We start from the raw sequence: 144,179 nt of genomic DNA on the forward strand, positions 1-144,179 counted from the left end.
CATTTCTAAGATATTCTTCAATAAGCCTCAGGGTGGAGGAGACGGACGGTATTAGGAGCTGAGAGAGAGGGAGAGTACGACACCCGGAACACAACTCCAGCAGCAGCAGCAGCAGCAGGGGGAGAGAAAAGTGGGGGAGACACTCTGAAGGTGAAGGAAGAGAGGTGTACGTCACCTTGGGTGACGAGGGGGCTAAAGATAGGGATGGGGAGATGATGTTGTATGACGTTTTGAAAAAGTCCAAAGATGGGTGGGGGGGGGCAGAATCTGTACCATACTTTGGGGGCAAAACTATAGGTCGATTTGAAAATGCGATGGAAACACATTGAAATGTAGATTTCTATTTGGTAGATGAAAACGTATTCCCATCATTACTTTCAGACATGAAGGTCAGTCCTACCTAACCCCCTTGATTTAAACTACCCACATTTTTTTGCCACTAAATTGAAATTATATGTCAATGAAGCTCATGCATTTGTAAATTGGCATGTTATATTTACCCAGAACTGAGATGGTGTAGCTGTTACTCTTCTGTCCATTGCTCTCACAGAGTCTCTACTCTGGGGATACATTTAAGCTGAGCTGTGACAACAGCACAGGTACGATAAAATGGTTCAAGAGCAAGACAGCCAGACATGCAGCAAGACTTGCTCTTGAATCTCATTTTTGTTAAATAAATATTTTATAGTACCTGCGCTGTTGTCACCACTCAGCTTAATTGTATCCCCAGAGTAGACTTGCTTGACTGAGGGGGACATGGAAACTGAAAAGAGATTGAAAAAAAGGAGAGAGAACAACTAGAGAGGCTTTTGTCTCAGTGTAAATAGGAATTCTCACAATATTTGGCTGAAGTGGCCAACTGCAGTCTCAGAGGTTAGGTTTATGCTGCCATCTAGCGGTAGATTACAAACAGCGGCATTTGAGACGTCACACTTGAGAAGTGATATGAAAATTACTATGGTGGTTAAATTGTTATCTGTGGGATTTCACTTAGTGACGGGGAATCAACTAAGGTACAATTATCTCGTGGACAGATTACGTAAAGCATTTTACCAAATTACATAAGATTTTAGTTCTGGGCTCACCAAGATTACCCAAGAAGTAGCCTAATTAAAAGGCTATTTTAAAGATGCATTAAGGCAAGAGAGGAACAGGGAGATATGAGTCATTCCGTAATTGGTTCAAGTCATGTATTGTCCCTCTGCACAAAGAACTCTGTCCAACATTCTAGCGTTGATGTATTGTAAGGTTAAGAGTAGCTATGATTCCATTCACTTTTGTAGCGATTTTTTGTTGTTGTTATTGACATTTAGAAAGTTCGCATAGAAAAGAGTTGCGACATTTGCCTGCTAAGGTGCGTTTCCATGTAGATCTCTTGTGTAGATAAAAACACCTGGACGTAATGACGTCAAAATAAATAAACTGATAAGCGCCACTACACTATAGGGAGATAAGGAGGAGCAAGCAATGTCTGTTTGCTCCTGGCTCTTATTTGCTAGAAATATTCGTTGTTAATCTGATTTTAAAGGGATAGGTCGAGATTTCTGTCAATTAAGCTCTTTTTCTTCTTACCTTTCTACTCATTCGCTTCTGTTAAATTAATACAGGGGCAACACTGCAGACAACCAGAAATGCAAGGCGAAGCAATTCAGACATTCTTGATAGTCAGGACAATCCTTGTCCTGCAGTACAGTAAGCAACTAGGCGTTTATGGTGCAGACATTATGACCTATTGTTAGCTTCAGTCATGTCATGTGACCTGGCCAACATCCAAATGTGTTTGATAGATCACTGGAAAAGAGCAGGAATAGGAATTTTGTAGGCTAGCTATATCTTCCACTGTAGTCGGCATCCAAAGATGATCCAACTTGAATAAACACTTGGAGGTAAGGATGACAGCAGTGGTGTAGCCTATGGGCGAGGCAATACAGATATCACTTATTATTGATATCTATACTGAACAAAAATATAAACCCAACATGCAACTATTTCAAAGATGAGTTTCAGTTCATATAAGGAAATCAGTCAATTTAAATTCATTAGGCCCTAATCTATGGAATTCACATTAAAAAAAGGTAGGTGTGGATCAGAAAACCAGTCAGTATCTGGTGTGACCACCATTTGCCTCATGTAAGCGCAACACATCTCCTTTGCACAGAGTTGATCAGGCTGTGGATTGTGGCCTGTAGAATGTTGTCCCACTCCTCTTCAATTGCTGTGAGAAGTTGCTGGATATTGGCGGGAACTGGAACATGCTGTCTTACATGTCGACCCAGAGCATCCCAAATATGTTCAGTGGGTGACAGGTCTGGTGAGTATGCAGGCAATGGAAGAACTGGGACATTTTCAGCTTCCGGGAATTGTTTACAGATCCTTGCGACATGAGGCTGTGCATTATCAAATTAAATTGTATTTGTCACATGCAACGAATACAACCTTACCGTAAAATGCTTACTTACAAGCCCTTAACCAACACTGAAGTTCAAGAAATAGAGTTTAAAAAATATTTACTAAATAAACGAATGTAAAATTTTTTATAAAAAGTAACACAATAAAATAACAATAACAAGGCTATATACAGGGGGTACCGGTACCGAGTCAATGTGCGGGGGTACAGGTTAGTCTAGCTAATTTGTACATGTAGGTAAGGGTAAAGTGACTATGCATAGATAATAAACAAAATCCTGCTGAAACATGAGGTGATGGCGGCGGATGAAAGGCATGACAATGGGCTTCAGGATCTCTTCACGGTATCTCTGTGCATTCCAATGCAATTGTGTTGGTTGTCCGTAGCTTATGCCTGCCCATACCATCACCCCACTGCCACCATGGGGCACTCTGTTTACAACGTTGACACCAGCAAACCGCTCGCCCACACGACGCCATCTTCGGTTGTGAGGCCTGTTGGACGTACTGCCAAATTCTCTAAAACGAAGTTAGAGGTGGCTTATAGTAAAGAAATTAACATTAAATTATCTAGCAACAGCTCTGGTGACCATTCTTGCAGTCAGCATGCCAATTGCATGCTCCCTCAACTTGAGACTTCTGTGGCATTGTATTATTTGACAAAACTGCACATCTTAGAGTGGCCTTTTATTGTCCCCAGCACATTGTCCCCAGCACATTGTCCCTAGCTCGTCTCTTACAAAAGCTTTCCAGAACTTGCAAACTGCTTTTTATACTGTTCAACATACCTTGTGTCAATTGAAGCTTATCTTCAATACTGACAAAACTAAACTGATGGTGTTTTCTAAAGCAAGAAATAAACCTCTTAGCTTTTCACCTATTATTACCTGTCAGGGCAATGAGATTGAGACTGTAACCTCATATAAATATCTTGGAATTTTAATTCATGACGGCCTCTCTTTTAAATTGCATATTCAACAACTTACAAAAAAATTTAAGCTGAAATTGGGATTTTATTTTAGGAATAAGGCCTGTTTTTCTTTTGAAGCCAGAAGGAGGCTAGTATCAGCTACATTTATGCCTTTACTAGACTATGGGGATATTTGATATATGAATGCTCCCCCTCAGTGTTTGAGATCAATTGACACCCTTTACCATGACACTTTGAGATTTATTTTAAACTGCAAAACCCTTACGCACCACTGCACTTTGTATACCAGGGTTGGCTGGCCTTCTTTAGTCACTCGCAGGCTCAGTCACTGGTATACTTTTATTTACAAAGCCATTTTAGGTTTACTACCTTTTTATTTGGGCATTTTTATTGTTCAGAAATGTGGTGGGTACTCTCTTCGTTCGCTGGACGTTCGCTGGGTACTCTCTTCGTTCGCTTTATCCTGCTAACTGTTCCAAATGTCCGAACTGCATTTGGTAGAAGGGCTTTTATGTACTCTGCGCCATCGTCTAGGAACACCTTACAAAATACTTTTAAACTGGAAAAACTTGTCCCGATTGGTATTTTTATATCACTGATGAATGATCTTGAGACTGATTCCCTGACCTGTTGATGTTTTTGATTTGCTATTTTTGATGTTGTTATACTCTTGTGAATTATATGGTTTTTACTAGATTACTTGTAGTTTTTCATGTTGTTTGTCTGTCATTTTTTGTAATGACTTAATGCTGCCTATCTTGGCCAGGACGCTCTTGAAAAATAGATTTTAAATCTCAATGAGCCCTTCCTGGTTAAATAAAGGTTAAACAAATAAAAGTGTACCTGCGTAATTATCATTTCTTGGATATTTTATTTCAGTTCATGAAACATGGGACCAACACTTTATATCTTGCTTTCATATTTTTGCTCAGTGTACATAACACATTGATGTGAATCACACTGCTGCTCTCTCATTTAAATATTTGCACCTTACAGGATTGTGGTTGTTGTGGATGGCTTTTCACAAATGTATATGTATTTGAACCCAATAATGGTTGAATTCAAGAAGTTTAAGCTGCCTATCAATCATTGCTTTTGCAACCATTGGACAGACAGTGAAAAATGTGCACTTGCAACAGCTGCATATTGCGGACCCCAGCCTATTGAATACAAGTTTGAGGAACTTCCTCCATTCTAAACTTCTCTATGGTATTGTGCTCCATACTGTCAAAAACGAGTTTAATTTAAGAAGACCACGAGTGGGGTTTTTTATTGCTCAATCGGGCTGATAAAATAAAACTTCTGAATGCTTCATGGACGCATGCTCAAATTTGCACATTGTTGATAGACTTAAACAGCTGCAAATGATCAAAATATCAAAATGTCACCAACAAGATGGTAAACAATAGGCCAAAAGCAAATGCAGCATGTGGCATTCATTTTTCACATGCAAATAGCACATTTTGGTAGTGATCAAAGCATGCCATTCCATGAGCGCAGCATTTCTTTTTCAACTTGAAGCAATGAGCCCAATCAAACCTCCATGACAACAAAATATACAACAGAGTAGCTAGGCAAATAAGTCCTTAGCTGACTAAACTCCACTCCATGGTAGTCAGCTACTAAGTCCCTAGTTTTTAGGTTATGCTCAGGCAACGGATTACATTTAGAAAGTAACTTACCCAACCTGCCGGTGATTTACCGAAGTTACCGGAATCTTTAGTAATTTAGGTAATTAACAGACAATCTATCGTAAAGTTGGTAATTTATACCTGAATATATATTTTTCTTCTTATTTAGTATTCATTTCTTATCTCCGTTTCCATATTTTCCATGAGTTTTTAGTAGATAGACCATATGGTCGGAAAGAATGAAAACAGCATCTCATGACATTATTATTTTCTGTTAACTCTGCAAACTCTTCCAACTATTTACGTTTTTCACAACTGCTACCAGTTTGACGCCAAAACGTTGAAAACATATTGACAAACATATTGACATATTGACATAGTAAAATAAATACATGTTTGTAAAAAAAAAAAATACATATAAAGGATTTTTCATGCTGAAACTCTCATAGTAAACATTGGTATTCAAGTTAATGGTTCATATTTAGGATAATAATTTAGGATAATGCTTTACACGCTTGTCATTAATTATATATATTTTTTTAAATCATCTTATTGAATTATTTTATATATTTTGCATGTGAAAAGCTTTAGCTTATCATCTGATGACCTACTGTAATCATTGATGGAAGTGATAGAAGCTGATAGCTTTTCACAGCCATTCAGTGTCATTTATTTTAGGGCACTGGACATTGGGTTATACTGGTTAGTAGTAGTATTATATTGGTTAGTATAACCCAATGTCTTGTGGAGAAATAGAAATGCAGTCAATGAAAGATGTTGTCATGCCCTTAGTCACCTAGATGACAGGAATTGAGAGTAACTTAAGTGCCTGTAAGCAAGTTGTATGCTTCTCAGTTATTCAGTTATGATTAATTATTACCCCCAGTCCATTGGCGCACACGCAGCTAATCTTCATTCAATTACTCATAACTGTCACTAGAGTTCACTACCGTGTTATTTTTCACTAAATAAGTTGTGTAGTTTCTTCCATAAACCAGATGGCACTGTGATCTGAGGTCAAGGTTGAGTGTAGAAATGACCAACCTGGACCTGGATATATATTTTCTGCTCTAATTTGTCACTGAAGAAATGTAATTAAACCGTATGGTGGCAATTGCTTCCATGACGTGTTTGTAATGAATTGATAGATAGTCAAAAGCACTTTTATATTATAACGTACTATGTATTGTGCCCACATAATGAATGCTATTCTTTCCATTTCGTTCCATGAGCTATACAGTGCCTTCAGAAAGTATTCAGACCCCTTGACTTTTTCAACATTTTGTTAAGTTACAACTTTATTCTAAAATTGATAAAATCGTTTTTTTTTACTCATCAATCCTCACACAATACCCCATAATGACAAAGCAAAAACTTAAATATCACATTTACATAAGAATTCAGATCCTTTACTCAGTACTTTGTTGAAGCACCTTTGACAGCGATTACAGCCTCAAGTCTTCTTCGGTATGACGCTACAAGCTTGGCACACTTGTATTTGAGGAGTTTCTCCCATTCTTCTCTGCCGATCCTCTCAATCTCTGTCAGGTTGGATGGGGATCGTTGTTGCACAGCTATTTTCAGTTCTCTCCAGAGATGTTCGATCGGGTTCATGTCTGGGCTCTGGCTGGGCCTCTCAATGACATTCAGAGACTTGTCCCGGAGCCACTCCTGCATTGTCTTGGCTTCGCCCCATTCTGAGGTCCTGATTGCTCTGGAGCAGGTTTTCATCAAGGAATCTCTCTGTACTTTGCTCTGTTCATCTTTCCCTCGATCCCGACTAGTCTCCCAGTCCCTACCGCTGACAAACATCCCCACAGCATGATGCTGCCACCATCATGCTTCACCGTAGTGATGGTGCCAGGTTTCCTCCAGACATGATGCTGCCACCATCATGCTTCACCGTAGGGATGGTACCAGGTTTCCTCCAGACATGATGCTGCCACCATCATGCTTCACCGTAGGGATGGTGCCAGGTTTCCTCCAGACATGATGCTGCCACCATCATGCTTCACCGTAGGGATGGTACCAGGTTTCCTCCAGACATGATGCTGCCACCATCATGCTTCACCGTAGGGATGGTACCAGGTTTCCTCCAGACATGATGCTGCCACCATCATGCTTCACCATAGGGATGGTACCAGGTTTCCTCCAGACATGATGCTGCCACCATCATGCTTCACCGTAGGGATGGTACCAGGTTTTCTCCGGATGTGATGCTGCCACCATCATGCTTCACCGTAGGGATGGTACCAGGTTTCTCCAGACATGATGCTGCCACCATCATGCTTCACCGTAGGGATGGTACCATGGTATCCAGGTTTTTCTCCGGATGTGATGCTGCCACCATCATGCTTCACCGTAGGGATGGTACCAGGTTTCCTCCAGACATGATGCTGCCACCATCATGCTTCACCATAGGGATGGTACCAGGTTTCCTCCAGACATGATGCTGCCACCATCATGCTTCACCGTAGGGATGGTACCAGGTTTTCTCCGGATGTGATGCTGCCACCATCATGCTTCACCGTAGGGATGGTACCAGGTTTCCTCCAGACATGATGCTGCCACCATCATGCTTCACCGTAGGGATGGTACCAGGTTTCCTCCAGACATGATGCTGCCACCATCATGCTTCACCATAGGGATGGTACCAGGTTTCCTCCAGACATGATGCTGCCACCATCATGCTTCACCGTAGGGATGGTACCAGGTTTTCTCCGGATGTGATGCTGCCACCATCATGCTTCACCGTAGGGATGGTGCCAGGTTTCCTCCAGACATGATGCTGCCACCATCATGCTTCACCGTAGGGATGGTGCCAGGTTTCCTCCAGACATGATGCTGCCACCATCATGCTTCACCGTAGTGATGGTGCCAGGTTTCCTCCAGACGTGATGCTTGGCGTTCAGGTCAAAGAGTTCAATCTTGGTTTCATCAGACCAGAGAATCTTGTTTCTCATGGTCTGAGTGACTTTAGGTGCCATTTGGCAAACTCCCAGTGGGCCTTTTACAGAGGAGTGGCTTCCGTCTGGCTACTCTACCATAAAGGACTGATTGTTGGAGTGCTGCAGAGATGATTGTCGTTCTGGAAGGTTCTCCCATCTCCACAGAGGAACTTTAGAGCTCTGTCAGAGTGACCATCGGGTTCTTGGTCACCTCCCTTACCAAGGCCCTTCTCCCCCGATTGCTCAGGTTGGTCGGGCGGCCAGCTCTAGGAAGAGTCTTGGTGATTCCAAACTTCTTCCATTTTAGAATAATGGAGGCCACTGTGTTCTTGGGGACCTTCAATGCTGCAGAAACGTTTTGGTATCCTTCCCAAGATCTGTGCCTTGACACAATTTTGTCCCTGAGCTCTATGGACAATTCCTTCGACCTCATGGCTTGGTTTTTGCTCTGACATGCACTGTCAACTGTGCCTTATATAGACAGGTGTGTGCCTTTCCAAATCATCAATTGAATTTATCACAGGTGGACTCCAATCAAGTTGTAGAAACATCTCAAAGATGATCAATGGAAACAGGATGCATCTGAGCTCAATTTCAAGTCTCATAGCAAAGAGTCTGAATACTTAAGTAAATAAGGTACATCTGTTTTTTATTTTAATACATTTGCAAAAGATTCAGAAAACCTGTTCACGCATTGTCATTATTGGATATTGAGTGTAGATTGCTGAGGACTTAAATATATATTTAATCCCTTTTAGAATAAGGCTGGAACGTAATAAAATGTGAAAAAAGTCAAGGGGTCTGAATACTTTCCAAAGGCACTGTATATACAGCACTATATAAGCTCACTCTTCCTTTCATCCCATTCATTAAATCATTTTCTCCTCTCCCTTTACACACACACACACACACACACACACACACACACACACACACACACACACACACACACACACACACACACACACACACACACACACACACACACACACAACAACAAAAATCCCTACTCTCTCCTCCATCTGCCCATGACCCACTTTTTCTCCTTCCCATTGGGATGTGAATGGTTAACTCGGAAGGCAAGAGGAAAGCTTGTCTTTCAGAATCAGGACATGGGACAGCAAAACCAGAAGGCACACCAATATAGGCCTGGAGTATAGTGTATTAAAGAGAAGAAGTGTGCCATCGCGGTACGTGGGTAAAAAAGCTAAATATGATGTGGCTGTCCATGGTTCTGATTTCTGTGTTCGTGTGTGCGCGTTCGTGCAAGTCGAAAAACATCTTGTTAATTGAAATGCATTCCAGGTGACTACCTCATGAAGCTGGTTGAGAGAATGCCAAGATATTAAATATATTTTAATTTGTTTAACACTTTTGCTTACTAAATTATTCCATATGTGTGATTTCATAGTTTTGATTTCTTCACTATTATTCTACAATGTAGAAAATAGTAAAGAATCTATAAAAACCCCGGAATGAGTAGGTGTGTCCAAACTTTTGACTGTACATATTAAACTTCCATCCTCTCAGGTGATAGGCACAACAATGTATAAATTAATTAATTGTTGGATTAGAATCGCGGTTATAATCGTTGGCCAGCACAGAGAATTAAGTAAAACCACAACCACAAGTATCAAATCACTGTGCGATGTTCTATCGATTCCCAGGATCATTTCATGTTTATCTGAGCTAGTCCATAGGTCGCTGGTTTTTGTAGGAGGGGGTCCCTGGGCAAGAAAAGATTGAAGACCCCTCTTATATTGTATTTGTGCATCTCTGAGTGATGTTCTGTCGATTCTCCCGGGTCATTTCATGTTTTCATGTGTATCTGAGCTGTTCACTGTTCAAGCATACAGAAATACAGTGTTTAGTATTTCTTCCCGTTTTGTATTTCTACCTGTTTGATAGCTCAGATAAAGATGAAATGACCCTGCGAATCAATAGAACATCGCACAGTGATATGATATAATATTCAAAATGGGTGAATCTTTCCTTTCATGTTAATGGAAACACATCCAACGCAGATCCAGCCGACTCGTTAGTGTGCTGCTCTTGGTCTGTTGTCCAGCTTCCTGTGGACAGGCCCTCTTTCTCAAGATCAAAGGAAATAATTCAGTACATAAGTCCTGCTGGAGTTCCGTTTAAACAAAAAATACATTGACCTCTTATTAAGACTGTAAACATGGCATTAGTGGTTCTTACAGTCACAACCCGGCTTCCAAAGTAATTAAATATTCAGTACTACCACAATCAATCATATTGAGGGTAATCAATTATAAATTGTTTATCTGGTGTCGCTTGTGGCTTGAAGGCCAATCATGCAGATGATTTACATGTCATGTTTCTAGTAGGATGCATCAGTAAATTGGTACCTGCTTTTTCCACCTACCTTTCTTCCAGCTGCCAGCCTGTCTTACACTCTGGGTCAACCCAAATAGGAAGTGGGGATCAGCAGTATGTGACACATCCTTACATAGCTCCATAAACCCTGTCCCATTGGGAAGTGAACGTTAATTACGACAGTGTACCTCTCCCAACACCTTGCACTGCGGCGATCACTTGAAGCTTCCGATTCCCCACCAATGTGATGAGAGAGAATAACCTTTGAATTTGGTCAATGGAGAGAGGTCTTGCAGGCTGTGATTTTGATCCCCACTGAACATCAAAGAGACCAGGAGAGAGATGACCTGAATCTGGCTGCTGTCAGTGTTAGACAGTGTCAGTGGTAGATAGACCACAGGAGGGGAGAAGGGTGGCATAATATCATGAGAGAAGAATGTGTGTGAGAGAGGGGTGGAGGCAGGGAGGGAGAATGGCAAGCGACAAGGAGAAGGAGAGTGTGTTAAGGGGGCGGTTGAATATTGGGGGACGAGGGAATATGAGAGCGTATGTGAGTGAGAGGGAGTGGGATAGAAAGACAGAATGGAGAGTCACAGGAGTAGCTAGAGTAAGTAAGTGGAACATAAAGAGAAAGGGAGGAGAGTGATGGAGTAAGATCAACCTACCAGCTGTAGAGAGAGCGAGCAGGGTTGTTTGAATGAGCCACAGTGGCGAGGGAGAGTGTGTGTGTGTGTGTGTGTGTGTGCGAGGGAGAGATAGATAGAGCTATTGAGGGGGTAGGGTAGGTGAAAGGGTGTGTGTCTGAGAGAGAGAGAGGTTGTCAGACCCCCATCGAAGTAGAGGCTGCTGCTCAGTGCAGTTGCTCTGGGTCCCATTGATACCCATTTGTAGAGTGGGAAGAGCTGAAAATGTCATTTTGAAAGGAGAAAAAAAAACATGTTTTCTTTTTTTTCTCTTTCCTTATTTTTCCTTCTGGATCTTTACTCATCTCCAATCTGTTCCTCCTTGCTCTCTTTGTGGTTGTATGAAGGAGGTCACTGCGGATACAAAGTAACGGAGCACAGTCCAAACAACACTGTAGAAGGTATTTATTCTTTAGTTTTTGTGTTTGTTATATACTGATGTATTGTTTTAAAGAATGTTTAATAGAGTAACATTAGTAGTTAACTCAGAAGAGTAACTGAATGGAGAGCAGGTTTTGGTGTTTGGGGACCGACCAAGATAAGTGACAGAAAAGGTGTCTGAAAGTCAAAGGCACAGTAACCAATAGGAAAAGGGCGATTGTTTGGTGACAGAGACCCACTGTGCAAGAAGACAAAGATAAGATAACATCTAGAAGCAAGCTTGGATATATACGAGAGGTGTCGTCTCAGCAATCAAATCAAATCAGTCTCAGTAGTCTCATTGATGCATGTTTCATACAGAGAGGGGTGTGAGCTGGAAAGTCGCAGTGTTCTTCAGAGAAGAAAGTGAGAGAGAACAGCGCTGGTATCCGTGTTGTAGAGAGCAGAGGGGTGTGTATGATGGTGAAGAGGTCTAATTCACATGTTTTATGTAGATGGGGAGGGGGATAGGTGCAAAGTGGAACAGTACAGGGATTACATGATCACAGAGGCTTCTTCAAAGCCAACACTCGTGTAATTGGGCACATCACTTAAGAGTAGATTAGTATTACTCAAGAAATAGACAATAGAACAGATTTGTCATCGATAAATTGTGCCTTCTATACCCTGTTTCCATGTGATTATTGTACAGTATGTAGCCAAAAGCTTGTACAGTTGTTAGGTAATCTAGTTCAACTCCTGAAGTAGTCAATAGAAGAAGCTTACGGTGTCTACAACTTGAATTGAGTTGCGTTTCTGTAAATAATTGCTCGATGCGTATGAACGTTGGGCATGAACAAACGGAGAACGAGTCACCACAAGGTTGAGTCAGACGAGTGGGCAAAGATTGTCAGAAGTTTATTCTGAAAGGGGCTTTATCACCTGAGGACACTTTGAAAGCGTGATTACAACAATATTAGGCCTTTTTTTTTTCAATCGCATGCAGTACCATAGTCAGACCATGTTGCAGGCGCTACCTACTTCTTACAGAGCAATAGAGAGAGGATGGGAGGGGTGGGGAGGGGGGGGTAGCCTGACGACCTATCCACATTGCTCCATCCAAATTCCACGCCCACTAGCGTTTCTTCTCAATGTCTGGGTTTGCTTTCTTCCATGACGTCTTGTAGAATGTGAACATATTCTTACCGTTCGGATTGGTCCCAGATACTGACGTGTTGGGCCAGAGCCGGCGCCAGAGCCATCATTGGCTTTGCTTAATCCAATTGGCTAGAGACAATCTCATCGCAGTCAAATTTGTTTTGTATAACGCCCCTGATTTTGACGTCAGCACAAATGACTTCTAGGATGGCCGTTTCTGACTGAACGTATGGAGCGATCGATAGAGCAGTGGACTTACATTCATGTGAGTCGCCAAAGGCACAGAGTTCAGAGTGAGGAAATAGAAAGGTCAGGAGAATCATCGCAGAGCACAACACCGAATTTCACACACTTCCTGTTCTGATGCTTGTCAACAAAGTTGAGTTTTATTCCTAACTCGAGTTCTTACTATGCTATAAGCTGTCTCCAGACAGCACCACTGAATGAAGTCAAGTCATATGCGAGTGGAACAGGTTATTATATGATAGAAGATGTGCTATGCATCAATGGTGTAAGACAGGCTCATGAGCTGAGCAGAAGACTTTGATCTTATAGATACAGAAAGTAATTGGCTATGCCTCCCTCTAGACTTACAGTGAACATTATACCGGTACATGTTATATTGCACAACTAGCAGTCTTGCTATTGACGGGAATAGCATCTTTTTCTATGGAAAAACTGGACCCCAGGGAATTAATTTACAGAACAAAAAATGCAGTTTGGAGGAGAATGGTTACACTAAGATGAATGACTTCCTTACGAACACAGAACAATTTATCAACATTAATTTGAATGCAACAAAGACAGTGACATGACATTATCGAACCCGTAATGAGATCAAATGAACATAAATAATGTGTGCGTGTTCAAAGGAAATAGGATTCATGTAAAGCATGGTGATGAAAGAAAGCATTAATGTAAGCCACAATGCTCGGAGGTTCACTGGGTGCTTTTCTACTCAACAGAACTGGGAGATTTCCCTCTGTGCCCCTACTATCATCTCTTAATAAAGGAGAGGAATGGAGAGGTCACTGTGTAGCAGATTTAACTCTGGTGTTTGCTGCAGTATCTCTCCAGGGTTTAGTGTGGAGAGTGTGGAAGACAAGAGGGAGACATGTTGAGAATGGCTTTGTGGCAGCGATTCTCCTACAAGAAATAAAGAGGGCGAATTGCAAGCTACTGCACAGTAAGATGCAGCATTTACAATACAATATAGCTTAATTCGCTCCCATGTGGAAATCATAACTGGGCTGCAGCAGATGGGACACACACACACACACACTCACACACACACACACACACACACACACAGTAGTTGTGTACATAACTAGAGAAACACATTATTAGAGTGAAACACTTATGATGACTCAAGTTAAATATCCTATATGCTCTGTTGGTTAAGTGCCATCAATTAAAGGCCTTGAGAAATACTTTTTTATATAAAAAAGAAAGAAAAGCTATCCTTAGATAAAAAATGTTTAATGAGCTTTCGATTGTTGCTTACTGTAGCGAGCATAGCGGCCTCCCAGAACGACACTCATTAAGAAGGTGGAACACAACAAAATAGCTGTTCCACCTGACTCAGCAATGCTTTCATATCACGTAGGACAGCCCCCAGAGTAAAGGAGAGGACAAGCCAGCATAGCTGGAGCTGGTAAACGGCTACATAACCATCATAATAGAGCACTCTGAAAAATGTATTTTCTTCAAAAACCGACTCGTACAGTATCATTTGAAAATGCTGTTATATTCCAATAACAAAGCCATAATGTATTTTTAATGACACTAGAGTATTATACTATTGTCATTTTGTTCCCCTCCGGCTAAAACACCACCATTCCTAGCTAATGATTCCACTGTAATAACAGCCTTTAAAAACTAGTCCAAAACAGAGCCAGATGAAAAGCAATCATTGGTGGCCTATACTCCATGTATCGAACAAGTGCCTCATAGTCAATAAATACAGAACTGTCCATCTCCATCAGAACTGTCCATCCTAAACTAATCCAGTGTTTCCCCTATTCTTTTTTTCAATAGTGGTGGTAAAGTTAGTGTGAGGTGGTGGGCTTGGTCAGTCTATTTCATGGAAAGACCAGGGGTTCCTAATGTAAAAAAAAAAAAAGTTTTTGAAAACATTACAGAGGTCCAGACCTCTGCGTCCTCATATGTAGTAACGGCCACGAGCAGGCCCTGGGGCTGTACCGCAAGAGGGCGGAGTTAGCCATTTGAGAGAGTGTTGAATGTGATACTGGAAAGGCAAATCTGGGAGGCAAATCCGTAGGACGCAGGCGAACGTAACGAACAAACCACGGTTCATGATTCCACTCGTTCGCAAAGAGGCATGCTTGATTAGAACTGTCAGATAAAGAATATTAGGCGTTCTAAACTTTGATCAACGCAGGGAGTAATATTTAGATGTTGACCCGTTATTCATTTTCTTTATGTGTACAAAGTATATATTTGTATTATATATTTTTTTTTATAAAATGAGAAACAATTACTGAGGTCTGGACCTTGTTGTCCTCATACTGACTTTATATCTGGTTGAAATCGTTTAAGTTTAGGGAAAGGAAAGGGGGATACCTTGTCAGTTGTACTGAATGCATTCAACTGAAGTCTCCTGCATTTAACCCAACCCCTCTGAATCAGAGAGGTGGGGAGGGCTGCCGTAATCGACACTGAAAACATTTAATATAAAAAAAGGTGATGCTTTTTGGGGGAGTGGTCTGCTTTCCCCTAAATGAATATAAGGGAAACACTGTAATTGTGCTACATTTGTGAGTTAAAGAACTAACCTTAACAAGAGCCGACAGTCACGTCTCATACACTTCCTCTCTCTGGCATCATCATAGTCCCCCTGTTGAAGCTACTGTATATCTGACAACATTTATTATGATCTTGTATGCCTCAGTTCCTCAAAAATGCATACAGAACCCTTTGTACTAACAGGCAGAGGCTACATACAGTTGAAGTCGGAAGTTTACATACACCTTAGCCAAATAGATTTAAACTGAGTTTTTCAAAATTTCTAACATTTAATCCCAGTAAACATTCCCTGTCTTAGGTCAGTTAGGATCACCACTTTATTTTAAGAATGTGAAATGTCAGAATAATAGTAGAGATGATGATTTATTTCAGCTTTTATTTCTTTCATCACATTCCCAGTGGGTCAGAAGTCTACATACACTCAATTAGTATTTGGTAGCATTGCCTTTAAATTGTTTAACTTGGGTCAAACGTTTCAGGTAGCCTTCCACAAGCTTCCCACAATAAGTTGGGTGAATTTTGGCCCATTCATCCTGACAGAGCGGGTGCAACTGAGTCAGGTTGTAGGCCTCCTTGTTCGCACACGCTTTTTCAGTTCTGCCCACACATTTTATATAGGATTGAGGTCAGGGCTTTGTGATGGCCACTCCAATACCTTGACTTTGTTGTCCTTAATCCATTTTGCCACAATTTTCATGCTTGGGGCCATTATCCATTTGGAAGACCCATTTTAGACCAAGCTTTAACTTCCTGACTGATGTCTTGAGATGTTGCTTCAATATATCCACAGAATTTTCCTCCTTCATGATGCCATCTATTTTGTGAAGTGCACCAGTCCCTCCTGCAGCAAAGCACCCCCACAACATGATGCTGCCACCTCCGTGCTTCACAGTTGGGATGGTGTTCTTCAGCTTGCAAGCATCCCCCTTTTTCCTCCAAACATTAAGATTGGCATTATGGCCAAACAGTTCTATTTTTGTTTCATCAGACCAGAGTATATTTCTCCAAAAAGTACAATCTTTGTCCCCATGCGCAGTTGCAAACCGAAGTCTGGCTTTTTTTATGGCGGTTTTGGAGCAATGGCTTCTTCCTTGCTGAGTGACCTTTCAGGTTATGTCGATATAGGACTCGTTTTACTGTGGATGTAGATAATTTTGTATCCGTTTCCTCCAGCATCTTCACAAGGTCCTTTGCTGTTGTTCTGGGATTGATTTGTACTTTTCACACCAAAGTATGTTCATCTCTAGGGGACGCATCCTTCCTGAGCGGGATGATGGCTGCGTGGACCCATGGTGTTTATACCTGCGTACTATTGTTTGTACAGGTGAACGTGGTACCTTCAGGTGTTTGGAAATTGCTCCCAAGGATGAACCAGACTTGTGGAGGTCTACAATTGTTTTTCTGAGGTCTTGGCTTATTTCTTTTGATTTTCCCATGATGTCAAGCAAAGAGGCACTGAGTTTGAAGGTAGGCCTTGAAATATATTCACAGGTACACCTCCAATTGACTCAAATGATGTCAATTAGACTATCAGAACATAATTTTCTGGAATTTTTCAAGCTGTTTAAAGGCACAGTCAACTTAGTTTATGTAAACTTCTGACCCACTGGAATTGTGATACAGTGAATTACAAGTGAAATAATCTGTCTGTAAACAATTGTTGGAAAAATGACTTGTGTCATGCACAAAGTAGACGTCCTAACCGACTTGCCAAAACTATAGTTTGTTAACAAGAAATTTGTGGAGTGAAAAACGAGTTTTAATAATGACTCCAACCTAAGTGTATGTTAACTTCTGACTACAACTGTACACTATATACACAAAATGTGTATGTGGACACCCCTTCAAATTAGTGGTTTCTTCAATTTTAGCCACACCCATTGCTGACAAGTGTATAAAATCAAGCACACAGCCATGCAATCTCCATAGACGCACATTGATAGTACTGTAGAATTAATGGCCTTATTGAAGACCTCAGTGACATTCAACGTGGCACTGTCATAGAATGCCACCTTTCCAACAAGTCACTTCGTCAAATTTCAGGCCTAACCTAGCGAGTCAGGCCTAATCGCTCAACATCAGTGCCCGACCTCACTAATGCTCTTGTGGCTGAATGGAAACAAGTCCCACAATGTTCTAACAGTGTAAAGCCTTCCCAGAAGAGTGGAGGCTGTTATAGCAGCAAACAGGGGACCACCTCCATATTAATGCCCATGATTTTGGAATGAGATGTTCGACGAGCAGGTATCCACATGCTTTTTGTCACGTGGAATATTTGGCCATGATGATCCATAATCAAAACGAACCGGATAAGGGTTATTTACTTTCCTTTCTCTCAACCTCAGTTTTTTTTCATGCTGCTATTGTCCGTTGCCTGCTTTTCTAGGGCTTTCGGCCTCGGATCTTTAGTGAACAATATGATGTCTGAAGAGTAAAACGTGCCCTTGGAATATACACGTGTTAATGGGTACACTGGGATGAACTGTTGTGGAGAGACAGATATGTTGCCACTGCCCCCCTGTGTTTCTGTGTTTCAGCTGTGGATGTGAAACAGTAGGAATCCTGCAGCAGAGATCCCTTTGATGTTCAAATGCTCTTTCATGGCATTTTAATGCACACTGTCAAAGCGTGCCAGCCATGTGTATATACTGTATATACTACCACCCCACCCAACAAATGTTTTTCATTTTTCCAAATGGAAAGCCCCAGAGATTGATTTGTTCATCTAATTTCTTGAGGGAATATTGATGACGGCACTGGTTTGTTATAAGATCACATACAGCGTCTGCAGTCTGCACAATATTACTAGAAAAATGTGTGTTATGCATTTTATTTAAAAGTTGTAATTATAAATGTAACAAAGTAATCAGCTGGAAAAGTCAGCCCTCGATCAGCTGGAAAACTCAAGAACAACATTTTGGTAGAAAAGCAGCTTTCAACAATATCACTGGGGACATTACAGCTAAAATGTGCCCTGCACAGTAGGCTACCCACCCTCCCCACCAAGTATAGCCTAGCCCAGGCAGGCGAGGCACTCAACACACATTCCACCTGACCCATTTATACCCAGTCTGGTGGGGAAAGAGAGAGCGATGCTTTTGATCTGCACCAGACCACTGCCAGCCAGATTAAGTGGTCTGAAACCTTAGCTGCTTTCTAGCTACACTCAGGACAGAGGAGTCTGTCTTAAGAGTATGATTCTGAGCTATCTGTATTTGAAACTTTGTCAGCCTATCTCTAACCTTTGAGGATAGCTAGATGTTTCCAGAAAAGGATGGCCCTTGGTAAGGGGAGTTGGAGGATGGGGAGGCTTCAGAGTAGATCAAAGAGTTGGGAATTGTTTACCGAGGAGTGTAGGCTCGGGATAATTATTTTAATCAAGCACTTAATTAATGATAAGATGTCTGTTTGAGTAACGGTTTGATTATCATCTAACATTCTGTTTGATTAATGAAACGCAATTGTTTTGGAGAGGCGATCATTTAATTTTCCTGTGAAAAGACGGTAAGTGAATCATGGTAGAGGACGGTGAATTATACTATTATTATGTGTTCTTATCTCATTTGAAAATAAATGAAGGCAGCAGAAATGTATTTTTTTGTGACCAACATTTAATTGTATTTACCTGCAATACCTGAAAATGAATACATTTTAGATGGTTGACTGTCTCACATCTCGACAATAATCTCATTTTTTGCACCAAGTGCTTCCTTGGTTTATTAGGAACCAGAAGTCAGAAACATAGCTAGCACACAACATGGCCCTCACGGAGTTACAATTGACTTCCCTGAGTGTTTGCGATCTTCCTGTATTGAGTACCGCCCTTTAGAAATGATCTACTGAAGTTTAACTCCTCCTCCCCATCTTCTCTGACCACTCCCCACTTCGATGGCCAACGATCCACTCGTAGGTACCTCCCATATAACTTATCAAAGCCCCCTTTTCTCATTAGAAGTGTTCATTCTGTCTGTCTCTCTGATGTTGTAATAGACCTACGGCACATTCCTAAATGTCTCATGCTTAAGTAGAGGGGACTATCAGAGTGAAAGAGGTTGAAGGATGGCGACCTAGTGAAAGAGAGGGATATGGAGGACAGAACTTGGCCGCTCTACTTTCGTAGGACTCAAAAGTGGGACAATCTGTTCCTTGGATACTCTCCAATTCTAGTTTCTGGGGACCAATACACTGAAAATATATCTATACTCACGCTCTGTCCTACATAGAGAGAGAGTGAGGGAGAGGAGAGAGAGAGAGAGAGAGAGAGAGAGAGAGAGAGAGAGAGAGAGGAGAGGAGAGGAGAGGAGAGAGAGAGGGAGAGAGAGTGGAATGCGTCTTTAAGGCCTAAAAAATGCTCTGCGCTGCGACCGTATTTATGACCATTCCCTTGAGATGGACCCAAAAAAGGAGAAATCCCTAGATCTAGACTTAGACTTAACTCAAATGTGACATGCCAGTTGCTGATCGACCATCTGCCTATGAAGAGAGGAGTGTTGCTAACAGGTGTAAGATGTAATGTCTGACAGTACAGATGTGCATGATATAGCATGTAGTTCTGGTGCGTTCTGGTATTGACTTGTCAGGCCATGTTCAACTCTCTTTCAATATTTATTTTATTTATCATGTTTTGTACGATTTTTTTACACAGCTACTGAGGGGGGGGTCAGATGTCAATGCCAGCCCAAAGTCATGGTGACTTTGTTGCAAGTGATGAGATCTAGATCCTATCTTCCAAAGCAAAGAGGAAAAAGAAAGATGGAAGAAAAAGATATCATTAAACCTTTCTCGAAATCTATCTATCCATCCATCCATCTTTGCTTCCTGGGCACTGAAAGAGGGCAATTTATCTCTGTCCTCGTTATCATGATTAATCCTCCTCTGATCCTCCTCTTATTTTCAACTCTTTCTCTCTCCTCTTGGCTTCTACACACCTCAGTGAACCCATGTGTTCTGTTCCCCATATCACTGTCAAATACCCTGTTTGGGCCCCATGCCCTTTCTCCAGGTTTCCACCAGGGTTTCTGGTGCTGATCTGAGTTCAGACCTGTAGGCCATAATTTTCAGATCGTTCAGCCTTTCCTCTCCCCAACATAAGTGTCTGTCTTTCAAAAACGCAGTCTTCAGATGGTGCTACGCTCTCACTGTTTTCAATCCATTGGGGCCCTCCACGTACTATTAGTCATGCAGAGCAAGACAACAAGTGTGATGTTGTCAGTTTTTTAAATCAGAAGGGAGCTTTATCCTTTTATTGGGAGGTTCATGAGGCTTCGGTACCTATTGTGGTGTAAATGTGGCTCAAACTTGGGATGTAGCCCTATTTCCCATACCAACTCCTACACTCTTTGGTTGCCAACTAGTTCTTTCTCTCACCCCCTTCTCATCCAATCACTCTTATATCCTACTTTTCCTCCCAGGGCTCTTCAACTCTCTTTCGACACCTTTCCAATCCCCCCAATTGTTCTCTCTCTCTTTCTCCCTTTATCTGATTACTCTGCTTTATGCTAAATACATCTCACTCTTTCTCTTTCTCTCTCATGTATTCCCCCTGTGCTCTCTCTCCCCAATTAGTTTGTTCTTTGACGCTCTATTGGCCTGTCTACCCTCTGCCTGTCCTTCTTCTCTTATCTCTTCCAGTGCAGACTCCCAAGTTCTTAAATATTTAATGAGACAATGTACATAAATCAGCCTCTCTCCGTCCACCCTGGTTAATTGTATGATGGTGTTAACCTCCTAAAGCCTTGTAAGCGTTAGGCTAACATGCTGCGGTTTAGCAACGTGCGAATTATAGAAGCCATCACCGTTAATACGAGGCTTGGTTCGGGAATGGCGGATCTAATGCCGCCAACAACAACTAGAGTTTATGAGTTTATGATGAACGGTAGCTTGATATTGCATGAGAGTTAGTTTGGGTTGGCTTGTTTTGGTTCGTTTCATAGGTAGTTTCCTGCATTTCTAAGCTACTGGTACAGGTTATTTGCCTGGAGTGTACACTTTTATTAAATATTTTTGAATAGTTGATGAATTATACAAAAATATAAACGCAACCTAGAAATTTTCCTTAAAAAGCTTATTTCTCTAAAAATGTTGTGCACAAATTTGTTTACTGTCCATCCCTGTTAGTGAGGATTTGTCCCTTGCCAAGATAAATCATCCATATACCCTACATTATTTATCTCATATGTATACGTATATACTGTACTCTATATCATCTACTGCATCCTTATGTAATACATGTATCACTAGCCACTTTAACTATGCCACTTTGTTTACATACTCATCTCATATGTATATACTGCACTCAATACCATCTACTGTATCTTGCCTATGCCGCTCTGTACCATCACTCATTCATATATCTTTATGTACATATTCTTTATCCCCTTACACTTGTGTCTATAAGGTAGTAGTTTTGGAATTGTTAGCTAGATTACTTGTTGGTTATTACTGCATTGTCGGAACTAGGAGCACAAGCATTTCGCTTCTTGATTTGATTTCTTGATTTGATATCAAGAAGCTAATTAAAAAGCATGATCATTACACAGGTGCTCCTTGTGATGGGGACAATAAAAGGCCACTCTAAAATGTGCAGTTTTGTCACACAACACAATGCCACAGATGTGTCAAGTTTTGAGTTTTGAGGGAGCGGGCAATTGGCATTCTGACTGCAGGAATGTCCACCAGAGCTGTTGCCAGATAATTGAATGTTAATTTCTCTACCACAAGCCGCTACTTCGTTATAGAAAATATGGCAGTATGTCAAAACTGCCTGACATCCGCAGACCACATGTAACCACGCCAGCGAAGGACCTCCACATTTGGCTTCTTCATCTGCGGGATCGTTTAAGACCAGCCACCCGGACAACTGATGAAACTGAGGAGTATTTCTGTCTGTCATTAAGCCATTTTGTAGGGAAAACTCATTTTGATTGGCTGGGCCTGCCTCCCCACTGGGTGGGCCTATGCCCTCCAATGCCCACCCATGGCTGTGACCCTGCCCAGTCATGTGAAATCCATAGATTAGGGCCTAATTTATTTATTTCAAATGACCGATTTCCTTATATGAACTTTAACTCAGTAAAACCGTTGAAATTGTTGCATGTTGCGTTTATATTTTTGATCAGTATACTTACAGTGGGTATAGAAAGGCATCACCACCTTTCAAAATGTTCACATTTTGTTGCCTTACAGCCTGAAATAAAAACACATCAAATCATTTATTTTCCAGCTTTACTTACACATAGTAACCCACAATATCCAAGTAAAAAATGTAAAAAACTCTGAAAATGAATTACAATTAAAACAGTAAAATAACCTATTTGGATAAGTGAACACCCCCATGAGTTAATTATTTTGCTTGAATTACAGCCATGAATTACAGCTAGTCTCTTTGAAAACACAACTACTAACTTCGCACACCTAGACTGTGCAATATTTGCCCATTCTTCCTTGCAAAATTGTTCAAGCTGAGTCAAATTGCATGGTGACTGCTCATGGACTGCACTCTTCAAGTCATTCCACAGATTTAGTTTGGGATTTAGTTTGGGGCTCTGACTAGGCCACTGAAGGACATTCGCCTTCCTGTCCTTCAGCCTCTGTACGGTTGCTTTGGAGGTGTGCTTTGGACCATTGTCAAATTGAAACGCTTCCCATTTTCAACTTCCTGGCAGAGAGCTGCAGGTTCTCTTCAAGAATCTGTCAGTATTTTGCACTGTCCATTTTCCCTTCTATCCTGACAAGTGCTCCAGTCCCAGCTGAAGAGAAACACCCCCACAACAGGACGCTGCCACCGCCGGGCTTTACTGTAGGCATGGTGTTCTTTGGGTGGAAAGATGTATTGGATTGTCGCCAGACATGTGGTTATGTGTTGTGGTCACATGCACACATTGACCAGTCTTCGCCATAAAGGCCTGAAGCTCCTTCAATGTCACTTGGCTTCTTGGTAGCCTCTGATCAGTCTCCTCCTTGCCCGGTCATCCAGTTTGAAGGGGCGGCCTGATCTATGCAGGGTCTGGGTGGTGCCATGCGCCTTCCACTAATTAATAATGGTCTTAACTGTGCTCCGAGGGATAGACAAAGGCTTTGAAATCTTTTTATATCCATCCCCTGACTTTTGCCTTTCCACAACTTTATCTCGTACTGTAGATCTTTTAAAAGTACCTTTCTGCCCATAGTGGATCCTTTGCTTTGAATTCAGATCCCTTGACTTTTGCAATACCAAGCAAAAGACTCCTCTGTGAACAACTGCTTTTATTCTGAACTAATCAAAGTCACTACAATGGATCACAGATGGAAGCCAATTAGCTTGATTTGTGATCAGGAAGGTGGTTGGTTATACCTCAGCAAGTTTGCAATTGCAATTCTAAGGGGCTGTGTTCACTTATCCAAATAGGGTATTTTACAGTTTTAATTTGAATACATTTTCAGATACAAAAAATAATACAATTCATTTGGATATTGTGGGCTACTGTGTGTAAATAAAGCCAGAAAAGGTGAATATTTTGAAAGGGGGTGGTGACCCACTGTATTTGATAGATTCTTTATTTGATTTAGTGCACGTATTATGGCCCTTGCAATGTTTTTCATTGAACCCCCCCCTCTAATGTGCACTGAACAAAAATATAAACGCAACAATTTCAAAGATTTTACTGAGTTACATTTGATATAAGGAAATCAGTCAATTGAAATAAATTCATTAGCCCTTAATCTATGGATTTCACATGACTGGGAATACAGATAAGCATACGTAGGTCACAGATACCTGAAGAAAACCAGTCAGTATCTGGTGTGACCATTTTCCTCATGTAGCGCAACACATCTCTTTCGCATAGAGTTGATCAGGCTGTTGATTCTGGCCTGTGGAATGTTGTCCCACTCCTCTTCAATGGCTGTGTGAAATTGCGGGAACTGGAAAGCACGCTGTCGTACATGTCGATCCAGAGCATCCCAAACATGCTCAATGGGTGACATGTCTGGTAAGTATGCAGGCCATAGAAGAACTGGGACATTTTCATCTTGCAGGGATTATGTACAGATCTTTGCGACATGGGGCACTGCATTATTATGCTGAATCATGAGGTGATGGCAGCGGATGAATGGCACGATAATGGGCCTCAGGTTCTCATCACAAAATCTCTGTGCATTAAATTTGCCATCGATAAAATCCAATTGTTTTTGTTGTCCATAGCTTATGCCTGCCCACCGCCACCATGGGGAACTCTGTTCACAACGTTGACATCAGCAAACGACTCGCCCACACTACACCATACATGCTGTCTGCCATCTGCCAGTTGAAACCAGGAATAATCCATGAAGAGCACACTTCTCCAGCGTGCCAGTGGCCATCAAAATTTAGCATTTGCCCACTGAAGTCGGTTACGACGCAGGACTGCAGTCAGGGCAAGGCCCTGGTGAGGACGACGAGCACCCAGATGAGCTTCTCTGAGATGGTTTCTGACAGTTTGTGCAGAAATTATTTGGTTGTGCAAACCCACAGTTTCATCAGCTCTCTGGGTGCCTGGTCTCAGACGATCCCGCAGGTGAAGAAGCTGGATGTGGAGGTCCTGGGCGTGCGAGGTTACACGTGGCCTGTGGTTGTGACTGCCAAATTCTCCAAACAACATTGGAGGCGGCTTATGGTAGAGAAATCAACATTACATTTTCTGGCTACAGCTCTGGTGGACATTCCTGCAGTCAGCATGCCAAATATAAGCTCCCTCAAAACTTGACACATCTGTGGCATTGTGTTGTGTGAAAAAAATGAGAGTGGCCTTTTATTGTCCCTAAACAAGGCACACCTGTGAAAGGATCATGCTGTTTAATCAGCTTCTCGAAAAGCCACACTTGTCAGGTGGATGGATTATTTTGTCAAAGGAGAAATGCTTAATAACAGGGATGTAAACAAATTTGTGCACAAAGTTTGAGAGAAATAAGCTTTGTGTGATTATGGAACATTTCTGGGATCTTTTTTTTCAGCTCGTGAAACATGGGACCAACACCTTACATGTTGCGTTTATATTTTTGTTCAGTGTATTCGGAAAGTATTCAGATCCCTTGACTTTTTCCACAATTTGTTACGTTACAGCCCTATTCTAAAATGGATTGAATTATTTATTTTCCTCATCAATCTACACACAATACCCCATAATGTCAAAGCGAAAACAGGTTTTTAGAAATGTTTGCAAATATAAAAAATATAAAAAGATAAATACTTTCTTACATAAGTATTCAGACTCTTTGCTATGAGATTCGAAAAGTTTAACTCTGGGGCATCTTGTTTCCATTGATCATCCTTGAGATGTTTCTACAACTTGATTCCACCCGAGTCCACCTGTGGAAACGCACACACCTGTCTATATAAGGTCCCACAGTTGACAGTGCATGTCAGAGCAAAAACCAAGCTATGAGGTCGAAGGAAATGTCCGTAGAGATCAGAGACTGGTTTGTGTCGAGGCACACATCTGGGGAAGAGTCACAAAACATTTCTGCAGCACTGAAGGTCCCCAAGAACACAGTGGCCTCCATCATTCTTAAATGAAAGAAGTTTGGAACCACCCATACACTTCCTAGAGCTGGCCGCCATGCCAACTTGAGCAATCGGTGGGGAAGGACCTTGGTCAGGGAGGTAACCAAGAACCTGTTGGTCACTTTGACAGATCTCCAAAGTTCCTCTGTGGAGATGGGACAAACTTCCAGAAGGACAGCCATCTCTGCGGTACTCCACCAATCAGACCTTTATGGTAAAGTGGCCAGATGGAAGCCACTCCTCTGTAAAAAAGCACATTATAGCCTGCTTGGAGTTTGCCAAAGGGCACCTAAAGGACTCTCAGACCATGATGAAATTAAGTTTGAACTCTTTGTCCTGAATGCCAAGCATCATGTCTGGAGGAAAACTGACACCATCCCTATGGTGAAGCATGGGGGTGGCAGCATCATGCTTTGGGGATGTTTTTCAGTGGCAGGGACTGGGAGACTAGTCAGGATCGAGGGAAAGATGTAAGGAGCAAAGTACAGAGAGATCTTTGATGAAAACCTGCTCCAGAGCGCTCAGGACCTCAGACTAGGGCGAAGGTTCACCTTCTAACAGGACAAACGACCCTAAGCACCAAATAAAGACATTGCAGGAGTGGCTTCGGTACAAGTCTCCGAATGTCCTTGAGTGGCCCAGCCAGAGTCCGGACTTGAACACGATTCAACATCCTGAAAATAGCTGTGAGCAATGCTTCACATCCAACCTGACAGAGCTTGAGAGGATCTGTAGAGAAGAATGGGAGAAACTCCGAAATACAGGTGTGCCAACCTTGTAGCCGCATGCCCAAGAAACTGAAGGCTATAATCGCTGCCAAAGGTGCTTCAACAAAGTACTGAGTAAAGGGTCTGGACACTTAGGTAAATGTGATTTTTCAGTTTTTTTGCAAACATTTCTCATCCTGTTTTTGCTTTGTCAATATGGGGTATTGTGTGTAGATTCATGAGGGAAAAAAATAATAATAATTTAATCCATTTTAGAGTAAGGCTGTAACGTAACAAAATGGGGAAAAAGTATAGGGGTCTTACCACCTCTTGAATGCACTGTATGTGTGCTTACGGAAGTGGTTTGTGACAATTTCCTTCTTCCCCTCACCACCATTCTCCGGCCGGCCGCTCATCTCCCTGGCATGCCAGCCTCACTTCCTCTGACAGACCGTTGCTCACGGTAAAGTGGCCAACCCTGTCACCTACTGGCTCTTTGGGAATCACTTTCCCCACATGCTCAATCCTCTTTTTCACTCGCTTACTTTACACCACAACTGTTTAATGGGTGTGCTTCCTGTTTGGGCTCTGAGACATGAACAGACCTTATTGATTTGCATGCGTCAAACATACGACCTGCAACTGTCATTCAATGGTGCTGACACACATACCCTAGACCCTTTTTACCTTATTCATCCATTATGCTTGTCATTTTACCTATGTGAGCGATGTGTCTGCACGTTTGTCATGTCTGTAATTCTTTCAAAATCCTGTGTATTTCCAGAAGCAGGCCGTCTATCCTTGTTGTGCCTGCTACTAGAGTCTAAAATTAATACTAACCCTGTGGTCTCGAGTTTTATTGAGCTCCGTCTGTCGGTCTGAATCTACAAATTCACATCTATGTAGGTTTCACCACCTTCATTTTCATAATTTCTTATTTGATACATTTTTACCAACGTGAAGCTGCTCCAAAAACACAAACCAATTCCAACCATGAATCCCAACGTCATCCACCATCATTCAGACAGTTTGTGAACATGATCTAACTCTGCATGATGTCAGGCCCTGTAGCCAGACTATGCCACATAGAGAAACCAGAACCAAGCATATGGAGGAAACTAGAACAAAACTAGAACAAAGCATATGGAGGAAACTAGAACAAAACCAGAACAAAGCATATGGAGGAAACTAGAACAAAACCAGAACAAAGCATATGGAGGAAACTAGAACAAAACTAGAACAAAGCATATGGAGGAAACTAGAACAAAACCAGAACAAAGCATATGGAGGAAACTAGAACAAAACCAGAACAAAGCATATGGAGGAAACTAGAACAAAACTAGAACAAAGCATATGGAGGAAACTAGAACAAAACTAGAACAAAGCATATGGAGGAAACTAGAACAAAACCAGAACAAAGCATATGGAGGAAACTAGAACAAAACCAGAACAAAGCATATGGAGGAAACTAGAACAAAACCAGAACAAAGCATATGGAGGAAACTAGAACAAAACTAGAACAAAGCATATGGAGGAAACTAGAACAAAACCAGAACAAAGCATATGGAGGAAACTAGAACAAAACCAGAACAAAGCATATGGAGGAAACTAGAACAAAACCAGAACAAAGCATATGGAGGAAACTAGAACAAAACCAGAACAAAGCATATGGAGGAAACTAGAACAAAACCAGAACAAAGCATATGGAGGAAACTAGAACAAAACTAGAACAAAGCATATGGAGGAAACTAGAACAAAACCAGAACAAAGCATATGGAGGAAACTAGAACAAAACCAGAACAAAGCATATGGAGGAAACTAGAACAAAACCAGAACAAAGCATATGGAGGAAACTAGAACAAAACCAGAACAAAGCATATGGAGGAAACTAGAACAAAACCAGAACAAAGCATATGGAGGAAACTAGAACAAAACCAGAACAAAGCATATGGAGGAAACTAGAACAAAACCAGAACAAAGCATATGGAGGAAACTAGAACAAAACTAGAACAAAGCATATGGAGGAAACTAGAACAAAACCAGAACAAAGCATATGGAGGAAACTAGAACAAAACCAGAACAAAGCATTTCTCAGTCAAATGCTCATGAAAGGGAAGCCATATTAAATTGTGCAAGTCTTGCTGTTATCATTGTGTTTTTCCAGAGAAAACAGTGCTACTTTAACAATGGTGCTCAATGCTTTTGACCAGTTGGGATAGTAAACGGCATGTCCTCTCTCTCCTATAATGAACTTGCAAATATTGATATAGTTTATATATAGGCCGTCTTTCATCAGCCCTACTCCATATATTTCCGGCAGCAAATGGTGCTGATGAAAGACGGCCTATATATAAACTCTATCAATATTTGCAAGTTCATTATAGGAGAGAGAGGACATGCCGTTTACTATCCCAACTGGTCAAAAGCATTGAGCACCATTGTTAAAGTAGCACTGTGTACCAGCACTCATATGCTTTGTGAGAATGTCACCAATAAGTTATTACTTCTGTTGCATATGGCTACACTACTGTTCAGATGGCTATGCTACTGTAATTATGGCTATGCTACTGTTCATATGGCTACACTACTGTTCAGATGGCTATGCTACTGTAATTATGGCTATGCTACTGTTCATATGGCTACACTACTGTTCAGATGGCTATGCTACTGTAATTATGGCTATGCTACTGTAATTATGGCTACACTACTGTTCAGATGGCTATGCTACTGTAATTATGGCTATGCTACTGTTCATATGGCTACACTACTGTTCAGATGGCTATGCTACTGTAATTATGGCTATGCTACTGTTCATATGGCTACACTACTGTTCAGATGGCTATGCTACTGTAATTATGGCTATGCTACTGTTCATATGGCTACACTACTGTTCAGATGGCTATGCTACTGTTCAGATGGCTATGCTACTGTAATTATGGCTATGTTACTGTTCATTTGGCTACACTACTGTTCAGATGGCTATGCTACTGTAATTATGGCTATGCTACTGTTCATATGGCTACACTACTGTTCAGATGGCTATGCTACTGTAATTATGGCTATGCTACTGTTCATATGGCTACACTACTGTTCAGATGGCTATGCTACTGTTCATATGGCTACACTACTGTTCAGATGGCTATGCTACTGTAATTATGGCTATGCTACTGTTCATATGGCTACACTACTGTTCAGATGGCTATGCTACTGTTCATATGGCTACACTACTGTTCAGATGGCTATGCTACTGTAATTATGGCTATGCTACTGTTCATATGGCTACACTACTGTTCAGATGGCTATGCTACTGTTCAGATGGCTATGCTACTGTAATTATGGCTATGCTACTGTTCATATGGCTACACTACTGTTCAGATGGCTATTCTACTGTAATTATGGCTATGCTACTGTTCATATGGCTACACTACTGTTCAGATGGCTATGCTACTGTAATTATGGCTATGCTACTGTTCATATGGCTACACTACTGTTCAGATGGCTATGCTACTGTAATTATGGCTATGCTACTGTTCATATGGCTACACTACTGTTCAGATGGCTATGCTACTGTAATTATGGCTATGCTACTGTTCATATGGCTACACTACTGTTCAGATGGCTATGCTACTGTAATTATGGCTATGCTACTGTTCATATGGCTACACTACTGTTCAGATGGCTATGCTACTGTAATTATGGCTATGCTACTGTTCATGCCAAATGCTAAATATTTGTAATATTTTTGACTTATTTTCTCAGTTTGAGAAATGTGTCGATTTCAGTGTTATCAGTCAATGTGTTAATTAGCTATTTGGTTAACCCCTTTCTCTCCCTCTCTCCTCCACAGCATGTTTTTGGGGGTGAAAACGATGTCGCACGGGACAACCATGTCACGTTGCAACAATAGCAATGTCACCCGGCCCTCTCTGCAGTGACCCTGCACAGCAAAGGATGCTGGGAAATAACAAACACTATTATCCCGGGGAGGACGACAAGGATGGGGAGGATGAGGAAGAGGAAGAGGAGCAGGGACAAGATAACAACAAGGGGGATGGTAGAGAGAAGGAGAATGGAGGGATGGAGGGGCTCGAGGAGATTGAGATGAAGGGAGGCAGACAATCACGCGAAGGGAAAGGGGAGGGAGGTAAACCCTCAGCCATTGTAGTTGGAAGGCAGAGAGGGGACCGGACACTGAGGCCAGACAATCCAGGAAATAGAGGCATCCCTTACACGTCCAATCAGGCCCCTCATAAGCAGCAGCACCAGCAGCAGTATCACCCGGCCCCATCCACTCAGACCCAGAAAAGACGTGCTCACATGGAGCGCAGTATGACCACAGTGGCACCCATAGAGGACACTCGACTGACCATGATGGTGTTCCGCATTGGAATCCCTGACATCAAACAGACAGTAGGTGCATGTTTCACGGTACTGCTAAGTACAAGTATGTCAATCTGCTATTATATACTTCTTATGTTACTATCATAACATACATTCAGTGTAACAGCCAAGCCCAGGCCAGAGATAAACCCTGAGGGGAACCATACTCAATTCAGAACAACCATCTCTGTCACACACAGTGCCTTCAGAAGGTATTCATACCTCTTGACTTCCACATTTCACATTTTGTTGTGTTATAACCTGATTTACAAAATGGATTAAATAGGTTTTTTTCTCATCCATCTACACAAAAAAAAACATAATGCCAAAGTGAAAAATGTATTGATAATGAAATACAAAAATGTCTAATTTGAGTTAATACTTTGTAGAAGCACATTTGGCGGCAATTACAGCTGTGCACACCTGGATTGTACAATATTTTCTCAATATTCTTTAAAACATTCTTCAAGCTCTGTCAAGTTGACTGTTGATCATTGCTAGACAGATATTTTCAAGTCTTGCCATTGATTTTCAAGCCGATTTAAGTCAAAACTGCAACCAGGCCACTCAGGAACATTCAATGTCCTCTTGGTAAGCAACTCCAGTGTAGATTTGGCCTTGTGATTTAGGTTATTGTCTTGCTGAAAGGTAAATTCATCTCCCAAGCTGTGTTCAAATGCTCATACTAACCAAACTAACTGTACTGTTGTGATTTAAATTGAGTATGAAGTATATTTATTGGTCATAGTATGGATATAGTCAGTATGACAAAAGTTACTGGATGTCATACAACATTTTCCAAAATACGAAGTATACAAGCAGTGGACACTATTTCCGGGCTTTTTAGGGCCCATAATGCAACTATTCAGAAAATGGGCGTGGCTTCACAACATTATCAAATTTGAATAAAATGGTGGAAAATATGCAGCTGAAGTCTGACGAGAGCGGATACAAATTCATTGCTTTAACAAATTATGACAAATGTTAAGAAAATGTTGAGCAATGTAATGAACTAATGACTTTCAAATAAGTTTCATTACATGTTATGTTGGCTGACAATTTGTTAGCTATGCTGTCCTTACGAACCGCATAGCATATTATTACAGCAGTGTGTATCAATATGTTAGCTAGCTGCCTAACATTACTTGGCTACTGATACTTGCCAGTCAAACATGCCAGTATATTAACTATAGTCTATATAACTAACTACACAACGTTTATTGACTTATTAGTGATTATTTGTGCGTTCTCAATGGACATGGTTAATTCTGTCTAACTACTCTGATTTCAGAGCACTCTCATCTGAGTGTCAGAGCTCATAATAACTGATGAATTTACTCAACACCCGTTGAATATGTCTGAGTCAGTAAACGTCAGCAAAAAAGCGTTATTAAGTTGTTGCCAGCAGCACAGTTACAGTCACCAAAGCTCTGGATAACATGAAAACAGACTAACCAGCTCTGCTAGGGCGAATAAAAAATACGGACATTGCAATTTATTGCCCTGGCCACATCTGCAGTCCTCCTCATGCCTCCTTGCAGAATGCTTAAGGCACGTAGATGAGCAGGGACACTGGGCATCTTTCTTTTGGTGTTTTTCAGAGTCATTTGAAAGGCCTCTTAGTGTCTTAAGTTTTCATAACTGTGACCTTAATTGCCTAAGCTGTTAGTGTCTTAATGACCGTTCCACAGGTGCATGTTCATTAATTGTTTATGGTTCATTGAACAAGCACGGGAAACAGTGTTTAAACCCTTTACAATGAAGATCTGTGAAGTAATTTGGATTTTTATGAATTATCTTTGAAAGAAAGGGTCCTGAAAAACAGGGTCCTGTTTCTTTTTTTGCTGAGTTTAGCATATACACATTAAGTATGTAATATACAGTATGTTAGTATGGGTATTTGAACACAGCTCCAGTGTCTGTTGGGAACAAACTGAGCCAAGTTTTCCGCTAGGATTTGCCTGTGCTTTTAGCTGTATTCTGTTTCTTTTTATCCTCCAAAAAAAACTCCCTAGTCCTTGCCGATGACACGCATACCCATAACATGATGCAACCACTGCAATGCTTAAAACTATGAAAAGTGCTACTCACTGATGTGTCGTGTTGGATTTGCCCCAAACATGATGCTTTGTATTCTGGACAAAAAGTGAATTTCTTTTCCACATTTTTTTCAGTGTTACATAAGTGTCTTGTTGCAAACAGGCTTCTGTCTTTTCACTCTGTCATTTAGGTTAGTATTGTGGAATAACTACAATGTTATTGAGCCATCCTCAGTTTTCTCATATCACAACCATTGAACTCTGTAACTGTTTTAAAATCCCCATTGGCATCATGGTGAAATCCCTGAGCAGTTTCCTTCCCCTCCGGCAACTGAGTTAGGAAAGACGCCTGTTTCTTTGTAGTGACTGGGTGTATTGATACACCATCCAAAGTGTGATTATTAACTTCACCATGCTCAAAATAATATTCTATGTCTGATTTTAAAATGTTTACCCATCTACCAATAGTTGCCCTTCTTTGCGAGGCATTTGAATACCTCCCTGGTCTTTGTGGTTTAATCTGTGTTTGAAAATTCACTGCTCAACTGAGGGACCTTACAAATAATGTGGGGTACAGAGATGAGGTAGTCGTTCAAAAAGAATGTTAAACACTATTATTGAACAGAGTGAGTCCATGCAACTTATTATGTGACTTGTTAGGCACATTTTTAATCCTGAACTTATTTAGGCTTGCCATAAAAAAGGGTTTGAATACTTACTGAGTCAAAGCATTTCAGCTTTTCATTGTTTATTCATTTCTAAATGTTTCTACTAACAGAATTCCACTTTGACATCATGGGGCATTCCGTGTAGATCAGTGACATAAAATCTCAATCTAATCCATCTTAAATTCAAGCTGTAACAATAAAACGTGGAAAAGGTCAACGGGTGTGAATACTTTATGAAGGCACTGTGAGTTATCTATACATGAAGAACAAAAATCTATGGAGACTTGACTCTCTTAATAATCCAATGTAACTGACAGCTTAAAGACATTCATTATCATCAAAATTACAGTGTTCTCTCTTCTCACTAAAGTTAGCAATGACTTGCCCTTTCAGATGCTTTCTTGGTATTGCATAGGTAGGTGAGATTGTGGGTGAGAATTGGCGAACCAATCAGTCTGTATAGTGGCATTTCAGGTGAAAATGGGTGCCCTATGCTAACCCTTCGCCTGTTATGAATCTTCTCTGTACTCCAATTCCCAGAACATTCCCAACTGTTCTACATGTCAGCTAATCTGCCCTCAATATAACAGTAATTGTTCATTATCTAATAGGGTTTTAATGAGTTTGGAGAGGACTGGGAAGTGAGCAGCATTGTGAAAGGCGTAAACACCAAGAGGGCATTTGGTGTCTTGGTCTTAGAGCACTTTCACCAACGTGAACCTAGACCGCCCACTACCCACTCCAACAAACACTTACAGTACCTCGCACATGAAATATAATTGTTTGAAATGAAAGGATGGAGAGAATGAGGGAGTGTAGTGCATACTGTAGGCTAAAAGCACGAGAGAGAGAAGGAGAGAGGGAGAGAGAGAAGGAGAGAGGGAGAGAGAGAAGGAGAGAGGGAGCGAGAGAAGGAGACAGGGAGAGAGAGAAGGAGAGAGGGAGAGAAGTACAGGATATTAGAACGGGAGAGGCAATTACAGGGGGATCGAGATCAGGTCACACACAAAATACATCTGTCCATTGATCAGTAATTTATGTCTGAACAATGCTATGTTCAATGTAATAAGGACAGCTGCTGAGAGCATCCCAGAAAATCCTGTAGGAATCCACAGAATGATGGGGAGGAAGTGTCACACTCATATACAGTGCCTTTCAGAAAGTATTAATTCGCCTTGGCTTATTCCATATTTTGTTGTGTTACAGCCTGAATTCAAAATGGATGAAATAGATGTTTGTCTCATCCATCTACACACAATACCTAATAATGACAAAGTGAAAACATGTTTTTATATATTTTTTTGCAAATGAAATGCAAAAATATGAAAGTTGCGTAACTATTCACACCTCTGAGTCAATACTTTGTAGAAGCAACTTTGGCAGCGATTACAGCTGTGAGTCCTTTGGGGTAAGTCTCTAAGAGCTTTACACCTGGATTCTACAATATTTGTCAATTTAATCTTTAGAAAATGATTCAGGCTCTGTAAAGTTGGTTGTTGGTCATTGCTATACAGCCATTTACATGTCTTGCCATAGATTTTCATGCCGATTTAAGTCAAAACTGTAACTCGGCCACTCATGAACATTCAATGTTGTCTTGGTAAGCAACACCAGTGTAGATTTGTACTTTTTTTTAACGTTATTGTCCTGCTGAAAGGTGAATTCATCTCCCAGTGTCTGTAGGAAAGCAAACTGAACTAGGTTTTCCTCTAGGATTTTACCTGTGCTTATAGCTGCATTCCATTTCTTTTTATCCTAAAAAACTCCCAAGTCCTTGTCGATGACAAGCACACCCATAACATGATGCAGCCACCACCATGCTTGAAAATATGAAGTGGTACTCAGTGATGTTTTGGATTGACCCAAACGTGACGCTTTGTATTCTGGAAAATTAGTCAAACAAATTGCCACATTTTATGCAGTATTACTTTTTTGCAAATAGGATGCATGTTTTGGAATTATTTTATTTTGTACAGACTTTCTTCTTTTCACTCTGTCATTTGGGTTAGTATTGTGGGATAACTACAATATTGTTGATCCATCCTCAGTTTTCTCATATCACAACCGTTAAACTCTGTAACTGTTTTAAAATCTCCATCGGCCTCAAGGTGAAATCCCTGAGTGGTTTCCTTCCTCTCCGGTAACTGAGTTAGGAAGGACACCTGTATCTTTGTAGTGACTGGGTGTATTGGTATACCATCTAAAGTGTAATTAATAACTTCACCATGCACAAACGGATATTCAGAGTCTGCTTATTTTATTTTTACACATACCAATCGGTACCCTTCTTTGCGAGCCATTAAAAAACCTCCCTGGTCTTTGTGGTTGAATCTGTGTTTGAAATTCACTACTTGTTTGAGGGATCTTACAGATAATTGTACATATGGGGTATAGAGATGGAGTTGTCTTTCAAAAGTCATGTTAACCACTATTATTGAACATGGAATGAGTCCATGCAACATGTGACTTGTTAAGCACATTTTTACTCCTGAACTTATTTAGGCTTGCCATAACAAAGGGGTTGAATACTTATTGACTCAAGACATTTCAGCTTTTAATTGTTTCTTAATTTGAAAAAATGTTATACAAATAAAATTCCAGTTTGATATTATGGGGTATTGTGTGTGGATCAGTGGCACAACATGTCTATTGAATCCATTGTAAATTCAGGCTGTAACACAACAACATGTGGAAAAAGTCAAGGGGTGTGAATACTTTCTGAAGGCTCTGTATATTACATTAGCTTGACTCTCTCCATGGGATTGCACACGCACACGCACACACACACACACACACACACACACACACACACACACACACACACACACACACACACACACACACACACACACACACACACACACACACACACACACACACAGACACACACACATACACACATGCAACCCCCCTCATATGGTTTACCTCCCAGGGAATACCAAGGCATTGCTACGGCAACGGGTGCCTTGCTCCTCTAATGAACTGGTTGCCATGCCAATGCTGTTGGCTACAGTATCATATGTAGAGGCAGAGGGGGAGAGGAGGGAGACAAGGAACTATGCTGAACTGTACAATTTTATTTACAGATCATAAGCATGGGACAAAAGCTCTGTGTGTATCTCACAAACCCCCTTCTCCTATACACACATGAAGTTCCAAGACAAACGTTGCAAAGGAATTGTCGTTCCAAGAAAAAAAAACGACATTGGGAGTAAATAATATAGAAGCGCTACCAGACGCATATACAAACATCAAAGATATTGTCCATTGTGACCAGAAAGCCTCTAGTGTATCAAGCACAGACATGTGTGGGGGGGGAAAGCTCTTTATCCTTCAAAGAAGTTTAAAAAGAAAATCTCTATTTCTCATTGACTGCAATGCAGGTCTAGGCGTATGGCATAGGCAGATAATTGGTTTAGATGAGAGAGCGTTGAGTCTTTTGTGTCTTGAGTCTTGTTAACGACACTGAACAAAAATAGCAAATCAGTCAATTTAAATCAATTCATTAGGTCCTAATCTATGGATTTCACATGACTAGGAATACAGATATGCATCTGTTGGTCACAGATGGCACGACAATGGGCCTCAGGATCTCATCACAGTATCTCTGTGCAATCAAATGGTCAATCAATAAAATGCAAGTGTGTTCATTGTCTGTAGCTTATGCCTGCCCATACCATAACCCCACCTCCACCATGGGGAACGCTGTTCATAATATTGACATCAGCAAACAACTCGCCCACATGACTTCATACACGCTGTCTGCCATCACCGAGATCCATCTCTAAAGAGCACACTTCTTCAACATGCATCGAAGGTGAGCATATGCCCACTGAAGTCGGTTTCGACGCCGAACTGCAGTCAGATCAAGATCCAGGTGAGGACGACGAGCACGCAGAAGAGCTTTCCTGAGATACTTTCTGACAGTTTGTGCAGAAATTCTTCGGTTGTGCAATCCCACAGTTCCACCAGCTCTCTGGGTGGCTGGTCTCAGATGATCCCACAAAAGAAGAATCCGGATGTGGAGGTTCTGGGCTGGCGTGGTTACACGTGGTGTGCAGTTGTGAGACCGGTTGGACGTACTGCCAAATTCTCCAAAACAACGTTGGAGGCGGCTTATGGTAGACAAATTAACTATCAATTCTCTGGCAACAAGTCTGGTGGACATTCCTGCAGTCAGCATGCCAATTGCACGCTCCCTCAAAACTTTAGACGTCTGTGGCATTGTGTCGCCTGACAAAACTGCACATTTTAGAGTGGCCTTTTATTGTTCCAGCACAAGGTGCACCTGTGTAATGATCATGCTGTTTAATCAGCTTCTTGATATGCCACACCTGTCAGGTGGATGGATTATCTTGGCAAAAGAGAAATGTTCACTAACAGGAATGGGAAAAAATGTATGCACAACATTTGAGAGAAATAAGCTTTTTGTGTATTTGAAACATTTCTGGGTTCTCTTATTTCAGCTCAAGAAATGTTCAGTGTTCATAGTTAATTCAATGTTTTCAAATGAGTCGGAACGGTGATAGCGAATCAGCAGCTTTACAGTTAATGAGCACAGTTTGATGTTTAATAGGTAGTAGGCCTATGCTAGCTCAGTTAGATTATACATTTATTTCAAGAAGCATATGCATGATTATTGTCAGCTTTAAATGAGACCAGTAAAGTGCCATCGATAGAAAGGTGAAACCAGTTTTCATAAAGTACTACATCTACTTTTAATACAAAAACTTGTCAATCATGAGCCGTAAATACAGCCTCGATGTCACCACATTTTAGTTAATTAACTGTAATTATGCTTTAGATTTGGATCACAAATTGTTTGCCAAGCTAATTATACACCTTTCAGTCAAATCAAATGGCATTTAAAATGTAGAACACACCTTTGACCCACTCCTTACTTCCATCCTACACGCACGCACCCACACACACACACACACACACACACACACACACACACACACACACACACACACACACACACACACACACACACACACGCACGCACACACACACACACACACACACACACACACACACACACACACACACACACACACACACACACACACACACACACACACACACACACACAAACCACCTTCAAAACAATACATTCATGATCTCCCTCTTATCAACTGTTCACTGTGCTGTCCTGTCTCTCGTCTCCTCCCTCAGAGGTGTCTGCAGTTTGACCCTGACTTCACAGTTTGGAGCGCCAAGCAGGAGGTCATCTGTTCGCTGAGCGAGCCACTGTGGGACGTCTATAACTATGGCCTCTTTCAGCCCGCCGGAGACGGATGCGATGCCATGTTCCTGGAGGAGGAGCGCTGCCTCCGAAACTACCCACAGTCCTTTGAGAAAGGGGTGCCTTACCTGGAGGTATTTTGATGGAAGACATTGGGAAAACGTTGTTAGATAGTGATGCAGTAAAAATATATTTATCCCATTTAGGCTTTTCAGGAAGATCATTTAAAAACTGACTTTGACTAATGGGCTGCCCACAAATCTGATTTCCATTTTGTTTTAAATGCATGACCTCCACCATAACCACAACCACCTTGTAGGAGCAAACACATTTCTTATAGATATATTTAACATACGTTTTTAGTGGGTTTGCAGTGCATGGATGTGACTTAGATTTTTCACTGTGGATCTTCACATACTATTCAAGTCCTATACAGTACAGTGATACCTATACACTGATATTATGATGCCCTCTTGTGGTGCATCTTTTGCAAGTGTTCAGGGTGGGGTTCCAAATATGCAACAGATCCGGGTTAGGGTTGATTCCAGAGGCACTACAGTGTTAAGATTAGGCCAAGTTGGAGCCAGGAATATGAAAATAAATGTGGTTCTTATCCTTCAGATGGTTGTAAAGATTTAAATAAATGTTTTACCATAAATGTTTTCTGTTTTACAGTTTAGGTACAAGACCAGGGTATACAAACAGACAAACCTGGATGAAAAACTACTTACAAAATTGCACACCAAGGTACTTCCTATTTTGTTATAATATTCTTATGTCACTTTTGTAGGTGTAACATATTTGTACAACTATGCTAATTAATGTTCCTAGCTAACAACAAATGTTACCACAACATTAGAGAACGATCCCTTAAGAGTCTCATTAGGTCATTAACTTACGTTTTCATGGGAATCTTCCTGGGATGTGCAAGGAATGTTTCCAAGGGACCATTCCCTTAATGTCAACTAGAACCAGAACGTGGTTACCATGTTCTCAGAACTTAAGAAATTAATGTTCTAGAAATGTTTCATTGGAACGTTGCAAGAACATTCATGTGTCCAGTTTTCTGTGGGTTAGGAGAATATTCCATCAACGTTGCCCCAAACACACACAGAACATGGTTGCCATGTTCTCAGAACACAAGAGGTTAATGTTCTAGACACGTTTTATGGGAACGTTGCAAATTCCATCAACGTCCTACCAAACATACACAAAAAATAAGCACATGGCCTAGAGATATCCCTTATTGGGACAGTATTTAGGGAATTTGTCATTGATGCTGGTGTCCTGGGTTTGAGACCTGCTTAGGGGATTCACCCTACTCTCACATTCTTCGCAATGCATATGTTAATGTCATTATTGCTGTTTTGAATTGCATTTATCAGACATTCTCAGGGGTTCGATCTGGCAACCTTCCGGTTGAGCCCAACGCTCTAGGCTACTAGGCTAACCACTAGGCTACCAAAAGATATGCTTCTGAAAGTAATCTACGGGTTACTTGAAAACATAACTGTAATACTATTACAATATTTGAAACCAGTAACTAGTTATTTTACTCCGTTAATCATAAAAGTAAGTAAGTAATATATTACCCCAACACAGTTCCCAAGTGATTCTGTTGCAATTTGTCTATTTTTCCTGGAGATAGAACTTTGTGTTTTGTATTGTTTTGGTATAACTGACATCATCATTACTTAGCTGGCAAATGTGAGAAAGTACAGACATGCTACTGTAAATATGCACAGTTCTCATATTCTGAGAACAGGACAGCCATGTGTATGTTTCTATCAGTGGCAACACCACTTTTTCGGCTGGAGGGTTGATGCAAAAACATCCTTGGTTGACAACCTTTGATGGGTTTTTTTTTTTGGGGGGCTTAGGGGATAAGTGGTGGGAGGTGGGAAACTGATAAGAAACCTCGGTTGGGAGCCATGCTTTTTCGGGTGGGGGCAGATAGAAATGTGGGGGCAAGAGGATGGAGGGCGGGTGGGGGAACTGAAAACATGGTTTGGGGGGATACAACAGAAAAATATATTTGGAAATGAATATGTGATATTTTTTTACTTGAACCTTTATTTAACTAGGCAAGTCAGAACAAATTCTTATTTACAATGACAGCCTACCCCGGCCCAATTGTGCGCCGCCCTTTGGGACTCCCAATCACAGCCGGATGTGATGCAGCCTGTATTTAAACCAGGTAATGTCTTAGACCACTGCACCACTCGCGAGCCCAAATTAAATGAATGAATCTTGAAAATATATGAATTTGAAGATTGTACCTGTAAAACCCAGCAACAAAATAAATATAAATTTGGTCACAAAAAAATAAACACCACTACTGCCTGGGCCATGTTTCGGGAACAAATAAGGAATGTTCCAGATACACACGTTTGTTCTACATGGTATATGTGGTGAGATTTCAAAAATGTGATAGCTCAGCATCTCAAAGAGAATCTAGAATTTTCAATGAGAAACACATTTGAATTAGATCCTTATAGGTGTGTTGTAACTGTTGCCTAATAATGACATTAACATATTGCTAAGAATGTGAGAGTAGGGTGACTCCCCTAGCGGGTTTCAAACATAGGCCACCAGCACCAATGACAAACACCCTAACCACTGTCCCAATAAGGGATTTATTGGGCATGTGCTTATTGATCCAGTATAGTTAGGCCCTGTCCAGAGGAAACCCTAAACCCTCCTTCTTAGGCATTTGTGTAGATCTAAAAGAACGTGATAGGTGTGAGCATTGTGGTGAATGCACTTTGAAGTAAATCGCAGCTCTGTTAAAAGTACAAACAAGATACATTTGTATTGATCATAGTGATTCAGGAGTGTAACTAAAACAGGTTAATATGCCCCACCAACAATATAGAACTATACAGAAAGCCCTTAAATTGTTCAAATAAGTAAATGAAATCGAACTAGAGAGAATAGGCAAATTAACTGACAACTTACACAGACATGGTGGCATAGCAGTAAGAGCTGAATGCTGTGAACCAGGAGGTTGTGAGTTCAGATCCCTACATGTTATATAGTAAAGACTGTATAAATAAACATCCAAAATGTAATCATGTGTGTTAAATATGTAACTTAAAAGCAATGTGTGTGTATTTCTAACCTTGTCAATAGACTAAAAGAGCTGTGAATGCATCAGGGGTTTACCAATCAGGTCCTTGATGGGCTTGGCAACAGTAACAAAGCCATGTCTAATGAAACATATTTCTTTGGGACTATCAGGTGGTGTCCTGACAACTGCTACACCTTCCTATGAAACGTGTCTGGTACATTAATATGTTATGCAATTTCTAAACGGTTCTGCAGATACGGATGAAAATACCCTCAAATTAAATCTGACCGTCTACACTTTAATCCAGGGGTTAGAACTCGTTCAGGGAACAAAACTGAAAACTGTAAAATAACATGTTTCATGAACAGAAACGGAACCTGTAACAAAAGTGACCCATACTGTTCTGGAACAGCACCATTCTTTAAAAAGCATGGGAACCAGTTAATAATGTTAAGGAGTAAGATTTTTAATTAGCTAGAAAATAATATGCTTGTTATCATGTTTCACGTTGGATTTATTAACTACAAAAAGGTAAGACGTGTTTTTAATTCTGGTGCCGCTCTGCACACACAAGCTTGTTAGCTAGCTAGCTCAAAGGACATTCAAAATTCCTACATTAGAAGCCGCTCCTCCTAGGTATAATTCTGGTGCCGCTCAGCACACACAAGCTTGTTAGCTAACTAGCCTCAAAGGACATTCAATTTCTACATAGAAGCCACTCCTCCTAGGTATAATTCTGGTGCCGCTCTGCACACTCAAGCTTGTTAGCTAGCTAGCTCAAAGGACATTCAATTTCTACATAGAAGCCGCTCCTCCTAGGTATAATTCTGGTGCCGCTCTGCACACACAAGCTTGTTAGCTAGCTAGCTCAAAGGACATTCAATTTCTACATAGAAGCCACTCCTCCTAGGTATAATTCTGTGGACCTAATTCAGATAATGTATGTCATAACAAGATGCCCACCTGCAAAATTTCAATCACATCTTGCACCATAGGCTACACTTGTCTGTCCATCACGCATTAAAGCAACTAGCTTGCCTGCTCTATCCACACTGATTGGTTAAGTAATTTAGTGAGGAAAATGTAAAAAACTGTTGATTTGACAGGTTAAAAAGGAACAGAAAGGGACTAAATAAACCGGTACTGTCTTGAAGTTCAAACCGGTTCAGAACTTTATTTTGTTGGTCGGAAACAAAAAAATAGTGGTTCTGTTCAGAACTAAATTATTGGAAAATAATTTTGGTTCCAACCCCTGCTTTAACCTCATAGTCATTGTATCATTTCAAATCCAAAGTGTTGGAGTACAGAGCCAAAACAAAAACAATTGTCACTGTCCCAAAACTTAGATCTCACTGTACTGTAGATATAATGTTCCCCTAACTAATAGAAAACTTGACACTCAAACATTAGGGGATTAACATTACAAAAACGTTCTCTCTCCCTAGATTTGTTAGTTGGGTTTATGACAGACAAATGTTGATATTGGCCAGTAAACCTCTTACCGTGCAGGTGAGTCTGAAAAAGTTCATGGACTACATTGCAAGTGGATCAATAGATAAGATGTCAAAAGCCCTGGAAAAAGGTCTCGACCCAAACTACCATGACCCTGACAACGGAGGTGAGTTGAACACTAGCTTGATAGGGTTGCCACTGCATGACTTTAACACTGTTTTCAGTCAAATGTCAAATGATAATTTCAGATATTGGCAACCCTCTTAATCTCAAACACTTTCTCTGCTCCCCCCTCTCTCCCTGTTCCTCCATTTCCTGCCTCCTTCCTCTCTCTCTCCATCTTCTTCAGAATCCCCACTGTCTGTGGCGGTGCAGTCTGGCATGACAGTGGAGGGGATCAGGGTGCTCGTTCAGGGTGGGGCCCATGTGGACTTTAGAACCAGAGATGGACTGACAGCTGTACACAAGGCTGTCAGGGCACACAATCACGTTGCACTGCTGGTAACTAGGACCACACACACACACACACACACACACACACACACACACACACACACACACACACACACACACACACACACACACACACACACACACACACACACACACACACACACACACACACACACACACACACACACACACACACACACACACACACACACACACAAACAAACATGCACACACACACACACACACACACACACACACACACAATAAACATGCATTTAATAAACATGTCTTTTCCCCCTCCTTGCTAGGCTCTTCTGTCCCTGGGAGCATCTCCTAACTACAAGGACCGATGTAGCCTGACCCCACTGTACCACTCAGTGCTGACAGGTGGTGACACCTCCTGCTGCGAGACCCTACTCTACTACAGGGCCAGACTGGGAGTGAGGGATGAGAATGGCTGGGAGGAGTCTCACCAGGTATCCGTCTGGCTGTCTGTCCGGCTGCCTATCTCAAGGATGGGGGTTGATATTGTTTTGGACTGTGTTTTGTAAATATGTCAGTATTTGACTTTGACTTTAATCGAATCTGAAGTATCATATTTTTATGTGTAATATTTTTAGTGTGTTGATTTTTGTGTATGTTTGTCTTCTGTGTATTATCATACGTTGGTATAGTACATTAGGTTTTTAGCATACTTTCGATCTCCTGTCCTGTCCATGTCTTAAACTTTTCACCCCTCGTTTTGCACTCTCCTTTCTCCTCCATTGAGAGACACCTTTTCGCTGGTCTCTTTCCGTTGTTTCCCTTTCTCCCTCTCTTCCTTTCTCTCCATAGCTCAGGGATGAAGAGGAATTTGGAATGCAAGAGATACACAAGGTACTGATCATCTAATCCATGAATACTACCATTCAAGTTGTGAAGTTGGGGGAAGGGTGACTCTTAGGATCATGACCTTGCATGACCTTCCATGGTCTCAAAGGGGTAAAAAAGAAGAAGAAAGAAAGCAGAGTTGAGTTATTTCTTCCTGAAACAGAGATCCTTCACAATTCAGTACATTCATCGCATGTAACTGTTGAGATGCGGATAAACATTAGACACCATTAGACACCATCTCGTGCTGACATCTGCTATCTCTGCGTCATTCACTCACTATCTCAGTGCGCTGCTGTACTCCAGTGTGGTGTCATTCTATTTTACTTTAGTTTATGTTAACTTATGTAGTTCCTGTGTTTTGTTACTTCTCTAATTTTGTGTTGTGTTATTTTAAGTGCAAATAACGAAAGCAGAAACCGTTTAGGGGAAGGTCAAAAGCTTGTTTATATTGTTTTAATTTCTTAATTTGTCCTTTATTTTGCAATGGTTCAGACATTCATCAGTTCTATCTTTTATTCTGTTTGTCTTTTAATGTGTCACAATTTTATGAATAAGCACAGTAATTGCATATTTTCAAGTGATTGTGAAATGATGACCCTTTTGATACTTTCTGTGATGTAATCTTTTGATACTTTCTGTGATGTAATCTTTCGATACTTTCTGTGATGTAATCTTTCAATACTTTCTGTGATGTAATCTTTCAATACTTTCTGTGATGTAATCTTTCAATACTTTCTGTGATGTAATCTTTCAATACTTTCTGTGATGTAATCTTTCGATACTTTCTGTGATGTAATCTTTTGATACTTTCTGTGATGTAATCTTTCGATACTTTCTGTGATGTAATCTTTCAATACTTTCTGTGATGTAATCTTTCAATACTTTCTGTGATGTAATCTTTCAATACTTTCTGTGATGTAATCTTTCAATACTTTCTGTGATGTAATCTTTCAATACTTTCTGTGATGTAATCTTTTGATACTTTCTGTGATGTAATCTTTCGATACTTTCTTTACACCCCATCCTCCCAAGGCCTGCCAGAATGGTTTTGCCCAGCACTTGGAGCACCTTCTGTTCTATGGGGCAGATGCCACTTCTCAGAATGCCTCAGGGAACACCGCACTTCATATTTGTGCTCTGTATAATAAGGTAAGTATCATTTTTTTAAATACAGGGACAACACAATAATCAGTGTTCGTGTCCATTCAAAGTTGAACTCAAAGTAACTGTTTTATGAGTTTCAAATGTCTGTGTGACATTTTAGTCCTGAATTAAGTTAAACAGTGGCTGTCTTTCTGGCCTATCAGGAAAGCTGTGTTCGTGTTCTGCTCTACAGAGGGGCCAGTAAGGAAATTAAGAACAAGCATGGACAAACCCCCTTTCAGGTATCAATAACAAATTAATGTTTTCAGTTTTCTTTAGTTATTTATTCTGCCGACTAGCCCTAATGTAATCAGGTTTGCTATAAGTCAATAAACCATTGAGTTGAAAATCAGTTAGTTGTTTTAAATGTATTATTTGCGAAGTGTTTATTAAATTGGGCGTTTGCTGTTTTGGAGGGACTCTTCCTTTACCCGATGCATGTGTTACAGTGTTGCATGTAATTGTATGTGTGCGTACATGTGTCTGTGTTTTGAAGGTAGCAGTAATGTCGGGCCATTTTGAACTTGGGGAAATCCTCAAAAACCACAGAGATGCAGATGTAGGTAAGTCTTGGTCCTCCACGTAGGTCTTTTCAGATTAGGAAGTGATTGATAGTGAGTTTTGGTGCATGAGTGTCTGTTAGTGTTGAATGGCGGGAACCCGGTTACCGAGATTTACCACCCAAAACCACTCCCTTTTCCCGGGATAAATAACTGCGAGAAACTGGTCAACTGTAATAAATGATTTATATCAACAACATGATGTGAAATGGAACTGTTACATTATATGAAATGATTAAATCTTGCTTCTCTGCGGTCTTCTCTCTGCTCTCTGCTCTCTGCATGATCAGTCATCAACACTCATGTTGTGGACAAACAGCCCAACTCAGTATGGAGTGCAGTTAATATTGCATGTAGACCTATCATCTCATCATGGTAACTTTTTTTTCTTGTGACAGGTAGGCCTGCATTTACCGCAGCATTGCCTATGCTACGGTATAAGGACAAATGCATGTGGAATTTATCATCTCCATCACCTTGTTTTTTAATTTTAAAGATTTGTGATTTTTGTTATTGTAGCTGCTGTCACGCCCTGGTCAAAGTATTTTGTGTTTATCTTTATGTATTTGGTCAGGCCAGGGTGTGGCATGGGGTTTTTGTAATTGTGGTGTGTTTGTCTTGGGGTTTTGGTGGTGGTATTGGGATTGTAGCTTAGTGGGTTATCTAGCAAAGTCTATGGCTGTCTGGAATGGTTCTCAATCAGAGGCAGATGCTTAAATTGGGAACCATATTTAGGCAGCCATATTCTTTGAGTTTGTCGTGGGTGATTGTCCTTAGTGTCCTATGTGTACTCTCGGTTAGTTTGCACTAGATAGGCTGTTTCGGTTTCGATTACGTTTATTGTTTTGTGTAGTGTTCGTGTTTCTTCGTTTGATTAAACATGAATCTAAATCGACACGCTGCAGTTTGGTCCGACTCTCCTTCATCACCACTAGAAAACCGTAACAGCTGCAGAGTTTTAAAACGGCCAATCACTTGAATATTGTTGCGTTAAATTAGAGCAGGCGCGAGCAGTCTTCAAATCAAATTGCATCCAAAATAGATAATCCTGTTCAAGATTGATATATACAGTATATATACAGTACCAGTCAAATGTTTGGAGGGTCATTCAAGGGTTTTTCTTTATTTTTACTTTTATTCTACATTGTAATAATTCTACATTGTAGAATATTAGTGAAGACATCAAAGCTATGAAATAACACATACGGAATCATGTAGTAACCAAACAAGTGTTAAACAATTCAAAATATATTTTAGATATCTTAAAGTAGCCACCCTTTGCCTTGATGACATTGGCATTCTCTCAACCAGCTTCACCTGGAATGCTTTTCCAACAGCCATGAAGGAGTTCCCACATATGCTAAGCACTTGTCTGCTTTTCCTTCACTCTGCGGTCCAACTCATCCCAAACCATCTCAATTGGGTTAGGGTCGGTGATTGTGGAGGCCAGGTCATCTGATGCAGCACTCCATCACTCTCCTTCTTGGTCAAATAGCCCTTACACAGCCTGGAGGTGTATTGGGTCATTGTCCTGTTAAAAAACAAATGATAGTCCCACTAAGCGCAAACCAGATGGGATGGCACATCACTGCATAATGATGTGGTAGCCATGCTGGTTAAATGTGCCTTGAATTCTAAACAAATCAGTTTCACCAGGAAAGCACCATCACACCAACTCCTCCATGCTTCAAGGTGGGAACATGCGGAGATCATCCGTTCACCTACTCTGCGTCTCACAAAGACATGGTGGTTGGAACCAAAAATCTTAAAATTTGGACCCATTCAGACCAAAGTACAGATTTCCACATGTCTAATGTCCATTGCTCGTGTTTTTTGGCCCAAGGAATTCACTTCTTATTATTGATGTCCTTTATTAGTTGTTTGTTTGCATCAATTTGACCACGAAGGCCTGATTCACACAGGTTCCTCTAAACAGTCGATGTTGAGACGTGTCTGCTACTTGAACTCTGTGAAGCATTTATTTGGGCTGCAATTTCTGAGGCTGGTAACTCTAATGAACTTATTCTCTGTAGCAGAGGTAACCCTGGGTCTTCCTTTCCTGTGGCGGTCCTCATGAGAGCCAGTTTCATCATAGAGCTTGATGGTTTTTGAGACTGCACTTGAAGAAACTTTCAAAGTTCTTAATGTTCCGGATTGACTGACCTTCTCTTTGCTCATTTGATCAGTTCTTAGCATAATATGGACTTGGTCTTTTACCAAATAGGGCAATCTTCTGTATCAAATCAAATTTTATTGTTCACATACACATGATTAGCAAATGTTATTGGGAGTGGAGCAAAAATGCTTGTGCTTCTTGTTCCGACAGTGCAGCAATATCTAACATGTAATCTAACAATTCCACAACAACTACCTAATACACAGAAATCTAAGTAAAGGAATGGACAAATAATATATGCATATAAATATATGGATGAGTAATGACAGTGGCATAGGCAAGATGCAATATTTGGTATAAAATGCTGTATATATCGTTTTTTTGGATGACTGCCTTGCCTGGTTCACCAATTACTTTGCAGACAGATGTTCAGTGTGTCAAATCGGAGGGCATGCTGTCCGGTCCTCTGGCAGTCTCTATAGGGGTGCCACAGGGTTCAATCCTCGGGCCGACTCTTTTCTCTGTATATATCAATGATGTTGCTCTTGCTGCGGGCGATTCCCTGATCCACCTCTACGCAGACGACACCATTCTATATACTTCCGGCCCGTCCTTGGACACTGTGCTATCTAACCTCCAAACGAGCTTCAATGCCATTACAACACTCCTTCCGTGGCCTCCAACTGCTCTTAAACGCTAGTAAAACCAAATGCATGCTTTTCAACCGTTCGCTGCCTGCACCCGCACGCCTGACCAGCATCACCACCCTGGATGGTTCCGACCTTGAATATGTGGACATCTATAAGCACCTAGGTGTCTGGCTAGACTGCAAACTCTCCTTCCAGACTCATATCAAACATCTCCAATCGAAAATCAAATCAAGAGTCGGCTTTCTATTCCGCAACAAAGCCTCCTTCACTCACGCCGCCAAACTTACCCTAGTAAAACTGACTATCCTACCGATCCTCGACTTCGGCGATGTCATCAGTGTTGCTTCCAACACTCTACTCAGCAAACTGGAAGCAGTTTATCACAGTGCCATCCGTTTTGTCACTAAAGCACCTTATACCACCCACCACTGCGACTTGTATGCTCTAGTCGGCTGGCCCTCGCTACATATTCGTCGCCAGACCCACTGGCTCCAGGTCATCTACAAGTCCATGCTAGGTAAAGCTCCGCCTTATCTCAGTTCACCCATCTGGAGAACGCGCTCCAGCAGGTGTATCTCACTGATCACTCCTAAAGCCAACACCTCATTTGGCCGCCTTTCGTTCCAGTTCTCTGCTGCCTGTGACTGGAACGAATTGCAAAAATCGCTGAAGTTGGAGACTTTTATCTCCCTCACCAACTTCAAACATCTGCTATCTGAGCAGTTAACCGATTGCTGCAACTGTACATAGTCTATCGGTAAATAGCCCACCCATTTTTACCTACCTCATCCCCATACTGTTTTTATTTATTTACTTTTCTGCTCTTTTGCACACCAATATCTCTACCTGTACATGACCATCTGATCATGTATCACTCCAGTGTTATTAATCTGCAAAATTGTAATTATTCGCCTACCTCCTCATGCCTTTTGCACACAATGTATATAGACTCCCCTTTTTTCTACTGTGTTATTGACTTGTTAATTGTTTACTCCATGTGTAACTCTGTGTTGTCTGTTCACACTGCTATGCTTTATCTTGGCCAGGTCGCAGATGTAAATGAGAACTTGTCCTCAACTAGCCTACCTGGTTAAATAAAGGTGAAATAAAAAATATATATATTTTTTTTAAATACACGTGAGAGGAGTGATGCAAGATATGTAAACATTATTAAAGTGGCATTATTAAATTGACTAGTGATCCATTTATTAAAGTGGCCAATGATTTCAAGTCTGTATGTAGGCAGCAGCCTCTGTGTTAGTGATGGCTGTTTAACAGGATGGTAGTGGGTGAACAGGCAGTGGCTTAGGTGGTTGTTGTCCTTGATGATCTTCTTGGCCTTCCTTGTTGTAGGTGTCCTGGAGGGCAGATAGTTTGCCCCTGTATACCACCCCTACCTTGTCACAACACAACTGATTGGCTCAAACTCATTAAGAAGACAATGCACACCTGTTAATTTAAATTAATTCCAGATGACTCCCTCATGAAGCTGGTTGAGAGAATGCCAAGAGTGTGCAAAGTTGTCATCAAGGCAAACGGTGGCTAATTTGAAGAATCTCAAATACAAAATATATTTTGATTTGTTTAACATTCCATATGTGTTATTTCATAGTTTTGATATCTTCACGATTATTCTACAATGTAGAAAATAGTACAAATGAAGAAAAACCCTTGAATGAGTAGGTGTGTCCAAACTTTGGACTGGTACTGTATATCCTAGCCTACCGCTTTCAGGTAACATATTCAATTTACTATTAGCCAAAACATTTATCTAATGAATGTTGGGTTATGCATAATAAGCTTCTAACTTATAGCCTCGGTCTCTTGCACAATACGCACGCACCTGCGTTCCGCTGGCCTCACCTTAAAAAACGTTCCTTAGATCTTGGAGTCTCATGCGGAAAAAGCTAGACTAGAATAGCTTGCCGGACATTTTTTTGTTGTTGCTCTTCTTTTACCAACAGACTAATCAGAGGGATGCTTGCTCTTGTTTGCTTAAAAGTTAAATACAGCAGCCAATAGAACTCATGGGTAGTTTGAAAGAAGAGCGAGCGCGCGATGGCGTTTTTTTATTCAGACCCATAACCATTCAATCTTCGAGAAGAGAATGGAAAGCCGCCTGCATCTAATTCTAGTCCATAATTTTCAAGCATGTCATTGCAATGATGAAGACAACAGAGCTTATTTTGTTTAACTGAAGAAGCCACAATAGAGAGAGAAAGAGGTAGGCAGGCTAATAACATTAGGGAAAATATTATGAAGGTATATATGCGGCTGCTTATTACACAAATATAAGCCCTATTTCAAAATTAAAATACAATTTTTAGAGTAACTTTTACAACTTTTTTAAAGTAAGTTTTTGTGCTGCACCAGAATCACATGTTCTCTCAGCTTTATCATGGTTTTGAACAATGTGCGTAAATCCAGTCATATATGACAATACAGTACAGTAATACAATACAGTACAGTAATACAGTCCACACTCAAAAAGATCAGCATACTGGAGCTTGTTTCATTTCTTTACCCGAGAGAGCATATAGCTGGCCACATCTATAAGCTTTTCTGTTTTTCTGTCGAGCATAATGCGCAGTAGTCTATATATCACATATGTATTGGATAATGGAGCAATCATTTGGACTTTTTTGGGTTTGGGATTATAAAATGTATTTTTGATGTAGGCCTCGTAAAATGCATTTACTGTATGGCTCACCAGGCCCAGGTAGCATCAGCCTTGAATTTTAGATCAAAGCTCTAATCAACTCCAGACATAGGCCCATTTAAGTGACACTTCTGTTTTTTTTCAGGGAACATCGGGTTATCTGGGAGAAAAGTGATTTATTCTCCGGATGGAACATTTGTAAAATAAAGGGAAAATATTCTTCCTAAGTGTCTGTACTGTATGTCTGTCATGCTATCTCCTATAAATCACTTTGCAGTGCATTGTTTGGTATAAATGTTCTGCTTCATCAATCAACATGTGACTCAGAAGATCTGTTGTCTTTTGCCATCATATTAAGTTGTTTTATCCCACTGGTAGATGGTGTTTGATGCGGTGCACTGGATCAGCATACAGAGGCTAATCCCTAGACATTTTACAAACTATTTTGTTTCTAAAAACAGTATTGGTTCAGAGGTGGCCAATTGACCTCAACCCCAGTTTGAGGGTTGTGTGTGGTGTTCAAGTCCATCTGTGTTACTTGTCGATTGTCTTTGCATCCGAATCACTTGAGTCGGGTTGTTCATTGTTCACACTCTCACAGTATTCCCTCCCACTTTCTCTCAACTCTTGCACTAACCTCATTGTTTTTCCACCTACCTGTGACTCTTTTCTCAGTGCCCTTTCTGGAATCCCCAAAGTATGCTCCCAAAAGAGGAGAGAGTGCACGCACGCTCCCTCTCCTCATGGCTCACCCCTACCCCCTCCTGCGTGCTAACAGTGACAACAGCATGACCCTGCCTGACTCCATGGCCCTATCCAACAAGGCTGCTGGAGCCAATCCCATCCCTGGAAAGGTACATAGAGGCACAGTACGCAGATGTAGTAGGAGATTGCAACTGTACGGTTTATTGGGGAGCTGTGCTCTTAGTTGCTTTGGGATGTTAACCAATGAATTGTGAGTTTGGGTCTGTGTAAGTCTCAACACAATTCTATGTTTCATCCTGCGTGTGTGTGTATTCCCTCTCTGTCTAGGGTCGCAGGGCCTCTGAGGGTGTGAGGAGCTCCAGCAGTCCCAGGGCCCGTACCCGCTCCCCGTCGCGAGGAGGAGGGCAGAGCGACACGGAGGAGAGGCATCAAAGCAAACCACAGCGCGGCAGACAGGGGTGCGAACATACTGGAGGGAGAGACTGTAGATATTTCAATCAATTTATAAATAATGTGCATATCCAAAAAGTGATGTTTTAACATGCATTTTGGTTGTCTACAGCCAATGGGGCTGTTACCAGCTTTAGAGTTTCCAAAAATGTTATTCTCATAGTGTAAACCACTGTCATGAGCCATTTCTTGTCCCTCTATCTCCTTACTGGTATCCACAAGTGTTGTTCCATGATACACAAACTCTTCCTCTGTCTTTCCTCTTGCAGTGCGACCTCAGCGGGTAGTGGCGGGTGGTCAGCTGGGGGTCAGATGAGGCATATGTACAGTGCGGTCCCAGGGCGAGTGTACATGGCCACGAGGGCCTACACTGCCCACGGAGACAAAGAGCTCAGCATCAGCAAAGGAGACAAAGTCAAAGGTAAGAGAGATTCAGAGAGGAGCGGGTTTTTGGAGAGCCACTGTGTTGATTGTAAAGTTGGGATGACCCCTCATCTAATTTGTTCTCTCTCTCTCTCTCTCTCTCTCTCTCTCTCTCGCTCTCTCTCTCACACTCTCTCTTCTCCCTTCTCTCAGTGTTGAGTGTTGGAGAGGGGGGGTTCTGGGAGGGCACAGTGAAAGGTCGTACAGGCTGGTTCCCCTCAGATTGTGTGGAGGAGGTGGGTCCTCCCAGTAAGGACAATCGATCAGGTGAGACAAAACCAGCAACCTTATAGAAACCAAATACAATATGTGCTCAGACAAAGACACAATCCTCACTCGCATTGCATCAGCTCAGACAAACACCGACCAAAATCCCTTTACAGATGCTAACCCCGCATTTACTGAATGACTCATCTTATCTTCATTCAGTTGCCAACATTCTATTGACTGCAGGACATCCTCACAATGTTACATGCAGTAGGGCATGTCTCACACCCACCCAGTAACATTAATAGCACACCACCACAACAACCAACTTGATCATTGTGTGTTTCAGAGATGGTGCAGTGGAATACAAAAGTATACAAAGACACACTGAGTACACAAATAGCGGGGACACAAAGACGACAAAAAACACACATTAATATAAGTGTGACACATGATTTTTGGTTCCAGAGACGCGCAGTGAGAAAGCCAAGAGGAAGCTGTTTCGTAATGTCACCATGGGAGCATATGATGGCGTGGATGGCCCCAGGTAAGACTGGACTTGATCAAAACTTGTCATCTGCTGGCCCTCAGGGACTAGACGTGTTGATGAATGACCTCACGCAAAGTCATTTTTTTACCCCTGGGAAACATGGTCACCATGGTCACCAGGTTCTAAGGGTGGAGCAATAGTGAAGTAATGAAGGAACAGAAGACAAGAGGCTAGGGAAAATCACAAGCTAACTCTGCTAAGATTGAATACCCAGTACTAATCTTGCTCTGCAGCCCTTGTGATTCTCAGTAGAACGCATACAGTAAGCTTAGACATGATCTACTGTAATGTTTTAGCTGTGTTTTGTCACTTGTGTAGGTGGACAGCTAGAATCGGCTAATTCGTTGGTGTTTCTGATGGGCGTGTTTCTGGGTTGGAAATTGGAGGAAGGTGTGCGTGTGTGTAGGGTGAACCAGAAGTGATTGCGTGTTTATGCTATTGTTCAGCTGTGTTAAGACCATGCTGGCGCTAAAAGCACGGAAGTCAACATGTCAGTTCAATTCTATTTCTTGTACATCTAGCAGACAAAGTTGCTTGACTTCTGCTTGTTCATCTGGCCAAAATCAAATCAAATCAAATTGTATTTGTCACATGAGCCCCAATACAACATTTCACATTACAGTGAACAAGCCCTAACCAACAATGCAGTTTAAAAAATAAAATAAAAATACCTTTAAAAAAAAGAAGAATAAGAAATAAAAGTAACAAATATTTAAAGAGCAGCAGTAAAATAACTGGGGCGTACAGAGTCAATGTGCGGGGGCACCGCTTAGTAATATGAGGTAATATGTACATGTAGGTAGAGTTATTAAAGTGACTATGCAGAGATAATAACAGAGAGTAGCAGAAGTGTAAAGGGGGGCAATACAAATAGTCTGGGTAGCCTTTTGATTAGATGTTCAGGAGCCTTATGGCTTGTGGGTAGAAGCTGTTTAGAAGCCTCTTGGATCTAGACTTGGCGCTCCGGTACCGCTTGCACTGCGGTATGAGAGAGAACAGTCCATGAACAGGGTGGCTGGAGCCCAACTCACATGACCAATCACCCCTCCGAATTCACCCTTTCAGTCCTGCTTATTTTCCCTGATAAAAAATAGTGCCATAAATGTTGACGATGGATTCCTTCTCCCCCATTGCATCTGTCTAATCCTCTAGCGTCAAGCTGCAGTCCAGCCCCAGACAGCTGCAGTTGTGGTGTGCATCATAAGGACTAACAGTGCTGTGTGTGTGTGTGTGTGTGTGTGTGTGTGTGTGTGTGTGTGTGCGTGTGTGCGTGTGCGTGTGTGTGTGTGTGTGCGTGCGTGTGTGTGTGTGTGTGTGTGTGTGTGTGTGTGTGTGTGTGTCTACGCGTGTGTGAGCGTTCGGCACAACATCCTGATGATGAGTCTTGGGGATTTGGAGGTGATGAGCTTGCGTTCGGTCAATCGGCAGGTGTGAGGAGGGACTCCACGCCCCCAGGGTTTTGGGCTTTCAACGTGTAGCTGACATTAGCCGTGTGCTAAGAAGCTCTTATTATTAGCTTAATAAAGATTCACCGGTATTTGGCTATGTGAATAATGGCCAGTGACTCAGACGGTGAATGACGTCTGTGTGAAGAGAGAGTGCATGTAGAAATGTGTGTAGTACAGTGGTGGTTATGTGGCCGATTTGTAATACAGTAGCATTTTGAACCGGATCCAGCTCCAGATGTAGGGCTGCTGCTAACCACTGCATTTGTGTGTTTGGGAGAATGTCAATGAGAATTTTGAGTGGGTTTTGTTCGAATTTGAATGTTGCAAGTGCTGTTATGTGCATGTGTGTGTCTGTATTTGCAGATTAGGAAATCTCTCTGGAGTGGAAATCAGCTGTTTGTGAATCTGCCAGAAACCAGTCAGTGGATGTTCAAGTAAACACTGCATCCCTGCTGCCTGTTACCCCCCCTTCCCCCACCTGCAAAAGCATCTCTTTTCTCTACCTCTTTTATGCTAAACCACCACTCTCTCTTTCCCTCCCCCTTCCCTTTTTCACATCCAGCATTCTCTCCCTCCTCTCTCTTGCGCTCTCTCTCCTTGTCGCAGAGAACCATCTCTGTAGCTTTCCTTTTCTTTCTTTCACTCTCCCTCCCTCTCTACTCCTCTCTCTCTCTTTCGCACTGTCTTAAGCATGCAGGGTGTAGACGTGCTAGTCCAGCGCTCGCTCTCTCCTCTCTCTCTTCTCTCTCTTCTCCTCTCCTCCACTCTCGCGGCTCTCTCTGGCTGTGCTCTCGCTGGTAGAGCGAGAGGCGGAGGGAGAGGAGGGGGTGGAGGAGAGGAGGGGGGAAATGGCAATGGGGGGATGCGGAGAGAGAGATCTGTCTCTCTCTCTCTCCCTCTCTTCTTCGTGGCCGTCACTGGGCCCCAGAAACAGGAGCGTGTGGTTCATTTACAGGTAGCCGCTGTTTCCTCATTCATTGCCTGGCTATGGATGTGAGGAGAGGACAATGGAGAGAGGGGAGAGGTAGATGCAACAGAGAGGCCGTGGATTTGAAAGGCGGATTAATAAGCTATGTATTGTGTGTGTGTGTATTTGTATTGTGTGTATTTGTGCATTTGTGTGTGTGTGTGTGTGTGTGTGTGTGTGTGTGTGTGTGTGTGTGTGTGTGTGTGTGTGTGTGTGTGTGTGTGTGTGTGTGTGTGTGTGTGTGTGTGTGTGTGTGTGTGAAATCCTCTTTTTCCAGTGTGTTTGTGTATGTGTGTGTGACGGAAGTGGCTACTGAATGGAGGCTCTGACTGCAGCATGTTTATCTCTGTTTCTCCCCTCTCATGTATTTCTGAGTGTAATCTGAGAGCACGCTGCAATGTCAGCTATATATTGCCATATCTCATAAACTGTGTGTTCCATCTGTGTTTGTACCACTAACATATAGGATGATAATTGTTTTATAGAGAGGGCGAGAGTGGACACATTAAGTGGTTTGTTTGTGATTTCCTTCATGTGAGTGTGTAAGTGGGTGTGAGCGCACAGGCACAGTGCATGTCACTGTGGTTGAGTGTCGTTGTGGGAGTAGTTCATCTGTGTCGGTGTCCCTGAATTGTGTCTGCGTGTATGTCATTGTGTCTCGTGGTTTAATTGTATGTATGTAAATGTAGAAGATGAGTATGTAAGTATGTATGCCTACAACGCTGCTTCTTCTGTACAATCCTGGAAGCTACAGAGGATGATTCAGGAATCAGAAGGGAGCGTACATGTAGGCTACTGTAATACTGTAGGCTACTGTAATACTGTAGGCTCCTGTAATACTGGAGGCTCCTGTAATACTGGAGGCTCCTGTAATACTGTAGGCTACTGTAATAATGTAGGCTCCTGTAATACTGTATGCTCCTCTAATACTATAGGCTCCTGTAATACTGTAGGCTACTGTAATACTGTAGGCTCCTCTAATACTATAGGCTCCTGTAATACTGTAGGCTCCTGTAATACTGTATGCTCCTCTAATACTATAGGCTCCTGTAATACTGTAGGCTCCTGTAATACTGTAGGCTACTGTAATACTGTAGGCTCCTGTAATACTGTAGGCTCCTGTAATACTGTAGGTTACTGTAATACTGTAGGCTACTGTAATACTGTAGGCTCCTGTAATACTGTAGGCTCCTGTAATACTGTAGGTTACTGTAATACTGTAGGCTACTGTAATAATGTAGGCTCCTGTAATACTGTATGCTCCTGTAATACTATAGGCTCCTGTAATACTGTAGGCTACTGTAATACTGTAGGTTACTGTAATACTGTAGGCTCCTGTAATACTGTAGGCTACTGTAATACTGTAGGCTGCTGTAATACTGTAGGTTACTGTAATACTGTAGGCTACTGTGTAATACTGTAGGCTCCTGTAATACTGTAGGTTACTGTAATACTGTAGGCTCATGTAATACTGTAGGCTACTGTAATACTGTAGGCTTCTATAATATTGTAGGCTCCTGTAATACTGTAGGCTCCTGTAATACTGTAGGTTACTGTAATACTGTAGGTTACTGTAATACTGTAGGCTCCTGTAATACTGTAGGCTACTGTAATACTGTAGGCTACTGTAATACTGTAGGCTACTGTAATATGTGAGTGTATACTGTGACCACTGTGAGTGTCACACTGGCCAGTGGTGAATTCATGTAACGTAGAAGCAGTCAATATGCACATATACATGTAACAGGAACGACGGGGGTTAAATAGTACAGACTATTTCAAAGAACCACGGTATCATTCCTATACCTCTGTTGCCTTGGGGATAACATGATACAAACCAGCCATTTGAGCACACTGCTGCATGTAGATCCTTGTATCCTTTGAGAGGGAATGCACGAAGGAGACGGGATGAGAGAAAAGGAATGAAGTGTGAACAGCAGATGGATGGAAGGCGGCTTTTTGCGTTGGCGAAACCGTAACTTTGACAGTGTGGCGACACACAAGGGAAGGATGAAAGGGACAGTCCAAACTGTAGACCTCAGTATGAGAAGTTAACAGTGGTTTCTTCAGCTTTGTAATGGATCCCATGTACTGCCTGCTCACACCGACTTCAGCAACTCCCAGAAAAGCAAAGACTCTCATCCTCAGCCGTGTTGTACCTTGGTGGATTTGCACAGTCGATTGGAGGCGTCAGTTTGAGTTTATCCGGGCATCTAATGCAGAAAAACAAAGCTCCGGAATAAAATACTGGGATTTCAACCCAACGGATTCAACCACAAGTCATACAGTGACCGAAGAGCCAGACATCCTAATGGAGTTGCAAAACAGCATGAATTGAGACCGGCCAGCTGTGTAAAATTGAGACCTTTAAATGAACGGAGATGGAGACCCTGTTGTTGTATATGGCTGTTAAGTCTGAGGTTACAGTATGCACTGAGCTCGTAAAACAGTGTGAATTGAGACCCGGCAGGCTTTACAGAGTGAATTGGAGACACTGTTGTTGTAGGACAGTATATGGCTACTGTGGAGTGAGGCTCCTGTATTGGCTGAGCTCTACATGAGGGAAAGCCGCTGTAAGGCAGCCATAAATCTGGCAAGCAACAGAAGTCCCAGACATGGCAATGGGGCAATGACCAACTCGTAACCCTGTGCCGTAAAACTAATCCTACCATATCATAACAACTGTCAACCATCGATGAAAGACAGCAAATGTCATTATGAAGAGCGACGACTAACTGCTACTCAAACATAGATCCCTATCTGTGCATCATCAAGTGGAGAAGTGGAATGAGAGCTAACCAAGTTAGCTAGTGCAGTGAAAGCTTGAAGAAAGCGAATGTAGTATTACAGGTGTGTTTATAAGTTCCCATTAACAGTGAAGTGTCTGTGCAGCATTTTGTATGTACATTCCCACGTGCTTCCTGGTGCTAGTCAGCGTTATGCTGGATTATGGAGAGGTCTCTCCAGTATACTCCTCCTCGCCGATCATGACACCGACTCTACCCTGGTTTGACGAGTGTCTTTGTATGGTGGTGCTCTTTGTATGACATGCCTCAAGCCCCCCCATCTTTTGGTGCAGTGTGATTTCATAATGTGATGCAGTATAGCTGTCTCCCAGATTCAGAAATGCTTTATTTGCATGACAATGAGGCTTTCTGTTACTCAAGAAGTCATATAGCTTGCTCTCTCTTGCTCATTGCCCCCCCCTCTCCCTCCTCCCCTTCCTCCTTATTCTCTCTAAGTGACTACATCATTAAGGAGAAGACAGTGCTCCTGCAGAAGAAAGACAATGAGGGCTTTGGCTTTGTGCTTCGGGGAGCCAAAGGTGAGTGAGTGCCTCTCCTCCGAAATACCCCTGGATGTCTCCTATCTCCAGCTTCCACAGTCCTCTATCCTTCTATATATTTAACTTTCACCTCTCTCATTTCCTCTTACCCCTTTCTTCCATCCTATCTCCCTGCCTCCACTTTAACACCATTTTATTACTTCTCTCCCTTATCCTCTTGTTCTTGACTTGTCTCTCTGCAGCCCAGACTCCTATAGAGGAGTTCACGCCGACCCCAGCATTCCCCGCGCTGCAGTACCTGGAGTCTGTGGATGAGGGCGGTGTGGCCTGGAGGGCTGGCCTAAGGATGGGGGACTTCCTTATTGAGGTATGGATCCCTGGAAAGGCTTGTCATTCTGAGAGTTTATGCAGGACTGGAAATCAACATGGGATCAACTTTTGTACTGACTATCAAATTGTAGATTTTTTTATTTGTTTTGAGTTTGAACTCAAACAGTACAGTAAGACAATTTAGTCTTGTTGCCAGCCAGTGTTATCTCTCGCTCTCTCTCTGTGTGTGTGTGTGTGTGTGTGTGTGTGTGTGTGTGTGTGTGTGTGTGTGTGTGTGTGTGTGTGTGTGTGTGTGTGTGTGTGTGTGTGTGTGTGCGTGCGTGCGTGCGTGCGTGTGTGTGTGTGTGTGTGCGTGCATGCGTGTGTGCGTGTGCGTGTGTGTGTAGGTCAATGGTCACAATGTCGTGAAGGTGGGCCACAGGCAGGTGGTCAACATGATCAGACAAGGTGGCAACACTCTGATGGTCAAGGTTGTCATGGTGGCCCGCAACCCGGAGATGGAGGACACCAACCCCAGGAAGAAAGGTATACTTTTTAGATTGTTCTGTGTAATTTATGCAATTCATGTTTATAGCATAGTAGTAAACAGTAATGCTTGTTTGCAATGAGTGTATGTTTATAGCACACTAGTCAGAAAGTAAGTGCGTGTTTGGTCCTTCTCCTTTGGCAGTCCCCCAGCAGGCTAAGAGGCTGACTCCTCCTGCCATTGCCCTGCGCTCCAAATCAATGACATTAGAGCTGGAAGACATGGGTAAGACAATTGAAGAAGCAGGGTTGAGAAGCATGAAAACCATGGAGAAAAGGAAAAGAAAAGGATTGTTCACATTCTGACCCATAGAAAAAAAATGATTGAAAAAGTCCATGAAATATTAAGTGAGTTGATGCAGAGAGCCTTGGGGATTTAACTGGTATAGGTAAGGATCATTTTTCTATTTTCCAATGGCTTGATGAGGAGGACTATACTATGGAGATACATGTCCTCTTTCAAGTGAATGTATGGAAATGTGCTCTGTATGGGAAAGATGGAGAGTCGTGCACATTCTGGAAACCCTACAGTATGCAATGGCATAATATAACCTCTGCTCCATTTCTTCTTTTTCGGCTAAATCAAATGGATGACTAACAGTGGAGAAAGGTGGGAAAAGGTTGAGTTGTGTATCATCATTGTCATCATCAGTGTTAAAGTATGTACTGGGTTCATTCATGTTATTTTGTGATATTACAGCAGTCTCGGTATACTGTCATAGCATAATATGATTACCTTCTTTTCTCTAATATGCTGCAGCTGCCTCTCCATGGAAAAAGAAAGCAGGTGAATGTCTCGCTTATCATTACTTTCCTCAGCCCTTAAGCCCCCATTCAAAATCAGTCTGCGAGGGTCCTATGAATACACTGCCTCTGCTTTCCAGAGTACGAGTCCTCCCAGGTGCCTGATAAGAAGAGGACAGTCTATCAAATGGCACTAAGTAAGATCTGACCCCTGTCCCCTTTTGTGTTTCAAGAGGCCGTCTTTGCTTTTAATATTCTTATGCTTTTGATCTCTCTCTCTCTCTCTCTCTCTCTCTCTCTCTCTCTCTCTCTCTCCCCATTTCTCCCTCTCTCTCACACATACATACGCACAAACTCTCTCTGTCTGTCAGATAAACTGGATGAGATCCTGGCAGCAGCTCAGCACACGATTGCGTCAGACGGACAGGGGCAGCGGGGTCACGGGGGGAAGAGAGAACGAACCAAGAGCATCGCCCCCAATGAGGTACTGCATCATTCTCAGCATTGTTAGTGAAACTGTTGTTAGTGCTTTCTTAAAACGGCATTGTTGGTTAAGGGTTTGTAAGTAAGCATTTCACTGTAAGGTCTGCACCTGTTTAATTCGCTGCATGTGACAAATGCAATTTGATTTGATTTGATTTTAATAAATTACATTTTTGATGGGAGGCTGTTGCAGAGGAGTGTAAAATGCTTATTTTATGCTGGATCATGTGGATGAATTGTATTGTATTGTTGTATTGTGTTAATTCTGTAATGTATTGATTGTTGCTGCCTTCTTTGCCAGGTCTCATATGAAAAAGAGACTCTGGGTCTCAATGGGCTTTTCCTGGTTAAATAAAGGCTAAATTAAAAATAAAATAAAAATGCTCTACCATCAAATCAAATCAAATTTTATTGGTCACATAAACATGGTTAGCAGATGTTATTGCGAGTGTAGCGAAATGCTTGTGCTTCTAGTTCCGACAGTGCAGTAATATCTAACATGTAATCTAACAATTCCACAACTGCCTAATACACACAAATCTAAATGAGGAATGGAATACGAATATATACATATAAATATATGAATGAGCAATGACAGAGCGGCATAGGAAAGAAGCAATAGATTGTATAAAATACAGTATAACGTATGAGATGAGTAATGCAAGATATGTAAACATTATTAAAGTGGCCGATGATTTCAAGTCTGTATGTAAGCAGCAGTCTCTGTGTTAGTGGTGGCTGTTTAACAGTCTGATGACCTTGAGATAGAAGCTGTTCTTCAGTCTCTCGGTCCCTGCTTTGATGCACCTGTACTGACCTCGCCTTCTGGATGGTAGCGGGATGAACAGGCAGTGGCTCGGGTGGTTGTTGTCCTTGAGGATCTTTTTGGCCTTCCTGTGACATCAGGTGTTATAGGTGTCCTGGAGGGCAGGTAGTTTGCCCCCGGTGATGGGTTGTGCAGACCGCACCACCCTCTGGAGAGCCTTGCGGTTGTGGGCAGTGTAGTTGCCGTACCAGGAGGTGATACGGCCCGACAGGATGCTCTCAATTGTGCGTCTGTAAAAGTTTGCGAGGCTTTAAGGTGACAAGCCAAATTTCTTCAGCCTCCTGAGGTTGAAGAGGCACTGTTGCGCCTTCACCACACTGTCTGTGTGGGTGGACCATTTCAGTTTGTCCGTCGATGTTGATCAGGGGGTGCTCCTCTTCTGTTTTCTGAAGTCCACGATCATCTCCTTTGTTTTGTTGACGTTGAGTGAGAGGTTGTTTTGCTGACACCACACTCCGAGTGCCCTCACCTCCTCCCTGTAAGCTATCTCGTCGATGTTGGTAATCAAGCCTACTACTGTTGTGTCGTTTGCAGACTTGATGATTGAGTTGGAGGCGTGCATTGCCACGCAGTCATGGGTGAATAGGGAGTACAGGCGGGGGCGGAGCACGCACCCTTGTGGGGCCCCAGTGTTGAGGATCTGCGAAGTGGCGATGTTGTTACCTACCTTCACCACCTGGGGAGGCCAGTCAGGATGTCCAGGACCCAGTCGCACAGGGCGGGGTTGAGACCCAGGGCCTCAAGCCTAATGATGAGCTTGGAGGGTACTATGATGTTGAATTCTGAGCTATAGTCAATGAACAGCATTCTTACATTCTTACATCCTCTTGTCCAGATGGGATAGGGAAGTGTGCAGTGTTATGGCGATTTCATCGTCTGTGGACCTATTGGGGCGGTAAGCAAATTGAAGTGTGTCTAGGGTGTCAGGTAAGGTGGAGGTGATATGATCTTTGACTAGCCTCTCGAAGCACTTCATGATGACAGAAGTGAGTGCTACGGGGCGATAGTAATTTAGTTCAGTTACCTTTGCCTTCTTGGGTACAGGAACAGTGGCGGCTATCTTGAAGCACGTAGGGACAGCAGACTGGGATATGGAGAGATTGAAACTGTCCATAAACACACCAGCCAGCTGGTCTGTGCATGCTCTGAGGACACGGCTAGGGATGCCGTCTGGGCTGGCAGCCCGGCGAGGGTTAACACGTTTAAATATCTTACCCACTTCGGCCACAGAGAAGGCGAGCCCACAGTCCTCGGTAGCGGGCCACCTACCATGACTGTACTTGCAGAACCTACTGACCCTAGGGATCATACCCTCAATTCAGGGACTGTGTCTGCAATGCTGGATGTGAAATAGACCTCGCAGCCTAGGATATTAACTTATTGCTTTCTCCATATTGCGCTATATCACTTTTACTCTCAATGCAAGTGTAATGCGCCTTCACTTTTTCCCGTTCTCCGCATCTCTCCCTGTGTGTCTTTCTTCTTTGTGTGTCTTGCAATACATTAAGCCAAGTCATGACCAGTTGGTTGGTGTAATGCCGCCTGGCTTCAACCAGGGTCAGTATCCCCCCGGCCATCCGCATGGAGTAATGTTGCGACAGAAATCTATTGGTAAGTCCTACCGATACAATTACTATGAAGGTTACTGTCAAAAAGCCACATTCTGACTGTTGTAAATTAACTTTGTTTTCCAACCAGATAGTCTGTGTAACAGTGTGCCCGTTTCAGGTGTGACGGAGGAGGAGAGGCAGTCCCTCCACACCCCGGCAATGAAACTGGCCCGTAGCCTGTCAGAGGACATCCCCCCTCCCCCCAACACATCCGCCCCAGAACCCCCCTTGTCTGCTGGACCCCACACTGCTCGGAGGGGGGAGCAGTCTGCCCCCCAGCCACTGTCCTCCCAGGCCCAGGCCCACTACCAGGCCCTCTCCACCCAACAACAAGCAGCGCATGATGCCCAGACAGGTTGGGACAGTCAACAGCACGGCATGACCACCACCCTCCAGAGAGGAGGAGGACAACACACAGGGGATCCCACGGAGGGGACGAGGAGAGGAGGGGGAAAAATGGGGGCATTGAGGAGGGGCTACAGTAGTGCTACTCCACCTACAAGTGCAGCTCCCACAACTCAACAGCAACCCCAGCAGCAACAGCAGCCCCAGCAACAGCAAGTGGCGGCCCGGGAGAGGATCGGCGGGGCAAGCAGGGGCGGGGGAGTCAGGAAGGGTGGGAGGGGCCCTCTAGTGAAGCAGCCCACAGTGGAAGGTGGGCTCGGCAGGCACCACAGAGGGGGGCAAGGCCAGGGGGGTAAAAGCTCCGGTGCCAAAGAGAAGAGCTCCATCCCCATCCCCACCATCATCGTCAAGGCTCCATCCACCAGCAGTGGCAGTGGCCGCAGCAGCCAGGGCAGCAGCATGGATGCCGAGCAACCGCCTCCCGACATAGACGACCCTACCTCCCCCCCTGCCTCTCCCGACACCTCCACCACCCCCGGCCCGCCTTCCACCGTGGCCCCCTCACCACCCCAGCCCCCTGTCTCCTCCCCCATGACCCCTTCGACTGTCGCTCCCCAGCTGCCCCCTAACCTGGAGAACCTGGACTTCACCACCCAGTTCGGGGGGGCCTTCGTCGGGGCAGCGCGCCGGGACCGGGAACGTTTCCGTGACATGAGGAGGAAGAGTGCTTCCTTCTTCCTCTCCTCTGAAGAGGATGTCCAAGGGGAGGCGGGGGGAGGTGGAGGGGTATGGACCCAGCCCCTACAGGGGATGGGGATCGATGTCCCCACCCCCCGCCTCCGCCCTTCCAAGTCGATTGACGAGGGCATGTTCTCTAGGGACAATTACATCCACTACGCCAGCAGTATGCCCCCTGCCTTTGGGCTACCTGAGTACCACTCCCCTGTGATGGGCCAGGATGGCCAGCCCAAGTCCGCTCCCTCCAACTACGGCCCAGGCACTCCAGCCACCACCTTCATCCACCCTTTGACTGGGAAAGTCCTGGACCCCTCGTCCCCCCTGGGCCTGGCGCTGGCTGCACGAGAGAGGGCCCTCAAGGACGACCGGAGGACCCGACGGGAGGAGCGGCACTTTGGCCGGCAGATGTCCAGCGTGGGGGTGTTCCCTACATCTCTCCCGTCTCCCACGCCATCCCTGTTTTCCACATCCACCACCACCACCTCACACGCCTCACTGAACCGCCCACAGTCACCCAGGATATTGCGCTTGGGAGGGGGAGGAGAGAGAGTGGAGAGGGACCAGGCGGCTGGAGCCAGAGAGGGCCTCAGAGTTCGCTTTTCAGAGGACAGAACCAATCAGTACCAGACCCAATATTACCAACAGAGTCCAAGAGACAGGGAGCCACCTGGCCCACCCATGCAGCCGCCCGGCCCGCCGCCTCAGCCTGCACCCCGCAGACCCTCGTTCCTGCAGATGGAGAGCAGTGCAAACGCTAGCTACATCCCCCAGTACACCCTCACCGCAGCCCCAGCACACCCACATGAAGGTGGGGGAGAGGGAGGAGTTGGAGGGGGACTGGGGCTCATGGTTCTTACCCCGCCTGCACCCTCGATAGATTTGGACGATGAGTTTGTCTTTGTTGACCCCCTGCCCCCTCCCTTGCAGTTCGCCAACGGCCAAGGCCAGCGAGAAATGCAGAGGGGGTACCCTCAACAGCATCAACACTCAGCTCAACACGTCTCTTCCGCCATGCCACCCCCACCGCCCCCCCTCCCCTCTCCTAAAGTACCTCCACCAGGAGGCTTCCCCTCCAACGCCCCCCTCCCCTCCCCCCAGGCCGGGGACTCTGCCGCCTCCAGCCTAACATCCTACGACAGCGAGGTGGCCAACCTCACCCAGTCAGGTCTATCTCCCTCCCTTCCCTCACCCCAGATATTCCCCCCTTCCTCCACCACTACAGCTACCTCCATTTTACCCGCACCCGCACCCTCACTCCACAGACCCCAGCCCATGTCGCATACACACCCCTTCTTCAGTGACCCCACCGTACCAGTTAACCCCGCTAATATGGGTGCCCCTGCTCCCCAAATGACCTCAGCACAGTACCGCGGCCCGGCCACCCTCACTACAACTATGACCTACGCCACAACAACGACCATGACCGCTGCCGCCACTGCTACCACAGCCTCTGTGGTGTCGTCAGACTACAACGCGTCTCTGAAAGCCCCCAGAACCGCCATCAACACTGCAGGCAAGGCAGGAGACCACCACCCCTCCATGATGAAGACTGGAGACTGGCAGACAGAGACGGTGGTGGACTCTGGGATCGAGGAGCTGGACAGCCACAACAGCGGCGACCAGCACCTGGAAATACTGGGAGTGAGTGAACTGACAGGTGAGAGAGGAGGAGGAGGAGTAGAAGGTGACGGATGGGGTGGCGAGCACCCAGATCCTTATATGACCTACTCAGACGGGCAAGTGTTTGAAGCACACCCCACCAAACACACGACCAAGCCAACCGTGTATCCAAAGACGATGCAGTACAAAGAGGGCGGTATCAAGGACACAAGAGAAGCGTTGCGTCGACAGGTGAGCACCAACCCGCCCTACCAGAACACCCCACCACACCCCCAGAGACAGGCTAACCCAGAGGAGGAGGCCAGGAGAGGAGAGGGAGGAGCAGCGGACGAGAGGAAACAACGTAGACAGAGTCGACCCAAGATGGAGGACGGCTTCGGTTCCACCCTGGCTGCTTGTCTGGAGCGGCCCAACACCTTGGAGCCAAGGGGTTCAACCGAGGGGGTCGACCCGGGACAGGGCCTGGAGCGAGGTGAGGCCCAGAGGGACGGGATGTCTATTGAGGGGCGCAGGCTGCACTCGCCACTCTCGGGGATGAAGGCCAGCATCATCAACGAGCTGAGCTCCAAGCTTCAGCAGATGAGCAATAAGAGCACAGACGACTGGGGTCAGTCTGAGATGCGAGGTCAGAGTCCCATTAGTCTGAGGTCACCCACAATGCACAGGTGAGGCTGCTGAGGTTTAGTCAATTCTAACTGTTTTACTAAGTGGCTCCACGGCATTGTGTACTGAGCACAGTAACCCCTTTTACTTTCCTTATCTTTTAGATATTCTGGGGATTTCTCCGCCTCGTTTCAGAGCCCCCCCACAGCCCGCTCCACTTCCCCCTTACCCACCTCCTCCCCGCAGCATCGCCCGCCAATCCTCACCCCCAATCTCACCGCCACCCCCTCCGGCTCGCCCTCCCACCAGCCCACACTGCAGCCCAACTGGACCCGCTCCCCCTCCCCCAGATACCCACCTCCCCCTCTCACTTCTCTCACCCTCCTCTCTCCCCCACCTACTCACCCTATCCCACGTCACCCAAACACCGCACTAAGTATCGTGGAGCCAAGATTTTTGACTTCCAGTGTACCCCTGGTCCAGAGCTGAGGTCGTCTGTGTCACGCCGGCGCGCCCCCAGCCCCCTCATATACTCCACAGACCGCCCCAGCCCCGCCCCTCCCAGACCATCCTCCCTCCCCATCCTCCCCAGCACCCATGTCTACAACACCCCCTTTGATTTCCCCTCACCCCTCACCCCTTCATCCCCAAGCCACACCCTAGGAGACTCTTACAACCCCTCCACACCGCCTCTCTTCCCCACATCCCCACAACCTCCCAGTGCCCTCCTGGTCTCCCGCTCCCTTTCACCCACCCAGTTCCTCTCCGGCGCCTCCTCGCCCTCCATGCACATGCCCCCCTCTCCGTCCTGCCTCAGCTATCCCCACCACACCCCTCCTCCCCCAGCCAAACCCTTTACCATCAAGCCCCTGTCCTACTGGACTAGGTGGGACGTGGCCGACTGGCTGGCCTACCTAAACCTGGGGGAGCACCGGGAGCGCTTTCTGGACAACGAGATTGACGGCTCCCACCTGCCCTCCCTCACCAAGGACGACTTCCTGGACCTGGGGGTGACGCGCGTCGGCCACCGCATGAACATCGAAAGAGCGCTGAAGACACTGACTGACAGGTGAGGAAGGAGCGGCATGGACAGAGTCAACGCACAGACAGAGGCTACATGTCAGCCAAGTGGCGAGTGGAAATACAGAGAGAGAAAAAGAAGGAAAGGATGGAGAAGGAAAGACAAGTGCCTCTTTCCTTCCCTGCGAGCCAGATGATTCCATCCCCTTCCCTTTTAGCATAAAGCCTTTGTTAATTTGATACGTTATTCCATCTCTCTCTCTCTCTCTCTCTCTCTCTCTCTCTCTCTCTCTCTTTCTCTCTGTCTCTCTCTCTCTCTCTCTCTCTCTCTCTCTCTGTCTCTCTCTCTCTCTCTCTCTCTTTCTCTCTCTCTCTCTCTCTCTCTCTCTCTCTCTCTCTCTCTCTCTCTCTCTCTTTCTCTCCCATATTTAATTTACTACTTTCACTTCTTATTCATTTTCCATTCATTCTTATTTCTTGATTTACCCTCCTCCCTCTTTCCTCAGGCTCTTCTCTCCCATGCATGAGCCTAGCCCCTCCCCTGTGCCACAGACTGAGAGAGAGAAAGATGAGGTGACTCAGAGCTCAGAGAAAGACAGAGAAAAAAACTGACTGAGATGAAAGCTAAAGAAGACCATTGGACACAAACAGACTGAGTTGGACCTCAGACAGGAAGCGATCGTGATGGACAAGGCTTAAACACGCCAAGAGAGATTTGGTATGAGTGGAATACAATTGTTTGGAATCTTTCTTGAGATGAACATTGATTACACGTGTTGGTCAAAAGAGGGTAGAAACACTTACGACACACACTCATGTCTAAAACTATACAATTTACACACACTGTACAACTACTGATGAATAGGCTTTTAATTCACACATGGATACACACACATTTGACTGGTGATTCTCACACTCCATTTGCTGCCTGAGTTATAGTAAAAGGATAAATGCTAACAAGAATCTTGAGATTGGTGTGCTGCTACCCATACAGAGAGGGTAAGCCCATGGATATACTAAAGGTGGTGGTGAAGTTCCTCTAATAAACAGTGAGGGCCATATTCAAACTTGTCCTGAGGTTCATGCGCACACATTGACTTTACGCGTATTGCATCATGGGATTGGAAGCTATGGTTGGAATGTATAAACTTCAGAATATGGTCATAATATGGAAAGATACATTCATTGGTTTTGTACCAAGTGCTGATTGCAATCATTCATTTCAAATAGGTCAGGGTGTTATTCATATTTAATCATTCAAATGTGTGTTTAATGACAAATATTCTAAAATATACAAAACATATAGTCATAAAATGACATAATTATTATCATGGTTATTATCTTTACAAAGGCTGGCTGGAGTATGTCAGAGAGGGGCAAAGGGGAGTAAAATCTGGGTTTGTTTTTCCCTGAGACACAGCTATAAGGTGTCCACAGCCATGTTTCAGAGTTGGCTATGAACTCAAGTAATTTTACATTACACAGCTTACCGGTCATTCATTCATGATGTTGATGTTTACGAGCAGAGCACATGTCCAGGGGATGTGAGTGTCTTTTGTCCCGTACTCACACACACACAGGTGCAACAATCAAAAAGGGCTTATACCGTGCGTCTGTCAGTCTTTATGGTGTCTGGCTACCTTGGCCTTTTTCCTCTGAGTGTTTGTACCCGTACGAAGATCTGTTCGTCAGCCTGCCTTGTTACCCATGATCCTTTACCCACCCTCTGCCCCTCTCTCTTATGCCTTCTCCGCAACTCAACGGGCGGGTTTTCCAAACATTTGAAAACGTAGAGATGTATATTTTGCACCGGTTGACAATCCTAACTTTGCCCTATTTCATAAACTTCTCTTCGAAATCTGGAAACTTTCTCAGATCCACATATTTCAGAAAAAGACACACACACACACACACACACACACACACACACACACACACACACACACACACACACACACACACACACACACACACACACACACACACACACACAGGCTCTTTTAGATACCTATTTGCTATTGCCTTCGGTGAAATGCATTGTAAGGTGAGGAATACACACAAACTTTTTACACATAATTTATAGGTCTATATCAGTGATGGGCAACTTTGATGGGGGTGGGGGCCACAAAATCTGAACTCATCATGAGGGGCTGCAGTGGCTTACGGGTCTTTGTACCTACATCCATACCTACACATGCAGTCAGAGCCCTAGCCTTTTTGGGACCTAAGTGACAAGTTTGCTGCAATTCTACACATTCGGCCATGATGGGGTGGAGAGAAAATGTAGCAACACATTTCATGCAATTCTACTCATTTTGCCATAGTGTGGAAAGAAATGTTTGCAGTTTTTAATATAATATCTGTGTGAGAGTAACTAAGAAAATCAATAGAAAATCAGTAAATCAAACATTATTACCACAAGTTTAGATATCTGGCTGGACTAACTTACCAATCTAAAACAATTTAGCTGACAAAGGGCTAATTGAGTGACTGTCAGTGACTGACCTACCAAAAGCAAAACCCTAACTCAGTCCCCCCCAATTATTTTAATTTTAATTTTAATTTTAGATATATACAGTGCCAGTCAAAAGTTTGGACACACTTACTCATTCATGGGTTTTTCTTCTTTTTTGAAAAACTATTTTCTACATTGTAGAATAATAGTGAAGACATCAAAACGTAAACCAATAACACATATGGAATAATATAGTCACCCAAAAGTGTGAAACAAATCAAAATAGACTTAGATTTGAGATTATTCAAATAGCCACCCTTTGCCTTGATGACAGCTCTGCACACTCTGGGAATTCTCTCAACCAGCTTCACCTGGAATGCTTTTCCAACAGTCTTTAAGGAGTTCCCACATATGCTGAGCACTTGTTGCCTGCTTTTCCTTCACTGTGCTGACCAACTCATCCCAAACCATCTCAATTGGGTTGAGGTTTGGTGACTGTGGAGGCCAGGTTATCTGATGCAGCACTCCATCACTCTCCTTCTTAGTCAAATAGTTAATTGTCCTGTTGAAAAACAAATTATAGTCCCACTAAGCGCAAACCAGATGGAATGGTGTATCGCTGCAGAATGCTGTGGTAGCTATGCTTGTTAAGTGTGCCTTGAATTCTAAATATATAATTGACAGTGTCACCAGCAAAGCACCCCCACACCATCACACCTCCTCCTCCATGCTTCATGGTGGGAACCCCACATGTGGAGATCATCCGTTCACCTACCCTGCGTCTCACAAAGACAAGCCGGTTGGAAACAAAAATCTCAAATTTGGACTAAGCACAGATTTCCAAAAGTCTAATGTCCATTGCTCGTTTCTTGGCCCAGGCAAGTCTCTTCCTCTTATTGGTTTCCTTTAGTAGTGGTTTCTTTGCAGCAATTCAACCATGAAGGCCTGATTCACACAGTCTCCGCTGAACAGTTGATGTTGAGATGTGTCGGTTACTTGAACTATGTGAAGCATTTATTTGGGCTGCAATTTCTGAGGCTGGTAAATCTAATGAATTTACCTTCTGCAGCAGAGGTAACTCCTTTCCTGTGGCGGTCCACATGAGAGCCAGTTTCGTCATAGGGCTTGGTGGTTTTTGCGACTGCACTTGAAGAAACGTTCAAAGTTCTTGGATTGTTCCGGATTGACTGACCTTCATGTCCTAAAGTAATAATGTACTAGCGTTTCTCTTTGCTTATTTGGAGCTGTTCTTGCCATCATGTGGACTTGATCTTTTACCATATAGGCCTGTCTTCTGTATACCATCCCTACCTTATCACAACACAACTGATTGGCTCAAACACATTAAGAAGGAAAGAAATTCCACACATGAACTTTTAACAAGGCACACCTGTTAATTGAAATGCATTCCAGGTGACTTCCTCCTGAAGCTGGTTGAGAGAATTCTGAGAGTGTGCAAAGCTGTCATCAAGGCAAAGGGTGGCTACTTTGAAGAATCTCAAATGTAATTTGTATTGATTAACACTTTTTTGGATACTACATCCTTGAAAAACCCTTTACAATGAGAAAAACCCTAGGTGTGTCTAAACGTTTGACTGGTGTGTGTATGTATATATATATATATATATATATATATATATATATATATATATATATTATTTATATATATATTTTTTTGTATTGATCCGCGGCCCTGTAAAAGGGGGCGGCCCGCAGATTGCCCGTCCCTGGCCTATATAATATATTGATTATGATAATGACAATAATAACATAGTATAATTTAACAATAATGATTATATCAATGATTAGGTATATGTAAACATCTGAAACACTACAGAATCTCTGTCTTCCAGATAGTGTGAGAAACGTTTTCAAGCTACTTGTTTTCTTTCCTTCTCTTTATTTATTATTTCCGGCACTTTCTATACTGCTCTACTAGTCCGACCACTACCTACTCTATTATTCCTGTGAGACTAATGCACAACAACACACATTCTTTAGGGTTGTTGCCATTCAAGAACCTTCTGATGGAAATGATTGAGCGGTAGTGTAGAAAGCATTATGTTCTATGATTTAAAGAGTATTTTAGGACTAGTAATATAAACATATGATTATGATGAATATATACAGTATGAGCAAATGTATGCAGAAATAAGATGTATTTATGAAGTTTTGTTTAAAATGAAATACAGAAATATACTGATAAAATATGATAAGAGTTATAACTAAGGTGTTGAAATAAATGCTGAATAAACTATTGAACTGTTTGGATATTTTTTCCCTCTCTGAATCAAAGGTATCTACGGTGGCAAGAAAAAGTATGTGAACCCTTTGCAATTACCTGGATTTCTGCATAAATTGGTCATAACATTTGATCTGATCTTCATCTAAGTCACAACAATAGACAAACACCGTCTGCTTAAACTAATAACACACAAACAATTATACGTTTTCATGTCTTTATTGAACACACCGTGTAAACATTCACTGTGTAGGGTGGGAAAAGAACCCTTGGAATGAGTAACTGGTTGACCCTCCTTTGGCAACAATAATCTCAACCAAATGTTTTCTGTAGTTGCGGATCAGACCTGCACAAAGATCAGGAGGAATTTTACAAAACTGTTTCAGTTCAGCAATATTCTTGGGATGTCTGGTGTGAACCACTCTCGAGATCATGACACAACATTTTAAATTGGGTTGAGGTCAGGACTGGGCAACTCCAGAAGGCATATTTTCTTCTGTTGAAGCCACATGAAGCCATGTGTTATGGGTCTGTGTCCTGTTGCATCACCTTACTCCTGTTGAGCTTCAATTGGCGGACAGATACATTCTCCTGCAAAATGTATTGATAAACTTGGGAAGTCATTTTTCCGTCGATGATAGCAAGCTGTCCAGGCCCTGAGGCAGCAAAGCAGCCCCAAACCATGATGCTCCCTCCACCATACTTTACTGTTGGGATGAGGTTTTGATGTTGGTGTGCTGTGCCTTTTTTTCTCCACACATAGTGTTGTGTGTTCCTTCCAAACAACTCAAATTTGGTTTAATCTGTCCACAGAATTTTGCCAGAAGTGCTGTGGAACATCCAGGTGCTCTTTTACGAATTTCAGATGTGCAGCCATGTTTTTTTTGGACATCAGATCAAATTGGCTTCTTCTGTGGTGTCCTCCCATGAACACCATTCTTGTTAAGTGTTTTACATATCATAGACTCATCAACAGAGATGTTAGCATGTTCCAGAGATTTCTGTAAGTCTTTAGCTGACACTCTAGGATTCTTGATTGAACATTCTGCTCTGTGCTCTTGCAGTCATCTTTTCAGGACAGTAACTTTTAGGGAGAGTAGCAACAGTGCTGAACTTTCTGCATTTATAGACAATTTGTCTTATCGTGGACTAATGAACATCATGGCTTTTAGAGATACTTTTGTAACCCTTTCCAGCTTTATGCAAGTCAACCATTCTTAATCTTAGGTCTTCTGAGTTCTCTTTTGTTTGGGGCATTGTTTACATCAGGCAATGCTTCTTGTGAATAGCAAAATAAAAAAATTTGAGTGTTTTTTATAGGGCAGGGCAGGTCTAACCAACATCTCCAATCTCATCTCATTGACTGGACTCCAGGTTAGCTGACTCCTGACTCCAATTAGCTTTTGGAAAAGTCATTAGCCTAGGGGTTCACATACTTTCACCAACCTACACTGTGAATGTTTAAATGGTGTATTCAATATAGACAAGAAAAATACAATAATTTGTGTGTTATTAGTTTAAGCACGCTATGTTCGTCTATTGTTTTGACTAAGATGAAGATCAGATCAAACACTACGTGGTCTGGGAGTATGCTCTTTGGCAGTTTTGACAAATTCCGTCACATCAGAGAATGGAGTGTGCAAAGGAATGGGGGATACCTAGTCAGTTGTACAACTGCAGGCATTCAAAGGTGCCCAGGGAGAATGTGACAGTACACAGGGCCGCTCCCTACACACACACACTAATAAGCTCACATGATGCGGTGCCACATTGACACAACGCTGTGCAGAGGGTTGAATTCAACTTTGCATACACTCGTGTCAACACTAGTTCCTCAGCACCCTATTGAGAGGGAGGGAGGGAGGGAGGGAGGGAGGGAGGGAGGGAGGGAGGGAGGGAGGGAGGGGGAGGGAGGGAGGGAGGGAGGGAGGGAAGGAAAGGAGGAGGAAGTTTCTTCCAGTTGTTTTTGTAATGGACTATACAGTAGCAGTTGTAGAGAGCGAGAGAGAGAGGGACAGTGAGAGAGCAGGAAGAGGTAGACGAAACAAATCATCTGACACAGAGTTTCAAGGAAACTACGGGAAGAAAAAATGAAGGACAGGGAGAGAGTGAGTGAATAGAGGAAAACTTGAATAACAACTTCAGAAAACAGCGAGAAAGTTGACCGACAGTGGAATGAGTATTAGGGTAGAACAACACTTCTAACAGTGGAGGAGTGAAAGGTAAGAATGATCTTTATTTGCCTCTTGATTTTATGCAAATTCACTGTCTTTGTCTTACTTTTGTTGGCTCTGACTTGGTGACTCGTTCTTTCAGATCACACTGGTGTGTGTAACTTTACAGGGAAAATTGTGTCAGTGAGTGAGGAGAATGTTTTGTGGAAGAGACACGGAGAGAAAAAGAGACAGAGAGAAAGTCTGAATGGCCCAAGAACTGACAAGTGGTCACTTGAGTAATCACTAGTGATTCAGAGAGACATGTAACTGATGATTTCTCCCAGACATAGTTTTCATTTTTGTCATGTTTGAATGAAGACTTCATTATTTCAATGACTTTAACACAACTTAAATGTATTTTTATTGGAATTATAGTCTAACTGTTCAGTGTTATGAAACTGAGCAAAGACAAACTAGCCAATTGATACTCATAAAACCTGGTCCCCTACCCACCTAACTTCAGCATGCTGATATAATAAAACAAAGTGGATATAGTGGGACTATATTTTAACCAGAACAATTCTGTGACATTCATCAACAGTAGGCCTACTGTACTGTTATGTCATGACTTACAAAACCAGCTGAGAGAGGGACAGGCTAGATAAACACAGCAGCAAGGGGGAGGACTGTAGTGAGACAGAACCTCGGTTCTTCTCTTCTCTCGGCTTTAGTCCAGTGATGAAGTACGGTTATTCGGTTTCACACAAAGGAAATGATCACTCTGAAAATAAAGTGCCCAATGTCTTATGGAGACAATAATAGGCCTGTAAGAAAAATCAGTTAAGAACAAATTCTTATTTTCAATGACAGCCTAGGAACAGTGGGTTAACTGCCTTGTTCAGGGGCAGAACAACAGATTTGTACCATTGGGGATTTGATCTTGCAACCTTTCAGTTACTAGTCCAATGCTCTAACCACTAGGCTACGCTGCCACCCCAAAAATATTATTATTAATTAGTATTATCTTGTTCTGGTCAGAAAACGTATTATACTGACATAACCTTGTGTTAATTTGAAACAAAGCTTTGACTTAGAACTACAGTAAGCCTATTCATTGTTTTTCAAAGCCAAACTTTCTCCCCTCGCACTTTGTTGTCATGTTTTCCATGTTAAAGGGGCATACTGCAAGTGAGAGGAGAAGATGGTTCAGCTAATAGGGAGGCCTTTAGTCAGAGCCAGGGAAAGATGACCTTTCCCTCCTGTTTATTTTTGGACAGGAGCAGGAAGAATGTTGGAGCTGGGGTGTTCTATTCTTGCTGTTAGATTCCAGCCTATGAATTCCAGTCTCGGAATGGTACTCCCCCTTACTCATGATAGGTTCCGATTTAGCATAGACGTCAGCAATGTAATGTATAAATTATAGCTGCGAGCAGCAATGAATTGGGTTCACAGGATGACAGAAAAGACACCATATCAGTTGGATAACAGAGCAAGCACTCTATCATTTAGGAACTCTCTTCCTTTATGTTCAACCAGTGAAAGCATTACCATGTTTATCTCTCAATACCACAAGGATGATGCAAGTGATGTTTAGTCTAGTGCTGTAGGTTGGTTATCTTTAAATGCAGCAGGTAATCATTCTTAAAGTCATGACTTAATGTATTGAGTTTATACACAGTACCAGTCCAAAGTTTGGACACACCTACTCATTCAAGGGTTTTTCTTTATTTTTACTATTTTGTACATTGTAAAATAATAGTGAAGACATCAAAACTATTAAATAACACATAGGGAATCATGTAGTAACCAGAACAGTGTTAATCAAATCAAAATATATTTTATATTTGAGATTCTTCAAAGTAGCCACCCTTTGCCTTGATGACAGCTTTGCACACTCTTGGCATTCTCTCAAACAGCTTCATGAGGTAGGCATCTGGAATGCTTTTCCAACAGTCTTGAAGGAAAATAGTACAAATAAAGAAAAACCCTGGAAAGTGTAGGTGTTTGGCCGCCCAGCCAAACTGAGCAATTTGGGGAAAAGTGCTTTGGTCAGGGAGATGACCAAGAACCCGATGGTTCGGAGTTAGAGCTCCAGAGAGCTCCAGAGCTCTGTAGAGCTCCAGAGTTCCTCTGTGGAGATGGGAGTACCTTCCAGAAGGACAACCATCTCTGCAGCACTCCACCAATCAGGCCTTCATTGTAGTGGCCAGACGGAAGCCACTCCTCAGTAAAAGGCACATGACAGCCTGAATGGAGTTTGCCAAAAGGCACCTAAAGGACTCTCAGACCATGAGAAACAAGATTATCTTTGGTCTGAATGCCAAGTGTCACATCTGGAGGAAACCTGGCACCATCTCTATAGTGAAGCATGGTGGTGGCAGCATCATGCTGTGGGGATGTTTTTCAGTGGCAGCGACTGGGAAACTGGTCAGGATCGAGGGAAAGATGAACGGAGCAAAGTACAGAGAGATCCTTGATGAAAACCTGCTCCAGGGCGCTCAGAACCTCAGATTGGGTTGAAGGTTCACCTTCCAACAGGACAACGACCCTAAGGACACAGCCAAGACAAAGCAGGAGAACATCTTTGGAGAGACTTGAAAATAGCTGTGCAGCGACGCTCCCCCATCCAAACTGACAGAGCTTGATAGGACTTTCAGAGAAGAACAGGAGAAACTCCCCAAATATGTGCCAAGCTTGTGCCAAGCTTGTAGCATCATACCTAAGAAGACCCGAGGCTGTAATCGCTGCCATAGGTGCTTCAACAAAATACTGAGTAAGGGCTCTGAATACCTATATAAATGTGATATGAACTGGGTTTTTTTTGTACATTTGCAAAAAAAAAATGAAAAACCTGTTTTTACTTTGCTGTTATGGGGTATTGTATGTAGACTGATGAATAAAGGCTGTAACGAACCAAAATGTTGAAAAAGTGAAGGGGTCTGAATACTTTCCGATTGCACTTGTATATGTTATTGGTCCTTGAGGCAAATTTATTCAACATGAGAAAAAACACCTACATACAAAGTTTAAAGTCTCTATGTCAAACGGGGCACCGGATACGAGGGTTTAACTGAGACTGCTTACAACATCGCCCCCTTTAGGCCAATCTGTGCTATTATTTTAGACAAAGTTTCTGTGTGCCTAATTGGGAAAAAAAAGTTACCAATCTAGGCTTGAGTTATTTGACCATGTAAAGGAAAAAATAATTGGAATCCAGTGAATAACAGGTTTCACGGTTTCGCTGTGAACCCCTAATAACGTTTCATCAAGTCGCTGCTGGTTCCAGGACTGTAGGCTCACTGTAAGAGTTGGATGTTTTTTGTTACATTTCAATGAAATTCTGTATATTCCTAATCATATTTAATCATGTTGAATTTGAGAAAATTCTGTACAAATCTTCACTAATTATGTCATCAAGCCAAAAATGTTAAACATTTAAATAAGTATGGTCAATGGCATGCACATTTCAGATTTATGAGCTAAGACAGATTTCAATTGGGTAATAATATATTTGTTGATATACTTCATGTAATGATGCAATCTCTGTGAAAGCACTGTAAGGAGGTTGTTCATGATCTTTCCCTTTCTTCTTCTACGACGTCCCCAAAAATGTCGACGCTCCCCAGGGAACCCCCGAGGACAACAGGATGCAGAGTTTCTGGATGGTGAGGAGGAAGTTACAGATAAAAAAGATCAACATAACATTTTACAATAGTTTGAGGCTACCATTAACGGATTATCTACACTACATGACCAAAAGTATGTGGACACCTGCCCGTCAAACATCTCATTCCAAAATCATAGGCATTTATATGGAGTTGGTCTGCCATTTGCTGCTATAACAGCCTCCTGGGAAGGCTTTCCACAAGATGTTGGAACATCGATGCTCGGACTTGATTGGGCGATTAGGCCTGGCTCGCAGTCAGCATTCCAATTCATCCCAATTCATCCGAAAGGTGTTCGATGGGGTTGAGGTCTGGGCTCTGTGCAGGCCAGTCAAGTTCTTCCACACCAATTGACAAACCATTTCTGTATGGACCTCACTTTGTGCATGGGAGTATTGTCATGCTGAAACAAGAAAGGTCCTTCTGCAAACTGCTGCCACAAAGTTGGAAGCACAGACTCGTCTAAAATGTAATTGTATGCTGTAGCGTTATGATTTCCTCACTGGAACTAATGGGCCTAGCCAGAACCATGAAAATCAGCCCCAGACCACTATTCCTCCTCCACCAAACTTTACAGTTGGTACTATGCACTGGGGCAGGTAGCAATCTATTGGCATCCGCCAAACCCAGATTTGTCTGTCGGACTGCAAGGTGATGAAGCGTGATTCATCACTCCAGAGAACACATTTCCACTGCTCCAGAGTCCAATGGCAGCGAGCTTTACACCACTGCAGCCGACGCTTGGCATTGCGCATGGTGATCTTAGGCTTGTGTGCGGCTGCTCGGCCATGGAAACCCATTTCCTGAAGCTCCAGACGAACAGTTCTTGTGCTGATTTTGCTTCCAGAGGCAGTTTGGAACTCAGTAGTGAGTGCTGCAACCGAGGACAGATGATTCTTACGCGCTTCAGCAGTTGTTGTTGCTCCTAGACATTTACACTTCACAATAACAGCTCTTACAGTTAACCAGGGCAACTTTACCAGGGCAACAATTTGACGAACTGACTTGTTGGAAAGATGACATCATATGACGGTGCCACGTTAAAAGTCACTGAACTCTTCTACTGCCAATGTTTGTCTATGCTCGATTTTATACACCTGTCAGCAACGGGTGTGGCTGAAATAGCCAAATTCACTCATTTGAAGGGGTGTCCCCATACTTTTGTATAAATAGTGTATGTTTTGATTTCTAAGACTTTGTAAGTTTTATATCATTCACAACTAAATTTGCCAAATAACTCTAAATCTAGCATATAGGACCTGTTTCAAATGATCATGTTTATGCTCATATGTGCATTTGGTCCGGAATAGAAAAAAATATAATTTCTGTTTTATTAATCTGAGTTAAATTATATTCTTCTACAATAAAATCATTTCATATAAAATAATGTCGTTGGACTTATAAGCAGATCTTGTCAGCTAAAAAAACAAGCCTACAGCCTACGGAGCATAGCAAGATAGCATACAGTAGACCATCTCATATTCTGAAATACATTCTCTTCATATCGTAATATCTATTTAGACCGGCCTAAATGGATTTAATGTGATGGTGTATGTTCAATTGATTTATTCAATTGTTTTGATGGGTCTGACTTCTAAACTTGAAAATATGAAATATCCTTATTCATGTCACTGAGGGAGAGAAGGGAATGTAGACTGCTTACATTCTGTCAGAATATGTTATTGTTAGACATCAGAGATCCTATGGAAAGGAGAACGGTCACAGTCTGGTTCAAGTCAACAGGACAGCCGTGAGTTGGGGAGGAGTGAGGAATTTGGGCCAAGGTCAGGTCAGATGAAGTGAGGAAGAACAGATATCACTAAAGTTCGGTCTAGCAACAGAGGTGTATTGGCTGTTCAGATGTGTAAGGAGGAGACTTAAATAGGAGGAAGGGTTAAATACCCGTGCTTGTGTGAACATGTCTTTGTCTGTTCAGCTGTCTGACCTTTTGGGTGAATAAACTTGGTTTGAGCTCTTCACAGTTGTCCGTCAGTTGTTACCCAGTTATTTAGAACCTAAAACTAAAATGTAGCTGTTGCAAAGGTGCGCATCAGCGACTTGTATGCAGCTTGATTAAAGGGCATTCCTGTGACAATAACCGGCTGACAAAAGTTCATGACAACCACAGCCCTATCTGCAGCGCATTCATAAAGTATTCAGACCCCTTGACTTTTTCCACATTTTGGAAATGTTACAACCTTATTCTAAATTGTATTAAGTTGTTTTTTCCTCATAAATCTACACACAATACACCATAACGACAATGTTTTTAAAAAAAATCATATCACATTTATATAAGTATTTTGATAGTATTGATAGGCTTTTTACTACCAGCCATATATAGAGCTCTGATTACTACTGTATACATACTATGTGTTATGTGAAATGATACGGAGAGAGTTAATGAGGATAAAGCACTAACGCTAATCTGTATCGTCAGGAATGGGTCCCACCTGTAAAAAAGCCAAAGAATAAAAGTCCAGAAGGATAAACCGTAAGCAGTGTGTGTGTGTGTGTGTGTGTGTGTGTGTGTGTGTGTGTGTGTGTGTGTGTGTGTGTGTGTGTGTGTGTGTGTGTGTGTGTGTGTGTGTGTGTGTGTGTGTGTGTGTGTGTGCGCGTGTGAGCGTGTGAGCGAGTGTGGACTTGTTTTCCTATCTTGTCACAACCAGGATGTCGTGACAAGATGGGAAAACAAGAAAAAAATCTGAAAAGTTCAAATGCTATTTTCTTTTTAAAGCTGCAAAATGTTTGGTTAAGACTGCACCGGAGAGGATGGCTGACGTGTTACATGCTCCTAACCAACTGTGCTATTTTTTTTTTTTGTGTGTGTGTTGTTTGGAACTTATTTTTTTACTTATTTTGTACATAATGTTGCTGCTTCCGTCCCTTATGACTGAAAATAACTTCTGGACATTAGAACAGTGATTACTGACCTCGAACTGGAAGAAGCTTTTTCTTTTAACGAGTCCAATGATAAGGATATACTACTTTCCCAGGAACAGGCCCAAATCCCCGTCATTTGCGTGAAGAAAAGATGGAGAAAAAGGGGGCAGAGGTCGGGCTGCCTTCTGAGAATTCATTGGCGAGCGAGTAAACTCCCACTGCCATCTGTTCTATTGGCTAACGTGCAATCATTGCAAAATAAAACTGATTACCTATTTTTTATTTTAGTTAACATTGTAAATATTTTCTTAGCTCTTCTTGAACTGCACTGTTGGTTAAGGGCTTGTAAGTAAGCATTTCACGGTAAGGTCTACAAATGTTGTATTTGGCGCATGTGACAAATAAAGTTTGATTTGATTTGATATGTAACTTTTTGTGTTACCTAACCAAATTCATGTTGAAATATGTGTTATACAGTGCCTTCGGAAAGTATGCAGAACCCTAGACTTTTTCCACATTTTGTTAGGTTACAGCCTTATTCTAAAATTGATAAAATATTTTTTCCCCCCATCAATCTACACACAATACCCCATAATGACAAAGCAAAAACAGTTTTGGAAATTGTAGCTAATTTATTAAATATAAAAAACTGATCCTGACTAGTCTCCCAGTCCCTGACACTGAAAACATCCCCACAGCATGATGCTGCCACCACCATGCTTCACTGTAGGGATGGTGCCAGGTTTCCTCCAGACGTGACGCTTGGCATTCAGGCCAAAGAGAATCTGAGAGTCTTTAGGTGAGAGTTTTCAGGTGTCTTTTGACAAACTCCAAGCGTGCTGTCATGTGCCTTTTACTGAGGAGTGACTTCCGTCTGGCCACTCTACCATAAAGGCCTGATTGGTGAAGGTTCTCCCATCTCCACAGAGGAACTGTAGAGCTCTGTCAGAGTGACCATCGGGTTCTTGGTCACCTCCCTGACCAAGAATGAGCGAGGAGCTGTCCTTTAAAGCAGGTAACCTGACACCACAATCTCTTCAAAACACAGTTCAATTCAGCATTATGTCTAAAGCATTGAGAGATGACAGTTCCTTTAGCCAGTCCAATGTCTCAAGTGTATCATCCTGAATCATGTTTGTTTCCATACCTGTATTATTCCAGGTGAATTGTTCCTGAAGGTTGAGGAGGAGGATGACCAGGGCTGGTGCAGGGGGATGCTGGATGGAGGAAAGGACGGCTTCTACCCAGCTAATTACATTGAGGCTGTTGTGCAGTGATGATGTCATCCTGCCACGCCCACACTCAAGTGTTACCTCAGTGACATATTTTACAAAATGTGCATGTGTTCATTGACAAATCCACTTTGGTGCAAAAACAATTTAGAATGTTGAGTTGACTTTGACATCTTACCAAAATAACCATTAACATGAAATGTTAACGGCCACAATGTTATCATAATCATCATGCTGAAATATGCAATGTACATTTTTATCTAAAGATTGATACCCTCAATTATCTAATTTTATATCACCAAATTTTTACATTCTGGCACAAAGAACACATGTTCAACTTCATAAAAAAAAAACATGTTTTCCCATCTCAAGAGGTAAATACAAAAATACTATTAATGCCTAATAAATGCCAAAGTAAGTAACAGGGTTGATCGTAACTTAACCAATTAATCTTAAATCTGCCATAAATCGCCTTGTGACCTGGGGAATGAAAGCTTGCTGTGTGCAACAGGGAGGGTCAATTGAATTCAAGCTTCATCCCAAAAATGATACTGTTAAACCTTTATAGCCTATCTATCTATGGGTAAGAGGGTTGACGTGTTATGCCAGACATGCTCAGTTTTCTACCACAAAGCACCAACTGCCAACACACCTACTTTTACATCATGATTTGACTTACTGTATGTTCAATGTTTATACATTTTTTTTTAAATTAAGAGTTCAGTTCACTTAATAGGGTTGACCTTAAAATGAGGTACAGACATGAATTCATTTAAAAAATAATAAACATTAAATAAGTAATAATAATAATTTGTCAAAGAAACAAAATATCAAGGGCTTTGCAATGATGGTGAAAACTGAGAAACTTTGGGGTTAAGTGGGTTAAAATCTTCCGAGAAGTAAAAAATAAATAAATTACGTGTCATTTAATGACATGTCAAAATAATGTTTTTGTCAGTTTAGCAAATCTTTGCTCATAAAAAATCGGATTTATTGAATTTTCCATGTGGTCTATATTATTAAAGGGGCCTTTTATTTAATAAAACAGGCCTTTAAAATTCAATATTGATGCAACATTCTTACTTGCATTATCAAACGATGCAAAAGACACTTCATTCGCTGAACAACCCCTATATGTTTTGAATATTTGTGCAATATGAATTAACTTATAAATAAATGGCTATCACTCACTGTGTGTACTTTTTGCAAGAGCTCTCTGTAACGTCGGGAGAGTGATGGGTGTGGAGTCAGGCGCAGAGAGCAGAAGTTCCACGGGAAAAAAACGCTTTAATGTCATCAGTAAACAGGAACAGGTACAAAAATGGGTGAAGCCAAAACACAGGCGCAAACACAACCCAAAGACCACTAACATAAACCGGACAGCGAAAACCCAAAATCAACAATATACCACTGGCGCGTCGGTGAACAGCGCCTTTGTTAAAGGAATTAAATTGCTCTATGTTTTAATACCCAATTAAAATTAAACACTCTGTCAATTCATAAGGATTTGTAAGACCCTTATTCTATAATAATAGACAGAGCCCAGTCTTAAAGTCAAACAGCAGAGTTTATTCACAAGAGTACTGAATACGATACAGTTTACCACAGGTTATAAACTGAAAATGACGTCCTTAGTTTCAGCCCCAACCCGTGCCATCTCCGTTCCAGTACAAAGGCTGTATCTCAAGCCTTCCCACATCCGTCTCCCTACCAGTTTAATATAATTTACGAGTCAAGGTTTTCTCGTGTAGATAAGCATTCTAGCCAGTCTGATTCATTTGTACCAAGGAACAGACAGTCATTGTTCTAACTCTTGACCACATTCACACACATTATATTCAGTACTGGGATCAAGAAAGAAAATTCATACATATACAGTAATAGTATTCTGATTAGTACATATACAGTAACATAATAGTATTCTGATTAGTACATATACAGTAGCATAATAGTATTCTGATTAGTACATCCTGATTGAAATGTATACATAATTAGTCATTATAGATAAAAATTCCCTTAACAGCCTTCAAACGACGGAATGCTCCGTCCGCCTCTGCTGACCACTGCAAACGCAGTTTCCCCCCCCATTCAGCAGTGAGGTAATAGGATAAACCTCCGGTAGTAATTGGCAAACCCTAAGAACCGCTGCACCTCTTTTACCGTGGTCAGACTCGGCCAATTACGCACAGCTTTGACGCGGTCACCCTCCATTACCACCCTCAAGGTGGAAATGCGATAACCCAGGAAGGAAACGGCTCGTTTGGAAAACTCACATTTCTCCACCTTCACGTACAGGTCATGCTCCAGCAGTCGCCCAAGAACCTTGCGCACCAGAGACACATGCGCGGCGTGTGAAGCGGAGTAGATCAAGATATCGTAAATACACACCACCACACCCTGTCCGTGCAGGTCTTTGAGAATCTCATCTACGAAGGGTTGAAAGATGGCTGGAGCAGAGTGATGGGTGTGGAGTCAGGCGCAGAGAGCAGAAGTTTCACGGGAAAAAAACGTTTTAATGTCCTCAGTAAACAGGAACAGGTACAAAAATGGGTGAAGCCAAAACACAGGTGCAAACACAAGCCAAAGACCACTGTTACATAAACCGGACAGTGAAACCCCAAAATCAACAATATACCACCTACGTACAATAACAACAAGCCCTGTGGTAGCAGAATCAGAATCCTTTAGGTAACATTTATAAATAAGATGTTTTATTAATTTTCATAAGTATGCTTACAGTGCCTTTGCGAAAGTATTCGGCCCCCTTGAACTTTGCGACCTTTTGCCACATTTCAGGCTTCAAACATAAAGATATAAAACTGTATTTTTTTTGTGAAGAATCAACAACAAGTGGGACACAATCATGAAGTGGAACGACATTTATTGGATATTTCAAACTTTTTTAACAAATCAAAAACTGAAAAATTGGGTGTGCAAAATTAAAATTTTATATCTTTATGTTTGAAGCCTGAAATGTGGCAAAAGGTCGCAAAGTTCAAGGGGGCCGAATACTTTCGCAAGGCACTGTATGTGGGAAAAGTTACTTTTCCCATTGGGGAGAGGTTAGGCTTGTCTTCTTATGAAAATGTGTCTAACTATTACATGTCCCCTCTGAGGTTGCCCTTATCTTGATTTAGTATATGGCCTAGGAGGCTCACTGTCTCTGTGAGCTTAAGCTTGTCCAGGAGGGATTGTATTTGAGATGGGAGTATCTAAAATGACAATTGATATTTACCATTGGATGAGGTAATGTCTTGGTACTATGTTGTACCAAGAACGAGATAAGAGCTTCGTTTTAGGAGAGCAAACTGAATGATAATTTATAGCTAATGCTGTCTGGCTATGGGATACTCCTCTGACTAGTAAATCTTCCTCTGTGTAATGTTCCTAAGATCTGTGTTATTTGTTATGTGAGTTGAGAGGTGTGTCTTGGCTATAAATTGTACTAAGAACTGTTTTGTAAGCACTCTCAGAGAATTCATTTATAGACACTGAATTGATCTGAGAGCCACAGGGCTATGGTGAAGCTCATATAATTAAATATGGACTTTATGATAACTTGTGTGTGGTTTGCTCTCTCATGATTTGGGGATGGGATGTGAATCTTCACTCGGTGACCGTTCCTGATGATCTAGGTAAATAAATCGTGCACGAGGGATCCCTCGAACTTCGGATCTTAGGGAAATCACACTTCGGGAACGAAGCAGATGGACCAACCTTTGATCTGAGAGGAAGTGAGCCAAGTGGATACCACATCTCAAACTGAGTTTTTTTTAAACAAAGAGGTGAGCGAACCACACACATTTGAAGTTGAGTTTTTAAAATATGCCTCTGTTACGTATACTCTGAGTGTGAATTCCTTTGTAAGGAGGGCACCTTGGAGGCGTAAACAGGGCAGAGTCAGAGGAGAGTAATCTGAGAGTTTGTGGACTCAAAGATACTCTGCCACTGTCCGGTTGCGAGTGACCAAGAGCTGTCCTGACACTGAATTGATAACAGTGGGGATTGGTGCAGTCTGTGGGGATGACGGGCCAAGGGACTGTCTGTTCTGTGTGAAACATGGTACTTGGTGAAGCCCTATTGGAAGAAGGACCTCATTCTGTGTGTCTGTGTGATTGTCTAAGTGGTGAATTCCAATTATTTTTAAATGTGCTAGCCAGGTATGCCCTTGGTTACTCTGTGTGAGTATTTTGTTATGGGATCACTAGGTAGGTTGACTCTGTATGAGTAACCTTTCAAGTATGGTCTGATGTTCTGTGTGAACGTCTAACCAGTTCTGTGTGAACATCTGACCAATCCTGTGTGGGTTGATCCTTAAAGTTCTGCGTGAGTACATAAGATTTTCTTACGTTTTATATGGATTCTGTGAATATTTGAAATTATGATAAATTGTATGTGTGTATAATCAATTACTAGAGATTTGATAAAGTAATGCTGAGAATATAATTAGATACAATTTAAACCACCCATTCGTAGACATACGTCAGTTTTGAGTTGTTATCTTTAATGTATAATTTGATAAAGATGAGCGTTTAAGCACTATTAAACTAGTCTACAAAATCTGGGAAATTGAGCTCTAGAAACTGATTAGAGTGTGTCCACTTTTGGTTATCTTACCCTAACGATGTAACTATAAAACTTTCCACGACAGACCACACAACCACAAGCGGGCTAAAGAAACTTAAATAATACCCACCTCAAAACCCCAACAAGGAACAGGTGAAAACATTTAGACAAAAACAAACGAAAAGGAAAAAGGGATCGGTGGCAGCTAGTAGACCAGCGACGACGACCGCCGAGCGCCACCCGAACAGGAAGGGGAACCACCTTCGGTGGTATTCGTGACACTCTCCTGTTTGTGCGTGCGTGAGAGCAATAGAGAAAGACAGAAGAGATTAGTGTGTTTGGTTGCCTCTGTACACTACTTTAAAATTATTTAATGTTCAGTATTTACACTTGACCAGGAAAAAACACCGGTTTACAGTGAATTGTGTATGCTGATGTTACAATCTGAAAGCTGTATGTTTACACATATAGTAGATGGAAATAGAATTCTTAATGAATCCTACACCTGGCATTGGGTTGCATTTTCAAAATAGTAGTCCTAACTTTATTAAGCTTATGTTTTTGTCTTATTTTATATGAACGGCAGGGTAGCCTAGTGGTTAGCGCATTGGACTAGTAACTGGAAGGTTGCAAGTTCAAACCCCTGAGCTGACAAGGTACAAATCTGTCGTTCTGCCCCTGAACAGGCAGTTAGCCTAGGAACAGTGGGTTATCATTGAAAATAAGAATTTGTTCTTAACTGACTTGCCTAGTTAAATAAAGGTATAAAAAAAATGAACACCAACTTGTTGCTACACATTTGAGGGAAAAGGGAACAGCTATCAAGCTGGTTCAACTATATTCTTTGATTGTACATGTTCAGATCATGAGTTCTCATTAAATTATGTTTATTTAGTTCAAATTAAACCACTTGTCCAGCACTGATTCCTTGCCTAAACATAAACATGTCTAAACTTGTTAGAGCAATGTCCACTGCAATCTGTTCACTGACTTTATTTCCCAGCATTTTATTTTACAGTGTACATGTTTTGTTTACATTCTATGTTACATCATCAGTACACTCCTTTTGACTAACTTGTTCAACAGGTTATTTTATACTGAACAAAAATATAAACGCAACATGTAAAGTGTTGGTTTCATGAGCTGAAATAAAAGATCCCAGAAATGTTCCATTCGCAGAAAAAGTTAGTGAGCATTTCTCCTTTGCCAAGATCATCCACCCACCCGACAGGTGTGGCATATCAAGAAGCTGATTTAACAGCATGATCATTAAACAGGTGCACCTTGTGCTAGGTACAATCAAAGTCCACTCTAAAATGTGCAGTTTTGTCACACAACACAATACCACAGATGTCTGAAGTTTTGAGATAGTGCGCAATTGGCATTCTGACTGCAGGATTGTCCACCAGAGCTGTTGCCAGAGAATTGAATGAATTTAATAATTTCTCTCCCATAAGCCACCTTCAATGTTGTTTTAGAGTATTTGGCAGTACGTCCAACCCGGCCTCACAACCGCAGACCCCGTGTAACCACGCCAGCCCAGAAAACACGAAATGACTCATCCACAGAATTAGAACAAAAAGACTTAACAACTGGGTCGCGTCTCTGGCAACCTAACAGATAGAACGAATGACCAGCCGGCTTGGGTAGCAACCCTAGATTTGTGTCGGGACTATATCTTGTGGAAGGATGAAATAGTATGAATAAATTAATCACTATAACATTTAGAATGAAAATATGTCAATCATTATTTTATCCTCACAACACCGGCTTCTTGGGCATTATCACTTAATTATACAATGGGTGGGTCTAATCCTGAATGCTGATTGGTTAAAAACACATTTCAGCCGGTGTCTATTCCACAAGTTGCCTAAAATGCCTTTTTTCTCTGTTCCATCTGACTCCGCAATCCATCTGACTCCAAGCAATTTATCAACTTATCGCTTCTATAAAAAGCATGTAGACATTATCTCACATTTCTTTTAGACTAACATTTAGTTTTCAACAGCAGAGATTTGTATAAACCTTACTGTCTGTCTCTCTGACAATTGCAACATTGATTCAATATTCAAATTGATCAGCCAGGCAGGCAGCGTTTCTCAGCTTGACACATCTTGACACACTGCTCGCTTAACCCAGAAGCCAGCCACACCAACGTGTTGGAGGAAACACTGTACACCTGGCGACCATGTCAGCGTGCATGTGCCCGACCCGCCACAGGAGTCACTAGAGCGCGATGGGACAAGGACATCCCGGCCAGGCAAACCCTCCCCTAACCCGGACGACTCTGGGCCAATTGTGCGCCGCCTCATGGGTCTCCCGGTCGCGGCCGGCAGCAACACAACCCTTGGACCGAACCCGGGTCTGTATTGACTGCGATGCAGTGCCTTTGACTGCTGCCCCACTAGGGAGGCCAATACTCAAATATTTAATCCCAGTAGGAACACATTTGAAATTAAATGGGGTAACGGTTCCAGAGTAACATATGGCATTAATTGACATTGCTTCCGACTTATTCCAATTAATTTTGTAGCCTGATATACTAGAATATGATTCAATACAAGTTAGTAATCCTTGTACAGACTGAAGAGTACCAGAGACTGTCGTGGCTAATCATTTCAAAATATGACACTTGCAAGAACCTGTGAATTCAATAATAGACTTTTAATACAATGTATTGCAAGCCGGAGTGGTCCGCGGAACACACACACTTTTTCAGGGCACTCGCTCTGATTTATACACATACAACATATGAGTCCATCCCACATGCAAATGAAGTTACATCCCAATCCATGCATCCTGCTTGTTCAGCCCAATAATGACGACAAGACCCTTGCTTTTTCCCTGCACTCAGCTTTATGCGTTCTCCTGTTTGTGTGTTATCTAGGGTCAGCAGACTATGTGTCTCCTCTGTTTTTAGCGTGTCCAGCTATACTAAAAATACTATACATTCCTGTATGCTATAGGCTTGCTTTGTCCCTGCACTTAGCTGAATGTGTGTCTTTATCTCGGATCAGCAGGCTATGTGTCTCCTCTGTCATTCCTTCAGCATCTCCATGTCCTAAAAATAATATGTGAGCTATGTCTACAATCCATCAGTTGGTCATTTGGCTGACCCCCTCCTTTGTATATCCCTCTGACCTCTGTATGTCCAGCTGTCCTAGGCGCCTATGTGTTGCCTTCTCTTCATGTGGTTGTCTAAGATCAGCAGACTATACATCTATGGCCTCCTCTGTTCTCCTCTCCTATACAATAGACAATGTATTTTACCAGAATGGCAAATGCACTCTATAAGTGTATCTCTCTCTTGTGTTACAGTATTTATGTTCCTCCATATATGTACGTAATTTCTCCCATATAACCCTCCTCTGGTGCTTATTAAGCACCAAAAACTAAAAGGACATATATGGAGCATAATACCAACAGTTGATTATCAAAATAAAGCTTACTAATCACCTAGACCAAACATCTCCAAACAATAACATAGATAGGAGTAAAGATCCAATTAAAAACATTTAAAGAAAACCTAACTAGACCAAACATCTCTAGTATTTCATAAGAGTAAAAGATCTAGTTCGGTATAGAAACAAAAAAAAATAATACATTACATTTTGTTGAAGCATGAGCATGTAAGTACAAAGCCTTGCCTGAGGTTATCTCAGTTAGGTGAAAAATAAAAAAATATATAATAAAGCAATGAGTATAATAATAAATTGAATATGAGAAAACACGAGGCCTCCATGTAGTTACAAAATAAAATTGACACAACATCATTCTAAATTTAAGCTTTCAACATGATCCTCCCTCTCAGACACCTCTCCAACAAACGTGATACCAGCGATACCAACCTCTGTTAGAAGATTCAGGACATGGTCCGTAGACACTTGTAACCGGGATATCCCACTGTTACCTACATGTTTTCAAAATTAACCTAGTATTTAGATGGCAAAACTAACTTTTAATTAAAAGAAACCAGATATATTCATTGATATACCTATCAAAAACATTCAACAAAACATACAAAAACACAAGGCCGTGAGCAAAAGTAGACCTTACATAGCACCTCTTGTACTTACTACGGAAATGACCCTTTTTGTGGATATGTATCAGTAGACTTTCTTATGAATTTGGAATGACAGCATAAACAGGTAAACCATCCTTACGAAAACCATGGCAAGCGTAACCACCAACAGGGACCACTCCATACAGGCAGTTTGGATTACCAAAGGGGCAGTCAAGGGGTCCACCAACCGCATTGCATAACTGTCCATTTTCATCAGTATAGTGGCCTGGGCTACCCGGCACAGGATTAACTATCACCGGAGGGTCAGCTCTACTTACAGACATCTGTTTAACCGTTGTCTGGATCACAAGTGATTTCACCAAGGGTAAAACACAACAAAATACAATACCCGGAGCCAATAACCCCCCACCCAGCATAATGGCCATCCTAGCAAACATAGCTCCCCATTTTCCCAATGCTAAGTCCAACCAATCCCAAACATGAGAGTCAACCCCAGCATTTGCCTTAACCTCTGCTCGTAAACCTTTAAGTTTAGCCATAGCGATTGCAAAGGATCCATTAGGCGCAGTGTTATTGGGAATAAAGGTGCAACAATCATCCCGAACATAACAAACTCCACCCTTCTCTGCCAAAAGCCAATTGAGAGCCTGTCTATTTTGCCAAGACATTTTACTGGTAGCCTGTACCTGTTCCCCCAACGCCGTTAGAGCCGAGTCAGTATAGTTAATGAATCTCTGTTGGTTATAGTATATGTAATTAATCCACTCTAAGTTCTTATTTGGTGTTATCCACAAAAATATAGATTCAAATCCAGATTTAACTTCATATCTTGCCTTGAACTCCTGAGGTACCCCTCTAGGCTGTCCAATTGCATCAAGGTATACCTCAGGGTCTTTCTCATACGCCCTCTTAACTCTAGAGTTAACATAGTCACCACGGGGTGACTTAATAATGGTAACCTGTTGAATTGCTCTAACTAAGGCACAAAGACAGTACATTCAACAGTTTTTTTTTTTCCACACATCCAGAAACTATCCGCAATACCTCTGTCCTGATTTTTTAGCATAATAAGAGATGGCGCAACCTGAGTTATTGTACCACACACCCCTTTTCTATGCATTATCAACCCTTTATCTTTATTTCTACGAACCCCTGCAGTCTCTAATACCCAAATAGTATCACATTCTACAGTGGTGTTTCCTACATCAATTCCTTCGGTGTTATGGCTGTAAAAACATTCATATTTTCCTTTAACCACAGTACTTCTGTCTAATTGAGGTCCATTTAATTCAGTTCTAATGTAATAGGCAGCACAATCCTTGTCTCCCAACCCAGTCTCATTTAATATGGTTCTGCCTCTAGTGCTCCCTCGAGCAATCCTACATTCTATGTCACACAAGGGAATAAAATATTTTGTCTGGGTACAATGATAATTTTTCCAATTTGCAGTTTTTAAATGTTGCTGGTTCAGGAACTATTATGAGATCCGACAAAGGTGATTTACTACACAATATACAATTGTCCATTCTGTGTTTGTTTGCTGTATACCTAGCCCATTAGTACCATTCGTTTTTCACCTCTTCTTCCTGTGTGGTGTCCTTGAACGGTTCTGAGTCTGATACATCTATATCTGTCATCTTTGCAATGTTCTTGTCTTGAGGTAGGTCATTAGAGTTTGTCAAAAAGTTCCAAATCTCATTAAAGAATCCCTTTGGTTCTGATGTGTCAGGTGTCTTTGTGGTTACCGTGGTCTGCTTGGTAAGAGCAGTTGATGTCATCTTAGTGGTAGTTGCTGTGGTCGTCACAGCAGCCGCCACCGTTGTTGTCATCAGCTGTTTTTGTTCAGGTGCTGGCGTAGGACCCAATTTAACATATTTGTAACTGTTTCCTTCACTTAGTCCTGTTCTTGCTATTTCAATTAAATTCTTCACCTTCTGCTGGTGTTATCTCGTTCATGATAAACTCCCAGCCTTCCTCATATTTGATTAATGTCAGGTCACATCCTTTGGGGTCCCAAACACCTTCTCCCTTTGTTATATGATGCGTCCATCCACAGAGTGGCTCCTCCGGTAGAGGTTTCTTCTTCCATACAGAAACTGTCCTTTGTTCCCCTGGTTCTGTTAGAATTTGTGGCGGAACATGAAACTTAAACCTGTCAAAAAATCCTGTCTTTTCACCTCGTTTGACAGGTTCCTCTCTTCTCTTCCTGTTTTTATCATTTATCTTGATCGTGAGTGCATGCATCATCTTCGTATTGTCCTTGGTTGTTCTTACTCTATCATTGTCACTGTTCTTTTGTGGTCCTAATTTCAATGGTTCATTATGGAGACCAGGTAAGGGCTGAAAAGTCAATTGTTTGGAAATCCCCATTTCTTGGCCCTGGGCCCAATTTAGTAATCAATCACATTATTAACCATAAAATTAGATATCAAGAAATCTATTCTGGAGTGTGTATTATGACAGTGGGAAAGCATAGTCCATCCTAATGATAGAAAAAGGTATAATCTCCATATCTCTGTAAGGCCCATATCTTCTACTGCAACAATAATCAGAATAATCAGCATAATCACCCCATTTTGTTTGGAATTAAATGAGCTAAACTTCTGCAGCCCATCCTCCTCTAAATTTCATTGCCTCTGTATCTGTTAAATGTGATTCCAGTATAAACACAATATCCACCTGTTTTGATTGTTAATACATGTATGTCAAAATCTTTTTCCTCTTCACTTGGTTACGACAACAATTTATGTTCCAAGAGATTATTTTTACATAACCATTAGCCATATTTGCTCTGAGTAGTTATAGCCTGTGAGCATGAAGTGTCCCATTTTATTTCACGTGACAACTCTAATGAACATTATTATTTAACATTTCACAAAATACTGTGCCTTCAGAAAGTATTCAGACCCCTTGACCTTTTCCACATGTTGTTACATTTTGTTTATTCTAAAATGTATTCAATAAAACATTTTCCTCAGCAATCTACACACAATACCCCATAATGACAAAAAAAAACAGGTTTTTAGACATTTTGCAAATGTATTCAAACAAAGAACAGATACCTTATTTACATAAGTAATGTGAGACGCAAAATTGAGCTCAGGTGCATTAATCATCCTTGAGATGTTTCTACAACTTGATTGGAGTCCACCTGTGGTAAATTCAATTGTTTGGACATGATTTGGAAAGGCACACACCTGTCTATATGATGTCCACAGTTGACAGTGCAAAAACCAAGCCATGAGATCGAAGGAATAGTCCATGGAGCTCCTAGAAAGGATTGTGGCGAGGCAAAGGTCTGGGTAAGGGTACCAAAGCATTTCTGCAGTATTGCAGGTCCCCGAGAACACAGTGGCCGCCATCATTCTTAAATGAAAGAAGACCAAGACTCTTTCTAGAGCTGGCCGCCTGGCCAAACTGAGCAATCGGGGAAGAAAGACCTTGTTGACCAAGAACCTGATGGTCACTCTGACAGCGCTGTAGAGATGGGAGAACCTTCCAGAAGGACAACCATCTCTGCAGCACTCCACCAATCAGGCCTTTATGGTAGAGTTGCCAGACAGAGGCCCCTCCTCAGTAAAAGGCACATGACAGCCTGCTTGGAGTTTGCCAAAAGGAACCTGAAGACACTCAGACCACGAGAAACAAGATTGTCTAGTCTGATGAAACCAAACCAAGAACTCTTTGGCCTGAATGCCAAGTGTCACGTCTGGAGGAAACCTGGCACCATCCCTACGGTGAAGCATGGTGGTGGCAGCACAATGCTGTGGGGATGTTTTTCAGCAGCAGGGACTGGGAGACTAGTCAGGATTGAGGCAAAGATGAACAGAGCAAAGTACAGAGAGATCCTTGATGAAAACCTGCTCCAGAGCACTCAGGACCTCAGACTGGGGTGAAGGTTCGACCCTAAGCACACAGCCAAGACAGCACAGGAGTGGCTTCGGGACAAGTCTCTGAATGCCCTTGAGCCTGGACTTGAACCCGACTGAAGATCGGGAGAGACCTGAAAATAGCTGTGCAGCAACGCTTCCCATCCAACCTGACAGAGCTTGAGAGGATCTGCAGAGAAGAATGGGAGAAAATCCCCAAATACAGGTGTGCCTAGCTTGTAGCGTCATACCCAAGAAGGCTAGATATTGTAATCAATGCCAAAGGTGCTTCAACAAAGTACTGATTAAAGGGTCTGAATACTTATGTAAATGAGGTCTGTTTTTTATTTGAATACATTTGCAAAATGTCTAAAAACCTGTTTTTGCTTTGTCATTATAGGGTATTGTTTGTAGATTGCTGAGGAATTTGTTTTATTGAATCAATTTTAGAATAAGGCTGTAACATAACAAAATGTGGAAAAGGTCAAAGGGTCATAATACTTTCCGAAGGCACCGTGTGCTCCAGCTGTACAATAATACTGTGAAAATAAACATAGAAAACCAAAGCCAAAATAAAACAAAGCAATAGCATGAGTTAATCATCACAGAATTCTCTTTGATGCTGCAGTCTCAACTTAATTCCTTATGGTCCATGACGCGCTTGAAAGGCTAAATTAGCAACACCCTCCCGCAAACACATAGGCTACCTTCATTTGTATGGTAAACTGCATACCATTATATTTGACCTTGTCTCGTGTTCTTTGTCTAGGCTAAACACTTTGCTCTAGCAGGAATCTCTCTGCTTCCACATTGTCTTTGAAAATCTTTTTCTTTCCCTTCCAAGTAGAGGGGTCGCTTGGAATGCCAGTGTGTGCCTGACATTCTTCTTGTGTAGTTGTTTCTTTGCCGTTGCAAACTTCTTCATTGCCAGTTCCTTGGACAGGTCCAGGAAAAAGGCAGCCAACGGTCTTCTCACTGAACATCACCCTTTTCTTTTGTCTCTTTTTGTATCTTGTCCCGGGCTTTAGATCTTTGGAAGCAGATGAGAACCGTTCTCCGGGGGCCCAATCCTGTCAGGCATGGTTAAACTGCGATGGGTTCGTTCAATTTCGAATTCGTGCCTGTCGTCAAATCCAAATCCTTCTGCAATGATTTTCTGCACACACGATTTTCTGCACACATTGGTCCACCACCAGCCTCACTGCCCTCTTTCAGATGAACCAATCTCACCGTATTTCTCCTACTTCTGTTCTCAAGTTCTTCGACACGATTCCACAATATGTCCAGCTTTATCTCGTGATTCTCATTACCCTTCTCCAGAAGGGAGATGGCATCCTCCACTGTTGAAATTCGTGCCACTGACCCATCATCCTCTCTTGTATTGCATCAACTCTTTCCTTTAGCTCGGTAGTTGTTGTTTTTATCGTGGAGACATCAGACCGACTATGAGAAACGCTGCAACTGAATATGCTGAATATTGTTTGCTTATGGCCCCATAGACCCCTTTCTGTGCCAAGAGTGTGCAAAGCTGTCATCAAGGCAAAGGGTGGCTATTTTGAATAGTCTTAACATATGTCAGATATATTTTTATTTGTTGAACATATTTTATTTTGGTTACTACATGATTCTATGTGTGTTATTTCATAGTTTTGATGAGAAAATAGTCAAAATAAAGAACTCTTGAATGAGTAGGTGTGTCCAAACATTTGACTGGTACTGTATATGTGTATTAAAATGGTCAAAAGTTTAGTATTTGGTCCCATATTCTTACACACAATGATTACATCAAGCTTGTGACTACAAACTTGTTGGATGCATTTGCTGTTTGTTTTACTTGTGTTTCAGATTATTTTGTGCCCAATAAAAACGAATGCATTGTGTAATTTTGGAGTCGCATTTTTTGTAATAAGAATATAATATGTTTCTAAACACTTCTACATTTAATGTGGATGTTACCATAATTACGGATAATCCTGAAGAAATCGTGAATAATGATGAGTGAGAAAGTTACAGTTGCACAAATATCATACCCCCAAGATATTCTAGGTTAGCATTTTTTAAGGGGGGTGGGTGAAATATATGCCGCTGTAACTTTCTCACTGATTATTATTTACAAACGTTTGACTACTTTATTACACATAAGTGAATTTGTCACCCGATATGGATGAAAATATCCCCAACTTAAAGCTGACAGTCTGCACTTTAACCTCACAGTCATTGTATCATTTCAAATCCAAAGTGCTAGAGTACAGAGCCAAAAATGTGTCACTGTCCCAATACTTTTGGAGCTCACTGTAGATGAAAATTCCCTTGGTAAATAGTTTGGTCTGCAGCTCATCATGAGGTATTCTAACTAAGGCAAACAAAACTCAAGACTTCCTTAACATTAGAGATCACGCAGCAGCTGTTGTTAACAAAGTGACACACCCCTCCTCTCTTCGCCTTACCGAGTCTGCCGTCCAGTCTTCACGATGCAAAGAAAAACTGTACACTGAGTGTACAAAACATTAGGAACACCTGCTCTTTTCATGACAGACTGACCAGATGAAAGCTTTGATCCCTTATTGATGGCACTTGTTAAATCCACCTCAATCAGTGTAGATGAAGGGGGGAAAATAGGTTAAAGAAGGATTTTTATGCCTTGAGACAATTGACATATGTGAATGGTCAAGACAAAAGATTTAAGTGTGGGCTCCCATGTGGCGCAGAGGTCTAAGTCACTGCATCTCAGTGCTAGAGGCATCACTACAGACCCTGGTTTTGTTCCAGGATGTATCACAACCAGTCATGATTGGGAGTCCGATACGGTGGCACACAATTGCCCCGCGTCGTCCGGATTTGGCCAGGGTAGGCAGTCATTGTAAATAAGAATAAACTGACTTGCCAAGTTAAATATATAAAAATAAATAAATAAATAGTGTCTTTGAACTGGTTTGAGTGTTTCAAGTTTAACAGATACCTGTGTGCACTGGTTTAAGTGTTTAACACTCAGATTCCTGTGTGTATTAATAATGGTCTACCACCCAAAGGACATCCAGCCAACTTGACACGTCTGTGGGAAGCATCGGAGTCCACACGGGCCAGCATCCCTGTGGAACGATTTCGACACCTTGTAGATTCCATGCCATGATGAACTGTTCTGAGGGCAAAAGAGGGTGCAACTCAGTGTATATCCATATACTTGTTCAGCAAAGACTCTGAGAAACATAGTATATTACAGTTTTTCAGGTCCCGTTGATAGGATAGATCCAAAGGGAGCTCGTCCAGTTTGTTCTCCAGTGATTGTACTGTTCTGGAAAAACACAGGGACACTCAAAGTCCATCTTAAATGAATCATTGTTTATTGTCAGCGCGCTGGAGAGGTTCCAACCAACTCAATGCACCATAGTACACATCAATCAGGAGCTCTCTGGGCAGTCCCAGCAGTTGTCTTATATACGGCTATACACAGACAAGTTATATTTGCATGATTTAACATAATTAATTCATCATTATTGTTTTGTTTCATTCATATGACCGACCACTACTGTTTCATAACATGTGACAGACCAACACCTTACGAGGCTTCTCCTCTCTAAGCTGAGACCTTGAAACTGGGATATCTTTCGTTTGTTCTCAAAACAAGGTCTGGGCGTACTGCCAAATTGCAGCTACTGATAAGAGTATTTGTTTAGTCAACCACTTGCATGAACACAAAAATTGTTTTTTAGAACCGCACATGATTAGAACACAGACATTAGGTATAAGAAAAGCACAAACATTATTCCCATTACAGTACATTCGCCAATGGTGGTGTATTTGCTTGTCGACGTAGTCTCGTCAGGGTGCCAGGTCGCATGCCTCTCTTTCGCTGTAACGTCCTCTTTTGAGTCCCTGGGATAAAGGCCTGGTCCGGAGTAAGAAGAACGTCCAGAGCTGCCAACTGGTTGAAGTATGTTTGTTAGTGATCGCTGTTCAGATGTCTAGAAGCTGTTTTCGGTCATAAGAAATGATAGAGGAGGCATTATGTTTCAGGTAAGACCCAAATTGTGTTGAAGTAGCAATGTTTATTAGAGCAACAGGGGCAGGCAAACGACAAGTCAAGGCAGGCAGGGGTCAATAATCCAGAGTAGTGGGCAATGGTAAAGGACGGCAGGCAGGCTCAGGGTCAGGGGCAGGCGGAGGGGTCAGGCAGGCGGGCTCAGAATCAGGACAGGCAAGGGTCAAAACCAGGAGGGCAAGAAAAAGAGACTGGGGAAAAGCAGGAGCTGAGACAAAACGCTGGTTGACTTGACAAACAAGACAAACTGGCCACAGAAAAACAGAGCACACAGGTATACGTACCCAGGGGATAATGGAGAAGATGGGCGCCACCTGGAGGGGGGTGAAGACAAGCACAAGGACAGGTGAAACAGATCAGGGTGTGACATTATGTTTAAAAAAAAGATCAGCATATAAAAACACACAAAATAGCAGAATTGGTCAGGCTGCTATCCACTGCAGAGCCATCTTTTTCATCAAAAGCAAATCATATTTTATTGGTCACATACACATGGTTAGCAGATGTTATTGCGAGTGTAGCGAAATGCTTGTCATAGCTTGCATCAGCTGTAATAAATTAAGATTTATTCACAATCACAATGACATAATAAGGCTTAGAAATAAGAGTTTGGCATTTTGATAGAAATGTCTACATCGGGGTGACTGTCCTTACCTTAAGTGGTATGGCCACCAATGGAGTTTGCCTGTGGGTTTGTCTTCACCCCTCCATCAACCTATCAGGGGGAAGTCAAAAGGAAATCACTAATTGCAATTAAACGTTCAGGTAAGTTATGATTTTTCCGGCACACTTCAAATGAAATCTTGCTAACATTGTTCACTGCTACCACTGCTACCACCCCTACCCTAGATACTGCTGTGTACAAAAAGACCACCGAACTTTTGTCAGTGAACCAACTAATGTTTTCCAGTTCATTAATAAATCTTGTGTAGTCCACATTAACAATGCTCTGTCTCATCTCTCCCAGCTCCCCTCCCTCCCACAAACAGAACGTGTCCCAGCAGTCGTACCCCTCCAGCACCCTCCTCAGAATCTCAAAAACAACAGCCCCCTTTCCAGAGCAGAAAATCACATTTAAAAATGGTGAGGTGAAGAGAGCTCCCAACTCCTCGCCACTGTTTGAGAATGCAGCCTTCCATCTTAGGTGAGGAGTTGATGTTCTGTCACACCCTGACCATAGTTTGCTTTGTATGTTTCTATGTTTTGTTTGGTCAGGGTGTGATCTGAGTGGGCATTCTATGTTGGATGTCTAGTTTGTCTGTTTCTGTGTTTGGGCCTGATATGGTTCTCAATTAGAGGCAGGTGTTAGTCATTGTCTCTGATTGGGAACCATATTTAGGTAGCCTGTTTTGTGTTGGGTTTTGTGGGTGGTTGTTTCCTGTCTTTGTTGCACCAGATAGGGCTGTTTCGGTTTTGCCACGTTTATTGTTTTGCATTATGTTCATGTTGAGTTTTCCTATTAAAAAACATGAACTTCAACCACGCTGCATTTTGGTCCGCCTCTCCTTCGCAGGAAGAAAGCTGTTACATGTTCCAGGCTCGCTCAACCAGCTCACATCTCAAACAGCTCAGAGGAAGGCCCGAAAAATTGTCAAAGACTCCAGTTACCCAAGTCATAGACAGTTCTCTCTGCTACCGCACGGCAAGCCATGAGACTGCTGAACAATTAATCAAATGGCCATCCGGACTATTTACATTGACCCCCCTTTGTTTTTACACTGCCCCTTTGTTTTTATACTACTGCTACTCGCTGTTTTATCTATGCAGTCACTTTACGAATTACCTTGACTAACCTGTACCCCCGCACATTGACTCGGTACCCCCTGTATATAGCCTCGTTATTGTTATGTAATTTTCTTGGGTTACTTGTGTTTATGATTTCATTTTTTTACTTTACTTTATTTATTAAATATTTTCTTAACTCTATTTCTTGAACTGCATTGTTGGTTCCTCTCTGGGACAGGCGTCCCACTAGCGGGACAACTTCCGGTGAAACTGGAGGGCGTGCAATTCAAATAAATAATCGTAAAAATTATGGATATTAAACATTTAGGAACATACAAGTGTCATATCGGTTGAAAGCTTAAATTCTTGTTAATCTAACTGCACTGTCCGATTTACAGTAGGCTTTACAGCGAAAGCATGCCATGCAATTGTTTGAGGACGACACCCCACATCAAAATATTTTTCCACCAGCACAGGTTTCATAAAGTCACCAATAGCGATTAAATATTCACTTACTTTTTCAAAATCTTCCTCTGATTTGTCATCCAAAGGGTCCCATTTACAACATGTAGTGTCATTTTTGTTAGATAAAATCCTTCTTTATATCCCAAATAGTCTGTTTAGTTTGCGCCATTGATTTGAGTAATCCACTCGTTAAGCATGCAGAAAAGGAATCCAAAAAGCTACCGCTAAACTTTGTTAAAACAAGTCAAAATACGTTTCTATCCAATCCTCAATACCCTAAAATGTAATTAAACTATAATATTTCATACGGAAAGAAGTATGTTCAATAGGAAAACAATATTAGCAGGTGCCTGTCCTCTTTGTGTCACGCCTGCTCCTGCTCCTGCTCTTCCCTTCCCCTGGCACTTGAGTGCGCCTGATTACCCTGCATCACAGGTTTCTGCCATCCATCACTCACACCTGCCTTCCCTCATCACACGCATCAGCGTTATTGGATTCACCTGGACTCATTCATCACCTGTTATTTCCTCCCCTATATTTGTCAGTTCCCTAGCTTTGTTCCCTGCTGCTTCATTGTATTGTTTTTGTCTTAGTTTATGTTCTTGACGCTGTTCATGTCTTGTCTATGTCCGTTAATATTAAATGTTTTACTCCCCGTACCTACTTCGTCCATCCAGCGTCATTCTTCGTGACACTTCGTTGCGCACGCATAGACTAATTTCTAAGTCTGTATCCTAGTACTAAAACTCATAATTTTTCCTCTTTTGGGAAGAAACAAGCCTAAAACCTTGAACAAAGACCACTGACATCCAGTGGAAGCCATAGGAATTGCATCCTGGGAGCTGGATTACATTTTATCCCTATACGTTCTAATGGAAGAGCATGGGCTCTCAAAAAAAAACATTTCTGGTTGGTTTTTCTTTGGATTGTCTGCTACCATATCTATTGTGTTATAGTCTCCTACATTATTTTAACATTTCTACAAACTTCAGAGTGTTTTCTTTCCAATGGTACCAATGGTATCCAGGCTTCAGGGCCTAAACAACAGGCAGTTTACTTTGGGCATGTCAGTCAGGCAGAAATGGAGAAAAATAGACCCTAGCCTGAAGAAGTATTATGGGCTTGTAAGTAAGCATTTCACGGTAAGGTCTACACCTGTTGTATTTGGCGCATGTGACAAATATAACTTGATTTGTTTTGACAGGTTTGCCTAGCAATAATGTCATTTTTATATACAGTTCAATTGGAGTCTCAAAAATCACAAGTGAACTCTTGACATTGTATCAGTATTGTGGCTAACATTGTGTCCATCTCTACCTTCCTCAGCTCTACTTCCTTCATCCATGCGATCTCAATCACCTGCTTACATCCAGCCAATCCCAGGCACCCCTTCCCTTCCAGTAACCAGAGGCTGACCTTCCGAAGGAGAAACCAGACATTGGGGGTCATCCATGGGATCCAGACTACTCATACATTATCCCAGAAGGCAGTGGGGAAGGGATGAAGCATTTAAACACCACCGTCAACAGATGACTGGTCAATGTGCTTCAAAGAGACATTCTTTGGTAGGCTTAAAGCTAGTATAAATCAGACAATACTGGAATTCATGCTATCCACATATTAAGATGCCAACAAAACAAAGAGTCTTGCATGTGATGACAGATGAAGATATGGAAAAGATTATGATGACAACCAGAGCATGAATTGCACAGTGACATTCAAAGTAGTCTCTATTGAGTGCAAAAAAATGTATGGGCCTAAAAATAAAGACAATTTAACGGTAAAAATGTTTTACCATTTTAATGTAGCATGAACACATCAGTCATGATACTTTCATCTGATTGCCAAACAAATCACTTCAAAAAGTTGGCTACCTACCTGTGCCTTTTCTTCCACACCAAACTAATCAAACAGTGCAATGGATGTACACTTGCGCCATTAGATTAATGGAATTAGATATCGGTTTACAAAACACCAAAAAGTGTGCCTACTGACATCGGACGATTGTCATTGATTAGGCCTACGTTAATTGATGCAGCTTACTGACAAAGTCACTTTTTTTGTATCCTGAAAAGTCGGGACACCCCCCAAATGGGTCTGAAACTGTCCAGGGAATAACGGGATAGTCAGCCGGTAGCCTACCTTCTCAGCAGAGGCAATGTTACACACATGAACACGTGCGGAACAGGTACCCTACATTCAATATAATACACCAGTTGAATCAAAACATGTTTGTACCATAGTTCATGAGTTGTCCATAATTCATGAATTGAATGCTTGGAGTCTTCACAGATCGTGTGACACAAAACACTACTTTCCTTTCCTTACATTGACATTCATGACAGTGTTATTTGTAATTATTAGAACATCAGAACATTGAAGTTAAAACCTGTATGATACCTGTATGAATCTCTGAAAATGCACTGTAAGTGTAACTATGCCTATGTAACATTTCATTATGTTTAGACGTAAAAACAGTTACCAAAAGAGTCAACTATAGTCCTACTGTCATTGATGTTGGATGGATTGGATGCACATTCGTGTCTAGCTGTAGGATAGTTGTCTAGTGATATTGGTGGCCATCATCCGCTGATCCAGGAAATAAAATATTGATAGAAAATAATAAAGCAAAATAAATGGTATACTTCTTATGGCCACGGACGGCATAGACAACACCAATACCCGCGCGCACCTGAAAAACAAAGCAATGAGCGCTCTAGACAGCTGACTGACAAAAGCAAACTGATAAATCAACAGATACATCTAATGCATTAGAATAAAGGCTATTTTTTTAAATCAAGGACGAATGGCAAACAAACAGCAAAAATGAGCAAGTACAAGGGAAAATCTATGCGTTTAAAGGAGCTCAGCTGAGGTCAAATTCGGCGCTACTAAGTGGTTAGCTCAGTGGACATGGAGACGGTATATACAGCCACATAGAAGTAAATGGTTTAAACCATGACAGAGTTGTTACATTTGGAAGCTTTTATTTTCATATTTACCACTGTAAAACATATTTGCATTTAGAGGCGCTAATGTCTCATTCAGGGCAGCTGAGCCTCCCCCGGCTCCCCCGTAATTTGCACCCTGAAGACAACCAGCGTTGACATATGACTCTCTATACTTCTAGCTCCATCCTTGCCACCAAGACCTTCCTTTGAGGTCCTGTCCAGAATCCCTAGTCTTGTTGCCTGATTCTTACATGCTGACCAGACCAGACACGTCGCATGCGCGAGCGTTGCAAAATAAATTCAATTATTGTGTTATTCAACTTGTGTCTAATCGTAGTGCTCACCATAAAGGGCTGCATAGAAGGCTGCACGATTAATCGAATTCAGATTGAAATTGAGATATTGGCATGTGCAATATCCATATCGCGAGTGGCTGCAATTTTCTCCTTTCTTTGACACTTAATACAACAAAAACTAGACTACAGTTCCTCCTTCAATGAGAAGCGCTGAAGTCCATTCATTCACTCTACATGCACAGAAGATGCCAATCACAAGCGGGCTCTCTCACTCGCTGCATGGCATGCACATGCTGGCCAATCACAAGCATCCCCGCTTAGAGCATGCAGTTAGATGCTGGTGAGGAGAGAAAAGGCAAAACCTCAGCGTGTGTGTCGGAAACACGAGTGTGGTAAGGCTAGATTAAAAGAATGTGATAGGAATACCTCCATAATAAATGTTGTTCTGTATAATCAATATTGTTTTGTTTTAAGTACAGTGGGGCAAAAAAGTATTTAATCAGCCACCAATTGTGCAAGTTCTCCCACCATAATATGCAAATAAATTAATTAAAAATCCTACAATGTGATTTTCTGGATTTTTTTTCTCATTTTGTCCGTCATAGTTGAAGTGTACCTATGATGAACATTACAGGCCTCTCTCATCTTTTTAAGTGGGAGAACTTGCACAATTGGTGGCTGACTAAATACTTTTTTGCCCCACTGTAGTTTCACATTCAATGCTGGTTGAAGCTGTATATACTGACCCAAACCTGGTGCCAGGATAAAGTGACTAAAGAGGGCAGTTGAAATCAGCATCCTGGATTGGAATTATATTGAATTCTGCTTATATCATGCCATACGACAATAAACATAAAGTTTAAACGCGAGAACCATTGAGTGCTTTTAAAGTGATGGATAGTTTGGCGCAAAATCTGCAGCCTATCATCACAACGGACAGTGCCCTACACACTAAAGCAAGGCTGTTTTGGTAAAGAATATAGGCTACAAGATAGACGGGGTTGTTCACCAATTACAAACAGCCTATGTGAATGCAGCCGTACACACAGCTGTCTTACCAGAATAATTGCAAACTAAATGCTGAATAGCAGTTTGGCTTGGAATACCAACACAACCGCAAATGTGAACAAATGAATGAGAACAGAACAAGACAGTGGTACCAAGTAGTAGGCCTAGTAAACAAAATATTAGATTGATAAAGGCATTACACAATCTATATTTAGGCCAGTTACATTAGCAGTGAACAAAAGGCGAATGGAGATCCAAATAACCAAAACAACGAGATGCAGCAATGCACAGCTGTCTTACCAAATGAATCCTGCCCCCTTCAAACATGGACAATTAGCCACTCATGAGTTCAGCAACATGTCGTGTTACGGCATTATTCATTTCTGTGGATCAAATTTGAGTAATCAATTAAGCAATGCCAGCCCACCATAAACACGTTTCCAATACGTACAGTTCCATTTACAACCACGAAAACCAATGGGCTACCAAGAAAACCATAATATAATGTATCCATTTCTATGATGAAACACACCGATATGTAGCTATACCCAGGGGCGTTATTTGTGGTCTTGCATTGGAATTATATTGAGTTCTGCTTATATCATGCTATATCACAATAAACGGAATAAATCACAATGGAAAATGAGTTGGAGTCCATTTGGAGCAGGCGATTTCAGTCTGCAAAAACTGGCGAGCGACACTAAAGTCAGCTTCCACCAAATTTGCTTTGCTCAGATCCAGCAGTGGTTTCACCTTTTTCACATCTATTAAGTCATGGCTCTCTGGGTCAAGGGCACACAAGGCCTCCACCAGTTGGCTGTTGCATTCACTGAATCGTTCTGACATTCTCACCAATGACAGCATTCAACGTGCTGAAGTACAGTCTTTTACACTCGGTCTCTTCTCCTCGGTCCTGCTGGCCTACTGTACTGTCCACCATATAGCCGGAGGTTTGTACTAACATCATTGTTTGCTTGGAGGTGGTGGCCCAAACGGCTTCGAACTCGCTGCCACACCTCAGCTTTTCGACGCACTCCAACCCACTTCGGACCACTTTGACTCCATTGTAAAGATCCGTGGCTTTTGCCTAGAGTAATTTGCTTGGAGGATGGAACAAGAAGACTGAGGATTCTGTGCACCATGTTGGCGATAAACATAAACCCGGGGTCCGTCATTTCCTTAAGCAGCGCTGTAGCCTCGAGTCTTACATCTGTGTTGTACGAACACATGCATTCGATGTCAGAGAGGAACTTCACAATGCTATCACAACTTTAACTACCACTGATACAGTAGCCAGTTGTCCAGTCCATTCTCTTCCTATGAACTAGAGATGCTATTAAATTACATTTTTTGTACAGAGAATCTGCAACTAGGGTAGGATTCTAGGCTAACCTGGGCTGGCTCCTCTGTTCCAAGATCGTCATGAACAGTCGGAGGTGCAGGGGGCTAACGAGCCATTATCCTGGCGCAGAGATTGCTGGAGCTCAGCATCATCATCGCTTGGTGGCGGCCTCTGTGGTGGTTTGATGCTGCTGCTGCTCATTGCTCTCCTACTCCATCAGCTTTGTTTGGGAAGCCAATTTCTGATATCCATCATTGCAGCTGGTTCGAGCTAGCTAAATAGGCTAAGGCTAATAACACTAATGCTTTTTACAGCTAGCTAAGAAGCTAACTTAACTCTGTATTGGTGGGGCGTGAGTGAGGCAGAGTTGAGTGAAGCTGCTTCAATGGTAAACTTGACCCAGACCTTATAAATCAAAATCAAATATTACAGGTGGAGGCGTATCAAGTTACTCACTTAGCCTACCACAGATGAGAAGCCTTTTATCCCACTTTTTATGGAAACCCAGTGGAGTCATACCTAACCGCCCCAATTCCAAAGCCCTCCTACACACACCACGGTGCGCTCTGTCCATTGTGCTGACACAGGGCAATGGAGATACAGATTTTGCGCAAACCTGTCACTCAATCGCTTTAACTTTTTTAGCAATTTTTATATAGGGACATTAAACTAAAACTGAGGGGGCACAAGTTTCAACTGAGGGGCCTATGCCCCCCTTTCCCCCCTTTTGAAGCTGGGTATGTATTGACCATTTATACAGACCACAATATGTACTACACAACCCTCTGGGAGATTAAGATCAGCAGAGAAATTCTTTCTCTATCTTGGCCCAGGTGTTTGAAGGAAAACAGCCAATCTACAGACCACATCTTCAGGTCAACCATCTTTGATTAGTTTGATGGGCATTAGTGGCTACATTTGGGAGATATTGTGATGATCGAAGTCACTACCAGTAAATTAAATAGGAAGTGGATCAACCTATGTGCTGCACTTGTGACAGAATTGTTGGCAGATTCACAATAATGTGCCTTGCTAGAATTGACAATGGTCTGTGGTTGTGTAGATGTTGTTAATGATGTGGGTTTTAAACCAGTTTGTTCAGGAGGCAGTCTTACAGAGTGTTCAGAAGCTGGGTGAGAGACAACCACACGTGATTAGGACTCATCACATTCAACAATCAGGTGTAATGTTTCATCCATTTCCCATTGACATGATTGACTATTTCTGAGTGTTGATATCTAATGAAATTGTGTTTTCATGCTCTTTACATTCATTGGCTGTAGGTATTAAGTGTTTTCTGTGTGACATTTCACAATGTGGCTGGTGGGAGGAGCTATAGGAGGACAGACTCATTGTAAATGGCTGGCATGGAATTGTGGTTTGCATATGTTTGATACTGTTCCATTCATTCCATTCCAGCCATTACAATGACCCTATCCTCCTATAGCTTCTCCCACTAGCCTCCACTGATTTCGAGTCAATATTTGGACGCATTCATCCAATATTTGGCTGTGAATCTAAAGTTGTTTTGATCAGTATATTAAGATCATCCACTGATGTTTGTCTTGCCAGGTGACTGCACGGATAGGAACATTTCTCCTCGCGTTTTTAGTGGGGTGCCGAGATTCTAAGGTAATATGAGAGAGGCAATAAGGGAACAAACAAACTCTACATTTTAATTCAAGGGCCCATGTGGTCCAAGAGCAAATAAGCCATGGACTTATTTTAAAGCTGGTCCAATGAAGGAATAATTTAATGAAATAACGGTATGTTGACACTCTTCTCTTTTCATTAAAAGATTGTCTAAGAGTGGTGCCTCGGCTCTAGGTCCAGCTTGTAGCCATAGCGATGGCATCTCGGGAACCAGGGTCAAAAGCCAGACAGTCCTATAGTTTCAGTGCCCCTGAATACATACGGTATCTGTCTTGTTTATGACATCGTACCATTGGAATATATTGTCGTCTTCCCAGGTGATTATTTGCACCGATGGAAAGGCCTACACAGACCTGGGGAATCTGGAGGTGGAGGACAACAATCAAGTTCGATATTTCCTCTACTCCACCATCTTCTACCAAGACCTGGGCGAGTATGCTGCTAGTCAGGTGTTGGTGCAACTCTGTCTTCACTAGCTCAATTTTCACTTCTATTTGAGTATCACAGTGCAGTGGAGAACCTATTTTACCTTGGATTAACACATTTTCATACAGGCTATGTTGATAGTCTTTAAGGTGTTAACAGAAATTATATGTAGTTATTGAATACTGTAAGCAATCACTTATGTAACCCTTTCTCTCATAGGGTGACAGTGGCAGTGTTGGCTATTGAGGGGAAAGACTGCAGACTTGATGAGCAGGGGAGACCAGCAGATCATACAGGCGGAAAGGTTTGTGATACATAGAGCAGGGCTCTCCAACCCTGTTCCTGGAGAGCTACCCTAATGTAGGTTCATTTCAACCCCACTTGTAACTAACCTGATTCAGTTTATCAACCAGCTAATTATTAGAATCAGGTGCGCTAGATTGGGGTTGGAGCAAAAAACGTACACGACGGTAGCTCTCCAGAAACAGGTTTGGAGTGCCCTGCAATAAAGAATCTTACATTACGCTCTTTCGTGCTTTGTATTTTTGAGCTACAAATCTATTTGGCTTGCTCGTGATCAGTCAGTTGTGCAAGATGTGTCTTAATATGGTACTGTATGTGTTTTCTTTTCCCCCTAGGTGGTGATAGCAAGCTATATATATAGCAAGCTATATGAACTACACACTGAATTTGAGATTATAGAGAACAGGACGATAGCTACACATTGTAGTGTGAATTTGCTGCTCCCAACAACTCTAAGTGTTGAATTACACATCGGTATATTCATTTGTATTTACAAATATAGTATATGTACAGTGGGTGGGAAAAGTATTTAGTCAGCCACCAATTGTGCAAGTTCTCCCACTGTTACGATACAAGTATCCTGTGTGTGTGTTTCTCTTCTCTCCTTCTCCCCTCACAGGTGAAAATCATCACTCCCCAATCAGTCACCAATCATCAATCAGAAGACGCACCTCCTCCTGTTTCCTACCCAATCACCGTTCCTTTCCCTTTGTTTAAAAACCCTGTCAGTTGTTTGCTGTGGAGCTCATCTCTCTGTAAATGCTATGTCTGTAGGTCTCTGTTTCACTCGCTCTTTGTGTATTGACCTCTCTTTTGTTTGAGCACCTCCATAGCACTTTGTCATCACCTGTGAGTATTGTTTTGGTTATGGTGTTTGTTTGCTGGTGGGAAAAGGGGGAACCAAGACAAGTCGCCCATGGGCATACACTACCCGTAGGTAAACTTTTAAGTACACTAGTTAGAACTGGGTGGACCACCCACTGTATTTTTGGTTAGTTAGTTAGCTGTTAAAGTAGGCTAGTCTAGTTTAGGGGTGTTTTTTGAATACTTATTGTTTCTTTCCTTGGGTCCAGCTCAGCCCCTTTTCCTGCTCCCCCCATTACTGTGTGTTTTATTAATAAACCCTGAGTTTGACGGTAGATTTCAGTTGTCGTGGTTATTTCGTTCACACTTTTACTTTGTCACTATTATAAATTGCATGAGTTATGTTACAGGTCTCATTACGATCCCCCCCTACACTGTCGGGCCAAAAGGGATTCGTAACACCCACTTAAAAAGATGAGGCCTGTAATTTATCATAGGTACACTTCAACTATGACAGACAAAATGAGAGAAAAAAATCCAGAATCACATTGTAGGGTTTTTAATGAATTTATTTGCAAATTATGGTGGAATATAAGTATTTAGTCAATAACAAAAGTTTCTCAATACTTTGATTTATACCCTTTGTTGGCAATGACAGAGGTGGTCAGGGGTGGACTGGGACAAGAATCCTGGCATTTTATCCAAGAATGTCTCTTATTGGTGTCCTTTAGTAATGGTTTATTTGCAGCAATTTGACCATGAAGGCCTGATTCACGTAGTCTCCTCTGAACAGTTACTGTTGATGTGTCTGTTACTTGAACTCTGAAGAATTTGTTTGGACTGCAATCTGAGGTGCAATTAACTCTAATGAATGTATACTCTGCAGCAGACTCTGGGTCTTCCTCTGTGGTGTAAAAAGTACCCAATTGTCATACTTGATTAAAAGTAAAGATACCTTAACTTCTTGCGTCGAGCCATCCGGGATCGTGAATACAGCCTCAAGCTCATTACCATAACGCAATGTTAACTATTCATGAAAATCGCAAATGAAATGAAATTAATATGCTAGCTCTCAAGCTTAGCCTTTTGTTAACACTGTCATCTCAAATTTTCAAAATATGCTTCTCAACCATTGCAAAATAAGCATGTGTAACAGCTAGCGCGGCTAGCGTAACATTTAGCGTTAGCATCAGCAGACAACATTTTCACAAACAAATCATTCAAATAAAATCATTGCCTTTGAAGAACTTCAGATGTTTTCAATGAGGACACAGTTAGATAGCAAATGCTCAGTTTTTCCTGAAAAATGATTTGTTTAGGAGAAATTGCTCCGTTTGGTGCGTCACGTTTGGCTACCAAAAAAAACAAAAATTCAGTCTTCAAAACGCCTAACTTTTTTCCAAATTAACTCCATAATATCGACTGAAACATGGTAAATGTTGTTTAGAATCAATCCTCAAGGTGTTTTTCACATATCTCTTCATGATATATCGTTCGTTGAAAGCCTCCCCTCTCCTCTCAATCACTGGATGACTGCTTGTAGATTACGCACCAATTTAGACAAAGGACACCGGGCGGACCCCTGGTAAATGTAGTCTCTTATGGCCAATCTTCCAATGATATGCCTACAAATACGTCACAATGCTGCAGACACCTTGGAGAAACGATAGAAAGGGCAGGCTCATTCCCGGTGCATTCACAGCCATATAAGGACACAATGGAAAACAGAGCTTCAAAAATTCTGCCCATTTCCTGGTTGAAGTTTCATCTTGGTTTCGCCTGTAGCATGAGTTCTGTGGCACTCACATATCTTTGCAGTTTTGGAAACGTTAGTGTTTTCTTTCCAAAGCTGCCAATTATATGCATAGTCGCATCTTTTCGTGACAAAATATTGCGCTTAAAACGGGCACGTTTTTTTAATCCATAAATTAAGAGTGCCCCCTATATCCAAGAAGTTAATAGACAATGACTCAAGTGAAAGTCACCCAGTAAAATACTACTTGAGTAAAAGTCAAAAATTAAGTAATTTTTACACTTAAGTATCAAAAGTAAATGTAATCGGTAAAATATACTTGTATCAAAAGTACAAGTATAAATACTTTCAAATGTATTATATTAATCAAGGTAGACGGACAAATTGTCTTGTTTTTATTTACAGATAGTGTCGGAGTGTGCCCCTGGCTAAGACAGAATTGACAAAGAGACATTTGTTTAGTGGAGGCAGTAGGGATGACTAGACATGATGTCTTAAAGTATGTGAATTAGACTACATTTTCCTGTCCTGCTAAGTATTCAAAATGTGTCAGGGAAAATGTATGTAGTAAAAAATAAATTATTGTCTTTAGGACTGTAGGAACTTAAAAGTTGTCAAATATAAATAGGAAAGTAAAGATACCCCCAAAAATTACTTTGAAGTATTTTTACTTAAGTACTTTACACCACTGGCCTTCTTGTGGCGGTCCTCAGGAGAGCCAGTTTCATCATAGCGCTTGAAGGTTTTTGCGACTGTACTTGAAGAAACTTTCAAAGTTCTTGAAATTCTCCAGATTGACTGACCTTCATGTCTTAAAGTAATGGACTGTCGTATCTCCTTCCTTATTTGAGCTGTTCTTGCCGTAATATAGACATGGTATTTTACCAAATAGGGCTACTTTCTGTACACCACCCCTAACTTGTCACAACACAACTGATTGGCTCAAACGCATTAAGGCAAGATATTCCACAAACAAAGGCACACCTGTTAATTGAAATGCATTCCAGGTGACTAACTCATGAAGCTGGTTGAGAGAATGCCAAGAATGTGCAAAGCTGTCATCAAGGCAAAGGGTGTTACTACATGATTTCATGTGTTACATAGTTTGTCTTCACTATTATTCTACAATGTAGAAAATATTATAAAGAAAAACCCTGGAATGAGTAGGTGTGTCCAAACCTTGGACTGGTACTGTACGTTATAAAATCCAAGCTAACAATTTAGGCTATATTGTAAATTAGTGTTCCCTTGAATCAACACCTACCCTAAGTGTTAATTACTATTACAGTGCTCCAGACTAACATTTCCCCTGGTGTCACAAACTTTTACAGTTGGTGGCACCAGCCCATGATTTGGTCAGACCCAAATCATGAGTAATCATCTTATACAGTCATTCATAGTGAGGTATAATAAATAGAACACTGAGGTACTCATCCTTGCAGGAATGCATGATTATAGATATTTTTATGTGCACCTAATACAGATTGTCATGAATTTTGGGTTGACAATTAGTGTAATATCGACTTTATTTGTTTAATAGAGATTAATTACATATTTATGTGCACTAATATCATAGGCTAATTCATTTGGGGTTCAACATCTGATGAAGTTACGACTCAAAACACATCAACTAGATTGCTAATGCAACAAAAAAAGAATAGCCACTGCTAGTAGCCATGTATTCAGCCAACAGTAAACTTGATGTCCTAAAAAACTTTGCAGTTGTAGGCTACTACCCATGAGACCTAGAGGCCTATGCCCTTGTAATGGCAGGTGCACATGACATCTGTCCCTGAATCAGTGTAATACCTACATGTTTCAAGAAGACCACTATGTTTCAAGTAGACCACCCTGTCCAAGCACGCCATGGTAACCTGTCTAAATGACTATCGCCCTGTAGCACTCACATCTGTAGCTATGAAATGCTTTGAAAGGCATACATCAACATCATCATCCCAGACACCCTGGACCCACTCCAATTAGCATACCACCCCAACCACCCCGCAATCTCTATTGGGCTTCACACTGCCCTTTCCCACCTGGACAAAAGGAACACCTTCGTGAGAATGCTGTACATTGACTACAGCTCAGCGTTCAATACCATAGTGTCCTCTAAGCTCATCACTAAGCTAAGGACCCTGTGATTAAACACCTCCCTCTGCAACTGGATCCTGAACTTCCTGACTGGCTGCCCGCAGTTGGTGAGGGTAGGCAACATGGGGGCCCCTCAGTGGTGCGTGCTTAGTCCCCTCTGGTACTCCCTGATCACCCACGACTGCACAACTACAACACCATCATTACGTTTGCTGACGACACGACGGTGGTTGGCCTGATCACCGACGACAATGAGACAGCCTACAGGGTGGAGGTCAGAGAACTGGCCGTGTGGTGCCAGGACAACAATCTCTCCCTCAACATCAGCATGACGAAGGAGCTGCTCATGGACTACAGGAAACAGAGGGGCAAGCACTCCCTCATTCACATCGACAGAGCTGTAGTGCAGCAGTCGAGAGCTTCAAGTTCCTCAGTGTCCACATCACTAAGGACTTAACATGGTCCAAACACACCAACAGTCGTGAAGAGGGAACGACAACGCCTCTTCCCCTCAGGAGGCTGAAAATATTTGGCATGGGTCCTCAGATACTCAAAAGATTATACAGCTGCACTATTGAGAGCAGTGATACCAATTTAGCAATTTTGTTGCTAGATTTAGCAACTTTTCAGACTACCCTGGCAACTTTTTTTTCAAACAGCACCCCAGCAACAAATGTAGCTACTTTTAAAAATGTATTTGGAACTTTTAGCAACTTTTGAAAAGTGACTCAAATGCTAAAATGCAGGTATTTTCCCTCGAAATTACACACAAACGATTTTCTCTGTCACACACTCAGTCACAACACACGTGCCTGGCTGCAAAAGTGCATTGTGAGTGACGTCAGCAGAAGGCCAGCAGCAATTTCAGTACTTTGCAAATCATTGTTGGCTGACTTTAGCAGCAGTAGTACGGGTTCGACGAGCCAAACCCAATGAATGTAGTTGGTCATGAATGTTTGATCTTGAACAGAACTTACAACATCAATCAACATGTCTCAATCAAAATTGTACAGACAGAAGTACAGAAAAGAGTGGGAGTCTGTACCTGAACAAATGTCAAATCATATTTTTCGCTGAGTTGGCCAGTCAATTTGAGTAACGTTATTGTGTATTCTACGTAATGACGCAGTTTTACGTTATCACGAAATGACATCACAACATCATTTTAGCAACTTTTAGCAACAAACCAACCTGCCTCTAGCAACTTACCCTGAAAATTAGTCGGCAACACTGACTGAGAGCATCTTGACTTGTTGCATCATTGCCTGGTATGACAACTGCTTGGCATTCAATCATAAAGCACTAGAGAGGGCAGTCTTAACTACCCAATTTGTCATTATTAGAGCATTGTTTGGATGACATCACTGAGTACATCACTGGGGCCGAGCTCCCTGCCATCCAGGACCACCGTACAAGGGGGTGTCAGAGGAAGGCCCTAAAAATTGTAAAAGACACCAGCCACCCAAGTCATGGACTATTCTCTCTGTTACCGCACGGCAAGCGGTACCGGAGCGCCAAATCTGGGACCAAAAGGCTCCTGAACAGCTTCTACCCCCAAGCCATAAGACTGGCAAACAGTTAATCATATGGCTATCCGTACCACTTGCATTGGCATTCTTGCACTGGCTCTCCTTTATCTTGAGGCTCCCGAGTGGCGCAGGGGTCTAAGGCACTGCCTCTCAATGGTAGAGGCGTCACTACAGACCCTGGTTCAATCACAACCTACCGTGATTGGGAGACCCATAGGGCGGCACACAATTGGCCCAGCGTCGTCCGGGTTAAAGGAGGTTTTGGCCAGGGTAGGCAGTCATTGTAAAATAAGAATTTATTCTTAACTGACTTGCCTAGATAAATAAATAATTCATATGTACACTCACTGGACTCTACCCACACACATACTCACACATACTACACTGACACTCCAACACACATACAGTATACAAACACACTCACACCTTACATAAGCACACACACACACACACACACACATGCATATTGACTCCACACACACAGACACACTCTTCACATACGCTGCTTCTACTCTGTTTATTAGATATCCTGGTTGCCTAGTCACTTTTACCCCTACCTACATGTACATTTTACCTCAATTACCCCAACTACCTCGTACCCCTGCACATTGACTCGGTACCGGTACTGCTTGTTTATAGCCTCATTATTTTGTGTTACTATTTCCTTTCCTTTTAAAAAAATAATATTTGCTCATCTTTTCTTATTTTTTAACTCTGCATTGTTGGGAAAAAGCTTGTAAGTAAGCATTTCATGGTAAAGTCAACACCTGTTGTATTCAGCGCATGTGACAAATACAATTGTATTTTAATTTTATTTGATCATCAATAAATGTTTTTGTGAATTGACAATCATAAATTGTAAATGGCAAACCTAGCACTCTCACACCAGCGATACATTTGAATAGAGAAACATGTCTGGAAAAGGCCCTAATTCTTCCTTCCACTAGGTGTGTAAAAGGAGAGAGAGAGGCTGAGCAAAGGGGGACTAGAGAGGTGGGCAATGTGGCATCAGACACTGAAATCGCCTTCCAGTTTGGAGTGAAGAAACACAATTCACAGGGAGAGGGTGGGAACAGGGGGATGATGAAGAAGTCAAAGAATTAAGGAATTGTGTACCAGATTCACCAGAGGATGAACCTTTAACTATCTTTCGCTGATATTTAGTGACAGCCCCATTGGAAGGTGGCTGTGTATCTGTCCAGCTGCAGCTGAGGTACAGACAGAAGGACGAGCACACTGCATCAGAGTACTGATTGCAGACAGGCAATAATGTGATACTCCCAGAACTCATGACATGTATGTTCAAAATACCTTTTGTTGGTAGTTTGTCTACCAGAAAGACTAGACCATCAGCCTTGGTTAAAGTCAAAGAACATTTTAAACATCACAATCCCGTTTTTGGAGGGACTAAAGCAATGTGATAAGGAGAATGATGATGAGAACCACCATGTTGTTTGTCATAATAGTAAAGCTGTAACTCTCCTCTCTCTCAGCTCAGTGGTCCCTTTTCTCGCTCTTTCTGGCCATCATTCAGCTCAAGTCATCCCAGGCCAGCCCCATTTTAGCTGTCAGGGGCCGCTTCCGGGACACCAGGAGAGAGTGGGAGATGCAGAGGAAACTGATAAAGACAGCCCTGTGAGTGACTAATTAGTGAGTGAGACTGACAGCAGGATTCACATTAGTGAACAAGGTCTGTTTTTTTATTTGTGTGTGCCTGTGTGTCTTGGCTGGTCAGTTTTGCAGTACATAGACATTTGTCAACTTGGGTTCGATTATAACAAACCTAATGCAATGGTGAATCTAAGCATTGCGGCAGCTTCAGAGGTCCGTAGGTGTGTCAGAAATATTATGGGCGCAATAGCTGGCGGGGCGGTGGCACAAAACAGCTGGGTTTGAATGAATGAACAAGTTGTAGGTGTGATGAGGACTTAGCCATTCACTGGCAAATCAAAGCCTTCCATGGCTTAATATTGCATGTGTTTGTCTCAAGTTCTATCGGTTAATGATGGTCGCGTGTTGGAAAATTCTCATCCTAGTCCATTGTGGATTGACACTACAGTTTATTAAATCGCATAGGCTACAGTAAAGAGTGAGAGCACAGTAACAACAAACAAAAAACATCCAGTGTTTGCTCAATATGTTTGGACATTTTAGTAGTTGGCTTCAATTAGGCCTTTATGTATCGCACTTCTCCTCAAATAAAAAAATACTAGGCTCCTGTAAATGGTATTGTATGCGTGAGGCACGTTCTCAAAAAGCAAGATATAACCCATGCCAACCATTGATTTGGCCTAAACATTTTGAATGTTTGTAGGAGCGCTTCTTTGGTAACCGGAATAGAGGTGCTCTTTGGAAATTGATACAAGCCGGATGGAGTAGGCCAATGCACTGCAGGTAGGCCTATGTGAATTGTAAATCATGCAAAAGCATGATTGCAGAAGCCTCACAAGTAGACCATTTAGAAATATTTTATGGATAGGCTACGTGGGTAATGCATGGCCAGGATAAGAAAGACACCAAATGCCTTGTTGTTAAACCAGCTTTTGTTATAGTACGGTAAGGGTGGCTTAAAGTTTTTCTATTTTTGATCAAATGAAACAGAAAACAAGCAATTGTTACAGGAACATAATTGAAATATTTCTAAATACCAGTGTCACATGTTCTCTAGTTCCATGATGGGCATTTAACCTACATGGAGGGGGTTTTATGCACATTCAAAATAATAACAGGAGCTGGCTAAAATAATGTACTGTAGCCTACATAGATAAAAGCTCACATGCAAATTGGGGGGAGAGATATTGTTAAACCATGGGGGCAGCCTGCATTTCAAATTAGGGAGGTGTTAAACAATTGAAGTGTTAATGAATTTACCTGCAAAAAGCAGAGCACAATTTACACAAAATGCAGAAATAATGATGGTGGCTTTTATTTTTCCATGTTTCTTACCCCCGTACCCCTATCAGATATATAAAAATGCATGCATGGTAAATTAGTGGGATTTTGGTCCGTGTACCCCTTTCAACTGAAATGTTTTTCCGCCAACTTTAGCATCCCGCCAACTTTTTGCACACCTTTCTTTATATCTGAAAGGTATTGCCTGGGACAAAGCCTGTACTTTTATTTCCGCCAACTGGCCTAACCATGATTGCGGGAAAGTTCTGCCTACTGCTTAGTATGATATTGAAGCGACCCGCACAGACAGCTGTGTGTTATGTGTTAAGCTATTAGTTGGTTGTGTTGTACTTACCAGTACCCAGTGTTCGCGGGGTCCGACATGCCAATCAACCTGCTATCTGCCAATCACGGGAATGCCTGGAATGTTCTGATGCCGGGCATCCTGGTGGTTGGCAGAGTGGCGTGGAGGGGGGTTGGGCAGGGGGATGGAGCATTTGAAGTTTAAGACCAGGTTTAGCCTTTGTTCTGTCTCTTACGTCTGGGCTTCACAAAAGAAGGTTACGGTTGGTTACGGTTGGTTTGTGGGGCATCTTTCGTTTATTTGGCGTGGGCTACGGCCAGACAGTAGCCTGTGAAAAGTTGGGTTAATAAACCATTATCTGAGATTACCTTATCTGGCTGGCCATAGTGGGAAAACTAAGTCTTGCAGCATTTGACCGTAGACCTCCTCCCCGACCTCTCAGCAGAGACTACGGTCAAACGCTGCAAGACTTAGTTTTCAAATTATGGCCAGCCAGATGAGGTAATCTCAGATAATGGACCCTAATTCTCCTGCTTTGCGTTACGGAAATTTGCTACAGAATGGGAATTCAAGCATACCATCTCATCAATTCAGCATACCATCTCATCACCACGACACCCAAAAGCAAATGGGAAAGCAGAGTCGGCAGTCGAAATCGCGTAGAACCTCTGCAAAAAAAAGCCTGAGGTATCTCTAGGTTGCCTGAAAAGCGGTCCTTCAGTGGTGCAATACCCCAACAGAAGGCACTCTGCCAGTAGCCAACAGTCTCCTCGAGCCCTGTATGGTGACAGACGTGCTGGAGCTTTGTCACAGAAGACCGATGTCCAAGTTCATCTAAGACAAATCACTAAAATGCTATTGTGGCCCTGGTAACACAAAATAATCAAAGGTCTGACTGCACAGAGATGCTTGGGAAAATGGTCATAACACATAACGTGTGTGTGTTTCAGGGGAATGGGGTGGATCTGATCTCCATCACCTAGGACTTGACAACGCTTAATCAAATCTCAAATCTTTGCTCTACCTTGCATGCTTTCTCAAATAGCTGTAACTGTATATGCATTCATAAATCAGGTCCTTTCTCTGGGATGTAACATCTGAGCTCATGGTTGATTGTGGGGGAAAGGTGTGTGTGTGTTGCAAGGGGATAAGGATGTTAGGGACAATATACGAGGAATCACAATTGTTTGCTCAAATAATAATTGCTTGACAAAAATGTAATGTAATGCAACGGCAATCCTGGTTATAGGTAACGATCCTTTGCACAAACTGCTGACATGTATGTATATTAATTGTTAATGATGGAAATTAAGATGCTAGATATTTAAATATTTTTTTAAAGTTTTAAAACACCTACTCTGCCTCCCAAGTGGCTCAATGGTCTAAGGCACCGCATCACAGGGCTAGCTGTGCCACTAGAGATCCTAGTTCGAGTCCAGGCTCTGTCGCTGCTGGCCGCGGCTGGGAGACCCATGGGGCAGCGCACAATTGGAAAAGCATTGTTTGGTTTAGGGGACGGTTTGGCAGGCAGGGATGTTCTTGTCCGATCGCGCACTAGCGACTGCTGTGGCGTTCAGGGCGCAATGCACGCTGACACGGTCGCCAGGTGTACGGTGTTTCCTCCGACACAGTACGGCTGGCTTCCGGCTTAAGCAGACATTGTGTCAAGAAGCAGTGCGTCTTGGCTGGGTTGTGTTTCGGAGGATGCATGGCTTTCGACCTTCGCCTCTAACAAGTCCATATGAGACTTTGCACACTCTTGGCATTCTCTCAACCAGCTTCACCTGGAATGTTTTTCCAACAGTCTTGACAGAGTTCCCACATATGGTGAGCACTTGTTGGCTGCTTTCCCTTCACTCTGCGGTCTGACTCCTCCCAAACCATCTCAATTTGGTTGAGGTCGGGGGATTATGGAGGCCAGGTCATCTGATGAAGCACTCCATCACTCTCTTTCTTGGTAAAATAGCCCTTACACAACCTGGAGATGTTGTCCTGTTGAAAAACAAATGATGCACCAAATTATTTTTTAATCTTCAACAAAGAAATGCCATCAAAAATGGTTTACTGAAACAGTCACCTATGATTCACCAAATTATATTTTAAAAGAGAATGCAGAGTACTTTAACCTCTAGCGTCGAGCAATCCCGTATCCGGGAGCGTAATCATAGCCTCAAGCTCATTACCATAACGCAACGTTTCCTATTCATGAAAATCGCAAATGAAATAAATATATTGAAACACAAGCTTAGCCTTTTGTTAACACTGTCATCTCAGATTTTCAAAATATGCTTTTCAACCAAAGCTACACAAGCATTTGTGTAAGAGTATTGATAGCCTAGCATAGCATTAGACTAGCATTCAGCAGGCAACATTTTCACAAAAACAAGAAAAGCATTCAAATAAAATAATTTACCTTTGAAGAACTTCGGATGTTTTCAATGACGAGACTCTTAGTTAGTTAGCAAATGTACATTTTTTCCAAAAATATTATTTGTGTAGACAAAATAGCTCCGTTTTGTTCATCACGTTTGGCTAAGAAAAATACCAGAAAATGCAGTCACTTACAACGCCAAACTTTTTTCCAAATTAGCTCCATAATATCGACAGAAACATGGCAAACGTTGTTTTAGAATCAATCCTCAAGGTGTTTTTCACATATCTATTAGATTATCTATCAGTGGTGGCAGTTGGCTTGTCATCAGAAGCAAATGGAAAAATACTGCAGCTGGAGATTGCGCAATAATTGCAACGGAGGACACCAAGCGACCACCTGGTAGATGTAGTCTCTTATGGTCAATCTTCCAATGATATGCCTACAAATACGTCACAATGCTGCAGACACCTTGGGGAAAACGTAAGCTGACTCCTAGCTCCTCCACAGCCATATAAGGAGTCATTGCCATGAGGCGGTTTCAAAAATGCGGCACTTCCTGATTGGATTTTTATCTGGGTTTTTTCTGTAACATCAGTTCTGTGGCACTCACAGACAATATCTTTGCAGTTTTGGAAACGTCAGGGTGTTTTCTTTCTAAAGCTGTCAATTATATTCATAGTCGAGCATCTTTTCGTGACAAAATATCTTGTTTAAAACAGGAACGTTTTTCATCCAAAAATTAAAATAGCGCCCCCTATATCCAAGAAGTTAAGCATATGTTTGTTTCAGTCTCCTCCATCTCCTCTACCCGAAGCTAACTGTATAGATTTTTCTATTAATAATGTAAAATTAACAGCTGTACAGAGACTCATGTGAAGGTGAAATTACAGAGGAGGAACTTCTTGATGCAATTAAAGCATTTAACCACTCCTATGTAAATGGTAGATTATCAGACACTCAACAAGGTCTGAGTTCATTATTACTGAAACAGGATACATGTGGGAAATATAAAGGTCCAGTCAATTTCAAAAATCGGAGGCCCCTTACACTTCAGTGGTGTGATGCAAAAATGAATAGCGCATAGAGTTAAAAAGGTATTGTCGGACATTATTCATTCTAATAAGGCAAGTACTGGAAACAATAGAACACTATGAAAAATCTGGGAATCCAGGCCTGCTATTCATAGCGGACTTTGAAATGGCTTTTGATAAAGTACGACTGGAGTTTATATATAAATACCTAAAACATTTCAATTTTGGAGAATCTCTTTATAAAATGGGTTAAAATCATGTATAGTAACCCTAGGTGTAAAATAGTCAATGGTTACTTCGCAGAAGTTTTAAACTGTCAAGAGGAGTAAGACAAGGTTGTCCACTATCGGCATATCTATTAATTATGGCCATCGAAATGTTAGCTATTAAAATCAGATCCAACAATAATATTAAAGGATTAGAAATACAGGGCTTAAAAACAAAAAGGTGTCATTGTACGCTGATGATTCATGTTTTCTTTTAAATCCACCACTAGAATCCCTCCACAGCCTCAGAGGATCTCTAGATCATTTTTCTAACCTCTCTGGATTACAACCAAATTATGATAAATGTACTATATTTCGTATTGGATCACAAAAAAATCCCACTTTTACATTACCATGTAGTAATTGGCAAACTTCAGACGGGCCTGGACATGCGCTGGCTTGAGCAGGGGGATCTAGCATGCGCTGCAGGATTTAAATCCATGACGGCGTAGTGTGTTACTAATGGTTTTCTTTGAGACTGTGGTCCCAGCTCTCTTCAGGTCATTGACCAGGTCCTGCCGTGTAGTTCTGGGCTGATCCCTCACCTTCCTCATGATCATTGATGCCCCACATGGTGAGATCTTGCATGGAGCCCCAGACCGAGGGTGATTGACCATCCTCTTGAACTTCTTCCATTTTCTAATAATTGCTCAAACAGTTCAAACAGGTGCAGTTAATACAGGTAATGAGTGGAGAACAGGGGGGCTTCTTAAAGAAAAACTAACAGGTCTGTGAGAACCAGAATTCTTACTGGTCGGTAGGTGATCAAATACTTATGTCATGCAATAAAATGCAAATGAAATTACTTAAAAATCATACAATGTGATTTTCTGGATTTTTGTTTTAGATACCGTCTCTCACAGTTGAAGTGTACCTATGATAAAAATTACAGACCTCTATATGCTTGGTAAGTAGGACAACCTGAAAAATCATCAGTGTATCAAATACTTGTTCTCCCCACTGTACATACACACACACCAAAAAAGAACATATATATATATATATATATACACACACACTCGCATTAACATCTGCTAACCATGTGTATGTGACAAATAAAAATTGATTTACATTTTACGATTTATATTAGTGATTTTAAGCCATTTATTTGTAATTGGTGGCAGACAAACCAATTCCTTTCTCTTAAGTAATTGCCTCCCATTTTTGTGGCACAGCTGCAATGACTTGGGTTTTATTTTGCATTGAGCATACATCTCCATACACCTGGATTAATTGTTTGTGTGACAATTCTACCGTCGTTGTTTATTGTCATTCATAATCATAACCTTCCTTATACATTCTCTCCAAGAAATGTCCCCATAGGAGAACCATTTTTGCTTCCAGGTAGAACCCTTTTGGGATCCATGTATTATGGGCTCCCTTTCCAGAGAGGGTTCTACCAGAAACCGAAAAGTGTTCTCTTATGGAGACAGCCGAATAACCTTTTTTTTATATATAAGAGTGTATTATTTGCTGTAATGTATGTTCTGGCTAGCTAGCTAGCAAGCAACACTGAAGGGATTGCAAATGGGTTAGCGTGACTCTAGTTAAACATGTTTTCTTCTAAATATTAGCTAACTGGCTAGCATTTGAAGCCAGCAAACACGTTAATCAAATGCTAGGAACGTAATTCCCTCCAATGTTATAATGAAAATAAAAATTGCCTATCGGTCCCAAACTATCCGGGACACGACTTGATCTTGAGTGTCAACAAATCTGCCCAATACTAAAAAATCTGTCCAATTAGCTGACTCGCTTTCCATACAACTACTTATGTTGATAAACCCACTTCCATACACACAGTATGCAGTTACTACCCATGACTCGACTTCCCACGGTGTTGGGACTCACTTCAATTTCTTCTCATTTCCATGCCGTAGCCTAGGCTATTCTCGAACGTGCAACAATGCAGAACTTGCGTTGCGGTATCAAACATAAAATACCGCTTGATTGATTTGCTCATATTTTACCGACTGTAGTGCGCTTTACAGTTAGTGAGAAGACATCGGAGAACCGCATTAATGGATTTACCAGAAAGAACTATAGACAGAGGAAAGAATGAAATAGCACGCTCCTGTTTTGCTGAACGTTTCTAACATTTGCATTTTCACGTAACGTGGACTATTGTTAATTTGGAATGAGCTAAACCTGTAACGGGGATGGACATTATTTTAGTACTTGTATATGTGTTTTCAAATGCATTTTATGTAGCAGGCCATCTTGTAATTTTACATAGCAAATCCACGAAAATAGAAAATAGTTTTATAGATAACGCACAGTTATGTGCGCATGACAGAACCACGAAGAGGGATATATTTTGTGGTACACATTTCCTGTTTCCTAGCAACGAGCAGGAAGTATGTGGAATGGGATGGAAGAAAAAAATAATCAAACAAGACTGGTCTTTTAGGAATATAAATAACTTTGTGGTGAGTAAAAACATAGTGCTGGATTTAAATACCATACACTAGACATTCCAGAACATATTTGGCTGGACGCAAGAATCAAATAGATGGTAAGACAGGGTAACGTTATTTTTTTATGCAATGTTTGTTTAGCTAGCGTTAGCTTGTTAATAAGCATGATGATGCTAACCGTTACTTGTTAGCTAGCGGCTATTGTATCCAGCATTGGCTTGTTTGCAAACCAACGGATAACTTTTCCGGAATGGTGCGTGTTTTTAAGTTACATGTGAAATGTAGCTAATGGAATTCAACAAGAAAAATGTTTACGTTGTTTAGGCCGAGGTGTTGTTCCCCCACATTATTGACATATTTAGGCGGCTAGCAGTCGCGCTAGGGTATTGTGACACAATATAACGTTAGCTAGCCACCTTCAGTTTGAATCGGGCAAAATATATCTGCCACTGTACACTATAATGAATGGAACATGTTGCATTATGTGACTAAACAGAGTAAACCGATATTTGATCTGAGTTTTAAAAAATTTAAATGCCGAATTTAGATATACGCAAAGTTTTTATTAGCCATATTTGGCATTAAGGTTTGTACCCATTGTTTAGTAGGCATATGGTCCACGATTATCCCATAAATAAATAATACATTGACTGCAAGTGATTACGACTAACCAAATCGGTTCTCTATTTTTTTTTCCACAGCACTCATGTTGTAACTGCATCCATTCTACCACAGAAAGTACATTTAATATTCAATGGAGTGGTACTAAATTGATCCCATTCTTGTGCAGTCTTCCTATTTGGACCGTACAATGAATGTAAGCTCTTGTGATATGGAGGTGCTGGGAATCTGATGTATTTCCCCCCACAATTATCTAGCTCAAATATTTACAATACTATCCTGTAATGGCTATGCAAGAGCTTGGCAGGACTAAAGGCTTCCCTTGCAAACACTGTGGCATAGTGTCCTCCAACATGCCAAGCCTTCTGGAACACATGGATAGTCACTACCAGCAAGAAGAAGATCGCAAGTTCAGATGCGATGAATGTGGCCGACGCTACAGGCATGCAGGTAGCTTGGCTAACCACAAGAAAACGCACGAGTTGGGTTCTTTTCATTGTCCAATATGTGCTAGGAAGCTCTCAAACCCTCTGGCCCTGAAGAGCCATCTGCGCATCCACACATCACAGAAGAAGTACTCCTGCATGGACTGTGGGAAGGCCTTTAGGCTAGCTACTCAGCTGGCCACCCATCAAAGGGTCCATCTCTCTGGGCAATCAAAGAGGAGAGCCGGTTGGAGGGCCACTGCAGAATATTCTCCAATTGAGAATGGGGATGAAATTGAAGATCATGATGACTTTGAAAAGCTGTCGATCTTGGTGGCTGACCAGCAAGACACGGGGATGGATATTGTGTCTGATAATAACCTTAGCCAAGAGGACGCAGAGGTTATCCCCAACTCGGCAAATTATTGTGAAAACCTGGGCTTTGAAGCAGGGGATCGACCTTTCAAATGTGGTCAGTGCGAAAAGTCATATAGACACCATGGAAGCCTGATCAATCATAAGAAGTCTCACCAGGTAGTGCACTCAAACATCCCTATCTGTTTCAAGCAGTTAAATAATCTTGCTGCCCTCCATAGTCACCAGAGAACCCACAACAAGTCCAAAAGTGGGCCAGACACCCATTACTTGGAAGTCACTTACGCAGGCAGAGCACCAGAGCAGTTTTCACCCCTGAACAGGGATGCTCCAGTGCATTTCTGTCACCTGTGTCAAGTGATGTTTCCTAATGATGATGAGTTCCAGGAACACATCCAAAAGCATAATTCTTCCTCCATGTCCTTTGGGCACGATCAAGGTTTATCTGAGGATCATCATGACTCTTATGACCTTAGTGTCACTCCTTCTCCTGACTCAAACTTTTATTCACCACCTCTAAACAATACTCCATTGATGGATCATCAAGGGGAGCAGATCAATGATATTCAAATATACTCTGACCACTCCAGTAACAAATCCACCTTAAATACTCAGGGAGAGACCCTAATCTTGGATCCAGAGATTCCTGCTGACGATCTAAGTAAAGCAGAAAAGTCCTCAGTTACAGAAAACGGTGAGCGCCGCTTCAAGTGCCAGGTCTGTGGCAAAAGCTACCGGCATGCCGGGAGTCTCATCAACCACAAGCGTTCTCATCAGACAGGCATTTACCAGTGTTCCATCTGCCGCAAGATTTACCCACACATGGCTGCCCTCCGCAGCCATGTCCGCATCCACAGGGCCCATCCGTCCTCCTTTAGCCTCGGCTCTGAAGGAGACTGGCTCTCTTCTGAGCCCCTAACACTGGAGAACCAGCAGGCCTGCTTTTCCTCTCAGGAGGGAGATGCTAGCAATATGATGACTCTTGCTCAGGAGAACACAAGTGAACACGGCATTGGAGGATCATGCCATGTGCAGTTTGACTCCGCCTTTCCCCAGGACAGAACTGTGCACCTACCTCACAATGAACGCCAGATGGAGAGTCACATGTGTGCAGACTGTGGCGAAACATTTGCAGACATCGCAGGAATCAAATTGCACATATGCCCCCTGCTACAACCGCAGCAAGAGGCCATGTCAAATGACTATGACAGTAACTTAACCTTCTTGGACACTAATGGCCGATGCACCATGGGAAATCCAGGAGATCATGTAGAGTTCCAGGGACTGAATGGCAGCCCTAGACAAAGGTACTGTGGTGAACATGACTTCCATGAAGGCTTGAACGGGGAGCAGTTAAATGGTGATGGCAAAGAGGAGGATGAAAAGGATGATGACGGAGAGCTCTATCAGTGCTCAGCATGTAGGAACTGCTACACAAGCATGAGGGCTCTGAGGAGTCATCTTCGTGGCCACACTCAATCCCATGGTATTCCTACAAGCTCCGGCCCCTCCATGTCCTCCCTAGAGGCTGAAAAAGAAGAGGACCCTGGAAAGAGACATCAGATGGATGGGGGTCTGATGATCTGCAGTACTTGCGGAGAGAGTTTTGCCAAGAAGCAGGACATGCTTTCCCATCAGCTCATACACAATAAAGCACAGGCAGATGATGCTAAACACATGCATATGGACAATAGTAATGGAACTAGGCACAAAGAGGAGGCGGACAGCAGCATCTATGGAAATTGCGATATATTTTGCACCAGTTACCATCTTGAGACCCATCAATGTACAACAAATGGGAAAAGTGAATCTGCAAACGGTGTTGAAAAAAATGAAATGGGTGGCTCTGTCAACGGTAAAGAATTAGGACACCTGAAAGAGAATTTAAACAATGGGGATCGCCAGTACAAGTGTGATCAGTGTGGAAGAGCATACAGACATGCTGGCTCCCTTCTCAACCATAAAAAGTCCCACAAAACTGGAGTGTTCCGCTGCATGGTTTGCCAGAAGCGCTTCTACAATCTACTGGCCCTTAAGAACCATCAGAGGACCCACTTTGATGTTAAGAGGTAATTTCTAAACCTGATTGATAACAGAGAAATATTCTATTCTACTGATAAGTATCCATGTAATTTGACATATCAAGTAAATAAACAGAGAAACTATAGTGTATTAAACATGCGGGAGATGCAATTAATTGTAATATTACATTTGAAGGTTTAGGTTATTGCACTGTTACCGTGCCCTAACAGCTAAAGTTTTTCAATGAAGAGTTACCCAGTGCTTGTAAACTAATCCAAGGATATACTGCTTGTACAATTTGGTTTTGTCTACATTCAATACTCTAAATTGAAAATGTTCATTGGTAACACAAGTTCGGAGCACAACATGCATCTTCTGGTGCTCCCGGATTGTATCTTTTTTTTAATTGACTGAGATATAGCATATTAATTCTAGCTACTTTTGAAGATGTTTATTATAAAAAGCTAACATGTCATTGAAATTGCAGTCATTTGTGGAATATTAGTTTTCTTCATTGTGTTAAAGCACTACCTATTGAGATGCATTCCATTGAAATTTGTACATCGTCTCTTTTAAGAGCGACATGCAATAGATCATGCATTCATTCATTGCTATAATCATCGATCTTCTAAAGAAGCTATCCCTTTTCCTTTCTTTCTGTGCCCCCAAATGTTTAGATATACTGGTAAAGTAACCAGGTTGTTGGTGTAAACAAATGCCTGTGAGGGGCCTAAAAACAATATTTTTGGTCCACCAGCCACTTTGGCAGGTAGATGGAAAAATTCTTACCAGCCAATAGTGTTTATCGCCATAACATTGAAAGCCACACACAGTTTTCTCGGGTTTGTTTTTCCAGGGTTTGGATTTCCAGTTATTAAAAAAAACAATTTTTTTTTCAGGTTTTCACTCAATCACACTTTAAAATGTAAATAAAATAATAGAAAAACAACAGAACATCCAAGTCCATAACAATGCTTAAACCACACCAGGAGACTACTTTTGTTTAATTTTTATTACTCACCTCAAGTGACTGGTGTCTGGCTGGTGGTGGTTGTACTGAATGCACAATATTTATTTTTTATTTAACTAGGTAAGTCAGTTAAGAACAAATTCTTATTTACAATGACAGCCTACGGCCTAATAGCAGAGTTTGCAAAACAAGACACCACCCTATTTGATACAAATCAGCATGATATATTCTGCCAGGTAAGCCTACTTTGCAGGTAACATTTAATTTGGAAGGTTTAATTGGGGAAAGCCTCGGTATTGCTAACCGGCTACACAAAGTGGTAGTCCCAGGCATTCCTATGATGCGTCTTCAGAAGATTGCAAGAAATACAAATCACTGATGCATTCTTTAATATTCATTATATGTAGACGTTGGATTGAACGAATCTGCGCTCATTTTTTCTCTCTCTAGGGCACTCGGATACAACTGTACAGTGAAGCTTATCATTACAACAATTATTATCTGGTGCTCCCAGGTCCCAAAGCAAAATATCTAGGGGCACTTTAGAGACCTGTCTACATTGCAGTAATGTGTTTTGTCTTTACTTCATTCATGCACGACTGTTCTGTGCTTTGTAAACATGGGATTAACCTCTCTATTTGTCCCCTCTTTTAGACATACTTGCAATGAATGTGGGAAGGCATTCAAGATACAGAAGCAACTATTGAACCACCTAAGATTTCACAAGGAGAACCGTGCCAAAATACAGGAGCTCAACAACCAGATTCAGGCCGTCATGCAGATGAATGGCACGAGTTCAGAGGGAGGAATGCGCTTGCTTAATGCACCTGTCAATCAAGCCACCACCACCCACAAAAAGGGTGGTGGTAGGCCAACCCCCAACAGAAAGAATCCCAGTGTGGAGGAGGGGGCTCAGACTCGAGTCAAATCAGTGGAAGCAGGCGACCCTCGCCCCTACCCCTGTGACCAATGTGGGCGAACGTATCGACACGCAGGAAGTCTGGTCAATCACAAGAACTCTCACAAGACCGGTGAATACTACTGCTCTGTTTGTAACAACACCTACTCCAACCAGCTGGCTATGAAGAACCACCTGCGCATCCACTTCTCAGTTAAAAAGCACAATTGTCAAGAGTGTGGTAAGGCCTTTAGGGGAAAGAAGCAGTTGTCTAGCCATATTTGCGCACATCTCAGAAAGGATATGCCAGGAGGGGTCAGGGGAAGAGGTCGCAGACGAGCAAGAAACGTTAAATGTAAGCAGTGCAGACAGACATTTATATCTGCTGACCAACGGACAGCCCATACCTGTGGGTCACTGGCAAACTCATCAGAGGGCAGTGATGGACAAACGAGTATGTCCTTGAAAAGGGAGGAGCGACCATTCACCTGCATCATCTGCAATCGCAGCTACCGCCACGCAGGCAGTCTCCTGAATCATAAAAACACTCATAAGTCTGGCCACTTCAGCTGCACTTTCTGCTCCAAGCCCTTTTCTAACCCCATGGCGTTACGCAACCACACACGAATCCACACACAGAAGAAGAAGCATTTCTGCCTGACCTGCGGGAAGGTGTTTCGGTTGGCCAGTATCCTTCATAACCACCAGAAGGTCCACACCAGGGTGGCCAACCACTTCAGCTGCCCAGAATGTGGCAAGACCTTCCAGGGCAAGTCTGGGCTGAAGAGGCACCGCTGCCGGGGGGGTCAGGATGACTCGGCTAGAGCTTGTGACGGCTATCACAGAGAGAGTGGAGACAAGTGCTTCACGTGAGTTACTTGTTTCACAATCAGCTCATTATGTAAGGCATGATTCTTATTCATAGATCTTCTTAGAATTATCACGTTTTTTTAGCCTTCTGTTTTCATGGCTTTAACACTAGAACCTCTGCCCCCCGGGCTAATGAGCAGTCATTCTGATTGCAATGTTATTAATAAATGTCATACTATCGCATAAATAATAATTTGGTTGTGTTTATGAAGGTCTTAGGTAACATATATTTTAAATAACAGAATAGCATTTTCATTTGTTTGTTACTGTAGGCTATATGTAAAAACACAAATTCAATTGTTCAATGAATGTTATCTGTGGAGAGCCCTTTGTTACAACTATGAAACAGAAAGTAGATGTGTTGTAATGCGGTAACGGCTTATTTTCATAACAAAATGAATAAATATCCCGACCACCAAGACGCACGGTCATATGATGAAAACATCAGAAGTCTGAACATCATAAGCCCCCAAGTGTGCTTCATAAATAGTGAAAATCAACACAAAATAAATAGTGGCATTATAATCAATGTGTCTATGACAGCAGTAACAAATAGTAAGTTGTCAGCTAGCTGCTTACATAGTTGTATCAGTTGGAGCATGTCCATGTCACATAAACTAAAGCTAGTGAGTGCGTTGCTGCTGTTTTTTGTTTGATATGTAGGGCCTGCTTTCTCGGTGACATTTTGTGCTGATAATCTGCCCGCAGCATTGTCACTGGCTTGTTATATCCAAGCGGAGCCATCCCTTCCCGTCTCACTGTTTCGTTTGGTGGTAGGGCGGGCACCCGCTGAGTGGGCACCGTTCTGGCGCTTAGGCCCCCGGTGTGTAGGTTCAGGCTGAGGCTCAGAATCAGAAGAATAATCATCAGAGATGTCATGATTCATTTCTCAGCCACCATCTGATTATGTAGCAACGCTAACTCAGCATGTGCATCCATTTGTCTTGGTCTTCTTGCCATTGTAAATTACGCACGCTCTCAAATCAAATCAAATTTTATTTGTCACATACACATGGTTAGCAGATGTTAATGCGAGTGTAGCGAAATGCTTGTGCTTCTAGTTCCGACCATGCAGTAATAACCAACAAGTAATCTAACTAACAATTCCAAAACTACTGTCTTATACACAGTGTAAGGGGATAAAGAATATGTACATAAGGATATATGAATGAGTGGTGGTACAGAGCAGCATAGGCAAGATACAGTAGATGGTATCGAGTACAGTATATACATATGAGATGAGTATGTAAACAAAGTGGCATAGTTAAAGTGGCTAGTGATACATGTATTACATAAGGATGCAGTCGATGATATAGAGTACAGTATCTACGTATGCATATGAGATGAATAATGTAGGGTAAGTAACATTATATAAGGTAGCATTGTTTAAAGTGGCTAGTGATATATTTACATCATTTCCCATCAATTCCCATTATTAAAGTGGCTGGAGTTGAGTCATTGTCAGTGTGTTGGCAGCAGCCACTCAAATGTTAGTGGTGGCTTTTTAACAGTCTGATGGCCTTGAGATAGAAGCTGTTTTTCAGTCTCTCGGTCCCAGCTTTGATGCACCTGTACTGACCTCGCCTTCTGGATGATAGCGGGGTGAACAGGCAGTGGCTTGGGTGGTTGATGTCCTTGATGATCTTTATGGCCTTCCTGTAACATCGGGTGGAGTAGATGTCCTGGAGGGCAGGTAGTTTGCCCCCGGTGATGCATTGTGCAGACCTCACTACCCTCTGGAGAGCCTTACGGTTGTGGGCGGAGCAGTTGCCGTACCAGGCGGTGATACAGCCCGCCAGGATGCTCTCGATTGTGCATCTGTAGAAGTTTGTGAGTGCTTTTGGTGACAAGCCGAATTTCTTCAGCCTCCTGAGGTTGAAAAGGCGCTGCTGCGCCTTCTTCACGATGCTGTCTGTGTGAGTGGACCAATTCAGTTTGTCTGTGATGTGTATGCCGAGGAACTTAACTTGCTACCCTCTCCACTACTGTTCCATCGATGTGGATCGGGGGGTGTTCCCTCTGCTGTTTCCTGAAGTCCACAATCATCTCCTTAGTTTTGTTGACGTTGAGTGTGAGGTTATTTTCCTGACACCACACTCCGAGGGCCCTCACCTCCTCCCTGTAGGCCGTCTCGTCGTTGTTGGTAATCAAGCCTACCACTGTTGTGTCGTCCGCAAACTTGATGATTGAGTTGGAGGCGTGCGTGGCCACGCAGTCGTGGGTGAACAGGGAGTACAGGAGAGGGCTCAGAACGCACCCTTGTGGGGCCCCAGTGTTGAGGATCAGCGGGGTGGAGATGTTGTTGCCTACCCTCACCACCTGGGGGCGGCCCATCAGGAAGTCCAGTACCCAGTTGCACAGGGCGGGGTCGAGACCCAGGGTCTCGAGCTTGGAGGGTACTATGGTGTTGAATGCCGAGCTGTAGTCGATGAACAGCATTCTCACATAGGTATTCCTCTTGTCCAGATGGGTTAGGGCAGTGTGGTTGAGATTGCATCGTCTGTGGACCTATTTGGGCGGTAAGCAAATTGGAGTGGGTCTAGGGTGTCAGGTAGGGTGGAGGTGATATGGTCCTTGACTAGTCTCTCAAAGCACTTCATGATGACGGAAGTGAGTGCTACGGGCGGTAGTCGTTTAGCTCAGTTACCTTAGCTTTCTTGGGAACAGGAACAATGGTGGCCCTCTTGAAGCATGTGGGAACAGCAGACTGGTATAGGGATTGATTGAATATGTCCGTAAACACACCGGCCAGGTGGTCTGCGCATGCTCTGAGGGCGCGGCTGGGGATGCCGTCTGGGCCTGCAGCCTTGCGAGGGTTAACACGTTTAAATGTCTTACTCACCTCGGCTGCAGTGAAGGAGAGTCCGCATGTTTTCGTTGCAGGCCGTGTCAGTGGCACTGTATTGTCCTCAAAGCAGGCAAAAAACTTATTTAGTCTGCCTGGGAGCAAGACATCCTGGTCCGTGACTGGGCTGGTTTCACGCGAATGCTGCCATCAATCCACAATTTCTGGTTAGGGAATGTTTTAATCGTTGCTATGGGAACGACATCTTCAACGCACGTTCTAATGAACTCGCACACCAAATCAGCGTATTCGTCAATATTGTTATCTGACGCAATACGAAACATATCCTAGTCCACGTGATGGAAGCAGTCTTGGAGTTTGGAGTCAGCTTGGTCGGACCAGCGTTGGACAGACCTCAGCGTGGGAGCCTCTTGTTTTAGTTTCTGTCTGTAGGCAGGGATCAACAAAATGGAGTCGTGGTCAGCTTTTCCGAAAGGAGGGCGGGGCAGGGCCTTATATGCGTCGCGGAAGTTAGAGTAACAATGATCCAAGGTTTTTCCACCCCTGGTTGCGCAATCGATATGCTGATAAAATTTAGGGAGTCTTGTTTTCAGATTAGCCTTGTTAAAATCCCCATCTTACAATGAATTCAGCCTCCGGATAAATGGATTCCAGTTTGCAAAGAGTCAAATAAAGTTCGTTCAGAGCCATCGATGTGTCTGCTTGGGGGGGGATATATACGGCTGTGATTATAATCGAAGAGAATTCTCTTGGTAGATAATGCGGTCTACATTTGATTGTGAAGAATTCTAAATCAGGTGAACAGAAGGATTTGAGTTCCTGTATGTTTCTTTCATCACACCATGTCTCGTTAGCCATAAGGCATACGCCCCCGCACCTCTTCTTACCAGAAAGATGTTTGTTTCTGTCGGCGCGATGCGTGGAGAAACCCGCTGGCTGCACCGCCTCCGATAGCGTCTCTCCAGTGAGCCATGTTTCCATGAAGCAAAGAACGTTAGTCTCTGATGTCCCTCTGGAATGCGACCCTTGCTCTCACTGTAGGCCAGAGTAGACTGACGAGTGCTTGGAATCAGTGGACTGATATAGGGTACGTACCAATTTGAGATTAGAATAGATCAATACAATAGAATGGCCCGCCCTGTTCTTCATTCACAATTGATTACATTATTATGTATCTTTCACTTCCCCTCGCTCAACTCACCCATTCTCCCTATCATATTTCATCTGTTACAGTGCCTTCATAAAATATTCATACCCCTTATTCCACATTTTTGTTGTTACAGCCTGTATTCAAAATTGATTAAATATTTTTTCTCTCACCCATTTACACACACTACCCCATAATGACAAAGTGAACATTTTTATTTTATTTTTAAATATTTGAAAAATAAATACAGATATCTCATTTGCATAAGTATTCACACCCCTGGGTCAATACCTTGTAGAAGCACATTTGGTGGCGATTACAGTTTTTAGTCAACTTGTGCAGAGCTGATAGACGTACCCATCTGGATTTGGGGATTTTATCCCGTTCTTCCTTGCAGATTTTCTCAAGCTCTGTTAAGTTGGATGCGGAGCGGCGGTGACCAGCAATCTTCAAGTCTTTCCACAGATTTTCAATGCAATTCAAGTCTGGGCTTTGGCTGGGCCGCTCAAGGGCTTTCACATTATTGTTCTGAAGCCATTCCAGCATTACTTTGGCTGTATGCTTGGGGTTATTATCCTTTTGGAACATAAATATTCACCGTAGTCTAAGGTCATTTACACTCTGGAGCAGGTTCTCATTAAGGAATTGCCTGTATTCGGCTCCATTCATTGTTCCCTGTATCTTGACCAGTCTCCCAGTCACTGCTGCTGAAAAGCATCCCCATAGTATGATGCTGTCTCCACCATTTTAGTCTCATCAGACCACAGAATCTTTTGCCTTAGTCTTTCACATGCCTTTTTACAAACTCCAGGCATGCTGTCATGTGCCTTTTTCTCAGGAGTGGCTTCTGTCTGTCCACTCTCCCATAAAGCCCAGATTGGTGAAGTGCTATAGAGACTATTGTCAAGCAGGTTCTCCCATCCTAGCCAAGGAACTCTGTAGGTCTATCAGAGTGGTCATTGGGTTCTTGGTCACCTCCCTGACCAATGACCTTCTTGCTCAGTTTGGTTGGACGGTCAGCTCTGGGCAGAGTCTGGATGGTTCCATATTTTTTTCAGTTTACCAATGATGGAGACCACTGTGCTCTTGGAAACTTTCAAGTTTATATCCTTCTTCAGATATAGAATTGTGATGAGGTACACTATCTCAGAGATCTACGGACAGTTCCTTGGACTTCTGTTTCTGCTCTGACATGCATTGTCAACTGTGGGACCTTATATAGACCGATGTTTCTTTTTTTAAATCATGTTTAAACATTTGAATTGGCCACAAGTGGACTCCAAATAAGTGTGAATACATGTGTAAATATATTTATTTTCTTATTTCAATTTTTATTTAAAAAAAACTTTTTTACTCCCCCCCCCCCAATTTCATTGTATCCAATTGGTAGTTAGTCTTGTCTCATTGCTGTTACTCCCGTACGGACTCGGGAGAGGCGAAGGTCGAGAGCCGTGCGTCCTCCAAAACACAACCCAACCAAGCCGCACTGCTTCTTCACACAATGCCCACTTAACCCGGAAGCTAGCTGCACCAATGTGTCGGAGGAAACGCAGTACACCCGGTGACCGTGTCAGCGTGCACTGTGCCCGGCCCGCCACAGGAGTCGCTAGTGCGTGATGGGACATGGACATCCTTGCCGGCGAAGCCTTTCCCTAACCCGGACGATGCTGGGCCAATTGTGAGCTGCCCCATGGGTCTCCCGGCTAGAACGGGGCCTGGACTCTAACCCAGAATCTCTAGTGGCACAGCTAGCCTTAGACCACTGCGCCACTCGGGATGCCATATTTTATTTTCAATAAATTTGCACACAAAACAATATATATATTTCCACTTTGTCATTATGGGGTATTGTGTGTAGATGGGTGGGGGAGAAAAAAATCTTTTTAATCCATTTTTGAATTCAGGCTTTAACACAACAATGTGGAATAAGTCAAGTGCTGAATACTTCATGAAGGCACTGTATATGTGTGAAAGGAAAAAAGATCAAGGACAATAACCACCCGAGCCACTACCCGTTCACCCCGCTTCCACCCTGAAGGTCAGTACAGGTGCATCAAAGCTGGGACAGAGATGGAAGCTGTTTTTCAATCTCAAGGCCATCAGATTGTTAAACAGTCACCACCAGCACAGAAAGGCAGCTGCCTACCTACAGACTTGATATCATTTGGCTACTTTAATAAATGGAACACTAGTCACTTTAATAATGCTACTTTAAGAATGTTTACATATCTCGCATTACTCATCTCATATGTATTTTATATCATCTATTGCATCTTGCCTATGCAGCCCTGTCACTGCTCATCCATATATTTTATACTTATATATTCTCATCCCATTCCTTTACTAGATTGTGTGTATTAGGTTTTGTTGTGGAATTGTTAGATATTACCTGTTTAGATACTGCTGCACTGTCGGATCTAGAAGCACAAACATTTCTCTACACTCGCAATAACCTCTGCTAACCCTGTGTATGTGACCAATTAAAATTTTGATTTTGATTTGATTAGGTTCAGTTTTGAGGCAATTATCAGGGTGATTATCAACTGGGCAGGGCACCTTTAATTGTCAGGAGGAGGGGAACAGGCCCTACTGTCGGGATGAGGAGCCGTAACTGGGGGAAACCATAAACAAAAAAAATACATGCCCTCCTAAAACTGGTTATAAGTCCAGTTCTGTTTGTGCTATTGATTGTAACAATGACAGTGTATTTATGACTTTTTAAGAACTGAGGGAGGGGTGACTTTAAAAATGGCAAAGTAAGACTTTTTCTATTCGTGAGCAGTCCAAATGACTACTTTAGCAGTTCTTGTGTTAATGGCTATGTTTAGTGTTAGGGTAAATCTGTGTAATTATTTCCTCATAGTTAAATTCTATTAGTAAAGATACGCCTGAGATTATCTTCTTGTTAGAAGGTGGACCTTTGGTACAGTAAGAAAAAGCCACTTTATGCCCAATTTAAATCATTTTCATAAACAGGGATTTTAATGAATCTCTCTGCTGCAGGTGTGACCTCTGTGGACGCTCATACCACCATGCTGGCTCCCTGCTCAACCATAAAAAGACGCACTCAGAAAACCTCCACCACTGTACCTTGTGCCTCCAGACTTTCCCTGACCTCCTCGCCCTCCAGATCCACTCCCAGATGAAGCGCCACTGCTGTCCAGACTGTGGCAAGACCTTCTGTCTCATCTCGCACCTGCAGAACCACATGGAGGTGCACTCCAAGGACCGCACCCTGGTCTGCAGCCCCTGCCATCAGAGCTTCCCCAACCCAGCCAGGTACCAACAACACCAGGAACTGCACCACCGGGCCCAAGGGCATTATCAACAACACAACATGCAAATGGAGGATGACCTAAGCTGGGAATCGGGACTAGACCAAACCATGGAGCTCCAAGGCATCCCCAAGCTGGTCCCGGCGTTTGCCCACATGCACGGTGGCATGCCCAACCAGCAGGAGAGCAACGAGGTGCCCTGTATAGGGGAGAAGAGCCACGTGTGTGAGCACTGCGGCCGCACCTACCGCCATGCAGGTTCCCTCCTCAACCACAAGAACAGTCACAAGACCGGCGCCTTCTTCTGCTCTGTGTGCCAGAAGGAGTTCACCAACCTGATGGCGCTGAAGAACCACCGGCGCATCCACACGGAGCCCAAGCGCTACCAGTGCCTGGAGTGCGGCAAGGCCTTCCGCGTGTCCACCCAGCTCATCTGCCACCGGAGGATCCACACCAAAGAGAAGCCCTTCTCCTGCCTGCTGTGCGAAAAGCGCTTCTCCAGCAAGTCAAACCTGCGCCACCACCAGAAGATGCACCAGAGTGGTGGCCAGGACTACGAGTCCTCCTTCGGCATGGATACTAACAGTTTTATGGACTTGGACATGGGCTCTTTTCTCTGAGTCAGGACTCTGTGTCAAATGCTTATTATATTATTCTCCCCATTCACTGGACCCCTATCGGTAATTGTAAAGTGGCGTGTTCCACAAAGCCCCAGTAGAGACAGCGTTTACTCTTGATGTTGAACTCTTCAAAGCTGCCTCACAAACATTTCATTTTTCTGATTGTGCTTTGGTCATACACTTTTGGAGTGGTCGAAGGATTTCTTATCTCTAGCAGGGATTGTGGCACTGTTAAACTTCCCAGATGGGCACAGGTGACAGTGTCTGTCAAATCTTTATAGGATTATTTTCGCATGGAGTGCACATTGTCATTGAATCGTTTAACGGTATAGGAGTGAGAACTATTGGACCTCCTTCCATACTGACTGTATCAATGTCCTCACAAGGTATACAGTCAATTTCCCAACCAAAGTGAACCGACGTAACAGAACTGTTTCAGCCCAGTTCCTGCATTTGAGATTGATTTATACAATGACTCATATTTTTATGAGAAAAGTGCTGTTCTGAAATTGTAATTTCCTCTCGCTATCTATTACTGTGTTCAGTGCCTCCGTCGGTTCAATTCTCTGCCCAGCTTATCAAAAGTGAGGGCTGTTCTCAATATTTTGCCATAGGTTAGAGAAAAGTGATCAATTTGACCATTTCTGATGTGGCTTCAATAAGCATGACCTCCTAGTCTTACCCAGAGGATGATATCAAAGGTATTTACTGAAATCATGTAATCAAGTTGGTGGTAATCAAATGGTTTTAGTGATGGTGATATTCGGGTACACCCTTTGAGTGACATTTGTATGCTAAATGGGCATATTTAATTATTTATTCCTGTTCTTTTGACTTATTTTCAATTTTTCTGTGTGTACTTTGATATATCATTTTCTATGAATGTTACCTTGACTCTTAAGAAATATCCTATGTAGCATTTAAGGGAATTCCTCAATCTGTAATTCCATTCTCAATTGGTGCGACTCCAACACAGGTAGGAATGCATTAGCCAAAGACAGTGGTCTTGCCAGCACTGCGGTTTTGCCACATTAAAATGTCTGATGTGCAAAGCATTGTAGATAATTATCCATGTCTGAATTGGGCATTACTTTATTTTTACAGGTGCCATTTCTCACCCATGTCTTGTTCAAATAAGAATTGTAGCTTTTCTTGTCCATAATCACCCTTGACAATTTTTGAGAAATTTTGCAAACCCTTTACAATAAGAAACACGTGCTTTTGACTTCTCAAACTTTCAAAGGTAAACTCAGCAAAAAATGAAACATCCTCTCACTGTCAACTATGGTTATTTTAAGCAAACATAACATCTGTAAATATTTGTATGAACATAAGATACAACAACTGAAACATAAATTGAACAAGTTCCACAGACATGTGGTTAACAGAAATTGAATAATGTGTCCCTGAACAAAGGGGGGTCAAAACTAACACTCAGTATCTGCTGTGGCCACCAGCTGCATTAAGTACTGCAGGTCATATCCTCATGGACTGCACCAGATTTGCAGTTCTTGCTGTGAGATGTTTCCCCACTCTTCCACCAAGGCACCTGCAAGTTCCCAGACATGTCTGGGGGGAATGGCCCTAGCCCTCACCCTCCGATCCAACAGGGCCCAGACGTGCTCAATGGGATTGAGATCCGGGCTCTTCGCTGGCCATTGCAGAACACTGACATTCCTGTCTTGCAGGAAATCAGACACGGAACGAGCTGCTGGCATTGTCATGCTGGAGGGTCATGTCAGGATGGGCCCGCAGGAAGGGTACCACATGAGGGAGGAGGATGTCTTCCCTGTAAGGCACAGCGTTGAGATTGCCTGCAATGACAACAAGCTCAGTCCGATGATGCTGTGACACACCGCCCCGGGCCATGACGGACCCTCCACCTCCAAATCGATCCCGCTCCAGAGTACAGGCCCATAGGTGACATTGCTGCCGGTGATGTCTGGTGAGGACCTGCCTTACAACTGGCTTACAAGCTCTCAGTCCAGCCTCTCTCAGCCTATTGCGGACAGTCTGAGCACGGATGGAGGGATTGTGCATTCCTGGTGTAACTCGGGCAGTTGTTGCCATCCTGTACCTGTCCCGCAGGTGTTATGTTCGGATGTACCAATCCTGTGCAGGTGTTACACGTGGTCTGCCACTGCGAGTACGATCAGCTGTCCGTCCTGTCTCCATGTACGCTGTCTTAGGCGTCTCGTAGTACGGACTTTGCAGTTTATTGCCCTGGCCACATCTGCAGTCCTCATGCCTAAGGCACGTTCACGCAGATGAGCAGGGACCCTGGGCATCTATTTTTTTTGTGTTTTTCAGAGTCTGTAGAAAGGCCTCTTTTTAGTGTCCTAAGTTTTCTTAACTGTGACCTTAATTGTCTACCGTCTGTAAGCTGTTAGTGTCTTAACGACCGTTCCACAGGTGCATGTTCATTAATTGTTTATGGTTCATTGAACAAGCTTGGGAAACAGTACAATTAAACTTTACAATGAAGATCTGTAAAGTTATTGGGATTTTTACGAATTATCTTTGAAAGACAGGAGTCTGAAAAGGGGGCGTTTTTTATTTATTTTTGCTGAGTTTAGCAGGACTGACACGCAAACAAAGTCAAACGTGTAGAATTATCGTGTTGTGAACAGTTAGCGTACTTATATTTATAATACAAAGTATTTATTTCTGTCTATTTGAATGGTTATTGTATTTCTGTTAATGTGTCATGGACACAAGTTTCAGTGTTCAAACTTGTCAACATCCAGTTGGTTACTTCAACCATGTTGGCAGCAGTGTGTATCCAGGAGCAAATGTTGATCACCACTATTTGAGAAATGGTTTGGGGTCTTTGGAAAAAGCAATTTGTGTTCATATAACCTTTCCATAAATGTGCAATTAAGTTAAATCTACTATTTCTTTGGTTTGCAATGCTTACCAGAAAAGGTGTAGAATAAAATAAGGTGCTTATGTACAAAATATTGCATATTTTCAGTCCCACTGTAATGGCACTTTTTTTGTAAAACACAAGTAGCAAACGTAGATCCTTTAGGTTTAAAACCTTGTTTGAGGGTGTGGTCCCAGTACATTATGAAATGTGTAACTGACACCACAATGTGTTTTTCTTGGCATTCTTTATGCCTTATCCTATATTTAATATACAGTGCATTCGGCAAGTATTCAGACCTGAATTTTTCCACATTTTGTTACGTTATTGCCTTATTCTAAAATTCTTTGTGTACACTTACAAAAAATAAACATCACATTAAACAATACATAAGTATTCAGACCCTTTACTCCGTACTTTGACGCACATTTGGCAGCGACTACAATCTTGTCTTCGTGGGTATGACGCTACAAGCTTGGCACACCTGTATTTGAGGAGTTTGTTGCATTCTTCTCTGCAGATCCTCTCAAGCTCTGTCAGGTTGGATGGGGAGCGTAGCTGTACAGCTATTTTTCAGTTCTCCAGAGATGTTCGATTGGGTTCAAGTCACGGCTCTGGCTGGGCCACTAACGGACATTGTCCTGTTGGAAGGTGAACCTTCACTCCAGTCTGGTCCGGAGCACTCTGGAGCAAGTTTTCATCAAGGATCTGTCTACTCGATTCAGACTAGTGTCCCTGCCACTGAAAAACATCCCCACAGCATGATGCTGCTGCCACCACCATGCTTCACCGTAGGGATCTTGGTTTCATCAGACCAGAGAATCTTGTTTCTCAAGATCAGTCTTTAGGTGCCTTTTGGCAAACTCCAAGCGGGCTGTCATGCCTTTTACTGAGGCGTGGCTTCTGTCTGGCCACTACCATAAAAGCCTGATTGGTGGAGTGCTGCAGAGATTGTTGCCCTTCTGGAAGGTTCTCCCTTCTCTACAGAGGAACTCTGACGCACTGTCAGAGTGACCATCCGATTGCTCAGTTTGGCCCGGGCGGCCAGTTAAAGGAAGAGTCTTGGTGGATTCAAACTTCTTCCATTTAAGAATTATGGAGGCCACTGTGTTCTTGGGGACCTTCAATGCTGTTTTGGTACCCTTCCCCAGATCTGTGCCTTGACACAATCCTGTCTCGGAACTCTAGCCACCTCGTGGCTTCGTTTTTTTTTTTTCACTGACATGCACTGTCAACTGTGGGACTATTTATATAGACGTGTGTGTGTGTGTGTGTGTGTGTGTGTGTGTGTGTGTGTGTGTGTGTGTGTGTGTGTGTGTGTGCCTTTCCAAATCATGTCCAATACATTGACTCCAATCAAGTTGTAGAAACATCTCAGGGATGCTCAATGGAAACAGCATGCACCTGAGCTAAATTTCAAGTCTCATATAGCAAAGGGTTTGAATACTTATGTAAATAAGGTATTTCTGTTTGTAGCTTTATCATTATGGAGTATTGTGTGTAGATTGCTAAGGATTTGTATTTTTCGTTTAATCCATTTTAGAATAAGGCTGTAACGTAACAAAGTGAAAAAAGTCAAGGGATCTTTATACTACCCGAATGCACTGCATATGCACTGCATATGCACTGTATATAAAAAAGTATGTGGACACCTTTTCAAATGAGTTTATTAGGCTATTTCACCACACCTGTTACTGACCGGTGTGTAAAATTGAGCACACAGCCATGCAATCTCCAGAGACAATCATTGGCTGTAGAATGGCCTTACTGAAGAGCTCGGTGACATTCAACGTGGCACCGTCATAGGATGCCACCTTTCCAACAAGTAAATTGGTCAAATTTCTACCCTGTTAGAGCTGCCCCGGTCAACTGTAAGTGCT

At 42.3% G+C, this 144,179-nt stretch overlaps 2 protein-coding genes and 2 long non-coding RNA genes across 6 annotated transcripts; all 4 read left to right on the forward strand.

Moving 5' to 3' along the window:
• The first annotated feature begins 30,305 nt into the window (after positions 1–30,305).
• LOC112219745 (SH3 and multiple ankyrin repeat domains protein 1) lies at positions 30,306–68,955 on the forward strand. The gene is given in 26 exon segments (XM_042306277.1): positions 30,306–30,859; positions 38,715–38,918; positions 39,460–39,531; positions 43,364–43,472; positions 43,656–43,807; positions 44,068–44,235; positions 44,594–44,635; positions 45,665–45,781; positions 45,940–46,017; positions 46,272–46,338; positions 52,436–52,614; positions 52,793–52,923; positions 53,185–53,336; positions 53,492–53,605; positions 54,014–54,092; positions 59,753–59,835; positions 60,039–60,163; positions 60,513–60,651; positions 60,797–60,877; positions 61,253–61,438; positions 61,536–61,592; positions 61,767–61,879; positions 64,213–64,315; positions 64,433–67,682; positions 67,785–67,938; positions 67,941–68,955. Coding segments are annotated over 26 exon segments (7,209 nt in total). The 5' UTR covers positions 30,306–30,358; the 3' UTR covers positions 68,694–68,955.
• A 6,346-nt stretch (positions 68,956–75,301) lies between these two features.
• LOC112224111 lies at positions 75,302–105,742 on the forward strand. Of its 2 annotated transcripts, XR_002949426.2 has the most exons (5): positions 75,302–75,559; positions 79,120–79,158; positions 81,599–81,652; positions 100,739–100,915; positions 103,288–105,742. It is a non-coding gene; the product is annotated as an uncharacterized LOC112224111 (long non-coding RNA). The 2 variants fall into 2 exon arrangements; XR_002949427.2 differs by lacking the exon at positions 79,120–79,158.
• A 3,674-nt stretch (positions 105,743–109,416) lies between these two features.
• On the forward strand, positions 109,417–110,494 carry LOC112223967. Its single transcript, XR_002949396.1, has 3 exons — positions 109,417–109,660; positions 109,857–109,941; positions 110,276–110,494. It is a non-coding gene; the product is annotated as an uncharacterized LOC112223967 (long non-coding RNA).
• A 14,548-nt stretch (positions 110,495–125,042) lies between these two features.
• LOC112224112 (zinc finger protein 646) lies at positions 125,043–140,848 on the forward strand. Of its 2 annotated transcripts, none has more exons than XM_024387425.2 (4): positions 125,043–125,502; positions 126,106–128,894; positions 130,472–131,584; positions 138,542–140,848. In XM_024387425.2, the coding sequence occupies exons 2-4, from the start codon at positions 126,310–126,312 to the stop codon at positions 139,431–139,433; spliced, it is 4,590 nt and encodes a 1,529-aa protein (XP_024243193.1). In that variant the 5' UTR covers positions 125,043–125,502; positions 126,106–126,309; the 3' UTR covers positions 139,434–140,848. The 2 variants fall into 2 exon arrangements, with proteins under 2 accessions (XP_024243193.1, XP_024243192.1); XM_024387424.2 differs by having other exon boundaries at positions 125,044–125,416.
• Positions 140,849–144,179: the final 3,331 nt, after the last annotated feature.

The sequence above is a fragment of the Oncorhynchus tshawytscha genome, linkage group LG25 (assembly GCF_018296145.1).
Source record: "Oncorhynchus tshawytscha isolate Ot180627B linkage group LG25, Otsh_v2.0, whole genome shotgun sequence".
NCBI lineage: Eukaryota > Metazoa > Chordata > Actinopteri > Salmoniformes > Salmonidae > Oncorhynchus > Oncorhynchus tshawytscha.

Coding starts and splice junctions, on each gene's coding strand:
- LOC112224112 (XM_024387425.2), top strand. CDS start 126,310: ATGGCTATGCAAGAGCTTGGCAGGACTAAAGGCTTCCCTTGCAAACAC. Junction 128,895..130,471: donor ACCCACTTTGATGTTAAGAG/GTAATTTCTAAA, acceptor CCCCTCTTTTAG/ACATACTTGCAATGAATGTG. Junction 131,585..138,541: donor AGTGGAGACAAGTGCTTCAC/GTGAGTTACTTG, acceptor TCTCTGCTGCAG/GTGTGACCTCTGTGGACGCT.